General features: G+C 42.0%; 1 protein-coding gene across 1 annotated transcript; it reads left to right on the forward strand.

Moving 5' to 3' along the window:
* The first annotated feature begins 24,853 nt into the window (after positions 1-24,853).
* Positions 24,854-99,052, forward strand: LOC117346272 (G-protein coupled receptor family C group 6 member A-like). The gene is made up of 7 exons (XM_033915673.1): positions 24,854-25,034; positions 27,571-27,853; positions 42,729-43,020; positions 59,139-59,660; positions 68,325-68,546; positions 80,376-80,502; positions 98,163-99,052. The coding sequence occupies exons 1-7, from the start codon at positions 24,854-24,856 to the stop codon at positions 99,050-99,052; spliced, it is 2,517 nt and encodes an 838-aa protein (XP_033771564.1).
* The last annotated feature ends 45,127 nt before the right edge of the window (positions 99,053-144,179 follow it).

Raw genomic sequence — 144,179 nt, forward strand, 5'->3', positions numbered from 1 at the left:
TTTCCTGAATTTAAATAAAACTAAAATAAAAGAGATAAAAAGTCCTAAAAAAAAGTGGTTGCAGGGATATGCACTGATCTCATTAAGTGAGTTGAATTTTTTTGTTGGTTCATTTTGTATATTAATCACTTGGGTTTAGTTTTTTTAATTAATAAAGTAGCCCAGATTTGGATCAATTCGTGAGAATCTTCTAAGAATTTTGTCAAATCAAAATCTACTACACTCAATTGATCCAACCCTCCTTCTACTAGAAATTTTTTCTTCTGGGGTATATAATAAAAATTTGAAAACATCATAGAATCTGAACTAGTTACCCTAAGGGCTTTTTACAAAGCCGTGCTAGCGGTTTTAGCGCACGCATCAGATTAGCTATAGCTATAGTGCTTTAGCGCTATTCTGCGCGTTAAGGCCCTAGCGCGACTTTGTAAAAGTAGCCCTAAGTAACTCCTTAAGATACTTTCTCAATAGTATCTCAGGGGATAACAAATGAGTTGAGGGAAAATTTACTAACCTTGAATTCTTTGCCCTTGCTTGATTTTCATTCATCTCTAAGTTATAGTCAATATTCAAGGAATCTTTAATAGATGCCAACATAGAGGAATGCAAATTCTTTATCTGTTTTTCCATAACAAGTGTACGTTTATCTGGATTCCCAATGTTGGCATCTACATTCTCCAATTTGTTTACTACTTCCTTAGAAAAAAAACCTACCTGATTAGTGATTTTTTGCAACATTACCTCCATCTTTGTATTTAAAGCCCATAAATCTTTCAAAGTAACTTCCTCCTAGTTTTCTTCTGAACCCTCAGACTGGTTAACAGTTTCAACAAAAATGAAGCATCTGAGAAAATACAATCTCTGTAGCCAGTTGAGTGTCGGAGGCTTCAATAGAAGCTGCCTGTGAGCCATTTGGCTCTAAGCCCCTAGGAAGATCAGGAGGGAGGGGAAGGGTACATTCTGGGGAGCTTAGTGAAGCTCCCAAAATTGAATCAAGTTTATCTGGAGGTTTTAGAGTCCCAGGTAATATCAAGTGTTTATCCGTAGGTTCAGCTGTTACTGGGGTTGAGACTCAAAATTTACCCTTATGTTTACCCATTACACAATCCAGTATAGTTAAGAAAAAAATATGTTAAACTTATCTCTATTATTGCTGCTCCAATGGCTATGTGAATGTAATATTGTGAAAATATTTCAATTTTTTTAAAAAATGCATGAGATAAAAATTACTGTTGCTGTTGATCATTGTTGACTAATTTAAAGTCTGTGATCAGGGAAATGCTATGCTGTACTTATTTTTCTTCCATCATATATAAAGAACTTTGCGGGGCAAACTTTACAGTAGTCATATGGTTCTTGGAACACTAGCCTTTGCTAAAAAGCTTATGGTATCTCTGTTTAGTGACTATCTCTGTTATATCTGAATAGCAAGAAAAATAATATAGATATATAGACACTGAGATAGATGACAGGAGCCTATGGGAGACTTTTACAGGTTATGAGACCTATTCCTGCATTTTGCTGGAGTTCTTGAAGTCACAGGCTTGTACAAACTGGTTTCAGTTCAGATGCTGACATGCTAATGTGTGGCATGTGAGTGTGTAGATTTCTTGCTGTGAAGTTTCTCAAGGACACCAACCAGTGCTGGTAAGACAATGAGCTATTTGACAGTGCTGAAAGCAAATACAAGTCAGCAGGACACTCCATTCAGGAACCTAAGAATTGATAAAGTAATGCCAGGCTAATGCACGGATACTGATGTACCCGTGTGAAGAATAGATACTTCAAGAAGAAGTAAAAAGTTCCAGAAACTATGCCTGTCCAGAGTCCCAAGGGACGAATGGAGGTATGGACTAGGAGAGGGTGAGATAGGCAGCTTGTCTGCTCCAATAGGGTGATACATATTCACAGCCAGGGGAATGGTCTAAGACAAAGATACTTTCAGTATAAAACCCCCATGCTTTGGAGAGTTTCTTTAGAGAAGCTGCGTCATTCTTATCGAAATATGCTGGCACTGTTTGTATGAGGTTTTTTTTCTCTCCATTGTATATGTCCAAACTGTTTTATTTCTGATTTGCCAAATGCTGCTATAATACTTATTACTAGAATAAAAAGTTATTTGCTTTGGAATATACAATGTAATCTTGTGGCTTTTATTTTTGTTTTGTTTTTTCCTTCATGACAGATCCCCAGTGAGGTAAAGTAAGCAGCCTTTTATTTCAACACAAATGAAAGCACCTATACAGAGGTACATACATAGACATTCTATATATGGTGCTGAAATATCATTACCAAAAAAAGAGCGCTAAGGAACAGATTCTGCAACTGTTGCCGCTATCGGCCCGTGTCTCCTAAACTGACACTGGCCATGTGTCAATCAAGCACTGTGTTGGTTGCTGAATTGCAACCATGTGTAAAGTGGTCACTAGAAATGTAGACCAGGGTTTTACATGAGAATTTTATCCACAGGGAATCCTCCCAGTGCCTATGGTCACTTCCGGTACAAGCCACACCCACTTTGACCATAGGCACTACCGGGCATCTCTGAGGACAGGACATCAGCAGCCTGTTCTGTAGGCCCCGACTTTTATAATGAGAATTTATTTTTAAATGATGCGGTCAACTACCACACCAATTAAATTAGTTACGTTAGGTGGTGGTATGGCGTCTAATGCCACCTAACTTACGGTACCATTTTGAAATTCTGGGCCTTAATGCTACTCCTTCACCAATTCAGTCCAACCTATCAGTGTAATATGATTTGTACTCTGAAGTGACAATTTTCCATTGGTTATATTCCTTGCACTAAGAATCAGAGATGCCTATTTTACAGTATCTACATTTAGCATTTGTACATGGACACTTTGGGGCTCATAACACAAAAAAAAACTAACCCCCCCCCCCTCTTTTACTAAGGTACACTATGCTTTATAGCGCGTGATAAATATTAGCGCGTACTAATCATGCACTAAATGCTAACATGTGCATGTTATCCTAGGGATGTGTTAGCAGTTAACGCACGTGTTCGTTTAGTGCACGCTAAATGTGCGCTAAAATGCTTAGCGCACCATAGTAAAAGAGGGCCTATGTCTTAAAATCTACCTTGGACGATCAAAAAGACAGGTTGTCCAAGTATCGATAATCGAACAGGGTTTTGGATATATCTAAAACCAGCTTAGGCCTTTTTCCTTCCTCTGTGGGCCCAGAGTAAAAAAGGGCATTTTTGGAGGTGTGGGTAGGGCGGGAGGTGGGAGGGATGTGGGATGACCTAGATTTAATCGTCCGGCAGCCATAACTGAAAGTTTGATAGGTTGCCTGGTCAGAACTTATACATTTTGGCTTAGACCAAGTCAAAACAAGTACAGTCAAACCTCGGTTTACGAGTAACTCGGTTTGCGAGTGTTTTGCAAGACGAGCAAAACACTCAGCAAACTTTTGACTCGTAAACCGAGCATTGACTCGTTTTGCGAGCCCCCACCCGATCTGACCCGACCGTGGGAACCAATAGAAACATACAAATAGACGGCAGATAAAGGCCACGGCCCAACTAGTCTGCCCACCCCAATGACCCTCCCCTACCTTTCTTTGTGAATAGATCCCACGTGTCTATCCCATTTGGCCTTAAAATCAGGCATGCTGCTGGCCTCAATAACCTGAAGTGGAAGACTATTCCAGCGATCAACCACCCTTTCAGTGAAAAAGAATTTCCTGGTGTCCCCGTGCAGTTTCCCGCCCCTGATTTTCCACAGATGCCCCCTTGTTGCCGCGGGACCCTTGAAAAAGGCCAGCCGAAGGGAGACTGTAGGAGCTGTGCCTAGTCCTGAGCACATGGTAAAACAGTCCTGAGCACATGGCAGAACAGTGAGCGGAGAGTGTGCTAGCAGGAAGAAGCGGAGAGAGGAGCAGAGAAGGCGGTGCTAGCAGGGGAAGAGGCGAGAGCTAATTCCGCCCACCCCCGATGTCACCAGGTAAACTCCCCCCATAAAAGGGGACGAGCCAACGGCAGAGAGTCCACAGTGCAAGGCCAGCCGAAGGGCCTTGAGCACATGGTAGAACAGTCCTGAGCACATGGCAGAACAGTGAGCGGAGAGTGTGCTAGCAGGAAGAAGCGGAGAGAGGAGTAGAGAAGGCGGTTCTAGCAGGGGAAGAGGCAAGAATTAACTCCGCCCACCCCCGACGTCACCAGCCAAACTCCCCCCATAAAAGGGGACGAGCCAATGGCGTGCAGCAAAGGCGCTCGCCTTAGCGAGAGCGCCTTTGCAAAGGGCCTCAAGAAGGGCATCAAGGAAGAGCTATCAACTTTAGCCAGTCTCTTAACTTCTAAAACTAGTTAATTAACCAATTGACTTCAGTCTTTCTTCAACTTTCTTCCAAGTCTTTCAACTTTCAACTTTCTACTTTCTACCTAACCAACAAGCAACTAAACCTTTCACATTTAACAGGCGGACCACACCAATCACTCTATCCCCAAACCATTTTAACAGGCAGACCACACTATCCTCTAACATTTAATCAGACTGACCTCACTAGCACACTAACAAGCAGGCAACCTTAACTGACAATTAACTAACTACTCTATCTCCCAGATCAAGAACTAACTAGCTACCTCTATCTCTATCCCTCCAACCTCAACACTTTCTGACAACACCAAACAGCCCCCATCCTAACAAATATAAAAAAAACAAAAAAACCCCAACTTTTGTAAATGGCAGGTAGAACTAGAAGCAGCAAGACTTCTATCAAGACAGGCAGTCCAGTCACCGAAAGTACCCAGGGGATAGCTACGGTCTTCGTACAGATGGAAGGGAAACCAGGACGGAGGGCAGAGGTCTCTGTACAGACCAAGGCCATCCCCTCAAAGATGTCTACAGTCTCCACACAGACGGAAGGAATGGATTAGCCAGATGAAAGCCTTTTGCTGAGGAGCCTGAGAGAGGAGGTTCAGCGCTTAAGATGTATCCGAGATGACGAGACCTTCATCGACGGAGTCATCCAGGAGCTGTCTCAGATCGCCGAATAGGAACCTGACAAGACCATCCTAGACACACCCAAAGCATCCAAACCTGCAAACTTGAGACCAACCGTCGGAATACAGGAAGTGGCTGGGGATGCTGATTCCTGGCAGCTTGTGACTTCCTCCACAGGAAAACACAGAAGACCTTATTCTGTCTCTTTCTCTCACATACAGGGCGGCTCTACATCGACACCACAAATCACCCTGAGGAACAGATACCAGCTGCTACAGGAATGTCCTGACAACGAGGAACAGGAAGTTGTTCAGCAGACGGTTCCATTTCCGGAGTCAACAGATCGGCCCACCCCTAAGAAGCGCAGAGTGGTGGTCATCGGGGATTCGCTGCTGAGGGGCACCGAGGGTTCAATTTGTAGATCAGACCTGCAATCAAGAGAGGTCTGCTGTTTGCCAGAGCCAGGATCTGGGATGTAACCGCTTGCCTGGACAGACTCATCAAGCCCCGTGACCACTTCCCCATTATTCTCATCCATGTCGGAACCAACGACACCGCCAGGAGCACCCCGGAGAGCATACCTGAAGACTTCAGAGCCCTGGGTGAGAAGCTGAGGAGGATGGATGCACAGGTGGTCTTCTCCTCGATCCTCCCAGTAAGGGGCAAGGGCAGTTCCAGGGAGGATCGTATCCAGTGGGCAAACGACTGGCTGCAGGGATTGTGCAAGGAGATGAACTTTGGGTTCTTGCACCATGGAGAGGCATTGCAAGGACTACAGGGACCAGACGGATTATACCTGACCAGAAGAGGGAAGAACGTCTAGCCCGCCTACTACACAGGGCTTTAAACTAGGTAAGTTGGGGGAGGGTATGGGCATAAACAACCTACCTGGCGAGCTAAGCTGCCAATACTTTTTTGAGACTAAGGTAAGTAAACACCGATCTCGGTCAGGGGAGAGTATACACACTTTCGAGTCTGGGGTTGGCTCACATTATAATTCTGGGTCACATTGTAATTCTGGGTCTAAGGGGAGTACACATTGTAATTCTAGGTCTAAGGGCAGTACACATTGTAATTCTGGGTCTAGGGGGAGTACACATTGTAATTCTGGGTCTAGGGGGAGTACACATTGTAATTCTGGGTCTAGAGGGAGGACACATTGTAATTCTGGGTCCAGCGAGAGAACACACATTGCAAATTGTACTAAAGGAGTTCAAGTAGCCCAAGCGGGAATACCCCCACAGGGTACACACATTTCCGAGTCTGGGATAGGAACACACTGTAGTTCTGGGTCTGGGGAGTCCGGGATAGGTGCACATTGTAACTCTGGGTCTAGGGAAAGTACAAAACATGCGAATAATGCTAAAGGTGTCCAAGTAACTCAAGCGGGAACATCCCCACTGAGACGTAACAAACATTCAACATGGAGGGCTATGTACATAAACGCCTACAGTCTGGGAAACAAGATCCTGGAATTAGAAACAGAAATGAGGAATGCCGACCTGGATGTGGTGGCGATATCTGAGACCTGGCTCACGGACTCCCACGGGTGGGACATGGTCATACCGGGTTACAACTTGCCTCGCCGGGACAGGAAGGACAAAATGGGAGGAGGTGTAGCATTATATACTAAAGATGACATTAAGGTCACCAGAATCACAGATGTCCACTACACTGGGGAATCCCTTTGGGTAAATTTGGCCAGAGGGAAGGACAAATGCCTGTATCTTGGCATAATATACAGACCCCCAAGACAACAGGATGACCTAGATATTAATCGGAGATATAGAGAATATCACCTTGCGTGGGGACACAGTATTGTTAGGTGACTTCAACATGCCTGATGTGGATTGGGACTCAGGCGGGATAGTATGTCTTAGGAAACCAGATGGAGACAATGTAGAAGCGGACTCGGAAAAAGCCCAACTGTTAAATGAATACTTCTGCTCAGTCTTCACCCTTGAGGCGCCAGGACTCGACCCTCAGCAACAGACAAGGGTTGACGCCGATGACCTGTTTAGTAATTTCGAGTTTACACCCAGCAGTGTCTACTGCGAGCTGTCAAAGCTTAAGGTTAACAAGGCAATGGGGCCTGACAACCTACACCCCAGGTGCTCAGGGAGTTGTGTTATGTCTTGGCGAAACCGCTATCTGCGCTCCTCAATCTCTCCCTTAGTACGGGTAACGTCCCGTTGGACTGGAAGACGGCTAACGTCATTTCACTCCACAAGAAAGGCTCCAAGATGGAGACGCCAAATTACAGGCCAGTGAGTCTCACATCAATAGTGTGCAAACTAATGGAAACTCTAATCAAACGCCAATTGGATACGATCCTGAACGAGGAGAATCTACGGGATCCACGTCAACATGGATTTTCTAAGGGGAGATCCTGCCAATCCAACCTGATCAGCTTCTTTGACTAGGTTACGAGGAAGCTGGATGTTGGGGAGTCCCTGGACATCGTATACCTGGACTTCAGTAAAGCATTCGATAGCGTACCACACCGCAGGTTGCTGAGCAAGATGAGTTCTATAGGATTGGGCGACACATTGACGAAATGGGTTGGGAACTGGCTTGGAGGTAGGCTTCAGAGGGTAGTGGTGAACGGCACCCCCTCCGAAATGACGGAGGTAATCAGTGGAGTGCCGCAGGGCTCTGTCCTGGGCCTGATCCTATTCAACATCTTTATAAGAGACTTGGCAGAAGGGCTGCGAGGTAAAATAACATTATTCGCCGATGACGCCAAACTAAGCAATGTAGTGGGCAAAATAGTATTGCTCCCCCGAGGCCACTGGTGCTGCTCCCTCCCTTCACGTTCGTCTCCTCCCCATCTACCGACCGGCCCTGTCCTTACCCGTGTGCCACCAGAGTTAGAAAGGGCCTGCCGCCAGTCTGCTGCTGAGCCTTGAGCATCTGCGCATGCTCAATGCCTTCTGGATCTCATCCTCACCGAGATTCTCATGAGACTTGAGATCTCATGAGAATCTCAGAGAGGGTGAGATCCAGAAGGACTGAGGATGCGCAGATGCTCAAGGCTCAGCAGCAGACCGGCGGAAGGCACTTTCTATTACCGGCGGTGCAGGGGTAAGGATAGGGCCAGTCGGGGAGGGGGGGAAGAGGCGATAGCAGCACCGGTGGCCTCGGGTGGAGCATGGGAGTCGGGGTGCTGCCAGCAGGAGTGAGCCAGCACCTGAGAGTCCCAGCAGAGGGGGTTGTGGCATCCGGGGGGGGCAGTGTCCGGGAGTGGCAGAGCCAACAGTGTCCAGTCGGGCTCTGTGGCTGCGGCGGCGGTGTTTGCTTAGCCAGCACCACCCACAATGAGAGGTAGCGAACAGCAGCAGAGGAGGAGAATTGGAGGAGCCGCATGGATGGGTCTCTGGCAGAGACAGCGGTGGAGGCGTCCCTAATGGTAATTAAGTTGTTGGGGATGTGGAACGAATTATTCAAGTTTACACTAATTCTTATGGGAAAAGTTGCTTTGATATACAAGTGTTTTTGGTTTAAGAGCATGCTTCTGGAATGAATTTTGCTCGTAAACCAAGGTACCACTGTATAAGTTTCCAGATATTAAGCTCTTGTAAACCGTGCTGAGCTCTATAATTATGGAGAGGATGTGGTATATAAACTTAAGGTTTAGTTTCATTTAGTTTAGATTGGGCCGGTGAGCTAATTGCAGCTGCCATGATCAGCTCAGTGGCCTAGGCAATCTGTCCCCCCCAACCCCATAATGATCACGGCAGGAGGGATGCCTAATCCCTCCTGCCCAAAGCTGCCATGATCCCCCGCAATGGCAGAGTAACTGTAGGTCACAGTGACTGCAATGAAAAGGAGTACTCACCCATAGATTGATCACTGAACTATGCACCTTCATTGTAGGCTGGCAAGATGAATATGTGATTGGCCAAGATTGGAAATTACTACAGAACACTTTGGCCCTCTTTTACTAAGGTGTGCTAACCGATTAGTGTGCACTAAATGCTAATGCGTGCATGTTAGTCTATGGATGCGTTAGAATTTAGCATGCGCTAATTCGATTAGTACGCGCTAATCGGTTAGCGCACCTTAGTAAAAGAGGGGGTTTGTTTTTAGAAATATATAAAAATTGAACAATCAAAACAGGCTTCCAACTGGTGAGTAAAGGTGAGGTGAGGGGCAGGGAGGGGTGGGGCTAAGATAAAACATCCCCCCTTCAAAGAAGAGCATCTGCCATGAAGATGTGGAACATGACTGATCCATAGCCTTAATGCTGGAGGATGTAAAATCCTAGTGCCCCATGAGATGCAGTAGAGTGTGGTGTATTTGGTGATGGCTCCCCTCCAGCATGGTGATGCGGCTTTCCAGGGACACCAAACGCCCCTCTAAGGCAGCTTGGTGTGTTATCACGTGTCCCTGGAGAGAATTAGAGTTCTTTATTGCCGCCCACTGTGGTAAAAGTTCCTATGCTCATATAATTCCTAAGAGTGTCAGAGCTTTTACCTTAGTGATGGTCAATAAAAACCCCTGGCATGGCTTGATAAAGAGGGCCTTGATTTTGTCTTCCTCTCTCACTTATCCACCTCACTTCTCCCCATCATCTGATAACCTTCACACTTAGGGCTCCTTTTACTACGGTGCGATAGCAGTTTTAGCACGCGCTTAGTGCACGCTACAATGCCGCATACGCTAAATGCATAGAGCTTGCATTAGTATTTTTCATTTAGCGCATGGTTTGCGCACACTAAAAATGCTAGTGCACCTTAGTAAAAGGAGCCCTTACTCTCAGTTATGCCCAGTCATAACCAACAGATTTTGAAATCTTCAAGCATTCGATCCTTTCCAAACTCTCTACTACTGTTTCACCTTTCTTCACCTCCAATATGTTATCCAAGTCTATCAATGAGACTGTCTTATCATACAACTCTATTCTCTCCTCTGCTTTGATCCCACTGTGTCTCTACTCTGTCAGCCATAGCAAACATCAGCCTTGACTCTCTCCCAGTATCCACTTCCTATATTCCTGTATGTACTTAAATGAGTGCCTTTAGCTTAAATCTCATACACATGCTGACTTTAAGCTTAAAGTTTAATTCTGCTCTTACACTAGCCATGGGCTAAATGCATGCATATCAATTATTTTTTTTCCTCTCCACAGCTTCCTATATAATTGATTGTCATTAGTTAATGTATGTATATTTTTTTTTAAAGAAAAACAGCCTGTTTTTAATATTAAGCACACATATCTGGAGAAGATATCCCTGGAGGCTGAACCTTGGAGGAACACAAACATATAAAGATTAAAAATTGACCCGTGATCTCCTCTCTCAAACCACAATCTCAGAGCAGGTAATTCATAAGAGAAGCTGCTTCATAACCTGAAAGATGGCAGCTTCTCTAGTTCAGATTTTTCTGATCATTTTCTACATCCAACGGAAGACTACTGAGTGCCAGTGTCCATCAATGAACTATGAAAGGATAGACTCAGGATATCACAGGGATGGAGACATCATGATTGGGGGAATTGTTACAGCAGATAATTATCATATCATAACACCACCATCCTATACAACCTTTCCTACATGGAATGCAATTAATATGTAAGTAGCGTAAAGATTTACCCCAGATCTATATCTTGTATTGAAAATTGCATGTCCAAATTTGAATATGTTTCTGAGTTTTCCATGCAAATTAATTGGTTAACAAACTCTTAACCATCAATTCTTGGATACTATTGTTGTTAACTGGCACTCAGAATTTATTCTATAAGCCTGGGTGCCTCACTCACATACATTGTATTCCAAATGGAGGTGTGGTTATGGGAGGGGCCTAGGCATGTCAGAGGCATTCTGAAAAGTTACACACATAGATATAGAATGCTATCTCAGTGTGCCTAACTTCGGTGACAGCATTACCCAGGTTTAGGTTGATGAAAGTCTCAAGCCCACAATTAGGTGTGGGAATTAGTGATAAGCTTGATTCTATAAAGGATGCATGCCTTTTTAGTGCAGGATTTATTTTTGCTAATGATTTTCAAAAACTATTTATAGAAATCCTCCTTTAGTTTCGTTCTGACTTGACCTGCCAATGTGATTTGTAGTTTTATGATGGATCATTAGATTATATTTGTCTGTCACTATTCAGATGATTTAATAAAGTTCTAAGGTTCACAGCCAGATTGTATTGATAAACTCCAACTACTAAAATACACACCAAGATAGATTTTAAGATTCATTTTCATAAAAGAAAACCAGCAAAAATGTGGCATTAATGTTCAGATGGTTGTTTTTCTCATCAAATGGTTCCAATTTGCTATTTTGGATGTCCATTGTGTTTTTCTGCAGGGCGTGATAGAGGTGTGCTTTGGGCGGAGCTAGGCTGGGTCTTGACTTGGACATTTTTCTGCCTTAATCAAACATTTAGGAATATGTTCAGGGCACAATTTAGTCATAGACCTAAATGTTTGATTGTGGCAGAAAAATATCCAAACCTCATCCTAATCCCCCTGTACCCACATATAAGTGATTCCTGCAGGCATAAGGGCTATTACTGTTGTGTACAATTGGGTATGGTAGGTTTTGGATGAGTTTTGGAGGGGTTACCATTTAATAGCCCCTATAATAACTGTTCATGGAACATTTCATATAAGATTCACTGCAATGCCCCCTAGGGAAACCCACTGATCTGCTTTGATATCTGTGTAGCCAGTCTACTAAGCGTGCTAGCCTCTCTTACATCTCAATGGCTTGTTCTGTGCATTTTTCATTTGGACATTTTTTTATGGTTCAAAAATATAGATGCACTGAGGACAAACATATCTATTTTCAAAACACCAAGATATGAGGGTCATTCAATAATTTATCTACCTCAGTAGGAAAGAAGAGTTTTTAATATTTTTTTTTAAATATACAGTGCTACCTCAGAATCCAAACGCTCGAGAACTCGAACTATTTGGAATTCAAACTTTTTTTTCTTCATTTTTTCCCCGGAATCCAAACGCTGCTTTGGTATCCGAACTGCAAGCAGTGCTCAGCCCAAAGCTGCCCCTCTGACGCAGCTTCCTGTTTCTGCCTGGGAGGGAAGCTTTGGGCTGAACACCACTTGCAGCTGCCATTGCTGATCTTGCTGTCTTGCTGCTGTGGATTCCGATCTTGCTGCCTCTTCTACTGGGGATCCCGATCTTGCTTCCTCTGCTGCTGGGGGTTCTGAACATGGTGCCTCTGCTGCTGGGGATCCTGATCTTGCTGCCTCTGCTGCTTGGGATCCAGATCTTGCTGCCTCTGTTGCTGGGGGTCCCAATCTTGCTGTTTCTGCCAGGTAGGCCGGATCATGCAGAGTTTGTGGGACCAAGGAATGAATTAATCCAGTTTCAATTCTTTTCAATGGGAAAAATTGTCTTGGAACTCAAACATTTTATAACTTGAATGGTGTTCTGGAATGGATTAAGATTGGATTCCAAGATACCACTGTATTCCTCTGATAGCTCCATATTCTTCATCCACTTTTACTGCAATGACTAACCATTTGAAAAAAAATATTCTGCTTCACCTTCAAACCAGGATGTCACAGCTTCCTTGATCACTTGAAAACTGTTGTCCATGGAGAGATTTCTTCAAAACTCAAAACAGGAAATAATCAGAGGAAGCCAGGTCAGGATTGTAGGGTGGATGGTTCAGCTGCTGAAACTCACATTCTCTGATGAAAGGCTATGATTGCCATGACATATGTACTGGAACATTGATGTGAAGAAGCAGGATGCTTACTGTGAGTTTTTATCACCTTTTCTCCTTGATTGACTCCTTCAAAGCAATCATTTTATTGGCGGAACTCTCCTCAGTTATGGTTATGTTGTGTGTCATGAACTCCAGAAGCAAAAGTCCTTCATCATTGCTCTATGTTATGGCCACACCTCAAATACTGTGTCAGTTCTGGTTACCATATCGCAAAAAAGATATAGCCGAATTAAAAAAGGTACAGAGAAAGGGTAACAAAAATGATAAAAGGGATGGAACGACTTCACTATGAGAAATGGCTAAAGCTGCTAGGGCACTTCTGCATGGAGAAGAAATGGCTCAGGGATGATATGATAGAGGTCTATAAAATAATTAGTGGAGGGGAAAGAGTAGATGTGAATTGCTTTTTCACTCTTTCCAAAATTACTAGGACTAGGGGGCATGTGATGAAGCTACTAAGTAGTCGATTTGAAACAAACCAGAGAAAATATTTCTTCACACAATGTGCAATTAAACTCTAGAATACTATTTTCCAAACTGTACCTGCCAAGATGCCCATTTCTTCAGCTATTTGAGAAACTTTAATTCATCTGTCTGACAAAATTAAATCCTCAACTTTCTTGCACATTTCTGTGAAAGTTGTTTCCACAGTCCATGTAGTATGAGGGTCATCTTCAATGGATTCTCTGCCTCACTTACACTTCTTGCTCCAACATTTTACTTTGTAGTATGATGGGGCAGACTTACCATAAACTGCTGTCATGCATTCCTTCTTTTGTGAGAAATTTGATCACTGAATGGTGCTCCAAATCAAGTAGTTTCTTATTTGATTCATATGACGAATCTCCTGACTGCATGTTAGACTCACACAGCCAAAAATTATTGAATACCACTCACAGATGTTTTTTAGTTTAAAAAAATGCTCATGTTTGGTACTGGAATTTTGTGTGTATTCTGCTAAATGTCTAAACTTGGATTTAGTCTTCATATTGAAAATGTACTTTCATCTCATTTATCATTGATTTAACTATATTAGTTGTGTTCTTGTTTATATTTGGGAGTAGCAAACTTATAACTTAAGGTCTGACATCAAGAAATCTCATTTAACTTGTTTACATGGAAGTGGAGATGTTCAATCTTGTTTTGGTCAAATTTATTCCTTTAATTAGATTTTCATAACCAGGTATCCAATTACATTTAGGACTATATATTCATTGTTCCTATTTAAATGGAAACCTTGAATGAAGCTACCTGTTAAGGTAAATGAAAAAGACAGTGTACAGAGACTATTTTGATGAACATCAGCTTACACTGTTCAAATAAACATGAGAAATATCCCAGCTGAACTCTTACATATATTAACACTAGCTGATGCCCCGGCGTTGCACGGGTATTTAATTATAGCAATAACACTGTAAATGGATTCAAATAAAGATACTTTATTGTAGGGGAATGAAAATATTTTTTTACAGCTTTATAAAAAGTACAATATTCAAATTATAATGTGAAATATTTGACAAAATGAATACAATACAACTAACACAAAACTTGATTATAAACAACATTTTTAGTTTCACCTCCAGGAGCAAGAACATATAAATTCTTGGGTGAACCCACCCTTGAGCAAGCAACATAGAGTTGACCATGGGAAAAACAGGGGGATCTTAAATCCACTACACAGTATGTAATAGTCTGTCCCTGTGATTTGTTGATTGTGATAGAGAATGCAAGTCTCACTGGAATTTGCAAGCTCTTAAACTGAAAAGGAAGATGTGTTGCAAGTTTCGTTCAAATCGGGCAAGCCGTTTTTGCGTTGGCAGCTTTTTACAATTTTTCCATTGACATGAATGGGTGAAATCTGATTTTCTGTTTGTAGCTCCGCCCACGTGTGCAGGTGGGCCACGACACCCCCAGAACATATCACCCCAGGTAGTGAGGAATCAGCATACCAAGTTTAGTTCAAATCGGGCAAGCCGTTTTTGCGTTGGCAGCTTTTTACATTTTTGCCATTGACATGAATGGGTGAAATATGATTTTCTGTTTGTAGCTCCGCCCACGTGTGCAGGAGGGCTGCAAGACCCCCAGAACATATCACCCCAGGTAGTGAGGGATCTGCATACAAAGTTTTGTTCAAATCGGGCAAGCCGTTTTTGCGTTGGCAGCTTTTTACATTTTTGCCATTGACATGAATGGGTGAAATCTGATTTTCAGGTTGTAGGTCCGCCCACGTGTGCAGGTGGGCCACGAGACCCCCAGAACATATCACCCCAGGTAGTGAGGGATCTGCATACCAAGTTTCGTTCAAATCGGGCAAGATGTTTTTGCGTTGGCAGCTTTTTACATTTTTGCCATTGACATGAATGGGTGAAATCCGATTTTCAGTTTTAGCTCCGCCCACGTGTGCAGGTGGGCAGCAAGACCCCCAGAACATATCACCCCAGGTAGTGAGGGATCTGCATACCAAGTTTCGTTCAAATCGGTCAAGCCGTTTTTGTGTGATCGCGGCACATACACACACACACACATACATACATACACACATACATATCTCCGATTTTATATATATAGATAGTAACATAATAAATAATGGTAGATAAAGACTTGAATGATCCATCAAGTCTGCTCAATTGAACACACTCTGTAAATTAATGTTTTAATTGTAATTGTCCTTTTCCTTAAATATTTCTGGGCCAGAAACCCAGAACTCTGCCCAGTACTATGCTTAGGTTCCATCTACTAGAATCTCCATCAAAGCTCACTCCAACCCATCTAAATCATCCAAGCCATCCAAGCCCTCCCCAGCACATCCTCAATTCAATGTCCATCTAATCTAAATATTGGATTTGTATAATGAGTCATCTTTGAGAAACAAGGCTCAACTCAGTTAACAATAGTTGTAGTTAAAAAAAGGATTGACATCATGGAAACTTATCTACTAGAAACAAAACAAGGGAGTGGGGAAGGGACACTTATCAGACCACTGTGTGGACAAACACATTTTTTCACAATATAAAATCTAAGTTAAAATTCACACAAATATACATTTAAATAAAACAAAATGTAGGAGGCATGTAAAGTCCTTTGTAAAAGAGCATATACTGGACCCCAACACGGTCCATGTTTTGGCCACAGTGGCCTTCCTCAGGGGTGTAAAAGTATCCTAAAGGACAGAACAACTATAAACAAAGAAAAAAACAACAATAATATGAGGACCCTGACAGTTTAGACTGGCTGGATCAAAATATTGGCTGAACAAAGGAACCAAAAATAAAAGTTAATAGCGGAAGGGTAGGGAGGAGAACGAGGATGGTAAAGTTGTAAAAATGGAAGATGAAGGATTAGATAGGATTGGTGGGAAATGATTCTGAGAAGCAGGAAGGTAGTAGGAAATAGTGATCGGTTGGAACTGTGAAGAGAGTAGAATGTTAGGATAGAGAGTTTTGGCAGTTTTATTCAGTTGTGGGGTTTGTAGGGTGGAGGGTGGTTGTGAGGGAGGAAGTAGTAGAAGAAGCATGTCCCTCCCTCCCTTCCTAGGTTGGGTGGTGGTTGGGACTGGTTGTTAACAATGGGGAGGGGGCAGTTGCAGCTAAAAACTGTGACTGGTGCCTAAAATATGGGGGATATTGTTGGGGATGTCTATGGATTTTGAGTTATGATACTTGTAATGGGGAAAAGAAAAGGGATTACTCATGGGTGTCACTGCCATGAGTTGGGTGGTATGACCTGGCGATACCGTGGGTCATGCTATGGAAGTAAGTGGCAAGGAGTTCCCTGAAGGGATGAGCTACTTTCATCACCGAATGACTCATGGGGGAGGGGGTTTGTACAGCTGCATTGGGGATTTGGGGGATGATTTAGATATTTGAATTTAATTGTTGAACTGGTTAAAGTTGGGGTTATGAATAAAGCCGCGGCCAAACATTTATTCCACTAGATCATTGTCTGTGATTTATTGGGGAGAATCCAATTATAGACCCATAGCAAGCATTCCTTTGTTTACCAAATTACTGGAAGGTTTAGTTTATTTAGAATTGGTAAGTTATTTGGATAAATTTAATATATTTAATGACCATCAGTTGGGATTTAGTAGAGGATATAGTACGGAGACTTTCTTAACTTCAGTGCTTGATTATCTTCACGGTCTATTTAGAAAAAGGCACTAGTGCCTTAATTCTTCAGCTAGATTGTAGTAGTGCCTTTGATCTAATAGATCATGAAATATTGTTGAGTTGTTTAGACACAATAGGACTTTCAGGAAAGGTCTGGAACCAGTTTCAAGGTTTTTTGAAGAAAATATCTTATCAAGTGATTTGTGATGGTAACTATTCTTATTCGTGGAGCAACCCATCTGGTGTGCCCCAAGGTTCTCCGCTGTTGCTTACCTTATACAACATCTACATTTCCCCTTTAGGACATTTATTACAGAGTTTAAATGTAAAATTTTATATATACGCAGATGACATTTCTATTTTAATCCCTCTAAATAATTTTACCAAGTTTATTAAGTTTCAAGTTTATTAAAATTTTTGATTAATCGCTTAATCTTGCTTCAAAGCGATGTACATACATAAAAGAAAATATTTAAATTACAATTTTAAAATAAAATTACAATTTTAAAATTAAAAATAAAACATTAATTAATATATAACTATTAAAAAAAAATAAAAAGAACTATATACGAACTAACAAACATGAGTAAAGAGGAAAAGGGAAAATGAACTACAATTTATAATAGAAAAGAAGGTAGGGAAAAACATAAGGATGAGAGTTCAAAAGAATTGTCGAAAAACAGCATTATTGAATTCAAGGGAAGAACTTGTTAATCAAAAGCATCTTTAAAAAGGAATGTTTTTATGTTAATCTTGAATTTCTCGATATCATGTTCTTTCCTTAAATAAATTGGCAGAGAATTCCTAATTTGTGGAGCAGTGACAGAGAAGATAAATTATCTTCTAGTATTAATGATTTTGAGAGATGGAATTGTTAATAAATGCTGTTCGTTGGATCGCAATATTCTATTTGTGGAGTAAGGGTTTAGTGTTTTAAAAATAAATGCAGGTGTTTTAAAAAACATTGCTTTAAAAGTGAGTAGGCTTAGTTTATATGTTATTCTATGGGATACTGGTAGCCAATGAGCGTTCTTGAGAAGTGGTGTTACATGATCAAATTTTTTTGTCTTTGTTATTAGTTTAATGGAAATATTTTGTATTATTTGAAGCCGTCTTATTTCATTCTGTGCAATTCCTTTATAAAGGGCATTGCAGTAATCGATTCTAGAGATTACTAAAGAGTGGATCAGGATATTTAGTGATTTAGAACAAAGATATTGTGAAAGAGAGCGAATTTGACGGAGTCTATAGAATGATGATTTTACGATACTACCTATATGTTCATGAAAAGTTAATTTACTGTCAAATATGACTCCTAGGATTTTAATCGAATCAACTAATTGCAAAGGAATATTTTTTTATAGTGATAGGGGCGATAAGTTTAGGAGTTTCTTTCCATGGAAAAAGCATCGTTTTTGTTTTTTCAATATTAAGAGCCAACCTATTTATGTCTAACCATTGATGGATTTGTTCAAGTTTATTATTAATTGCTGTGATATCCAAAGAGTTATTAAGATCCAAAGGGTGCAGAAGTTGAATATCATCAGTGTATGCAAATACATGAAAACCTATAGATTGGCAGACGGTCATCAGGGGTGCGAGAAAGATATTGAAGAGCAAAGGGGACAGAATAGATCCTTGGGGAATACCATGGGAGGTTAAAGAGCTTTTAGAGTTTGAGTTATTAAATATAACTGTAGAAGTACGATCAGTAAAATAAGATTTGAACCAAGACAATACTTGATACCACTGAAATTTTAAACCAGATAACTTCTATTATGACTCAGATAGAACAGTGGACAATTAATTTCAAACTGAAACTCAATACCGAAAAATGTAGTCATGCACTTTGATAGCCAAAATCTATGTAAGACTTACACCCTTAATAGTGAGATCCTAGCGAGGACTGTAGCAGAACGTGACTTAGGGGTGATCATCAGTGAGGACATGAAGACTGCTAAGCAAGTGGAGAAAGCTTCATCTAAGGCTAGAAAAATCATAGGTTGTATACGTAGGAGTTTCGTCAGCCGTAAGCCCGAAATCATTATGCCATCTGAAATACTGAGTACAATTTTGGAGGCCGCATTACCGCAAAGATGTGCTGAGACTTGAGTCAGTCCAGCGAATGGCCACCCGTATGAGGAACGGCTGAAAAAATTGCAGCTATACTCACTCGAGGAACGCAGAGAGAGGGGAGACATGATCGAGACGTTCAAATATCTCACGGGCCATATCGAGGTGGAAGAAGATATTTTATTTTTCAAAGGCCCAATGGCAACAAGAGGGCATCCGTGGAAAATCAGGGGTGGGAAACTACACGGTGACATCAGGAAATACTTCTTCACCGAAAGGGTGGTTGATCGCTGGAATAATCTTCCACTACAGGTAATCGAGGCCAGCAGCGTGCCTGATTTTAAGACAAAATGGGATCGTCACGTGGGATCTCTTCACAGAAAAAGATAGGGGAGGGTTATTGGGGTGGGCAGACTTGATGGGCCGTGGCCCTTTTCTGCCGTCTATTTCTATGTTTCTATGTTTCTCCCCATGATCTCTCTGGCCCATTAGGGACAGCTAAAAATGATTCGTCGATCTTGCCCGGCCCTGGGCGGACTGACAGAAATTTCCTGCGGACCAGCACTGGTCCGCGGACCGGTGGTTGAAGAACAGTGTACTAGAACACAACAAAATAAAGCAGTTTTCAAATTTTTCAGAAATCTTGAAGACCTAAACAAGATCTTACTTGAGATAGTAGATCGTTCCAAATTGCTGTTAATAGGTAAGGGAAGGAATGAACATTTTTTTCCGATTAGAGATCATCACATGCTTTTTGAACTCTGTCACCATTTTCTGCTCCACCATCTCCCTTGGGAGCATATTCCATGGATCAACTACCCTCTTTTTAAAGAAGAATTTCCTAACATTACCTCTCTGTAATGAAGAATTTCCTAACATTACTCTTGTATCTACCACCCCTCAACCTCTAGAAAATATTTTGTTCTATGTTAACACCTTTCAAGAATTTGTATATCTGAATCATATCTCCCCTGTCCCTCTTTTTAGGTTTTATATATATATATATATCCTCTATAATAAAACCCTAAGCGTGCATGTGCACTTACAACGCCGTGATCCCTGACTCCATGATGTGTGGTTCTGTGTCAGACATTTTCAGTAGAAGGAGCCAGCGGTGGTAAGCTGGCTCCGTCTACTGCGCATGCAGAGGCACCTTAACTACAGAGGCAGCGACCATGGTAGAGACTACCCTCCTCCTGCCTTCACTCCATCTAACACAGGTCCCCTAGGTCTGGCCATGGCCTGTGGTCTGGCTGGCTCCCTTACTGAAGATATTCTTCAGTCCCAACTCCTCTCATGAGCTGTACCTGCGGCACCTGACATCACGTCAGAGAGAAGGCTTCTGATGTAGGCGCGGATCGTGAGAGGAGCTGCAGCGGTGGCTGTGAGGAAGAGAAATGCTGCTACCCTGCTGCACAGGGAAGGGAGAATGCTGATGCTGCAGCACAGGGAAGGGGGCAAATGCTGCTGCTGCTGCACAGGAAAGTGGGGGGAATGTTGCTGCTGTACAGGGAAGGGGGAATGCTGCTGCTGCTACATAGGGAAGGGGGAATGCTGCTGCTGCACAGGGAAGTGGGGGGGGGGTAGAGGGAAAGGGGGCCAGGGAGAAATCTTGGTTTGCTTTGTGGGGGAGACAGAAGGGGTCAATGGAAAGAGACAGACAGACAGAAATATATTCTAGCACATATATATATATAGTCACATGGCTGCCCCTGTTCCTAGCCTGGAAGCCTTGTCAGAAAAGGGAAATGGGGTTAAAACCCTTGAAAGTATTCCTAAGCCTGCTAAGTCGAATCCCAAAGCAACCCCTAGGAATACTTACAAGCCAAGCCTTCCAGCAATGAAACATCCTAAAGCTCTGCCTAAAGCAGGCAGATCTGGTTTAGCTTTACCTAATATAAAGTAATGGTATCAAGTCCCTTTAGCACAGACAGTAACCAAACACCGGACTGATGCACACTTGGTTATGGAATGAAGCCCTCAGATACCTGTGCTGCTATATGCTTATTACAGCAGTTTAATACAGGTCGGCACTTTGTCTTTCATTGGGCTTCAAACCAATTTTTTAAAATATTTTCTAAATGCTTTTAAAACTCATTACTTTTTATATTCATGCAAAAAAACTTTCAGCGACACTTATCTTATTTGACGAGTCGCTTATCAGCTGGGCTCGAACTATCGGCCTGACGGGACCCGTTTCGCCAATAAGGCTTCTTCTGGGGTCTGTATGTTCGAGCTGCAACATTGAAAGATATAATCCATCTGAGTCTATTTGATCAATCATACTGTTAAAAACACTTAACCAAGTTTAGAACTTAATATCGGTACTCACCACTCACAGCGTGACCTGCCCTTGCAGATCAAAAAATGGCGTCGGCAAACACACGATTGTGCGCATGCTCTTTATTCGAATCGGCTTTGACGTCATAAGCCATTCATTCGTAAATTTTTAAAAAACTTTTTTTGTGATGTTTTTAACAGTATGATTGATCAAATAGACTCAGATGGATTTTTGCATGAATATAAAAAGTAATGAGTTTTAAAAGCATTTAGAAAATATTTTAAAAAATTGGTTTGAAGCCCAATGAAAGACAAAGTGCCGACCTGTATTAAACTGCTGTAAGAACATAAGAACATAAGAAGTTGCCTCCACTGGGTCAGACCGAGGTCCATCTCGCCCAGCGGTCCGCTCACGCGGCGGCCCATCAGGTCTGCGACCTGTGAAGTGGTTTCTGTCCACTTCTATAACCTACCTCAAGTTATATCTGTACCCTTCAATCCCCCTATCCTCCAGGAACCTATCTAAACCCTCCTTGAACCCCTGTACAGAGTTCTGGCCTATCACATCCTCCGGAAGCGCATTCCATGTGTCCACCACCCTCTGAGTAAAAAAGAACTTCCTAGCATTTGTTCTAAACCTGTCCCCTTTCAATTTCTCCGAGTGACCCCTAGTTCTTGTGGCTCCCCACAGTTTGAAGAATCTATCCTTATTCACTTTCTCTATGCCCTTAAGGATCTTGAAGGTTTCTATCATGTCCCCTCTAAGTCTCCTCTTCTCCAGGGAGAACAGCCCCAGCATTTTTAACCTGTCGGCGTATGCAAAATTTTCCATACCTTTTATCAGTTTAGTCGCCCTCCTCTGCACTCCCTCGAGTATCGCCATGTCCTTCCTGAGGTACGGCGACCAGTATTGAACACAGTACTCCAGGTGCGGGCGCACCATTGCTCGATACAGCGGCATGATGACTTCCTTCGTCCTGGTTGTGATACCCTTTTTGATGATGCCCAGCATTCTGTTTGCTTTCTTTGAGGCTGTCGCACATTGCGCCGATGGTTTCAGTGATGTGTCGACCATCACCCCCAGGTCCCTTTCAAGGGTACTCACCCCTAGCAGTGTTCCCCCCATTTTGTAGCTGAACATCGGGTAATAAGCATATAGCAGCACAGGGCTTCATTCCACAACCAAGTGTGCATCAGTCCGGTGTTTAGCTTTACCTAAGCCAGTTATAAGAAAACAAGTAGAAAGACTACATCTCCCAGCAGGCATAGAGCCAGGGAAAGGAAAGAGCAGGGTTGGAATAGAAGCCACTCCCAATCAGGCTCAAATTGGTATAAGCCAGGTGAGAAGCTAACTGAAATCAGGCTACCTTAACACACCTGCAGGGAGGACTAATCAGCTCCCTGTAGTGAATTGAAAAGGAGTAGTTTTCTCAAAGCAGGGAAGCCTAACGAGATCATTTATTTTTTTCATCAAAATGGGACATCTATTAATTGTCAGCTCCCCACCCCCAATCCTGCCCTAGCCCCACCCACCAATCCCACCTCCAATTTCTTCCATTCATTTTTCAGGTACACATATCTTATTAATTCATAATGGTAACCATAAAATTTTAAAAAACTACAAAGCACACTATACACAGAGAAAGTGTTAATTATCATTTATATTTGGGGGATTTCAAAGATGTCAAGGCAGATGACTTTAAAATATGCAATGTCACCTCAGTAACTATAGAAAAATAGACAAATATAGTGCAAAATATAGACAGCTGATATAAAATCTCAAAACTGACACATTTTGATCACTAAATTGAAAATAAAATAATTTTTTCTGCCTTCGCTGTCTGGTGATTTCATGAGTCTCTGGTTGCAATTCCTTCTGACTGTGTATCCTTTCTTTCATTCCTTTCTTTCTGCACTCAGGCCCATCAATTGTCCCTTTCTATTCCCTCCCTCCTTCCTTCCTATGTCCTTAGTGCCTCTAATGCCTCCTTCCTATGTCCTTAGTGTCTGTTCCTGTGCTCCCAGTGCCTCCTTCCCATGTCTTTAGTGCCCCCAGTGCCTCCTTCCCATGTCCTTAGTGCCCCCAGGGACTCCTTCCCATGTCACCCTCACTGCCTTCCAGACTTTGTCCCATCCCCACTCCCAAAGCCAACCAGCCTGCCTACCTACCTACCTACCAACCTCCCTCGCCAAAGCTAGCCTGCTTGCCTGCCTTCCTCCTTCCCTCCCTGCTGCGCAAAAAAAGCCTGCATCTTTCCTTTTGCCCCCCGGTCTGCCGCCGCCACTGCTCTCTTTCTTACCTCCCTACTGCTACTAATCGCTGCCCAGAAGCCTCTTTCCCGACGTCAATTCAGACGTCAGTGAGGACCCCCAAGTCTAACCATATCTATTTGACCTGTTAGGGCCAGCTGAACCTATGGCGCAGGTAAGGCCCAGGCTCAGGGTGCCAAAATCCCAATCTGGTCTACCTTCAGGCTTCTAGACAGTTAGATGCAAGATGGATTTTGGCACTCTTTATCATCAGTGTCCTGAGCCAGTGCTTACCTGGTCCAGAAGGGGGGAGGCTTGAGAGAGAGGAAAAAATTCTGGATCATAGGAGGAAAAAGGAGAGATTGCAGAGAGGGGTGGCACCAATGCTAAGGTTGGTGCTGACTGCCAGAGCCCCATGACCTATGGTACGTCTCACTGATGTGTAGACTCTTATTACAACAAAATTAAACACCCAACATTTTAGATAGAAAATATTTATAGATAAAGGCTAAAGCTCACTCAAACTTTAGTTATTTTCATGCCTGTGCCACGAACAACTAGCCATAGCCTTTCTGAACTAGAATATTATTTATTTTGCAATGGATTGGTCTGTGCATTGACTGCAGTTCAGGAACACTTGTGCTCATATCTGACAACTCTTAATTCCAGATTAAAACACGCAGAGAAGGCAGGAAGCATCTTTGATAAGCAGACAAGAAGAAAATTATTTCTTTTTGTCAGAAATAAAGGGGGGATGCCCTATATATTCTTCCACACACCCCAGACCACTGAGATGCACAAGAGAGCCTGCTATGCTCACCCAACATAAAGCTGCCACTACAATGAACCAGTGTGACAAAATATAAACTAAATGGAAATCACAACTACACGCGCTCACTCTGCGCAGCCCCTTCTCCTAGCGGGAAGGCCTGGCCCTTCGCACGTATGCACGCCCACATCTGGTAAGATAGGCTGAGATGAAGAGAGTTAAACGATTCCAGCAAAGCACAGACTCTCCACATTCTCAACTTCTCTCATTCCAGCCCAGAGACTAAGGAAGTTACAGCCCCGGCTCACATTAGAACCTACCTATGCACACTGCCATCTTCTCCCAACCAATGCCAGAGCATGTGCGACCACCGGCTCCCGCCCCTATGCTTAGTGAAGTTGTTTCCTGGAAACCTGTAGGTGTCTGCAGCTCATACAATCAGGGAAGGGAAGTCAAGAAGCCTGTCTCCTGTATACTCTATTCCCTAAATCTCCGCCCTGTCTAGAACGCGCACTTTTTTTTAAACCTTGTCCCCACTGGTGTCTTGCTTAGCTTAGAAGGTGATTAGCAGCAGGGAGGTAAGAAGGAGAGCAGCTGCTGTGGCGGACCGAGGGGGGAAGGAAGGAGGGAGGTTTTTTTCCGTGGCAGTGAGGGACAGCAAGCTTCGACAGGGGATCCAAAAACAGGACTGTCCCATTCAAAATGGGACGTGTGGTCACCTTAGGGAAACCAGCTCCAGAAGCAGTTGGAGATTCAGCCTCAGAGTACACACCTGCTCCTAACCCAGCAAGCCAGAACCAGTCAGCAGGATGCAAGACACAGATGGCCAGTCCAGAGAATCAGGAAGCCACAGTCTATCTCCTGGCTACCAGCCCAAGCAGAGGTTGGTGAGATAGAAGCCACAGAGAACAGTGAGTCTGTGTTTGGGCAAGACAATGAGATGGCTGATGAGGAAGACTTTGCTTATAATATGGAGACAGAAGAAACAGAGTTGCCCATTATAGAAGGAATGAAAATAAGCTAATATTTTCCTGTTAAGGAGAGCTGGGATAAAGTTTGGACTAGATTAAGAGAAGGCTGAATTTTTGTGTGAAGAAAACTTTACAGTTTGGACAAATTTTTTTCCTCTTTTGAGATAGTTGGGCCTGGAACTGACAATTGTTTGTGTTTTGAATGCTGCAATGAATACCAGGTGATATAAACCTGAAGAAGACTTTTGAAAGTTTGTTTTGATTTTGATCAATAAATTATACCAGGAAAGTGCGCCTCTGTTTTTTTTATTATTCCAATACCAAGCTACCAATAGAACCTCACGTGTGAAATAAGGACAATCCATTAGTTAGGAAGTATATCAAACTTTAATAAACACTCATGTTGTCCCTGCTTTCAGTCGAGCCTCAGACAAGAAGGTTATCAGTTGGCTAGGGTCAAAAAAAACATATTTTTGCATTTGATATTGTATCACACACTTACATGGGTGACGGAGGAAAAGGTCACCCCAAGAGCAATAACACCCAGTTTCATAATCAGAAATTCACGTCTATGTTTTTGTGTGTCTTGCCAGATCTGGAAACATTTGTATTTTAAACCCAAGAAATATCTTTTGTTTGTTTTTAAAGAAAAGTCTAAGTAACCAATTTTTATCCAGAACTAAAGCTACTGTAAGGAGAAGTGTTGCCACAGTTGCCACTTCTCTATCCAAAAGTTCCAAAAGAGATGTGATATTAGGGGATTGTTGATCATCTTGTAGTTTTAATTGTCCTTCTCTTCTTATAGGTAGGTAATACACCTGAGAAAAAGGTGGCAACAGTTCCTCTGATATTTCCAAAACTTCCATCATGTAACGTTTTAGCATATCTCTAAGAGGTATTGTTGCTACTCTGGGAAAATTGATCAATCTGAGATTATTGTTACGAGAAAAGTTTTCTAAAGAGTCCATTTTTCTTCTCAAATTTATATTATTTCTTACTACAGTTTCCGTGATTTATTTAGATACTGCAGTAGAATTTTTAAAGACCTGTAACTCAGTTTTAAGATCCTTAATTTCAGATTCTTGGATATTGACTTTTTACTCCATCTGGGGCTTAATCGATTTAGCCAGGTCTGCCACAAGATCCCAAATGGAATCCAATGTTACCTCTGGGGGTTTCTCCAATGTAAAGGAAATCTTTTGAGTCTCAACATTCATATTCTCACCAACCGGCTTCACCTTCTGGTCATGGCTCTTCTGTTTGCTATCCTCCCTCGAAGCAGATGAAGCCTCAGGCTCAACGGGGCTCTCCTGTAAATCCAGGGATTATAATTCCAAGTTCTCCTCACTGATCTCACCGGCCTCTGGGGAAAAGTACATTCCACTCTCCGGTTGCTCCTCTACCCGCAGGCAGCTGGCAGTCTGGGGCAGAGAGGCGGTGCCCTAGTGTCAGGGCTTAAGATGGTCTCCAAACCCAAGGAGATCACTTCTGTCTCATCCTGGAATGTCTCCAGTGGGTGCAGCGACACCGCCAATGCTTCCTGCATTCATCACAGGAGCTCATCAATGGTGCCAATACTGGGCTGGAATGAGCATCGCGAGGCTCCAGCGTCGCTTCGGACTTTCCTTTTCAGCATAATTCAGAGGAAAATGTCTCCTAAGTAATCGAAAAGCAAACTTTGATGAGACACGCTGAGGCGAAGCACTCAATTAACGGTCCCATCCACCATCTTGGATCCACCTTGCCTGTACCCCTCTGTCATTGGACCTGTTTTTTATTATTCCAATACCAATCTACCAATAGAACCTCATGTAACTGCTCAGCTGAGGTTTTGTGTGCACTAGGTAAGGCTACTTGCTGAGCCCAGCTTGGCCGTGATCTCAGTGAAGAATGGAGTTGCCATTCCAACCATAACTTCTGTCTCCACTGAGGTTGTGTCATGTCTTGAGTGTCAAGATGCCAAGATTATATAAGGACAATAGAATGTTCTGTGACACTTTGAAAACTTTAAAATTTATCAATAATTTAACATCTATTCCTATTCATAAATCCACATGACAGTTCCTTTGGCAGAACTCCAAGATTCAAATTGGTGGATTTAAAATCATCTGGAAACATTGGATGAATGTGGGCATTCATATGTTGAATGATGTGGTATTATATGGAAAGCTGCTTGACTTTTTACAACTACAACACAAATTTGGTATTGCTAAATCTCAAAATTATAGGTGGTGGCAGTTGAAGAGCGGAGTTCTATAACCTTATGAAACTTGAAATTGTGGCACCGCTTGCTGCTATGTTTAATGTTATGTCAACGCTGAAGCTATGCCCGAACATCTTAATGTGGCTCAGATCATAGTCCTTCTGAAACCAGGGAAAGATCCTGCTCTATCAGAATTGTATCGTCCTATCTCGCTTCTCAATTTTGATGTTAAACTTCTGGTTAAGATTCTGACCAATCATTTGGCTCAGCTGTTACCGCTCCTTCTTCACGAGTCCCAGTTGGTTTTGTGAAGGGTCGTTCCGTGGCAAAAAATGTGTGTATAATCCTGCTCTCTTTAGAATATAGCTCTAGTATCGCATCACCTTCTTTGCTTATCAGCTTTGATGCTGAGAAGGCTTTTGACCGTGTTCGTTGGGATTATCTATATGTTACTTTGACTAAATATGGCTTTCAGGGCTGCTTTGTTTCAGAGAAACGTGCCCTCTATGCTACTCCCAAGGCCACCATGTGGGTTAATGGTTGTAGATCGTCTTTATTTGAGATACATCATGGCACACGTCAGGGGGTCTTCTGTCCCCTTTATTATTCATCTTGGCCCTTGACCTACTCCTCCGTGATATTCACTCAAATCTGGACCTCAAGGGAGTTCTTTTGGGGCATCATAGTTTTAAAGTTGCTGCCTTTGCGGACGATCTCTTGGCTCTTCTCATGGACCTGTTTCCTTCTTAGCAGGCCCTTTTGGAGACTATTAGAGAATATGGTGATTACGCTGGCTTTCATTTAAACTTAGCCAAATCTGTGGCTCTGCCATCTTCCTTGGCCTTGCATGCTCAATGGGGTGCCTCCTTCCCTTTACCATGGGCTACGGGCCACTTACGGTATCTTAGGGGTGTATTTTGCGACCTCTACGGCACCACTTTATTCGCTCAATGTTACTAAGCTTCTAGCTGATACCAGGATCCAACTTGAAGCCTGGGGTAAACATAGAAACATAGAGTATGATGTCAGAAAAGGGCCGATGGCCCAACAAGTCTGCCCACTCAAGAACCTGTCTGTCCCATCGTCCTTTGAAGTCGAGCGTGGTTCTGGCCTCAACTACTTGACGTGGAAGACCATTCCATCGATCAATTACCCTTTCGGTGAAGAAATACTTCCTGGTGTCTCCATGAAATCTTCCCCCCCTGAATTTTAGCGGATGCCCTCTTGTCGCCATGGGACTCGTAAGATAAAATATTTCTTCCTCCACATCAATACGGCCCATGATGTATTTGAATGTTTCTATCATGTCCCCCCTTTCCCTGCGCTCTTCGAGAGAATATAAGCGCAGCTTGCTCAAACGTTCTTCATATGGGAGATTCTTCAGTCCTGAGACCATCCTAGTGGCCATTAGCTGAATCGACTCCATTCTCTTCACATCCTTTTGATAATGTGGCCTCAAAAACTGAACACAATACTCCAGGTGAGGTCTCACCATTGACCTGTACAACGGCAGTAGTACTTCAGGCTTGACTGATAAAGCTCCTTCTGATGCAGCCCAGCATTTGTCTAGCTTTTGCTGTTGCTTTCTCCACCTGATTCGCAGCTTTCATATCTTCCCGGATGATTACTCCTAAGTCCCGTTCTGCTGCAGTTATGGTTAGGTTTTCACCATTAAGGGTGTATGTTCTGCGTGGATTTCTGCTACCAAGGTGCATAACCTTACATTTTTTGGCATTCAAATTCAGTTGCCAAGTACTGGACCATTGTTCTAGTAAAAGTAGGTCCTGCTCCATAGCGCTGGGCATGATTGCGCTATCAGGTTCTGCAGCGCTGCCTACACTGTTGCATAGTTTAGCATCATCGGCAAATAATGTAATTTTACCTCGAAGTCCCTGAGGCAGATCACTTACAAAGATATTAAATAGTATTGGGCCCAAGACAGAGCCCTGTGGTACTCCACTGGTCACTTCTGACGTTTTTGAGGGAATACCGTTTACCATTACCCTTTGGAGTCTACCACTAAGCCAGTCTTCTACCCATGCAGTCAGTGTGGGACACTATCAAAAGTCTTACTGAAGTCTAAATACACGATGTCCAGGGACTCTCTCTTATCCAGTTTCTTTGTTACCCAGTCAAAGAAGTTTATCAGATTGGATTGACAAGACCTTCCCTTCGTAAAGTCATGCTGGTGAGGATCCCTTAGTCCTTCGTCATCCAGGATCGTGTCCAATCTGTTTTGATCAACGTTTCCATAAGTTTACATACGATTGATGTGAGACTCACAGGCCTGTAATTTTCGGCCTCTGACCTGCATCCCTTTTAGTGGAGCGGGATAACGTTTGCAATTTTCCAGTCCAAGGGAACTTTTCCCTTTGTTAGGGAGAGATTAAAAAGCTCAGCCAACGGTTCTGCCAGAACATCTCTCAATTCCCGAAGTACTCTGGGGTGCAGATTATCCAGGCCCATGGCTTTGTTAACCTTTAGCTTTGATAGTTCGTGGTAGACATTGCCAGCGGTAATTGCAAAGTCATGGAATAGGTCCTCCAAGCACCCTTTTGTCTGTGGCTGAGGTCCGGATCCTGGCGCTTCGCAGGTGAAGACTGAGCAGAAGTAGTTATTGAGTAGTTCTGCTTTGTCTGCATCCGAGTCAATGAAGTTGCAGTCAGGTTTCCTTAGGCGCACAATACCGCTTGAGTTCTTCTTTCTGTCGCTAACGTACTTAAAAAAGGATTTATCCCCCTTTTTAACATATCTTGCCAAATTTTCTTCCATTCGGAGTTTGGCCTCCCTGACTGCCGTTTTAACATTTCTAGATTTCACCAGTTAGATTTCTTTAGCTTCCAGCCGTTGCGAATGTTTGTAGATTACGAATGCTTTTTTCTTTTGCTTTACTAGTTCTGAGATCTCTGCTGAGAACCACTTCGGTCTGTTTTTCCTGTGCCGTTTGCTCACAGTTTTTATGTATATGTTGGTTGCTTCTTGCAGGGTTGATTTCAGAGCCGACCATAGCACCTCCACACTGTCTGTCGTGCTCAGGTTTTGCAGTGCTGTGTAGACATAGTCCTCCATGCACTGAAAGTTAGCCCCTTTAAAATTTAGGACCTTGGTTATTGTATTTGACCTAGTGATTCCTTTCTTCCGATGGAACCACACCATGTTGTGGTCACTGGATGCCAAAGCTTCTCCTACTGACACCTCTGTGACACTGTCTCCTTTGGTGAGGAGCAGGTCGAGGATCGCTTGATCCCTGGTGGGTTCTAGTACCATCTGTTTGAGATGTTCTCCTCGTATGGAGGCTAGTAGCCTCTTACTGTCACTTGTTGTAGTTGATAGTTTGTTCCAGTCCACATCGGGCATATTGAGGTCTCCCAACAGCACTGTGTCTCCACACAGTGTGATGGTCTCAATGTCTTCAATTAGTTCTTGGTCCGCATCATCCTTTTGTCTTGGTGGTCTGTACACGACCCCAAGATACAGGCATTTGCTATTGCCCCTGGCAAGGTTCACCCAGAGGGATTCTCTCTTATACTTGATGCCTGTGATTTTAGTAACTTTGATGTCTTCTCTAATGTATAGAGCTACTCCTCCCCCTGATTTGCCCTTTCTGTCGTGACGGAGTAAGTTATATCCTGGTATGACCATATCCCATCCGTGGGACTCCGAGAACCAAGTTCTGACATTGCCACAACATCAAGGTCGGCATTTATCATTTCTGTTTCCAGTTCCAGAATTTTATTGCCCAAGCTACGAGCATTAGCATACATGGCTGACCATACTTTGACATTAATGGGCCGTATAGCCCTGATCCGTATGGTGATTTTCCCACGATGGCTTTATGTGCTGCAAACTCTGCCCCTTCGGTTGTTGAGAAAAGACCTTGCGCGAATGAACTGCCTTTTCTCGCATTTCTGTTGGAACTCTCGTAAACTGTGCATTCGTTTTCCTTATTTGGTTGGTGGCTGGACTCGGGGGGCCTCAGTCTCCCCTATTTCGGCATTTACAATGAAGTCTGTTTACTCCAGCATTTGAAAGATTGGTTACAAGATGAACACCAATTTACTCCTTTGGATTTGGAACGGGTTTTTTATGCACCTCATTCTTTGGTGAGTCTCTTGCACTTGCCTGCTCGGGAGATTCCCGCTGAGTTTTGCACCTGCGTTCTTTTGAAATCTATGCGGGCTGTGTGGGGGAGCTTGATAGGTAAATTGGGAGGGGACCCCCGAGTAACGAATCAATTGCCCTTTCGTGGGAACCTGGCCTTTCCACCGGGACGTGATAACCTTACTTTTCTTAGTTGGGCTGATCGCAGAATTAGTCAGCTGGAACACCTGTTGAATGAGGAGGGAGGTCTGAAACCCCTAATGGCTTTTGTGGATCATTTGGGTGGGAGCTGGGGTGATACTTTTGCCTATTGCCAGGCTAAACATTATGTTCTCTCACTCCCTCAGGACCGGATTGCGCAGCCAATGGGGGAGTGCCTTATGTTTTTTTTTTGCAGAGGTGGCGATCCAATCCACTTCGGTGTCAGAATTACATAGGGCCCTCTTGGAGTTCACTGAGCCCAAAGATGTGTCATGTATTCAAGGGAACTGGGGTGGAGACCCTCATATGGATCTTAGCCGTTGGTATATTTTACGTGCCCTGCAGGGGGTTCCTCGCTTGATTACGGGAGTGCTGTTTCGAGTATTATGTGTGAGTGATATATAGGGCCTATTATATTCAGGTGCAATTGCACAAAATTGGGGGTATTGACTCACCTCTCTGTTTGAAATGTGGCTGGGACCCCAGTACCTTTGTTCATTCCTTTTGGGATTGCTGGACTGTCCAAGTTTATTGACAGTGTATAGTCCAGTACTTATGGGGCTTTTTCGGAGTCCCATTGTGGGTACCGTAGCACAACTGGCTTTAGATCTGCCGGGGCCCTTCTGGAGCCTTCCTAAGGGGGGACCCCTCTGTTGTCATAACAAGTGTGTCTTCTTGCTTGCAAATGCATTTTGCAAAGCTGGACTGCTTCTGAGCCTCTCTCTTTCTGGACCTGGAGATCTTTGGTGCATAATTTGGCCACCTGGAAGGTTCAAGAGGCGGATGGTCGCCCTCACCGCACACATAGATTTTGCTGGTCTGGGGAGTCTATTTGGCTTCCCTGTCTCCTAGAGGATGTAGTCTCCTTTTGAACTGTCTTGCTTAGCTTTGTTGCTGTGCACCAAGCTAGCTACTGGGATCGGTAACTGCAGGCTCTTTTCTTTCTTTTTCTTTTGGGGGGACTTCTTCCAGTGGATACCAAGGGCCACAAGAGTACGGGCCTTTGGGATCTTAGCAACCTCTTGTGATCTTCTGTGTGTTTATCTGGGGGGATAGGAGTTGGGGTTTGGGGGTTTTGCTGGTTGGGTAGAGTTGGGGAGATGGGGGGGTGGGGATTGCTGCTTTTGTTTTATTGTCTATCCATAAATGTTGTATTGTTGGATGCTGGTTCTTTTGATTTTGTTCTGTTCCTTGTCGTTTATTGCTTGGCATTCACAATAAAAAAAGATTTGAACATAATATTGCAGTAGTCCAGAATGCTAAGTAATAGGGTTTGAACTAAAAGTGTAAAGGCAGTACTGTCAAAATAAGCTCTGCTAGTCCGGAGTTTCAATAGAGTATTCAGGGCTTCCAGCCTCGCCTCATACATCTTTTGATGCAAATCTCCTACTATTTTGTTACCTTTCTCCAAAATTGAACACAATACTCAAAGTGGGGACTAACCAATGACCTGAACATGGGCATCAATACCTTCTTTTCTTCTATTGGTAATACCTCTCTCTCTATACCCTAGCAACATTCTGGCAACAGGCACTACCTTGTCACAGTTTCTTTGTCTTTAGATTTTAGGCCACTATCACCCCAAAGGTCTCTCTCACCTCCCAGCACATACTCCACTTTCTGATTTCTAATGAATGACTCTGTACTCTTTTTGCATTGAATTTTAATTGCCAGATATTAGACCATTCCTCTAACTTTTGCAGATTCTCTTTCATGTTTTCTACTCCCTCCTTGGTGTCTGATCTGTTACAAATCTTTTTTTTTTTTTTTATAATTTTCAAATAATTACATACAAAGTTGTACAAGGAATATTGAATATATCTTTTTCAATTCATCATTAAACAAATGAATATGAAACAAATAAAAGAAGAAAATCTCTTAAATATAGTCCACCTGTCGAAGGAGAAAAAGCTTTGAGAAACCTCCTTGTGGGAATCAAGGATTTAAACTAAATGTATAATAAAAGGAAAAATAAGCTCAAACATACATCATTCCTAACATTTTATGGCCACATTATATGGTTTCAGTCTGGGCTACGGTAGAGAGCCCTTTACCTTCCAAAAAGAAACCCAATTGGGCCTGTTCAAAAAAGATATACTTATTCCCTTGATAGGAAATAAAACACAAGGAAACCTTAATTGAAAACTTGCCCCTAAAGAAATCACTCTTGTACGGTATGTAAGAAATTCTTTCCTGCGAGATTGAGTCCATTTAGATACATCTGGAAATATATTCACCTTTTCACCTAAATGGAGACCTGTTTCATTTTAAAGAATAATTTCAGTAACATTTCTTTATCTTGTAGAAACACAAGCGTAAATACCAATATAGCATGGCCTTGCACCTCTATCACAGATGATTCCAATCTGTTACAAATCTTAATATCATCTGCAAAAAGGCAAACCTTTCCTTCTAACTTTATGGCAAAGTCACTCACAAACATATTGAACATGATTGGCCCTAGCACCGATCCTTGAGGAACTCTGCTACTTATCTTTCCTTCCTCTAAGCAAATTCCATTAACCACTACCCTCTTGGCATCTTTCCATCAACCAGTTTCTAATCCAGTTCACCACTATGTCCTAACTTCAGTCCGTCAAGTGTGTATACATGGAGGGCCATTTTTAGAATGACATCTTAGTCTGACTTTGGATGTTTCCCATAAAATGTCCAATTTTAGATGTGGAGAAATGGCCATTTCTGAATATAATGTTTAATGCTTTTTTTAATCCTCACTTGGTCATCTTGTCTGCCAAAATCACCTAGGCCATCAGGACATCTAACTTTATTCATCATTTTCGACCACATAAAATTTCCATGTAAGAAATATCCATATAGTTACCATTTAGATGTAGGAGGGGCCAACATTGGTAGGGATTTATTGACTCACACTTTCCACCATAAATGTAGTGGTTAGAGTTTTTTATGGGCCTGGCTCTTCCCCTCTATGGTTCACTAGCCCCCTCAATAGGCTACTTAAGACACTTGTGTGCTACTCTAGTAGGCTTTCCTATACCTGGGATTGCTGTTTAGAGACAGGTATTCAGAGTTTTGTGGGGTAGGAGTGGGCGTGTGACCACTGGGGGAGCATAGGGGGTCATTACTTACTCCCTACAGTAGTCATCTCATCTTTCTGGGTACCTTTTGGAACTCTAAGCCATGCCTTCCTACTGAGTAAGATAGATTATGGCAACACAGTTTATGTAGGTTTGCCACTTGTGCAACCTAAAAGGTTACAAACAGATCAGAATGTTGCTATAAAACTCTTATCTAATGCCCATTTTTATGACCACGTTACACCACTGCTTTAAAACTTGTATGCTAATGTGTGTCATACAATATTTTCTGCTTAGCTCACAGAGCCCTTTAGGAAATGATACCAGCCTATCTTAGCAAATCCTTCTCCCTTTACGCGCATAATACAATTCTTCAATTGGCGGAAGGTTTTATATTAAGCACTCTCTCACCCTCTATGGTTCATTGAGTAGTTATCAGAAACAAAGACTTCTTTTTAGCTCCCTATCTATGGAATAACCTTCTGTTAGACATCCAAAATGAGCTTATTTAAAAAAAAATTAAGATAAAAACTTTCTATTTCAACCAGGCTTTTGAGGGATTTTCCCCTCCCCTTATTGTGCCACAAAACTAATTTGACAATGTAAGACCTCTACTAGCAGTGTTCTCCCCAGAAATTTTTTCCAGCAGGGTGGCATGAAAAAGTAGCCGGGTGGGACGGGATGGGGAAATTTGGTGGTGGGGAAAATTAACCCCCTCTTTTACTAAGGTGTGTTAGCATTTTTAGAGTGTGCAAACCCCTGTGCTACACTGGAAAACTAATGCCAGCTCAATGCTGGTGTTAGTGTCTAGCTCATGCAATTCTGCACATGCTAAGCGCACGCTAAAACTGCTATCGCAGCTTAGTAAAAAGAGCCCTAAATGTGTACTATTTTTATTAGTTAATTATTATTATTTTCCAATGATCAATATGACTTCCTTTTTAAGGTTTGACACTTGTGTCAGAATATTTTTGCTAAATTTAAGAAGTATCCAATTCTAGAAGGGAATAATTAGATATTTGTCCTCTTTCAAATGGTATAGAGGTTTAAAAAAAGTCAAATGCGTTAATGAAGTCATTAGGTTGAATCTAGTCATTTATTTCTGCATGAATTTAAACAACTAAAAAAAAAAGATAAATATAGCTCATCCAATCATACAAGAAATGGCTCTACAGCACCTCTAAAAATGTTTTGATTACTAGGTTCCTTCCTGAGGTCTCACTGAGGATATGAAATAGATGTGATCCCCACTTCTAGACCTCTTCCACATAATTTATGAAGAGGTGTTACTGAGCTTTGAAGGAGACCTGTGTGTCTTTATCTGCTACTTTTTTATTTTGCTGTTGTGTAAAGTGAGAGCTAGGGCAAAACAGTTTAGGTAATAATTAGCAATGTATTACATAAGAACATAAGAAGTTGCCTCCACTGGGTCAGACCGAGGTCCATCTCGCCCAGCGGTCCGCTCCCGCGGCGGCCCATCAGGTCCGCGACCTGTGAAGTGGTTTCTGCCTATTTCTATAACCTACCTCAAGTTATATCTGTACCCCTCTATCTCCTTATCCTCCAGGAACCTATCCAAATTCTCCTTGAACCCCTGTACAGAGTTCTGGCCTATCACATTCTCTGGAAGCGCGTTCCATGTGTCCACCACCCTCTGGGTAAAAAAGAACTTCCTAGCATTTGTTCTAAACCTGTCCCCTTTCAGTTTCTCAGAGTGACCCCTAGTGCTTGTGGCTCCCCACAGTTTGAAAAATCTGTCCTTATTCACTTTCTCTATGCCCTTAAGGATTTTGAAAGTTTCTATCATGTCCCCTCTAAGTCTCCTCTTCTCCAGGGAGAACAGCCCCAGCATTTTTAACCTGTCAGCGTATGAAAAATTTTCCATACCATTTATTAGTTTAGTTGCCCTCCTCTGCACTCCCTCGAGTATCGCCATGTCCTTCTTGAGGTACAGTGACCAGTATTGAACACAGTACTCCAGGTGCGGGCGCACCATTGCGCGATACAGCGGCATGATGACTTCCTTCGTCCTGGTTGTAATACCTTTTTTGATGATGCCCAGCATTCTGTTTGCTTTCTTTGAGGCTGTCGCACATTGCGCCGATGGTTTCAGTGATGTGTCGACCATCACCCCCAGGTCCCTTTCAAGGTTACTCACCCCTAGCAGTGTTCCCCCCATTTTGTAGCTGAACATCGGGTTCTTTTTCCCTACATGCATGACCTTGCATTTTTCTACGTTAAAACTCATTTGCCACTTTTTTGCCCAGTCTTCCAGTTTCGTTAGGTCTCTTTGCAGGTCTTCACAGTCTTCCGTGTTTCTAACCCTGCTGCAGAGTTTGGTGTCATCAGCAAATTTGATAACCTCACATTTTGTCCCTGCCTCCAGATCGTTAATAAATATATTGAACAGTAGAGGTCCCAGCACTGACCCCTGTGGAACTCCGCTCATGACCCATTGCCAGTCTGAGTATTGGCCTTTTACTATTAAATATTAATAATATTTTATTTTTATTTGCTTATAATGTCATTTGAAAGCTGTTTGATGTTAATACAATTTTAATTTAATTCTTTATACTGTGTGTGGGGGTGGTGGGTGGGAAGGGACAACACCTACATCAATAGTAAAGTTAGAATAAGGTCATTAAATCCAGTGGCATACATAGTATATATGACAGCCAGTGGCTGATCATTTTTTTAACAATCCCCTCCCCTATATAAAAAAATATATTTTTAGTAATAATCCTTGAGTCACACAACAAGGGTGCACCTAGGAAGAGGCAGCATCTTATACACTGTAGTGAGCACTAGAACACCAACACACGCAATGTAAAACTAAACAAGCTAGATCCTGCACAGTCAATTGATCCTGTACAGTCGATGCTAACAGAAAACCATGTCCTTTTCATACACACAGACAGATACACCCTCACCAATATGAAATAATCACAAACTCAAAATAGAACTATGTAGACAAAAGTTAAATTAACCAAGAAACCAGACTCTGCATACAATGCAACACCACAGAAACAGTGACACGTCCCCTAATACTATGCAAAATATAGAAACATAGAAACATAGAAACATAGAAAGATGACGGCAGAAAAGGGCCAAGGCCCATCAAGTCTGCCCACTCTATAGACCCTCCCCTTAATACTATACAATGTTTTACCCTGACCCACTTAGGGATCCCACATGGGCGTCCCATTTATTCTTAAAATCTGGCACGCTGCTGGCCTCGATCACCTGTACTGGAAGCTTGTTCCATTGATCAACCACTCGCTCCGTGAAGAAATACTTTCTGGTGTCGCCGTGAAATTTTCCGCCCTTGAGTTTGAGCGGGTGCCCCCTTGTGGTTGAGGGGCCTCTGAGAAGGAAAATGTTATCTTCCACTTCTATACGTCCGGTGACGTATTTAAACGTCTCAATCATGTCTCCCCTCTCCCTGCGTTCCTCGAGAGTGTAGAGCTGCAAATTGTTCAGTCTTGCCTCGTACGAGAGACCTTTAAGCCCTGAGACCATTCTGGTGGCCATCCTTTGGACCGACTCGACCCTCTGCATGTCTTTGCGATAATGTGGCCTCCAGAATTGCACGCAGTATTCCAGATGAGGTCTCACCATGGTCCTGTATAATGGCATTATGACTGCAGGCTTTCTGCTGACGAAACTTCTACGGATGCAACCCAGCATCTGCCTTGCCCTTGAGGAAGCCTTCTCCACCTGATTGGCAGATTTCATGTCCGCACTAATGATTACTCCTAAATCTCGTTCTGCTGTAGTGCTGGTCAAGGTCTCCCCGTTCAAGGTATAAGTTCTGCATGGGTTTCTGCTACCCAGGTGCATGACCTTACACTTTCCAGCATTGAAGCCCAGCTGCCAGGTTGAGGACCAGCATTCCAATGTACGCAGGTCCTGCGCCATAATATCTTGTAGATTGTCCTCGCTTACCATATTACATAGTTTGGCGTCGTCGGCGAATAATGTTACTTTACCTTGAAGCCCTTGAGTCAGATCTCCTATGAATATGTTGAAGAGGAGTGGACCCAAGACCGAGCCCTGCGGCACCCCGCTGGTCACCTCCGATGTCTCAGAGAAAGTACCGTTAACCATCACTCTCTGAAGTCTGCCACTCAGCCAATCATTGACCCATGCCGTCAGAGTCTCTCCTAACCCCATCGATTTCATCTTGTTTAACAGTCTGCGGTGTGGGACGCTGTCAAAAGCTTTACTGAAGTCCAGGTACACTATGTCTAGTGAATCTCCTTCGTCCAGTCTTTTTGTTACCCAGACAGTAGTAGATGTAAATTTGAAAAAACTGCTACATAACAACCATCACTTTACAAATTAACAAATAGAAATAAAACAAATAATGAGAAATAAGAAAATACCATTTTATTGGACTAATCCATTTTTCAATTAGCTTTCAGAGGCCAAATCTTTCTTTAAGACAGTACAGCAGGGGTGCCCACACTTTTTTGGGCTTGTGAGCTACTTTTTAAAATGACCAAGTCAAAATGATCTACCAACAATAAAATTTTAAAAAACACAGAGCACACTGTACGCAGAGAAAATGTTAATTATCATTGTTTTCGGGTGGGGGGGTTCAGAGGTCAAGGCAGATGACTTTAAAATATTCAATGTCACCTCAATAACAACTATATAAAAATAGACAAATATACCCCTTTCCCTTTTACTAAACCACGATAGTGTTTTTTAGCGCAGGGAGCTGCGCTGAATGCCCCGTGCTGCTCTCAATGCTAATAGGCTCCCTGCATTAAAAATAAATTCTCAAAACGGACACATTTTGATCACTAAATTGAAAATCAAATCATTTTTTTCTATCTTTTTGTCTGGTGATTTCATAAGTCTCTGGTTGCACTTCCTTCTTCTGACTGTAAATCCAATATTTCTTTCTTTCTGTCTTTCTTTCTTTCTGCCCCTCCCCTTTTCTTTCTGTCACTCTTTCTTTCTCTCTCCCCCTGCCTGCCTGTCTTTCTTTCTCTTTCTTCCTGCCCCCTCTTTATTTCTGCCTTTCTTTCTCTCTATCTCTCTCTCTCTCCCCCCCTGCCTGCCTGTCTTTCTTTCTCTCTACCTTTGTCCCCCAAGCCATCACGCCAATTTCTCCACTTCCCCGATTCTTTCCCTACCCCTCAAGCCACCATGCCGATTTCTCCCTGCTGCTTCCCCAAGCCAGGCCAGGCACATACAAGTGCCGGACTCACAAGACTTCACCTCTGATGTCAATTCTAACATCAGAGGAGAAGTTCTAGGCCATCCAGGCAGCGATTGGCTGGCCCAGAACTTCCTCTCCAACATCAGAATTGACGTCAGAGGTGAAGTCTTGTGAGTCCGGCACTTGTACGTGTCTGGCCTGGCTCGGGGGAGGCAGGAAGAAAAAGATTGTAAAGGCAATGTGATCAACTCACATTGCCTTTGCGATCTACTGGTTAATCGTGATCGACCATTTGGGCACCCCTATAGTACAGTATACTGCTGTTATGGTATCCTGTCTTGACCTGAGGAAAGGGGCTTAGTCTCAAAATTATTGCCTTTTTTCCATTTCCTATTTATAAACTTTAATCAATACAGTTACAATACTACTTGATTCTATGTAAAGCAACAACAAAAAATTTCTACCTTTTGTCATTTCTGCTTTAATCATCTTCTCTTCGCTCTCTTCTTTCTATTCAGCGTTTGTCCTCACTCCCTTCCATGCAACATCTGTCCTCTCTCTTTGCCCCTTCCACCCAGCCTCTGTCCTCTCTATCTCTACCTCTTCCATCTACTGTCCACCCTCTCTTTGCTCCTTGAATCCACTATTCACCCTCTCTGCCCTTTCCATCCAGTGTCCGCCTTGTCTCTGTTCCATATGGCATCTTCCCTCTTTCTATGTCCCTTCAATAACCTGTATATCCTGTGTCCTTTCTCTCCTTTGTACATGATTTATTTCAGCTTCATCCCCTCCCCTATACTCTGGTATCTCTCTCTTCTCTTTTCCTTCCATCCTTCCCACTCCACCCCATGGTCTAGCATCTCTATCTCCTTCCCTTCTCTCCCCCCATGCCCTACCATCTTCCTCCTATCTCTCCTTCTCCCTTCTTCTCTGGCACCTCCACTCCTTTCTTTCTCTCTGGACTGGCATTTTGTCTCTTTTAGTTTCCCTTCCTTCCCCCATGCCCTGGTCTCTCTCTCCTCTCCTTCCATCTCCCCTTCCCACTCCATTATCTGGCATCTCTTCTCCTTCCTTTCTTTCACCTGGTCTGGCATCTGCCTCCTCCCCCTCCCCCATATTCCCTGACATCTATCCCCCTCCATGGTCTGGTAGCTCCTTTCCTTTCCTTCACATCCATGGTCTTGGCATCTCTTTCCTTTCCTTTCCTTTACCTGGTCTTCCTTCTTCCCTCTCTCTCCCCAATTGGGTGCTGCAGCAACAGCACTTCTCTTCCCCTCCCCTCCCCAATTGGGTACAGCAGCAACACTTCTCTTCCCCTCCCCCTCCCCAATTGGATGCAGCAGCAACACTTCTCTTCCCCTCACCAATTGAGTGAGGCAGCATTTCTCTTCCCCTATCCCTCCACAATTGGGTGCAGCAGTAGCATTTCTCTTCTCATCCCCTCCCCAATTGTGTGCAGCAGCAGCTCTTCCCCTATCCCCTCTCCAATTGGGTGCAGCATCAGCAGCTTTTCTCTTCCCCCATCCCCCTTGGGTGCAGCAGCAGCTTTTCTCTTCCCATCCCTCCCATTGGCAGAGTTGCAATCTTCCCTCTATCGCTGTGATGGAGGGAAGCTTACAATTTGCTGCTCTTCCTTGCTTTGGGCTTTCCTCATTGCCGGGTCCTGCCTTTGCAGAAACAGAAAGTAGGTAGGACCCGGCAGCGAGGAAGGCCCGAAGCAAGTTGTAAGCTTCTCTCCATCACTGAACTGTCTCCATTGCTGACCTGTCTCCCTTAGCTTCCCTCCATCACTGCCCATAGCGAACTCATGCTCCGGGGCTCTAAAGTGTGCGTTCTGGCTTCCCTTCTCTTCTCCTCCCCCTCGGGCCATAACTTCCAGTTTCGGAGGGAAGAGAAGGGAAGCTGGCATGCACACCTTAGAGCCCTGAAGCATGAGTTTGCTATGGGCTAAGGCAGCAAATCTCCAAGCCGGTGAGAGTTGGGTTTTTTAAAAAAAAACTGTTGAGCAGCTGCAGCAGCGGCAGGATTCACGATGGATGGCAGCTGGGCGGTCATCTAAATTAGCAGGGCGGAGCTCCCGGCTAAAAGGCTCTATGGAGAACACTGTCTAGGTTTTCTGTGCAGATTTTTAACATTGTGCAAGCCTGGGATAGGCATGTGGGATCTCTTAGAGAGAGAGGAAGAGCTAATGGTTACTGCAGATGGGTAGACTGGATGGGCCATTTGGCCTTTATCTGCCATCATGTTTCTATGATTTATCATTGTAATTATTTGATTTGTTTTTTCCTGTCTATCTTTTCTGATCTATCCTCTCTGTCCTATCTAATTTATGGAGTTCTTTTCTATTTTCAGTTTTATGTAAATTCTTCTATCTATAAACCTCTTAGATTAGTCAATGCCAGAGCAGTATATCAAATTCATAAGAAACATAAACATACCATGCTGGCCCCACTCACATCCAAATGGTCAAGACTAGGACATTTTGCACCTGGTTGTTTTTCTGATTGAAAATGGAGTATAAAGTTAGACATTTTGGTGGCCTAGATGTCCCAGTGGCCAAGACATCTAAGTAGATAATTTTCAGCAGTTTGCCATTCGAAAATGGCCATTTTTGTACCTCCAACTTTGAACGTTCATCTGGAAACATCCAAGTTGGACTTATCCTTTTTTTTTTAATGCCACTCTATGTCTATATATTAGTAATTAGGCACCTTTTAAAGACTTTTATTTTTGCAATTCCTTTACACTGTTTTTTAAATTTTGTTGTCAACCTTAAAAATTATTTACCAACTATTGGCTTTAAAAGTAGATCCACCATTTTCTATCCATCTTTCAGTGAGTTATTTTAACAGTTTGTCCTTCATTGTCCTTGCAGGTTTTATCCAATACTCTATTATGACTACCTGGCCTTTATTTTTGCAGTGGAGGAAATTAACAACAGTTTGGAGCTCTTACCCAACCTTACACTAGGGTTTAATCTGTATAACTCTTTCAATGTGCCATTCTATATGTATTGGGATGCCATGGATATATTTACAGGCATGAATGTCTGCCCTCCTAATTACCACTGCAAAACATCTGGCATACTGGCTGCTATCATTGAAGGCCTTCCACCAGAACAATCAAGTCAGATATCCAATATGTTCAGGATATATCACTATCCACAGGTAAAGGGATTAAAAAAATATATCAATCAATAAGGAATAAGGAGTGGGTATGATTTAATGCAATGACATGAAGATAAGTATAATATAGAAAAATTTGGGAGGGAGGTTCTGAAGCCAAATATATGCTTTTGGGTAGAAAACTGAAATCCAAATCCTCCTGGGTAGCATCCTATATGCAGGACACAAGAGGCAGGTAGAGCCCTGATGTCTAGAATTTTTGTCAGAAAATGTAGTGAAAGCAGTTAGCTTAGCAAAGTTTTAAAAAGGTTTGGATAATTCCTAAAAGTCCATAAGCCAGTGGCATACCAAGGGGTGGGAGGGGGCGGTCTGCCCCGGGTACAGCCTTAGAGGGGGTGCACAGCTGGCCAGGTCCGGAAAATTCTAACGGGCTGATCAGCCTGCGTCTCCCCGTCGTCAATTCTGCCATCGGAGATGAAGTTCAGGCCAGCCAATCGGGCGGAACTTCCTCTCTGATGGCAGAATTGAGGTTGGGGAGAGAAATGTTGGTCGGCCTGACACAGGGAAGACGCAGGGAAGGAGAGCTTGGGGTGGCAGCGGCTTTGGGGCATGTTACCCGATGGTGGTGACTTGGGGGGCTGTCCCCGATGGTGGCAGCTATGGCTTGGGGAAGGGCAAGGAGAAAGAAAGAAAGGGGGCAGGCAGGGAGACAGAAGGAAAGAAGAGAAACAGAGAAAAAGAAAGGGGGCATGAAGAGAGAAAAAAAGAAAGGGAGGCAGGGAGAAAGAAAGGGCAGGGAGAGAGGAAGAAAAAGTTTGAGGAGGGAATGAGGTCTAGAGGAGAGGAAGCATACAGGCTGAAAGAAGGGAAGAAAGATTTGATGCACAGTCAGAAGAAGAAAGTGCAACGAGACTCATGAAATCACCAGACAACAAAGTAGAAAAAATGATTTTATTTTAAATTTAGTGATCAAAATGTGTCTGAATTTATATCTGCTGTCTATATTTTGCATTATGGCCCCCCTTTTACTAAACCACAATAGCAGTTTTTAGCGCAGGGAGCCTATGAGCATCGAGAGCAGCTGGGCATTCAGTGCAGCTCCCTGCACTAAAAACTGCTATTGTGCTTTATTAAAAAGGGAGGGGGGAGTATTTGTCTATTTTTGTATGGTTGTTACTTAGGTGACAGTGCATAAAGTCATCTACCTTGACCTCTGAAAAAAACCCAGAATAGGAATGATAATTAACATTTTCTCAGCGTACAGTGTGCTTTGTGTTTTTTTTAATTTTATTGTTGATAGATCATTTTGACTTGGTCATTTTAAAAGTAGCTCGCAAGCCCAAAAAGTGTGGGCACCCCTGAGCTAGAGCATTGAAGCTGCGTGTTTCTGCCATAAAGGTCATCTCTGATGCAACCGGAAGTTGCATCAGAGACGACCTTTACGGCAGCCATATGCAACTATAACATCGCCGGCCACAGGGCAGGGAGGTTTGTCAGACCGGGCTTGTTGTCCAGTCTGGGGGGGGGGGGGAGAAAGCGCCAAGAAGATAAGGGGCAGAGAGGTAGAAAGGGAGAAAAAGTGGGGTGGAGAGGAAAACAGGGTAAATCAGAGGGGTGAGAAGGATGCTGAAAGCACATGGGGAAGACAGAGGTGGGAGAAGATGCTGAATAGAAATGGGGAACAGAGAGTGGGGAGAAGATGCTGAAGGGAATTGAGGAAGAGAGAGTGGGGAGAAGACGCTGAAGGAAATGGGGAAGAGAGAATTGGGAGAAGACGCTGGCAGGGAAGAAGACAGAGATGCCAGACTATGGGAGGAGTGGAGGGAAGAAGATGGGTGCCAGACCAATTTGGAAGGAGGGAGAAAGGGAGAGGCACTGTAACAGAGCAAATGGAAGATGCAGAGAGAAGAGACAGTGGATGGAAGGAAGAGAGTAACAAGAAGATGAGGAAAGCAGAAACCAGAGAAGACAAAGGTAGAACAAAAATTTTCTATTTATTTATTGCTATAGGAGACATGTGTCACTGTTTCTGTATGTTGCATTGCATGCAGAGTCCAGCTTCTTGCAGGTTCTGTCTATGTATTTCTATTTTATCCCCCCTTTTACAAAACTGTGGAACATTTTTTAGCGCCAGCCATGATGGTAGCAGCTCTGATGCTCAGAATTCTATGAGCGTCAGAGCTGTTACCACCGTGGCTAAAATCCACACTACAGTTTTGTAAAAGGGGGAGGGGTTAGTTTGTGATGACATATTCCATACTAGGTGAAGGTGTTTTCTGTGTTCAGTGTGTTCGAAAGACATGGTTTTCTGTTAGGATTGATGGTGTAGGATTGATCTGTACTAGTCTGCCTTGTTTAGTTTTACAATGGGTGTATTGATGTTGTAATGCTCACTGCAGTATGTAAGATGCTGCCTTTTCCTAGGTACTCATGTATGACATGTGGCTTGTTATTAAAAATCATGTTTTTCGTACAGATGGTGGGGGGGGGGGGGTGTCAAAAATGATGGTCCCTGGTGTCACGTATGCTAGGTACGCCACTGCCATAAGCTATTATTGAGTTGGACTTAGGGAAATCCACAGTTTTTTTCTAGGATAAGCAGAATAAAATCTGTTTTATTTATTGGAATCTTACCAGGTACTTATGACCTGGGATGAACACTGTTGAAACAGGATACTGAGCTTTAAAGATCTGGAGTAAAGTTACTAAACAAATCTAGGAAATCTATTGAAGCAACATTTAGGGCTCCTTTTACAAAAGTGCACTAGGGCCTTAACACGCAGAATAGGACGTGCTAAAGTGCCGCAAACGCTAGCCGCTACCGCCTCCTCTTGAGCAGGCAGTAGTTTTTTGGCTAACGAGTGCTATAGTGCGTGCTAATCTGGTGCGTGCACTAAAAACGCTAGCACACCTTTGTAAAAGGAACCCATAATTTTTGAAAGGGCGACTATGATAAACTAAGGAAAAGGTTTAAAATTAGCTAAAAGGATTGGCCACAAAGGTTAGGAGGTGAAGGGGTTAGAGCTGCTGTATCAGCACCCTGAGGTTTCAAGTTTGATCTCAGCCTGCTCTTTGTGACTCTGGATAAGTTAATTAGCACTCTATTGCCCAAGGCAACACAGTTAGATTGTGTTCCCACAGAGACAGAGGAAAAATACTTTAGAGTAGCTGATTTCTATTCAGTGTATTATAAACCACTTTGGGTGATTCTCTTCATGAGAAGGTATTTAATAAATCCAAATAGATACATCAGGCATGGGTATATTTAAATGGACCATTGGTGAAGACCAGATCAGAAGTATTCCAAGTGTTAACAAAGATTTAAAAAGAGGAAAAGGTGGGGCTGTTGTTATACAAGACAAAGCTGACATATGCAGACAACTCAATGATTTCTCTAATTTTAAATCACTTACCTTGAATCCGGCAAGGTGTTCAGAAAATCACACAGAAAGATATAGAAGAAGGTTTTCTTACATTTAAAGATTATATATATCTTAACAAAGAACATCCAGTGACTTCTTTTTTTTATCTGTTGCCTAAAATACATTAAAAGTACCCTCTCCCCATGGATGTCCAATTATGTCCTCACAAAACTCTCTCTTGGAACAACTTTCCCACTTTTGGATCAATTTCTTAAACCAGAAGTATTGAAAAGCAAATTGTAGTTTAAGGAATCTAAACAATTTTTTAATTTACTATCAGATATCCAAGATAGTTTCCATTTTTTGTTAGTGTGTTTAGATGTGACTTCCCTGTACATGTCTATCTCTAAGGATGATGTATTATGTGTGATCAAGATTGATCTAGAACAAAGGATTAGACCACATTTGATGAGTTTGTCACATATTGCAATGAAAAAGCTTTTTTTATGTATGATGGACAATATTACCAGCAGACATCTTGCGTAATGGTGGAGGCACTTTATGCTCCATCTTTCGTAAATTTGTATATGTCATTTGGTGGATATATTGTTCCCCCATTCTAAGCAAAATTCATAGATGGCTTAGATATATAGATTATTCTTTTTTTGTTTTATGGAAGGACACTGTACCTGAATTAAATGCTTTTGTGGTATGGTTGAACACCTATGGTGGGGGAGTACCTGGTGCAGTAGTTAGAGCTACAGCCTCAGTCCCCTGAAGTTGTGGGTTCAAATCCCTCACTGCTCCATGTGATCCTGGCAAGTCACTCGATCCCCCCATTCCCCAGGTACACTAGCTAGAGCTTGCACCCATCAAGACAAATAAGGACATATGAAGTACTCAAATGTAAAACCACTTCAATATAAATAAATGTACAGATAGGCAAAAGAACACCTCACCTTAGAGTATAGACTGCCAGACAGAAAAGGCAAAGGGAGGTGTCTTTTCAACCAATGACATTGTCTTTATTAAGAAAACACCTTCCTCAGGGGACACTATTGAGAAATATATGACACATAGGCCCTTTTTTACAAAGGCACACTAAAAGGGGAATAATAAAAAAAGTCTAAGTCCCCTTTTGGTCTAAGACCCTAAAGGCTGAAAGTAGAAGCAGGGAAAATGTCCATTCTCAAAAAAAGTCCAAAATGAGGGTTTTTTTGAGAATGGCCTACTTCTACGCTCAGCTGTTTAAACGCCCAGACCACCACTATGTGTAACCCAAAAAATAGCCTAAGTCCCAAACGCCCAAAACAAGACCTTTTAGGTTAAGGAGGGGGGCCAATCCTTTACCTAAAAGCTAGATTCTGTGACCGGCGTCTGTAAAAACAACACCAGTTACACAATCTACCACACCACCCCCCTCCCCGCAATGATTGCAGCAGGAGAGATGGCTCATCTCCCCTGCTGCGATCGTCATTGCACCACCCTCGAACTGCCCTGACCCGCAGCAGGAGAGATGCATCTATTTGTTTGCAATATTGTTGAATTTCCGATATCTCCTGATCATGCATAATAATCCATTCTCCAAATTCTTGGAGATTCTGGCTCATATCATCCATTTATTTATGTAGGCCATCAATATTTACTTTAATATCTGAGGTAAATACTGCTAATGAACGTTTTATATCAGCCATCCGTTGCTGTAAGTCCCCTTTGCTGGCCAGTGCTGAATCAGTCGGCGAAGAATCCAGTATTTCTAGGGTTTCCTTACCAAGTACAGTTGGTTCATCCTCTCCCTGTGGTGGATTTTGTTTTAGATCTGAGGTTTCAATTGCATCTTCTGCGAGGTAAGCAAGTATTTTAAGATCAGGTCTACTCTTTTTTATTTGCCATCTTCCCAAGATTAACTTGTTGCCGTATCTCAAAACAACTTAAAAGCTATTATATTATAGCTAAATCCGAGCACTTTTTAATTTTAGACCACTTTTATTAGTTATATTTAAGTGCAAGATCTCATATGCAGGTTTGTTTGTTTTTTAAACATCAGCATCTACCAAAAACTTTAATCAAGAGTCTTGGTCAGGTATTTTTAGCCTTAGTCCACTCCTCAATCAGTTATTAATCCCCTCAGCTTATATATACTAATCCTCTACTCCAATATAATGCTCTTTCTTATAGCCAGCCAAGTTCAATAAGATTCATTTGAATGGGTTAATATCACTTCAGTACTTATTTTTAATATTCAGGCTTATAGCTTTTTACCTTTAAATCCTTTTTTCCATACTCTTCTGGATTCTTTTATGTTTCATCCGTGTTCTATTCGAGTTTAGTCACTTCTCCTCTTCTAGACTCCTCCAAATGCTGGTGTGGCCCGTCTATCCCTGCTACAGGATGGGTGTCTCAGGCCAACAATGGAATACCACCAATAAAGAAGGAGAAAGCTGCTACAATTCAGGGCCACAGCTAGTCCTCCTCAGGCTCCAACCATGGTCAACAGCTGTGTCACTTCCGATCCCACCAGGGCCCACTAAGTCCAGCTGATAGGGAGATAGCCCTCCTCTACCTTCCATACTGGTGGCTAGAACTCCGCCAAGCAATTGTTCCTTCTCAGCCTCTGTGGCACGTGGCACAATCTACCAGCCTCTGGACAGCTTCTTCCAAAGCTTGTAGACCTCGCTTCCCAGCCAGCCAAGTTGCACAGGAGTGGCTCTTGTGTAATTATTCTAGGCTCCGACCCAGTTATCCTTCGATAGATGATAGGAAGACAGCCCTCCTCTAGCACTCACACTCATAGCTAGAATGCCGCAAGAATTGCTTCTCCACGGCCTCAGGAGGGTGCATCGCAGTTCCTCCAGCTGTTGGTTGGCTTCCTCCAATGCTCATGGACCTCTCCTCACTATCAGCTAGAATGGAGCAAAAACGGCTCCCAGGCAATTCTCCTAGGCTCCGTTCCAGCAGTCCTTCAAGAGGACAGAGCACCAAGCTAATCTTCAGCAAAACAATGCCACAAATTCAGTGGGTCATGGGGCAGCTTGCCAGCCTTCCTCCAGTGTGAAAACCAGGTCCGCTCACACACTCAGCCTCTCACTTCTGGTGGAAGCATCTCCAGCCCTCCTGAATGTTCACTGTGTAAAAGGTTTATTTTATCCATTCCCATTACTTTAGAAGGAAGAGGGAATAAAATATTTGGGTATAATGATTCAAAAAACATTGGAAGATACAATTGCAGTAGATGAAAAATCTTTATTTTTGAAAGTCAAAGAAATGTGTGAGTGTTGGAATCCATTACATCTTTCTTGGTGAGGGAGAGTCCCATCAAAATGATGATTTTGCCTGTGGTTTGTTACCAAATGAGTATGTTACCAGTTTATTTTCAGAGTTCTTTTTATAAAAAACTGAACGGGATTCTTACAAAACTAGTGTTTAAGCCCATCAGATTAACGGGTGCTACAATAGATGTGCAGACTTAGCAGTTTAAAAAGTTTACTGAAAACTTACCGTGAGAGCTTTAATATCCATTGCACAGTTGATTTCTTTCTGTATGTCTATTTCTTTTTGTTGTCTGTCTCCTTGGCCACTGTCTTTCTTTATTTCGGTCTGTCTCCTTGGCTGCTGTATGTCTGTCTATCTTTTTTGCTGTCTGTCTCCCTGGCCACTCTCTGTCTGTCTTTTTTTGCTGACTGTCTCCATGGCCGCTGTATGTCTTTTTTTCCTGTCTGTCTCCTTGGCTGCTGTCTGTCTCCTTGGCCATTGTATGTCTTTCTGTCTTTTTTGCTGACTGTCTCTTTGGCCACTATATGTCTTTTTTTGCTGTCTGTCTCTTTGGTTACTGTATGTCTGTCTGTCTTTTTTTGCTGACTGTCTCCTTGGCCGCTGTTTGCCTTTTTTGCTGACTGTCTCCTTGGCCACTGTCTGTCTGTCTTTTTTTCTGTGTGTCTCTCTCTCTCCTTGTCCGCTTTCTTTTTTTTTTTTTATTTCAATCTCTCTCCCTGGCTCTCTGTCCTTCTGTGTGTGTCTTTCATTGCCACCTTTTAACATAAGAACATAAAAATTGCCACTGCTGAATCAGACCAGTGGTCCATCATGCCCAGCAATCCGCTCACGCAGCGGCCCTCTGGTCCAAGACCAGCACCCTAACTGAGACTAGCCCCACCAGCGCACGTTCCTATTCAGCAGAAACTTGTCTAACTTTGTCTTGAATCCTTGGAGGGTGTTTTCCCCTATAACAGCCTCTGGAAGAGTGTTCCAGCTTTCTACCACTCTCTGGGTGAAGAAGAACTTCCTTACGTTTGTACGGAATCAACTTTCAACTTTAGAGAGTGCCCTCTCGTTCTCCCAACCTTGGAGAAGGTGAACAACCTGTCCTTAACTACTAAGTCATAGTAACATAGTAACATAGTAGATGACGGCAGATAAAGACCCAAATAGTCCGTCCAGTCTGCCCAACCTGATTCAATTTAAATTTTTTTTTTTTTTTTAATTTTTTTCTTCTTAGCTATTTCTGGGCAAGAATCCAAAGCTTTACCCGGTACTGTGCTTGGGTTCCAACTGCTGAAATCTCTGTTAAGACTTACTCCAGCCCATCTACACCCTCCCAGCCATTGAAGCTCTCCCCTGCCCATCCTCCACCAAATGGCCATACACAGATACAGACCGTGCAAGTCTGCCCAGTAACTGGCCTCATTCAATATTTAATATTATTTTCTGATTCTAAATCTTCTGTGTTCATCCCACACTTCTTTGAAATCAGTCATAGTTTTACTCTCCACCACCTCTCTTGGGAGCACATTCCAGGCATCCACTACCCTCTCCGTAAAGTAGAATTTCCTAACATTGCCCCTGAATCTACCACCCCTCAAACTCAAATTATGTCCTCTGGTTTTACCATTTTCCTTTCTCTGGAAAATATTTTGTTCTACGTTAATACCCTTTAAGTATTTGAACGTCTGAATCATATCTCCCATGTCTCTCCTTTCCTCTAGGGTATACATATTCAGGGCTTCCAATCTCTCCTCATACGTATTCTGGCACAAGCCTCCTATAATTTTTGTCGCCTTCCTCTGGACCGCCTCAAGTCTTCTTACGTCTTTCGCCAGATACGGTCTCCAAAACTGAACACAATGCTCCAAGTGGGGCCTCATCAATGACCTGTACAGGGGCATCAACACCTTCTTCCTTCTACTGACTACGCCTCTCTTTATACAGCCCAGCATCCTTCTGGAAGCAGCCACTGCCTTGTCACACTGTTTTTTCGCCTTTAGATCTTCGGACACTATAACCCCAAGATCCCTCTCCCCGTCCATGCATATCAGCTTCTCTCCTCCCAGCATATACGGTTCCTTCCTATTATTAATCCCCAAATGCATAACTCTGCATTTCTTTGCATTGAATTTTAGTTGCCAGGCATTAGACCATTTCTCTAACTTTTGCAGATCCTTTTTCATATTTTTCACTCCCTCTTCGGTGTCTACTCTGTTACAAATCTTGGTATCATCTGCAAAAAGGCAACTTTTCCTTCTAACCCTTCAGCAATGTCACTCACAAACATATTGAACAGGATTGGCCCCAGCACCGAACCCTGAGAGACTCCACTAGTCACCTTTCCTTCCTTCGAGCGACTTCCATTAACCACCACCCTCTGGCGTCTGTCCGACAGCCAGTTTCTGACCCAGTTCACCACTTTGGGTCCTAACTTCAGCCCTTCAAGTTTGTTCAACAGCCTCCTATGAGGAACTGTATCAAAGGCTTTGCTGAAATCCAAGTAAATTACATCTAGCATATGTCCTCGATCCAGCTCTCTGGTCACCCAATCAATAAATTCAATCAGGTTCGTTTGGCACGATTTACCTTTTGTAAAGCCATGTTGCCTCGGATCCTGTAACCCATTAGATTCAAGGAAGTACACTATCCTTTCTTTCAGCAACACTTCCATTATTTTTCCAACAACTGAAGTGAGGCTCACCGGCCTGTAGTTTCCTCCTTCATTCCTGTGACCATTTTTATGAATAGGGACCACATCCGCTCTCCTCCAATCCCCAAGAATCACTCCCTTCTCCAGAGATTTGTTGAACAAGTCTTTAATAGGACTCGCCAGAACCTCTCTGAGCTCCCTTCCCGTCTGGTCCCATCGCTTTGTCCACCTTCAGTTTTTCAAGTTGCTCATAAACACCCTCCTCTGTGAACGGTGCAGAATCTACTCCATTTTCTCGTGTAACTTTGCCAGACAATCTCGGTCCCCTTCAGTACCTTGAATGTTTCGATCATGTCCCCTCTCAATCTCCTCTGTTTGAGGGAAAAGAGGCCCAGTTTCTCTAATCTTTTGCTGTACGGCAGCTCCTCCAGCCCCTTAACCATCTTAGTCACTCTTCTCTGGACCCTTTCAAGTAGCACCGTGTCCTTCTTCATGTACGGAGACCACTGCTGGACGCAATACCCCAGGTGAGGGCGTTCCATGGCTCAGTACAGCGGCATGATAACCTTCTCTGATCTGTTCGTGATCCCCTTCTTTATCATATCTAGCATTCTGTTTACCCTTTTTGCTGCCGCTGCCGAACATTGTGTGGACGGCTTCATTGACTTATTGATCAGAAGTCCCAAGTCCCTTTCCTGGGAGGTCTCTCCAAGTACTGCCCCGGACATCCTGTATTCGTGCATGAGATTTTTGTTATTGACATGCATCACTTTACACTTATCCACATTGAACCTCATCTGCCATGTCAATGCCCATTCCTCGATCTTGATTATGTCACGTTGCAGATCTTCGCAATCCCCTTGCGTCTTTACTAATCTGAATAACTTCGTATCATCCGCAAATTTAATCACCTCGCTCGTCGTACCTATGTCCAGATCATTTATAAAGATGTTAAAGAGCACGGGTCCAAGCACCAAGCCCTGTGGCACCCCACTGGTGATGCTCTTCCAGTCCGAGTATTGTCCATTTACCCTCACTCTCTGTTTCCTATGCTCCAGCCAGTTTTTAATCCACATGAGTATTTCACCCTCAATTCCATGGCTTGCAATTTTCCGAAGTAGTCGTTCATGCGGAACCTTGTCAAACGCCTTCTGAAAATCCAGATATACAATGTCGACCGGTTCGCCCTTGTGTTTACTCCCTCAAAGAAGTGCAGCAAGTTCGTCAAACACAATCTGCCTTTGCTAAAACCATGCTGACTGGTCCTCATCAGCCCGTGTCCGTCAAGGTGATCAACGATGCTGTCCTTTATCAGTGACTCTACTATACCGAGGTCAGACTCACTGGTCTGTAGTTCCCCGGATCTCCCCTCAAACCTTTCTTGAAGATCGGTGTAACTTTCGCCACCTTCCAGTCTTCCGGAATCTTTCCCGATTTGATCGACAGATTGGCTATTGGTTGAAGCAGGTCAGCTATAGTCCCTTTCAGTTCCTTGATGACCCTCGGATGGATGCCATCCGGTCCCGGGGATTTATCGCTCTTAAGCCTATCAATCTGCCTTCATATCTCCTCTAGACTGACCGTCAATCCTGTCAGCTTTCTGCCTTCATTTCTAACATATAGTCTGATGGGTTCCGGTATGCTGTGTACATCTTATTCGATAAATACAGATGCAAAAAAATGTGTTCAGTTTGTCAGCGATTGCTTTGTCCTCCTTTAGCGCTTCCTTCATTCCATGGTCATCCAATGGTCCCACCACTTCCTTTGTGGGTCGTTTCCCCTTAATATATCGAAAGAACGGCTTGAAGTTCTTCGCCTCTTAGCTATTTTTTCCTCATAGTCTCTTTTGGCCTATTTTACCGCCTTATGGCACCTGCGTTGATGTTGTTTGTGCTTGTTCCAGTTTTCATCCGTTTTTGACCTTTTCCATTCCTTAAATGACGTTTTCTTGTCTCTGATCGCTTCCTTCACCTCTACAGTGAGCCACACCGGTTCTTTGTTCTTTTTCCTCTTGGATCCCTTGTTGATATGCGGTATATATAGATTTTGTGCCTTGGTGACTGTGTTCTTAAAAAGGGACCAAGCTTGCTCTAGCGTTTTTACAGTGCTTATCCTCTTCTTAATCTTCTTCCCTACTATGAGTCTCATCCCTTCATAATTCCCTTTTCGGAAGTTCAGTGCCGTGGCTGTCGTTTTGGACCGATGTTTCTTCCCTGCGTCCAGATGAAAGTGGATTATATTGTGACCACTGCTTCCCAGCGTCCCATCTACTTCTACATCTTGTGCTGGTCCTCGCAGGCCATTTAGAATTAAGTCCAGAATTGAATTTCCTCTAGTATTTTCCTTGACAAGTTGTTCCAGGAAGCATTCGCCTACAGCATCCAAGAACTTGGTCTCTCTAATGCATCCGGAGGTGCCTAGGTTCCACTCAAAGCAAATCGAACACGTGCACGTGCACGCCTCATGCATCACAAGCGCAGCGCACGCGCACGCTTTACCAACTTTTCTGCCGAATTGTCTGCCGACCACGGAGCTATGGACACACAGAGCCATGATAATTGAAGTGCGCATGCGCGCTAAGGGAATTATTTTTATAGAAGATTCTTTTGGCTTGATAAAATTTCTAGAATAGCCTTAGTATCTGCAAAAATCTCAATCAGCGAGAGGGGTAAATTTTCCAGATTTCTACAGGTATCATCAAGACTTTATTTTGTGTCAGGGTATGTATTGGATCCTTCCTGAACTCATGGAGAATCTGCCAGATTGGTTGCTACTGGAAAGTCGACTTTTGGCCCCATTACATCTTAAATAACATACAAAGTTAACAAGTCCATAAATCGATAGATCAACCAAGTATAAAGGACTTGTGAATATAAGAATATCTACAATATTACATAGTAACATAGTAACATAGTAGATGACGGCAGATAAAGACCCAAATGGTCCATATAGTCTGCCCAACCTGATTCAATTTAAATTTTTAAATTTTTTCTTCTTAGCTATTTCTGGGCAAGAATCTAAAGCTTTACCCTGTACTGTGCTTGGGTTCCAACTGTCAAAATCTCTGTTAAGACTTACTCCAGCCCATCTACACCCTCACAGTCATTGAAGCCCTCCCAAACACATCCTCCACCAAACGGCCTTATACAGACACAGACCGTGAAAGTCTGCCCAGTACTGGACTTAGTTCAATATTTAATATTATTTTCTGATTCTAAATCCTCTGTGTTCATCCCACGTTTCTTTGAACTCAGTCACAGTTTTCATCTCCACCACCTCTCTCAGGAGCTCATTCCAGGCATCCACTATCCTCTCCGTAAAGTAGAATTTCCTAACATTGCCCCTGAATCTACCACCCCTCAACCTCAAATTATGTCCTCTGGTTTTACCATTTTCCTTTCTCCGGAAAAGATTTTGTTCTTCAAGTATTTGAACATCTGAATCATATCTCCCCTGTCTCTCCTTTCCTCTAGGTATACATATTCAGGGCTTCCAGTCTCTCCTCATACGTCTTCTGGCGCAAGCCTCTTATCATTTTCGTCACCCTCCTCTGGACTGCCTTAAGTCTTCTTACGTCCTTCACCAGATACGGTCTCCAAAACTGAACACAATACTCCAAGTGGGGCCTTACCAATGACCTGTACAGGGGCATCAACACTTTCTTCCTTCTACTGACTACGCCTTTCTTTATACAGCCCAGCATCCTTCTGGCAGCAGCCATTGCCTTGTCACACTGTTTTTTTCACCTTTAGATCTTCGGACACTATCACCCCAAGGTCCCTCTCCCCGTCCATGCATATCAGCTTCTCTCCTCCCAGCATATACGGTTCCTTCCTATTATTAATCCCCAAATGCATTACTCTGCATTTCTTTGCATTGAATTTTAGTTGCCAGGCATTAGACCATTCCTCTAACTTTTGCAGATCCTTTTTCATATTTTCCACTCCCTCTTCGGTGTCTACTCTGTTACAAATCTTGATATCATCTGCAAAAAGGCACACTTTTCCTTCTAACCCTTCAGCAATGTCACTCACAAACATATTGAACAGGATTGACCCCAGCACCGAACCCTGAGGAACTCCACTAGTCACCTTTCCTTCCTTCGAGCAACTTGCATTAACCACCACCCTCTGGCGTCTGTCCGACAGCCAGTTTCTGACCCAATTCACCACTTTGGGTCCTAACTTCAGCCCTTCAAGTTTGTTCAACAGCCTCCTATGAGGAACTATATCAAAGGCTTTGCTGAAATCCAAGTAAATTACATCTAGCATATGTCCTCGATCCAGCTCTCTGGTCACCCAATCAAAAAATTCAATCAGGTTCGTTTGGCACGATTTACCTTTTGTAAAGCCATGTTGCCTCGGATCCTGTAACCCATTAGATTCAAGGAAGTACACTATCCTTTCTTTTAGCAACACTTCCATTATTTTTACAACTGAAGTGAGGCTCACCAGCCTGTAGTTTCTTGCTTCATCCCTGTGACCACTTTTATGAATAGGGACCACATCCGCTCTCCTCCAATCCCCAGGAATCACTCCCGTCTCCAGAGATTTGTTGAACAAGTTTTTAATAGGACTCGCCAGAACCTCTCTGAGCTCCCTTAGTATCCTGGGATGGATCCCGTCTGGTCCCATTGCATTGTCCACCTTCAGTTTTTCAAGTTGCTCATAAACACCCTCCTCCGTGAACGGCGCAGAATCTACTCCATTTTCTCGTGTAACTTTGCCAGACAATCTCGGTCCTTCTCCAGGATTTTCTTCTGTGAACACAGAACAGAAGTATTTGTTTAGCACATTTGCTTTCTCCTCATCACTCTCCACATATTGGTTCCCAGCATCTTTTAGCCTAGCAATTCCATTTTTCATCTTCCTTCTTTCACTAATAAATCCGAAAAAATTGTTGTCTCCCTTTTTTATATTTTTAGCCATTTATTCCTCTGCCTGTGCTTTCGCCAAACGTATCTCTCTCTTGGCTTCTTTCAGTTTCACCCTGTAGTCCTTTCTGCTCTCCTCTTCTTGGTTTTTTTTTTTATATTTCATGAACGCCAACTCTTTCACCTTTATTTTCTCAGCCACTAGGTTGGAGAACCATATCGGCTTCCTTTTTCTCTTATTTTTATTGATTTTCTTCACATAAAGGTCCGTAGCCATTTTTATCGTTCCTTTCAGCTTAGACCACTGTCTTTCAACTTCTCTTATGTCCTCCCATCCTAACAACTCTTTTTCAGGTACTCTCCCATTGCATTAATGTCTGTATGTTTGAAATCTAGGACTTTAAGTATCGTGAGGCCACTCTCCACTTTAGCCATTATATCAAACCAAACCGTTTGATGATCGCTACTTCCCAGGTGAGCTCCCACTCGAACATTAAAGATACTCTCTCCATTTGTGAGGACCAGATCCAATATCGCTTTTTCCCTTGTGGGTTCCATTACCATTTGTCTGAGCAGAGCCTCTTGAAAGGCATCCATAATCTCCCTACTTCTTTTCGATTCCGCAGACAAAACATTCCAGTCCGCATCCGGCAGGTTGAAATCTCCCAACAGCAGAACCTCCTCTTTCCTTCCAAACTTTTGGATATCCACAATCAGATCCTTATCAATTTGCTGCGATTGAGTCGGAGGTCTGTAGACTACACCCACGTAGATAGAAGTTCCATCTTCTCTTTTCAGAGCAATCCATATCGCTTCTTCCTCTCCCCAGGTCCCTTGCATTTCGGTCGCTTGGATATTGATCTTTACATAGAGAGCTACTCCTCCACCTTTATGACCATCTCTGTCCTTCCTAAAAAGATTATATCCCGGTATGTTTGCATCCCATCCATGTGATTCACTGAACCATGTCTCTGTGATAGCGACAATATCTAGATCTGCCTCTAACATCAGGGCTTGCAGATCATGAATTTTGTTGCTTAGACTGCGAGCATTTGTGGTCATCGCTTTCCAGCTATTTTTCAGCGATAATCTCCTTTTTGTATGGATTTTTGTTTCGTTTCACTTTTCAGTTGCAATACTAAGAAATGAGTTGCTGATATTGTTTATGTTGCAGTCTTTACTACTATCACATCTTTTCATTTGCCGGGGGTGGTCTCTATAATTGTCCTTCGTACATACACCACCCCCACCTTCTAGTTTAAATGCCTAGAAAAATATTGTCTAAATTTCTCTGCAAGGTTTCTTTTTCCTGCTGTAGTAATATGTAGCCCATCAGTGCAATATAGCTTCTTGTCCTTCCATGTATTTCCCCATCCTCCTATGTACCTGAAGCCTTCTTGATGACACCAGGCTCTGAGCCATCTATTAAAGTCCTCTGTGTTTTTCACTCTTTGCTCTCCCTTTCCATATGCAGGCAGTATTTCAGAAAAACCTAAAGTCTTTACATTTTTAAAAGTACAAGTACAATGGCGGTTTGTCGTACGTGGACTTAACAGGACAAACGGACAAACTGGTACAAGAGGAAGGCTGTAGAACTACAGTGTTTTTGCCATTTAGCAGGCTTCATCTACAACTATTTGTAGGAGAACTATGGCCCTCTTTTACTAAGGTGCACTAACCGATTAACGTGCGCTAAACGCTAGTGCATGCATGTTAATCTATGTTAGCGTTTAACGTGAGCTAAATCAATTAGCGCACGCTAATTGGTTAGCACACCTTACCCCCCTCTTTCACAAAGGTGCGCTATGCTTTTTAGAATGCGATAAATATTAGCGTGTGCTAAATACGCGCTAATTGCTAACACGTGCATGTTATCCTATGGACGCATCAGCGGTTAGTGCATGCAGCTAAATCTGTACTAAAACGCTTAGCGCACCTTTGTAAAAGAGGGCCTTAGTAAATTAAAGTGTAATCTAACAATGACAAAGATGATGGATTATTTATTTCTCTACAGATCAGTTTCACATCGCAGAGTCTTTTTATGAGTGATAAGGTTAACTTTCCTTACTTCTACCGGACTGTCCCCAATGAGCTGCATATCTGTGCTGGGATTGTCAAGTTACTTAAGCATTTTGACTGGACCTGGGTTGGCATCATTACAACTGATGATGACAGCAGCCTGAGGGCAGTCCAGATCTTGAGAGAAGGGATTGAACAGCATGGTGGCTGTATCGCATTCATAGAAACCTTCAGTCATACACATAACAGTTTCATGCCAGCAGAGAAAAAATTGAAAATAAATGAGAGCATTCACATGCCATCAATAAATGTGATCATTGTCTATTCTAACACAGACAATACAGTGTATCTAAACAGTGAAATGCAATTTCTGGGTATCCCTGGCAAAGTCTGGATCACAAAAACTGAACTGGATTTCCCTTCAAGATTGGGAAGCCTACATGAGAAAAAGAACAGCACACTGTCATTTGCAATAGCAAATAAGAAGATTCCAAGTTTTACAAAATTTATCCAGGAGGTAAATGAAACTCTGCTTCCAAGTAGTTTTTTCACTCAGCTTTGGTGGAGGGCCCTATGTGACAGTAAATGCCCCAAATACATCAAAAGATCCTGTAATTCTGATGAAAAACTGCCCTTAGTCTCACACTGTGGTACCAAAAACTTTGGGAACAGCAACAGTGTATACAATGCTGTCTACGCCCTGGCACACGCACTGCATGACATGCTCATGTCTGGCTCTGAAAACAATACCACATGGAACATAGAAATGTGGAAACTATCTGATCATTTACCAAGGAAGGTAACATCATTTGTTATGTTGTGTTGCTCAGAAGAAAGAGGAAGTAAGACAAAGCAACACGTGAAAGGAAAGGCTTTGAAGGATAGGAGGAAGGGTGCATTTGAGACTGTAGAGTTCCAGAGGGACACAGACCCCATGATCACAGAATATTCCTCAAATTAAGATAGTCCACAAGAAGAATAGATGTTCAGAAACAGCCCAAAGGTATCTGGCTCTCTAGGACAGGGGTCAGCAACCTTTTTAAAACAAATGCCATTTTATCCTAAATGTCTGACCCAAGATTTATAAAGAGCTATAATGGATAGAGAAGGGGATTTGAGATATTCCAGTTCTCTCACTTTCTTTTCCCTCCCCAGGGTCTAGCTCAGGGGTGTCGAACCCGCGGCCCCTTGAAGAATTTTTTGCAGTCCCACTCACGCTAGAGGACGATTTGATATTTTCCTCTGTCGCTCCCAGCTGTTTTGTGTCTTGCCGGCTCCCTCCTCCATCGTGCTGCAGCGTTCACTCAAAACCATGGGCAAAGGCTCCTACATGCCTCCTGTGGATGACCCGGAAGCATTCCCTCTGATGTCGTGACATCAGAGGGAACATTTACAGATCAGCTGTGGGAGGCGTGTGGGAGCCGCTGCCCGTGGCTTTGAGCGAACACTGCAAGACAGAGGAGTGAGATGGTAAGACGGTGAACACCCGCAGCCCAGAACTACCGTACACTGCAGGGGTAATAAATTCAACTACTACGTTGGTATTGAAGAGTGACTAAAGAGATGTCAGTGATACTTAAAGAAGTCACTGCAGGAAAATCGAACAAGTACGAATTCAAAAGTAATTTGTTTGCATTTCTTTCTTAGAACAGAGACATGAAGGCTGATTACTCTGCCTCACCACCTAATCATTGCAGTGTTCAATATGAACTCATTCTGAAGTGTGAACTTTTCAATATATTGAGTGCTAGCCTTAACAGTTAGTAGTGACTGGTTCCGACGTGCCACGTTTCGGTGCTGCGTCAGGGAACCGACAAAACAGCTACACAGCTAGATTTAAAGCTGGAGGTGAAGTCCCATTAAGTTTAAACGCTGGTTCGCTTTACTGCTCAAACGTGAAAACGCTGCAGCAAGACAGAGGAAGGAGCCGGTAAGACAGTAAACACCTGGGGGGGCAGCAGAGGAAAACACTGCGTCGCCCTCAACAAGGGCCGCACAAAATACTTCACGGGGCTGAATGTGGCCCTTGGGGTGCAGGTTGGACACCCCTGTGCTAAACGCTATGTGTTAGCGTTTAGCACACACATAGATGTAGCGTGCGCTAAAACACCAGGGGGTAAGCGCACCAGGGGGTAAGTTGTATACATATCGAACATACATAATTATTAATCTAATCTAATTTTGAAAAGTCTGTCTAGTTACTTAACATGGATTTAACAGTTATTATGAAATCTGTTAAAAATTGTCATTTATAAGTTTCTCACTCTAAATAGCACCTAAAACAACTATTTGAAAAGTTTAAAAGTTCAAATAAAGAGAATATCATTACATTACATATAGGGGTACTTTTACTAACCCACTCTTACTAAGATGCATTATGCTTTTTAGCGCACGCTAAATGCTAATGCATGCATATTATCCTATGTACGCATTAGCGGTTAGTACATGCGTTGATTTAGCGAGCGTTAAACACGTGCTAAAATGCTTAGCACACCTTTGTAAAAGAGGGCCTAAGGTGCGCTAGCCGATTTAGTACTCGATAACTTTTTTAGCATGCACTAATCGATTTAGCACGCTAAATCAATTAGCGAGCACTAATTGGTTAGCGCACCTTAGTAAAAGAGGGGGGTTAGTGTGCTGTTTATCACTACTACTAAGATAACTTCTAGAAGCCAATGAAAGCCTGGATATCCAGTGCCAGAAATTCTTTGAGATGCCTAAAGATAGGTGCCTAAATAAAATTATCAAAGTGCAAAGTTTCAGCAAAATTGTGTTCAAAATCACTAAATGAACTCCGGAAAACGAAAAAGCTCATTGCTTGGTTCAAGGGCACCCGGGGACAAAGGGTATTATCATTGATTTAAAAACCCCTCCTAATTAATTAAGCGTAGTGCAGAAAAATATTTGTTTTTCCTTTTTTTATATATTCAATACATTTGCTTAATAGCTCACGGTCCAAATTTCAAATGACTAACTCTTTTTTTCTAAAGAACAACTTATTCTCAATGTCTCATTCAAAAACAGTAGAGCCAGCTATGGTCAAAAACCAATTTAAAGATAAGTGACTTTACATCTGTTTTTGCTGGTTCTGAGTGAAAAAAAAAAAAAATTTCTACACTACACTTACTCCCTCTTTTACTAAGGTGCGCTAACTGATTAGCATACCTTAGTAAAAGAGGGCCTTAATTAGGAGGGATTTTTAGACCAATGATGAGACCCTTTGTCCCCGGGTGCCCTTGAATCAAGCAATGAGCTTTGGGCACGGGGCTTTTGAGGTATTTTCCCCTATTTAGATAACACAATTTAAATTTCATAATTTGTGTTCATTTTTTGAAATTCCTAAGGTTAGGACATAACTTAATTAGCAAATTGGCTTCAATAATGAGCTTTACCAAGCTCATAATTTAAAAAAAAATTAGAACAATTAGAGAATTATAATCGTAGATTGAATTTGAGATTTCTGAATTTCCCCAAATCTCTAACTGTGACTCCCATAGATTTACTTAGAAAATATTTGAATGAAATCTTAAATTTTCCACTTGAAAATATTCCTCCTGTTAATCGTATCTATTATTTGCCGGCAAAAAAAAAAAAAGGGAGCCACTTTGGAGAATCAACAGAAGAATTCAGATGAATCTCCTTTAAATATTACAGACATATTGGAATCATCTAAAACAGAAGACTCTGAAAGGGCAACTTTATTGGTGTCATTTGAACAGGATGTTAATAATATTTTTAGGTTGTTCTTTCGGAATTCCTTGAAATTGTTTTATGGGAAAAAAATCTGGATTTTTCCAGATGTGATGAGACAAACTCAAGTTCAAAGAAAATTATTTCTAACAATGAGGCCAGATGTGATATCTTTGGGGGCTTCTTTCCTATTGTCCTACCCTTGCAAATGTTTGATAAAATACCTAGGTTTAAAATATGTATTTTTTGCCCCAGAACAGTTTAAAGCATTTATAGATATGAAGAAGCTGGTAACTTGAAGTGTCTAAAGTCACAGATTAGATAATTTTGAAAGCCATTTCAGCTTAATTATAATTGAAATAGATAATCTCCTTATTTTTTCTTTGAGCCCCCCACTAGCTATTTTGAGGTCTAAGAAAGATGTGGTGCTTTCTTTATGCTATTTCTTCTTCTTATGATTGACTTCTGTATTGCTGTAGCAAGAGTTATTCTTTGAAAAATATTTTGAAATGTTATAAATAAATATATAAAAAAAAATAATTGGGAGATAGGCACCTATCTTTTATAGAATTATGCCTAAGAAGATAGGTACCTAACACATTGTGCCTAGTGGCATATAACACCAAAGTAGGTGTGTTTAAGGGTGGAGAAAGATTTAGGCGCCACTAGGCATGATTCTGTAAAGGACTTAGGGCTAGATTCACTAAGCCCACCGATCGTGTTTGTAATCATGTTCCTACCCGATTTTCCTCCAATCCTATTCACTAACCTCTGTGCCTATCATCCTCCGATTCGCCTCCTCTCTAACAATTACGCTGTGTTACATCCCTCCAAAAAAATGGACCCTAGCCAAGGAGGACCCTAGCCGAATTCCTACTTTCCAACTCTCTAGCTAGTCCATACAATCTTCTATGTGGAGACATCAACATCCACCTAGAGCAAACAGACCTTCCAGACATATCCGACTTTTGGTTACTAATCTCGCAACTAGGCTACTTTAAGCCCCCGCCCATCACAACCCACCAAAGAGGCCATCAGTTAGACCTAGTGACATTCTCCGCCAAAGAACCATCCGCCCCTAAATTTTACTGGAAACATGATATCTGGACAGACTCCATATGGTCCGACCATAAACTATGCCACTTCTCCATCCAATGCCAACAAAAAGCCACTAAAAACAGAATACCAAAAAACACCAAAACTCATACCACTAGAGGTCCGTACGTTTGAAATCTAGGACTTTAAGTGTCGTGCGGCCGCTCTCCACTTTAGCCATTATATCAAACCAAACCGTTTGATGATCGCTACTACCCAGGTGAGCACCCACTCGAACATTAGAGATACTCTCTCCATTTGTGAGGACCAGATCCAATATCGCTTTTTCCCTTGTGGGTTCCGTCACCATTTGTCTGAGCAGAGCCTCTTGAAAGGCATCCACAATCTCCCTACTTCTTTCCGATTCCGCAGACGGAACATTCCAGTCCGCATCCGGCAGGTTGAAATCTCCCAACAGCAGAACCTCCTCTTTCCTTCCAAACTTTTGGATATCCACAATCAGATCCTTATCAATTTGCTGCGATTGAGTCAGAGGTCTGTAGACTACACCCACGTAGATAGAAGTTCCATCTTCTCTTTTTAGAGCAATCCATATCGCTTCTTCCTCTCCCCAGGTCCCTTGCATTTCGGTCGCTTGGATATTGATCTTTACATAGAGAGCTACTCCTCCACCTTTATGACCATCTCTGTCCTTCCTAAAAAGATTATATCCTGGTATGTTTGCATCCCATCCATGTGCTTCACTGAACCATGTCTCTGTGATAGCAACAATATCTAGATCTGCCTCTAATATCAGGGCTTGCAGATCATGAACTTTGTTGCTTAGACTGCGAGCATTTGTGGTCATCGCTTTCCAGCTATTTTTCAGCGATAATCTCCTTTTTCGTATGGATTTTTGTGTCGTTTCACTTTCCGTTGCAATACTAAGAAATGAGTTGCTGATATTGCTTATCACATCTTTTCTTTTGCCGGGGGTGGTCTCTATAATTGTCCTTCATATATACACCACCCCCACCTTCTAGTTTAAATGCCTAGAAAAATATTGTCTAAATTTCTCTGCAAGGTTTCTTTTTCCTGCTGTAGTAATATGTAGCCCATCAGTGCAATATAGCTTCTTGTCCTTCCATGTATTTCCCCATCCTCCTATGTACCTGAAGCCTTCTTGATGACACCAGGCTCTGAGCCATCTATTAAAGTCCTCTGTGTTTTTCATTCTTTGCTCTCCTTTTCCATATGCAGGCAGTATTTCAGAAAAAGCTAAAGTCTTTACAAAAGGTTTCACGCCCTCACCAAGCTCCCGAAAACCTTTCGGTGCTGCAAGTGTGGAGTTGTTGGCCAGGTCATTTGTTCCCAGATGGATAACAACATCAGTGTTAAAATCCTTAGTTTCTTCCTTAATTATAGTCAGTATTTGCCTGGAACTCCTGGTAGCTGAGGATCCTGGAAGACATTTCACTATTTTGGACTCCTCGCCCTGTGTTACAAGGTTAATGCCTCAGATGATGGAATCCCCCAACAGTAATAGTTTTCTGTTTTTGGCTTTTTTATTTGTACTTAGGGTGCTCTTGTTCTCTTGAGTTTCCTTCATTGGTTCAAGTCCCACCTCCCTTCTGTTTTCCTGAGTATCGCAGTGCACTAGTGGAGCGAAGGAATTCTGTAGAGGTAATATTAGTGAAGGTGGATGTTTCTGTGTTATATGTCGCAGTCTTCCTGAGCCTACTGTGACCCATTTATTCCTGGGCTCTTTTATTCTTTGAGGTAGAGGTGGTAAGTTGGTATGATTTTGTGGAGTGATGGAAGCTGCTTTAATTGTATTCAATTCCTGTTTAAGTTTGCAGAGCTCCTCCTTAATACTGGCAAGTTGAAGACAGATGGGGCAAGCCTTAAGCCTCCAAATAGTATGTCTTGGAATTAAAGCACCACAGTGATTGCATAGAATAAAGGTCATCTTGATTGGTTGTGAAGTCCTGATTATATGGGTCTCTATATATGAATAGTGGTCCCTGGGGTTGGTGGGACTATAAGTAAGACTACTAGTAAGGCAGAAATATAGGCTCTATACCACCTAAAACACAGTATTTTAAACAAAACTGCAGGTTCTATCAGTGCTACCCTAAAACACAGGATTTATAACAGGATTTTCCCTACTTTAGTCACCCTGAGCCACAGGCACCAGAAATATAGGCTCTATACCACCTAAAACACAGTATTTTAAACAAAACTGCAGGAAGAGGAAATAAGATTTAACAGAGGAAAGAGAAGGATTTTTTTGTGCTTTTTTATATTTTTTTTTTTAGTAAGAAACAGGGAGGAGAAGAGGAATTAAGCAGATATAATGCTGAAAACCAGTGAAAAGAGCAGAATATGAAATGCTGAGTAACTTAGCTTTTAGAAGTTCACAGGGCAGCCTTGTTTCAGCAATGTCCCAAAGATAATGCAATTAACCTTAGAAGTAAAACAGAGCCCCTCCCTTCTCCACCTAATCAGACACAATGGCTAAAAACTAGTGAGTCAGAAATATAGGCTCTATACCACCTAAAACACAGTATTTTAAACAAAACTGCAGGTTCTATCAGTGCTACCCTAAAACACAGGATTTATAACAGGATTTTCCCTACTTTAGTCACCCTGAGCCACAGGCACCAGAAATATAGGCTCTATACCACCTAAAACACAGTATTTTAAACAAAACTGCAGGAAGAGGAAATAAGATTTAACAGAGGAAAGAGAAGGATTTTTTTGTGCTTTTTTATATTTTTTTTTTTAGTAAGAAACAGGGAGGAGAAGAGGAATTAAGCAGATATAATGCTAAAAACCAGTGAAAAGAGCAGAATATGAAATGCTGAGTAACTTAGCTTTTAGAAGTTCACAGGGCAGCCTTGTTTCAGCAATGTCCCAAAGATAATGCAATTAACCTTAGAAGTAAAACAGAGCCCCTCCCTTCTCCACCTAATCAGACACAATGGCTAAAAACTAGTGAGTCAGAAATATAGTCTCTATACCACCTAAAACACAGTATTTTAAACAAAACTGCAGGTTCTATCAGTGCTACCCTAAAACACAGGATTTATAACAGGATTTTCCCTACTTTAGACACCCTGAGCCACAGGCACCAGAAATATAGGCTCTATACCACCTAAAACACAGTATTTTAAACAAAACTGCAGGTTCTATCAGTGCTACCCTAAAACACAGGATTTATAACAGATTTTCCCTACTTTAGTCACCCTGAGCCACAGGCACCAGAAATATAGGCTCTATACCACCTAAAACACAGTATTTTAAACAAAACTGCAGGAAGAGGAAATAAGATTTAACAGAGGAAAGAGAAGGATTTTTTGTGCTTTTTTATATTTTTTTTAGTAAGAAACAGGGAGGAGAAGAGAAATTAAGCAGATATAATGCTGAAAACCAGTGAAAAGAGCAGAATATGAAATGCTGAGTAACTTAGCTTTTAGAAGTTCACAGGGCAGCCTTGTTTCAGCAATGTCCCAAAGATAATGCAATTAACCTTAGAAGTAAAACAGAGCCCCTCCCTTCTCCACCTAATCAGACACAATGGCTAAAAACTAGTGAGTCAGAAATATAGGCTCTATACCACCTAAAACACAGTATTTTAAACAAAACTGCAGGTTCTATCAGTGCTACCCTAAAACACAGGATTTATAACAGGATTTTCCCTACTTTAGTCCCCCTGAGCCACAGACACCAGAAATATAGGCTCTATACCACCTAAAACACAGTATTTTAAACAAAACTGCAGGTTCTATCAGTGCTACCCTAAAACACAGAATTTATAACAGGATTTTCCCTACTTTAGTCACCCTGAGCCACAGGCACCAGAAATATAGGCTCTATACCACCTAAAACACAGTATTTTAAACAAAACTGCAGGAAGAGGAAATAAGATTTAACAGAGGAAAGAGAAGGATTTTTTGTGCTTTTTTATATTTTTTTTAGTAAGAAACAGGGAGGAGAAGAGAAATTAAGCAGATATAATGCTGAAAACCAGTGAAAAGAGCAGAATATGAAATGCTGAGTAACTTAGCTTTTAGAAGTTCACAGGGCAGTCTATGGACACATTAGCGTTTAGTGTGTGCTAATTCAATTAGCGCACGCTAATCAGTTAGTGCACCTTAGTAAAACAGGAGGTATGTAAAAGGGAGTTATATTTTAAGAGTAATAATAATATTTATTATAAATGTTGAGTAATAACAATAATATAACCCATTCCATGGAATTCCATTTTATCATGTTTGCTTATCACCACCTTTGATGCAGTGAAAGGCCTTATGTATAACAGTAGGACCTAGAGATATGCTGGCTGTATTGTAGCTATCAGTAAGGTCTCCTAAGCAACACAGTTCTTGGTTGAGTTTATATATTTTTAAACTTCAAAGTCTCTATTGAAATTTTAACTGTTATATTTTTTCAGCTTCACCATTATCTGAAAAAGATTCACTTTAAGAACAATCTGGAAGATGAGGTATTTTTTAATGAGAATGGAGACCTAAATGTTCCCTACAATATTATAAACATGGTCTTCCTACCCAATGGGATAATCCAACATAGAATTGTGGGAAGTTATAATCCTTTACAAAGGCAGAATTTCACCATAAATGAGAAGATGATTATGTGGGAAAGCAAATTTAACCAGGTGAAATTTATGAAATATTAGAGATAAACTACGGAAGGCACTGAACCATGTTGCATTATGATAGATGTTAGCTATAGCTGTGGGATTAGATTATCACAATTTTATGCTAGGCTAAAACAAGTTTTGAACTGATAAAACAAGTTTTGAATTGATAAAAGTGAGAATGTTTAAATGTGGGGAAAATTGAGAAGAATATTTCTGGAAATATATATTCGAAGTGGTCAAGGAGAAACTGGATTAGACAGGAAGAGGTCAATTTTAAATCTGATTTAGTAAAAGCTTAGCTGAATTGACCAAAGTTTATGAAAATTCCCTACGATCAATAGGTTGATTTACCCAAATGGGGTGAAGACATCAACATGAGCTACCGTTAAGAGATGTTTTTTGTACTAGTGGACTTCTTCACAAGAGAACAACATGGGGCAAAGTTTGTCCCTGTTCCTGCACTGTTCTTGCAGGCTCTGTGCCCATCCCCCATCCCAGCAGACTCCATCCCTATTCCCAACCTGCCCCCACAGGCTCTGACTCTGTCTCCACCCCATCCCCATGAGCTCTGTTCCAATTCCTTACCCATCCTCGTGGACTCTGTTCTCATTTACACAAACCTCCAACACTTAAGATTTTATATTTAAATATGTTAAAATTAATGTATAAAAAGGGACAATATTCTATACAACTGTCATATATCAGAAATAAAGGCCCCCTTTAGAAAGGTGCGCTAAGCATTTTAACATACGTTTAGCCCATGTTAAATCAACGAGTGTGCTAACCACTAACACGTCCTTAGGATAACACACATGCGTTAGCGTTTAGCACATGTTTATCACCCGTTAATATTTAGTGTGCATTAAAAAGCATAGCAAATCTTAGTAAAAGAGAGGCAAAGCCTTCCATTTTGATCTGGTTTTGGTACAGCCTTCCCAAAGATTCAGTTGCCTATGGTTTTTACATCATCAGACATGGATGTAGAAGAGAACCTAAACTGTGTAGTAGATGAACAGGAAAATAAAGGCCATTTTCTGTAAAAAGTGCCTACATTAGGTACTGCTAAGTGCCCTAATTTTGGCTGCCTAGTGACGCTTAAGTTTGGAATCTGTACCTAACATTTTTATAAGTGGCTTAATCAGTTTGGTAATTGACAGTGCCAGTGTTCATCCAATAATAACATAAAACATTAATTAAACAATTTAAGAATTTGGTGCTGTACTCTTATGACTCCCAGTGACACCTAAGTGGAGGCACTTGGGCCCTGATTCTCTAAAAGTGCGTCCCGATTTTAGGCAGCTGTAGACGTCCTACAGCTGTCTAATCAGCCAATCGGGATGCACATTTTTTTTTAAAAAAAAAGCTCCCCAGGCATGTCTGAAGGCGCCTCCGGGAGCCTAGGGAGACCCGCAAGAAGCCTAAGCTCGTCTAAGGGCCTTAGGCGGGCCTTAGGCTGAACCTAGGCGGCCCTACGCATCTCCCTAGTAGATGAGAAGCTTAAAAATGTAGGCCAGCAAAATGCTGGTCTACATTGTAAGTAGACGCGGCTGCTATACTTATCGCGGCAAGGGATCTCTCTGCCGCTATAAGTATAACGGGCCGTGGCCCCTGACCGATCACTGGCAGGAGGGTGCCCAAACCCTCCTGCCCGAAGACGCACCCCCCTCCCCGACACTACCGACCGCCCCCCCCTGACACTACCGACTGCCCCCCCCCGACATTACTGATCCCCCCCGACAATATCGGTCGCTGGCAGGAGGGTGCCCAATCCCTCCTGCCCGAAGACGCCCCCCCCCGACACTACCGACCGCCCCCCCAACAATATCGGTCGCTGGCAGGAGGGTGCCCAATCCCTCCTGCCCGAAGACGCACCCCCCCCGGCGCTAACAACCCCCACTCCACCAAACCTGTTCTTACAGATGGGTCTTGCACGTCGAGCAAGCAGGCACGCCTCGTCGAAATGAGGCGGGCCCGCCCCTTCCCGGCCCATCCCGCCGAAGCCTAAGGCCTGATTGGCCCAGGCTCTAGAAGCCTGGACCAATCAGGCCTTAGACATAGCGGGTCCGCCCATCCCCACTTAATCTAAGGCCTGATTGGCCAATCAGACCTTAGACTTAGTAGGGATGGGCGGACCCACTATGCCTAAGGCCTGATTGGTCCAGGCTTCTAGAGCCTGGGCCAATCAGGCCTTAGGCTTCGACGGGATGGGCCGGGAAGAGGCGGGCCCGCCTCATTTCGACGAGGCGTGCCTGCTTGCTCGACGTGCAAGACCCATCTGTAAGAACAGGTTTGGTGGAGTGGGGGTTGTTAGCGCCGGGGGGGGTGCGTCTTCGGGCAGGAGGGATTGGGCACCCTCCTGCCAGCGACCGATATTGTCGGGGGGGGATCGGTAATGTCGGGGGGGGTGGTCGGTAGTGTCGGGGGGGTGCGTCTTCGGGCAGGAGGGATTGGGCACCCTCCTGCCAGCGACCGATATTGTCGGGGGGGGGCGATCGGTAGTGTCGGGGGGGGGCGGTCAGTAGTGTCGGGGAGGGGGGTGCGTCTTCGGGCAGGAGGGTTTGGGCACCCTCCTGCCAGTGATCGGTCAGGGGGCCACGGCCCGCTATACTTATAGCGGCAGAGAGATCCCTTGCCGCGATAAGTGTAGCGGGCCGTGTCTAATCTAACCCGATTCTCTAACCCGCGTCTGTAACATGGACGCCGGTTACAGAATCGGGGTTTAGTTTAGGCCGATTTTGAATAGGACACCTCTCCCGGGCATCCTATACAGAATCAGGGCCTAGGTGTCTTGCGGGCCTCGCCTTCAATATAGGCGGCCTGCCTGGGGAGCATTTTTTTTTAAAAAACGTGCATCCCGATTGGCTGATTAGACAGCTGTAGGACGCCTACAGCTGCCTAAAATCGGGACGCACTTTTAGAGAATCAGGACCTTGTAGTTTATAGTTTATTGACTTATATCCAAAGGCGGGTCACAACAAAGTACCAACATAATCAAAATCACATACTTAAAAGCAATATCAACCATCATAAAACATCACAAAAATATCATGCCACATAAAATTCACAAACAGGTTACCAGCGCCTTTCCTAAGCATATACCAATTCAGGTTCCAAATGGTACTTACAATGTAAGCAAAAGCAAACAGCAGGGTTGACTGTCCACTGATAACAGAAAGGATATTTAAAGAAACCAAAATGTTCAATATAAAAGTCTGTTTTGGCTGCAAAGCCTGCTTCAAGAATCTAAAAACATACAAGTAAATAAATAATTATAAACATAAAAAACATCAAAAGATTCATAATTAAATAATCAAAAAAATTGATAAAATATCAAATGATGCCCCTGCTATGTTTGATAGATTCTGAGCCCACCAGGACAGATAGGGAAAATGCTTGAGTAGCAGATTGCAAACTGCTTAGAAACTCTCCCCCCTCTTTTACTAAGGCGCGCTAACCGATTTAGTGCACGTTAAATATTAGCGTGCACTAAACGCTAATGTGTCCATTATATTCTATGGATGTGTTAGCATTTAGGGCATGCTAATATTTAGTGAGCACTACCCTCCTCTTTAACTAAGGTGCACTATGTTTTTTAGCATGCGCTAAACACTCACTAAATGCTAACGCATGCATGTTATCCTATAGACGCGTTAGTGGTTAGCACACCTGTTGATTCAGCGCATGTTAAATCTACGCCAAAACGCTTAGTGCGCCTTTGTAAAAGAGGGCCTAAGTTGTCTAGTGCCCCTTAGTAAAAGGAACCCTTTGAAAGGTGTTATATAAATACTAAAAATAAATAAATAAATAGAAATTAAGTTCAGGTGTACATTAAATATGAAAATAAAGTATATATAAAGGTATTACCATACTAATAAACAGATATAGAAGATATAAATAACAAATCAAAACACCATATTGTGCAGTAATGTGCAATTATAATAGTAGGGGCACTTTTCATTGGAGACCTACAGGGATATTGTAGAAAAGTCTCACATCCAGTCTGGCAGCCTCTGTGCTGCCTTGAAGAAGGGAGATCTTCTTAAAGGCGAACATCACCCTGGTGAAGTAGGAGGCAATTCTGTGGCTAGGACCTGCCCACCAGGTTAGCAATTTCCTCTTGCACTGAGGTTGTATCTACCGGAGCTTCTGCCCAAGAGGGAAGGGATAGGATACCCATTATAGTGGAAGATTCAATTAGGCATGTAGATATCTGGGTAGATGTGGACATCAGGATCACTTGCTCATACCTGCCTGGTGCGAAGGTGATGGACTTCACATGTCACAAATATGGGTGAATCCACTTCTGATTGAGTTCATCCATATTTGTGGAAGGTTCCATTGGACATCACATGTCACTTAGATATGATTTTAGACAGTTCTGGGGAGGAACCTGCTATCTTGGTACATGTGGGTACCAATGAAATAAAGGAAGCCAAATTTAGGGGTCATTTTAGTAAGGCATGCTAGTGTGTTGTAGCGCGTGCTAAAAATTAGTGCACACTAAATGCTAACGCGTCCATTATCATGTGCTAATTTTTAGCGTGTGCTAAGACACACTAGTGTGCCTTAGTAAAAGAATCCCTTAGGCTCTTGGTTAAAATCCAGAACCTCCAGGGTAGCATTTTCAGAAGTGCTCCCTGTTTCATGCAGAGCTCCTTAGTATCAATGCATGGATGAGGTGAGGGAGGAGGGGTTTAGATTTGCTAGGAACTGGGTGACATATTGGGGAAGGAGTCACTATTCTACTTAAATAAATAGATCTTTTTAAACTAGAAACTAAAGGAAGACTGACAGTTGCTCAAAAGATTATGGTTCAGGAAAAATATCATAAAAGTGAGGATATAGCTTCTCAATAGTGAGATTGCAATACACGCCACAGTAGACTAGGTTTCCTTAACTACAGAGCAGGCTGATTTTAAAGATTGAAAATTATCTATGCCAACTGCTGAACACATTGTAAATAGATATGACAAACACTGTTTGAAATGTCTGTATGCAAATGCCAGAAGCCTAAGAAACAATTTGGGAGAGTTAGAATATATTGCACTATATGACATGAACCAGAAATGGTTTACAAGGGTGATGATGTGGAGGAATCTGGAAGATGTGCTAAGCCAAATCAACAAGTTAAAAACTGATAAATCACCTGTACCAGATGGTATACATACCAAGATACTAACCCCCTCTTTTACAAAGGTGTGCTAAGTTTATTAGCATGCATTAGATATTGGTGCATGTTAAGCACATGCTAAATGCTAATGTGTGCATATTATCCAAGGATGTGGTAGCGGTTAGTGCACGCATTGATTTAGTGTGCGCTAAATCTGCGCTAAAATGCCCGTCTTTGTAAAAGAGGGCCTAAAAGAACTCAAACATGAAATTGCTGACCTGCTGTTACTGATCTGTAACCTGTTGCTAAAATCATCTGTAGTATCTGAAGATTGGATGGTGGCCAAAGTTACGCCAATTTTTTAAAAGGGGTCCAGGTGAGATCTGGAAAAGTACAGACCGATAAGCCTGACTTCAGTTAAGGGCAAACATGATTTAATAGGGCAGAATCAGACGAGGGAGATTTTGCCTCACCAATTTGATTGACTTCTTTGAAGATGGAAATAAACATGTGGATAAAGGTGAGCCAGTTGATGTACTGTATCTAGTTTTTCAGAATGCTTATGACAAAGTTCCTTATGAGAGACATGGGAAAGGAGGCAAAATTCAGTTGTGGATTAGGAATTGATTTTCAGATAGAAAACAGAAGGTAGGGTTAAATAGTCATTTTTCTCAATGGAGGAGAGTAAACATAGAGGCCCTGATTCTCCAAAGTGCCGTCCTGATTTTAGGCAGCTGTAGGCATCCTACAGCTATATAATCAGCCAATCGGGATGCACGTTTTTTTAAAAAAATGCTCCCCAGGCAGGCCTGAAGGCACCTCTGGGAGCCTAGGGAGATCCGCAAGATGCCTAAGCTCGTCTAAGGGCTTTAGGCGGGCCTTAGGCGAACCTAGGCGGCCCTACGCGTCTCCCTAGTAGAGGAGAAGCTTTAAATGTAGGCCAGCAAAATGCTGGTCTACATTGTAAGTAGACGCGGCCGCTATACTTATCGCGGCAAGAGATCTCTCTGCCGCTATAAGTATAGTGGGCCTTAGATTAAGTGGGGATGGGCAGAACCGCTATGCCTAAAGCCTGATTGGTCCAGGCTTCTAGAGCCCGGGCCAATCAGGCCTTAGGCTTCAGCGGGATGGGCAAGGAAGGGCGGGCCCGCCTCATTTCAACGAGGCGTGCTTGCCGGCTGGACGTGCAAAACCCATCTGGCCATAAGAACAGGTTTGGTGGAGTGGAGGTTTGGGGGTTGTTAGCACCGGGGGGGTGCGTGTTCGGGCAGGAGGGATTAGGCACCCTCCTGCCAGCGATCGATATTGTCGGGGGGGGGAGATCGGTAATGTCGGGGGCGGTCGGTAGTGTCAGGGAGGGCGGTCGGTAGTGTCGGGGGGGGGCATCTTCTGGCAGGAGGGTTTGGGCACCCTCCTGCCAGCGATCGGTCAGGGGGCCACGGCCCGCTATACTTATAGCGGCAGAGAGATCCCTTGCCGCGATAAGTGTAGCGGGCCGTGTCTAATCTAACCCTATTCTCTAACCAGAGTCTGTAACATGGACGCCGGTTACAGAATCGGGGTTTAGTTTAGGCCGATTCTGAATAGGACGCCTCTCCTGGGCGTCCTATACAGAATCAGGGCCTAGGTGTCTTGTGGGCCTCGCCTTCAATATAGGCGGCCTGCCTGGGGAGCATTTTTTAAAAAAAACGTGCATCCCGATTGGCTGTTTAGACAGCTGTAGGACGCCTACAGCTGCCTAAAATCGGGACGCACTTTTGGAGAATCAGGGCCAGAGTGCCACAGGGATCTGTAGTGGGACAGTGATATTTGACTTATTTGTAAATAATAATAATAATAATAATAATAACAGCTTATATACCGCAATACCGTGAAGTTCTATGCGGTTTACAAAGATTAAGCAAAGGTACAAATTGATTGACTTTAAGAGGGGAGGAAGAAAGAGGGTTAATAGGACAGGAAATCCATTTTTGAGGAGAGAGTGATCAATGATTTGTAAATTGGAATAAGTGAGGTGATTAAATTTACAGATGACACTAAACTGTTCAAAGTTGTTAAAACTTATGCGGATTGTGAAAAAATGCAGGGAAACCATAGGAAATTGGAAGAATGGACATCCAAGTGGCAGTTGAAATTTAGTGTGGACAAATGCAAAGTGATGCACATTGGGGAAAAATAACCCAAATCAAATTTACCTGATGCTAGGGTCCACCTTGGGGGTCAGTACTCAAGAAAAAGATCTAGGTGTCATTGTAGACAATAAAATGAAACCTTCCACCTAATGAGCACAAAAAATCCTTCCACCCAATGGCACAAAAAAAGTAAACAAGATGCTAGGAATTATTAAAAAAGGGATGGTTAACAAAACTAAGAAAGTTATAATGCTTCTGTATTGCTCCATGGTGTGACCTCACCTGGAGTATTGAATTCAATTCTGGTCTCCTTATTTCAAGAAAAATATAGCAGCACTAGAAACGGTTCAAAGAGCAGCCAAGGGAATGGAACTCCTCTCGTATGAGAAAAACTAAAATGGTTAGGGCTCAACTGCTGGGAAAAGAGATGGCTGAGGGGAGATATGATTGAAGTCTACAAAATCCCGAGTGGAGTAGAATGGGTACAAGTGGATTGATTTTTCACTCCATCAAAAATTACAATGATTAGGGGACTCTCAATGAAGTTACAGGGAAATACTTTTAAAACTAAGCAGAGGAAATAATTTTTCACTCAAACAATAGTTAAGCTCTGGAACGCATTGCCAGAGGTTGTGGTAAGAGCGTATGGTGTAGCTTGTTTTAAGAAAGGTTTGGATAAGTCCATATTTTGTTATTGAGATAGGCATGGGAAAGCTTGCCCTGGATTAGTAGCATGGAATGTTGCTACTCTTAGCGTTTTTCTCAGGTACTGGTGATATAGATTGTCCACTGTGAGGATGGGCTACTGGGCTATCTGACCCAGTAAAGCTACTGGGCGATTTGACCCAGTAAAGCTATTTTTACGTTCTTATGTTCTAATAGTGATGTTCCCCATAAAGTCAGTGGTGGGACCACAGCTTTTTAACATACTTATCAATGATCTAAAGATGGGAATATCTAGTAAGATAATTAAATTTGCTGATTACACAAAGTTCTTCAAAGTTGTTTCATCACAAGAAGATTGTGAAAAATTGCAAGACTGTAAGACTGGGCATTAAAATGACAGTTGTAAGCAAGTTCAAAGTGATGCATGTGGGAAAGAGGAACCAAAACTATAGGTATGTAATGCTGGGTTCTATGTTAGTAGTGAAAGGGAGTGTCAGGGTGGGGTGCTGGGGGTTCAGGGTTGGAGTGCTGGAGGTTTATGGATATCAGGGTAGGGTGCTAGGGGTTCAGGTGTGTCAAAGTTTGGGGTGGGTGTCAAGGTTCAGTGGAGCCAAATCTAAAACACGTCAGATGATAAAATAAGAACATCAAACAAGAGGTTATATTAATCCAGAAGAATACTGGTCAGAATACAAACCGCAGACAGTAACAGAGGAAGGAAAAGACTTCTGGGACCATTGGAATACAACCAGTACTTCCATCCTAGATAAAATCGCCCCATACATAAAAGCAAAAGCAACGCAAACAAATACAACAAATGGTTCGACACTGAACTATTAAAAATGAAACAAACAGCTGGGTGACTAGAAAGGATTTGGAATAAAACAGGAGAACTGACGGACCGCAACAAATGGAGAGCCTACATAAAAACCTACAAACAACTGATAAAAGACAATTGCAAAGTGTTCTACTCCACCAAAATTAACTTATCATGCAAAGGTTCACAAGGAATCACAAAGTCACATAGTCACAAACCTATTTGACACCACCCACTACACCACACCTGAGCACAACATGAAGTTACCCACCGCAAAGGACCTAGCTCTATATTTTGATTCCAAAATTAAAAACCTAAAAAATAACTGTATAAGCAATAACGATGTAACAATCATCCCCAGCAACTACCAAATAGCTAACTCACATGACAATGAAATACCTACAGACATGATCTGGAGTTCCTTTCTAGATCCAGAATGGAATACCTACATCAAACTCTACAACAAATACTCTAAATCTCACTGCATCCTAGATACGTGCCCTCCGGAGATTATGAAAGCAGCACCACCAGAATTCAAAATATCACTATTACACTACCTAACCCACAACCTAAAAAATGGGACTTTCCTCACTAACAACGGCCACATAATAATAACCCCCATCCCAAAAAATAGAAAAGAATCCTCAGCGCTAATAACAAACTACAGACCAATAGCATCTATTCCATTCATTGTAAAAATCATGGAAGGACTAGTACACATCCAACTAATGGACTACCTTAATCAATTCTCTCTCCTGCATGAAACTCAATCCGGCTTTAGAACCCTATTCAGTACGGAGATAGTAATTGCTGCCATCCTAGACTACCTGCGCCTATTATTTAGTAAGGGCCTCAACGCCCTGATCATGCAATTCGACATAAGCTCTGCATTCGATTTGGTAGACCATGAGAAAATGATGCAATGCTTAGACGCCATTGGTATCAGAGCTGAGGTACTAAACTGGTTTCGTGGTTTCCTCACATCCCGTTCTTACCAGGTACGCTTTAACAACGAACACTCCGACATCTGGAGCAACTCATCTGAAGTGCCACAAGGGTCACCGCTTTCCCCACTGCTTTTCAATATCTACATGTCCTCATTAGGCGTGAAACTAACCCAACTAGGAATTTAACTATTCAGCTATGCAGATGACTTTACGATCATCATCCCATTCGCCAACTCCATCTCGGAAACCATTCCCAAGGCATCCGATGCCATAAATGAGATGGAACAATGGATGACAGATTTCAAGCTCAAGCGCAACCCAGAAAAAAACAAAATTCTTCGTTGCCTCCCCTCACCCGCTTGACAATAAAACCCCACTATGCATCAATATTCAGCCCACCATGAAAATACTAGGTGTTATTCTAGACCAATGCCTAACAATGAAGGAACAAGTGGATTTCCTATTCAGAAAAGGTTTCCTAACTCTCTGGAAACTCAGAACCATTAAATCATACTTCGATACGTCAACATTCAGAATCCTAGTGCAATCCCTTATACTGAGTCAGCTTGACTACTGCAACATCGCCTATCTAGCAATCTCACAAAAGAATATGAGATGTCTCCAAATAATGCAAAATGCTGCAGTTAGACTTATCTTCGGGCTGAAGAAATTCGACCATGTGACACCCTACTATTGGCAGCTGCACTGGCTACCAACGGAAGCCCGAGTAAGGTTTAAATTTGCCTGCCTCTGCTTCAAAGTACTATATGGCCTGACCCCCAAGTACATAATGGATCTTTTCGCACTTTCTAATAACAAATTCAAGAGAAACACACACCCAAAACTTATTTCCCCTCCAGATAGAGGCTGCAAAATGAAAAAATACCACGAACACCTTCTCTCTCACCAAGCAGTCCTATGGGGCAAAGACCTAGACCAACTGTTTTCGCCCACTACATACGGGGAATTCAGGAAACGCCTAAAAACATATCTGTTCCAGAAATACCTAAACAATTGACCCGCTCTCCCTCTCCCTCTCCCTCCCTCCTCCCTATTCCACCTGAACTTACAGCACTGTTATAAATATAATCTGTTATCTTCATCTTATCGTAACTTTACGTTGCTATTTATCCCCAACAGGTCCTGTCGGACATTACCTACTAAAATGTACATATTACATTTTCGCTCAGCAAATTGTATTTCTATACTATTGCCTCCTGAGGTCTCTGATCTCTGTATTTCCTCTGAATATCTACTTATTGTATTTCGCTGAATGTCCAGCACTCTTGATTGTAAACCGCCTAGAAGTCGCAAGATTGTGGTGGTATAGAAGAATAAAGTTATTATTATTATTATTTCTCTTGAAAGTTATAGTGTGTGGGGGGATGGCAGGAGTGTGTGGGGATGTAGGACAGGGACTTTCTGTGGGGGCTGTGGCATCAGTGGGTATGAGGGAGAGAGGAATCAGATCTCCCTGTCTGTTCATATGGTCCTGCAGGGGAATCCATAACCAGCTGAATTGGCAGGACTCCTCAAAACCATCACAGTTGATCGGGGATTCTCCTTCAATCATATGATGGCAAGCTGTTCTGACAGGCTAGGACACTTGGGGTACCACATCAGAACAGCTTGCTTTTATGTGTTTTTTTTTTCATGTGGAGGTCTTTATATTTGGGAATGCCAAAAGAGATAGATGTACTAAGGGTTAAAACTAATTTAAAAATATATATATGTGGCAGTTTTGAGAATTAACATTTTTACTACTGAATTTCTGGATGTCTTTCTCAAAATGTCCAACTCTGACTTAGACGTCCTAATGAAAATGTCCTTCCACATCTTATTGCAGTTATTCTCTCTCCCAACATTGTTGGCTCCTTTTCAAACAATTAGGTTAGGTAGCTAGCACACCCCACTATGCAGTAGGGCAGTCATGATTTAAATTGTCATGGTTTACTATCTGATGATATCACTGACTGAGTCTAATAGTAGAGCCTTGATGTTACCACATACTCCATCAGCTGAGTGGGAGCTTCTAGAGTACAATCTAACTCTGAATTCATTTTACTCCTCCTCAAACATGAAGATCAGTCAGATCTTCCCTAGAAACCTGCATTTCAGCAATAATAGCTGAATGGTATAACAAATTACCTTTAATTATCTTTCAATATTTAGACAACTCCACAGGCCAAGTGCAGTGAGAGATGCCCCCCTGGCTTCAGGAAATTAACCAGGGAAGGAGAACCTGTCTGCTGCTATGACTGTATTCCCTGTCCAGAGGGAGAAATCTCCAGCCAAAGTGGTGAGTGATATCCTGGCTTTGGGTTATTCACTATGAGGCTCATAATAAAAAAAAAAATCGAAAAAGTGGCCTAAATGGGTACTTGGGTGATCAAAAAGCCTGATCGTCCAAGTACCCATAACCAAAGCTGGTTTTAATGTATATAAAACCAGCTTAGGCCTTTCCCCTACCTCTAAACGCATAGAGCAAAAAGAGGTATTTTTAGAGGAGAGGAAGAGTGGAAGGTGGGTGGGAGATGGGCCGACCTAGACATAGGCATACAGCAGGTATAACCAAAAGTTTAGGTAGGTTGCCTAGTCAGCACTTATACGTTTTGACTTAGATCAAGTCAAAACAGGTATAAGTGCAAAAAAAGGGGCCGCTGAGCTGATCATGGCTACCGCGATTAGCTCAGTGGCCCCGGAAACTTTCCCACCGCCACTGTAACCTCCTGCCTAATATTGTTGGGAAGGATGCCGGCAGGAGGGTTTAGGCTTCCTCCTACCAATCTGATCACAGGGTTCCTGGGGCAGGAGTGGTTTGGCTCCCTCCTGTCCGATCTGATCACAGGGGTCACTGGGGAAGGAGTAGTTGAGCTCACTCCTACCCCGATCTTGGGGGGATGGATCACGGCAGGAGAGCTTGGCTATCTCTCCTGCCGTGATAGCAATCTGAAGTGCCATGGTTGATGGCACTTTAGGATTGTTATTGCGGCAGGGGAGATGAGCCATCTCTCCTGCCATGATCATTGCTGGGGAATGGGGGTGGGGGGTGGTTTCTGTAACTGGTGTTCCTTTTGACAGACACCGGTTACAGAATCCAGCTTTTAGGCGAAGGACTGGCTCCTCCGTTGCCTAAAAGCTCTTGTATTGGGCGTTTGGCACTTAGAATTTTTTTTGGCTGATTATATGCTGTTAGTGTAGACGTAGTGGTGGTCTGGGTATAGAGGCAGGCCATTATTTTTTAAAAACTCCTTTTGGACATTTTTTTTTTGAGAATGGACATTTTCCTTGCTTCTACTTTCAGTGTTTAGGGCCCAGGCCAAAATGGGACTTAGACGTTTATTTGTTTTTTATTATGCCCCTTCACGATTACAGCTTTGTGAAACTCAGAGATGGATGCAAAATTAGACAGGGATCAAAGACTTTAATCTGTATATATTGTTCTGTTTGGCTTGTAGATGAAGGGTATCCATGATTTTGCTTAAGACTGGAAGTATGCAGCATTAAAAGTCCTGAAAAGAATGTCAAGTTTGGATAGAATAGTTCACTAGTAGCTTGTCTATAAATTACCTCTAGACGGTACTTTAATCTTACATGATCCTGATGTTGAATCCACGTAAATCTCACCACATGGGCATACTGTAGCATACACTTCTCCTATGGTTTTGCAGTTGGAGAAGTGTCTCAAAACCCATATTTTTCCTAGTGGTCCGGTAGACAAAGCATTTGGTGCTCATATTTATTGGCTTTTACTTGACACTAGGGTTGTCCAGAATCTAATCTAACCTAATCCAGTATTTCTGAGTTACATTGATCCAAATTCTGTAACCAGCACTAAACGCTAAGGCCCCGATTCTGTAAACTACATCTAGTTTTAGGTGTGCTTTAGACACCCCGCAGCGCAAGTGCCAATCAGCATTACTTAGGCGTCAGGTAGGCATCCGATACTCATTTTCAAAAATCCACTTTTCCTCATAAAGACACCAGATAGATGTTCCTACGATGTTATATATAAAAATGTATTTGTTATCATTATTTTAGGACTGTAAGCTTTAACATAATAGACCCAAAGTATACCATCATTAAAAGGATAATAATAACACAGTATACCTTGTTTAAAAGGATATTTATAATATTTTAGTTTCAGTGGGAGTTGATCTGGGAACATCAGTGTGCATATTGAAAAAATGTGACATGCTAACCTTCACTCTAATCTGCCGTGCTAGACAATGAGCCATACAATAATAGCAATTCTGATTAGATTTACTGCTCCTTATAGGTAGTGAATGGCAGTTAATTCTGCTAGGAGACAGAACAAAGTAGATCTCACTGCCTTGTTATATCCTTTCTCTTCATTATTTCAGAATTGTATAATTTAACAGTATAAAAACAAAAAAGTAACAACGTATGCCATGTTTAATAGGATAAGTATAAGAGAGATATGAAAGGTACTGATTGGGAGTTGAACTGGAAACATCAGCATAGAAGAGTGGAAGCTTCACTCCTTTGCTATACAGAAACTTGTATAGCAATGGTATAATTAGCTCCTATAAGAAGTGTAAAGCATATGACTTTGAGCATTGTATAGGCTTTAGATAGACGTGGTTTAAGCTATAGAAAGGCTTTAGCAGAATACATACTACTTAGGTAGTCTAGGTCATCCAATCAGGTTTCTCAGGGCATCCCACAGATGTTATTTGAGAGATGTTTTTAGAAGCGATTCCTTGCTTTAAATAATACTCACTTTCTCATTAAACATTGCTACAATCAGCTCATTCTTCAAAGCAAACAGAAAACCCATAATTTCAATTGACCAAGCTTAAAAACAGAATAAAACACAGAACAGACATGAATGTGACTTCTAGTTCATTGCAAATGGAGCAATGTAGCTGCACAATGCTGACCTCATTGTGACATCAAAGTGCACCTGCAAGGTAGAATGCCACAAGTAAAAGACAGGCCAGGAATTGAACTTACAAACTTTGTAAAATCAGCATCGTGCTTTTACTCATTGAGCTACACCACCATCCAATCCAGTTTCTCTGACTCTTCTGTCATATCATAGTTAGTGATCTGCTAAGGTATCATCTACTTAACTATCAAATCACAGTTAGCTGAAACAAAAGACTGGTAGCTGAATGGCTTAAAGCACTGATTTCATTGTCCCAAAAGCCAGAATCTCAAGTACGGTTCAATAAATGTGACATGGAATTAAATACTGCTGTTTTTATCAAATGCAAACTCAGCTTTTGGAATAGATTGTTTCTAGTATTGCTAATATTATGCTGTTTGAAATGAAAATTAGATTGGATTGGTCTATAGCTTGTAATTTTTATTAAAATGAGTATTGTGTCAGCTGAGGTACATGAGGGAGTCAAACCCAGACAAGACTCACACCCCAACCTTCATGCTACACAAAAAACTATAAAATTATGGCAATTCTGGTTTGATTATTCTGTTCCGTTTAGGCAGTATGGCAGTCGTTATGGCAGTAGCTTTGGCGTGCTTGTGGCTCTGTAACGGAGCCCTGAAGCATGCCGAAACAGCTGCAGTTAAGCATATCTCAAGCTGTCAGGGTAGGAAACCTCTCCCCTGACTGAAAGAAGCCACCAAGTTAAGGTACCTCATTGCACCTAGTTCATCCTCTCTAGCTCTCATCTAATCTCATTTTCTCAAATATTATGCTGGTTGCAGGCTGTTAGGCAGGATACATACCAGCTATCCTGTTTGTCACCCCCTAAGGGCCTCCCCACTTCTCTTCTTTGCATCCTCATGGAACACTACATAAGACAAAGGTCAGTGTGATGAAGTAGCTGAAGAGGTGTTTATTAAGGAAACACTAATGCCCAGCTGCTACTCAATGTAAATAAGCATAAGGTAAAAATGGTTTAAGATTTTTATTGCACAGTCTAGGAAAACAGCATGAAAGTGATGAGATGGATGACAGGTATGCAGAGTAAGTCACTCCTAGTTCCAAGTTGTTACTGTGGTACAAATTGTTAAGGCCCCAGATCTGCTCCTGGTAGGAGAGAGCAGGCTGAAGAAAAAGGAAGATGGATTGAGACAAATTAGGAGTTGATTGGTGAGTTTTAGGCTTTTTATAAAGGTGCGCTAAATCCACGCATGCGCTAACTACTAACGCGTCCATAGAATATCATGCAAGAGTTAACCTTTAGCACACGCTAATGGCACCTAAACTGTGCCATGTAAGCACGTGGTAAATGTTAACGTGTGCATGTTATCCTATGCACACATTAGTAGTTAGCGCATGCGTGGATTTAGCGCACCTTTATAAGAGAGCCTAAAACTCACCAATTGACTGTTCTCTTAGAAAATCTTCTATAACTACACCCTTCTGAAGGAAAAAAGTGTAAAACATGTCAGTATTGTGAAAGTGTATATAATTCATCACAAGGGCAAAGAAAGTTTGCAGTACATCATTCTCACCTATTATTTCTGTTTTGGTATTTCAGCTTTGGCCAAGTGCAAGCTGGTGTGCTGAATCTTGTTTGAACAGATCTGATCTGGCCTCTGGGAAACACAAGGGGAGTCATTGGCCACTCTGGGAACCTGAAATCAGGAGAAAAGGGGGGAAAATGTTAAGACATCTGTGGCAAAAATAAAATGCAGAAATCTTGGGAGAATAAGTCATAGCACAGTCTCAGAATAAAAGCTAGAATGAACAGAAGCACAAACACTGTTCCCTTTTTATAATAAGGATGCCTAACAATTATGACTCTAAAAAGATTTACCTTTAGCTTTATGAGGAAAAGCACTGCTTCCATCTTTCCAACATCATAGGTTGCACATATTCATGTAACTCACGTATCCATTTTGCTGACATCAAAGTTGCAAACAGCATGTTTTTTTTTTCAGCCAACACTCCTGGAACCCATTTTTATCATCACTAAATCTCAGACCTGCAAATGAACCTGTGGAATGTAGAGAGCTGTTGCAGATATCAGGGGAACATAAGAACATAATAAATGCCACTGCTAGGTCAGACCAGAGGTCCATCGTGCCCAGCAGTCCGCTCATGCAGTGGCCCTCTGATCAAAGACCAGCACCCTAATTGAGATTAGCCCTACCTGTGTACGTTCTGGTTCAGCAGGAACTTGTCTAACTTTGTCTTGAATTCCTGGAGGATGTTTTCCCCTATGACAGACTCCGGAAGAGCGTTCCAGTTTTCTGGGTGAAAAGAACTTACTTACATTTGTACAAAATCTGTCTACTTTTAACCCTTAGAGAGTGCCCTCTTGTTCTCTCTACCTTGGAGAGGGTGAACAACCTGCCTTTATCTACTAAGATAATAGAGAATCACCATAAGCAATAAGACAGAATGGGAGTCCAAAAGAAGAAATCAGTTCTGCCTGAGCTTTTATCTAATAAAGACACCTAAGTAGCTAGCAATATATCATTCTCACCTAGATTTGTTATCTTAGCTGCTAGCAAGGAGTTCCTGGAAAGATGAAAAAGGTTCAACAAACATCAAAATTGCAAATTACAATAGCTGCTAATGGCACTGTGAAATGGAGAAAGTTGTGGCATTTATAGGAATGAAAAGGTTAAAAGATGAAGAAAAGTAGTCTCAGAAATCATCATAAGCAATAACACAGAATAGGAATCCTAACAGAGAAAACACTGCTCTGATGGACCTCCTTATACTAAACACGCCTAAGTAGCTTCTGACATCATAGGTACCGTTAGGACTTCCCACCAGAAAACTTTCAAATCTGTTTGGATATGTTTTGGGTGTGGTTTGGCCAAACACAGCTGCACTGACTTTTAATCACTTCATTCACTTCTCAAAGTTTTTACTAGAAGCCATTTGTCATCTGCTTAGTCTCTAGAGGCTCTGTTACCAAATTCTAAATGAAGTTCCCTCTATAGCTCTATGCCTTAAGGCATTGCTTTTATCTTCCATACATCAGGGGTTCAAGTCTTGAGTGCGATTTGCAAATAAGAACATAAGAACATAAGAATTGCCATCTCCGGATCAGACCCATGGTCCATCGAGTCCGGCGATCCGCACACGCGGAGGCCCCAGTCAGGTATACACCTGATTGTTCTAATCACCCATATCCCTCTATGCCTCTCATAAGGAGATGTGCATCTAATTTGCCTTTGAATCCTAGCACAGTGGATTCCTTAATAACCTCCTGTGGAAGAGCATTCCATGCGTCCACCACTCGCTGCGTAAAGCAGAACTTCCTGACATTTGTCCTGGACTTGTCACCCCTTAGCTTCAAACCATGTCCTCTTGTCCGTGTCACATTGGACAATGTAAATAATTTGTTTTTCTGCTCTATTTTATCGATGTCTTTCAGTATTTTGAACGTCTCTATCATGTCCCCTCGCAGCCTCCTCTTCTCAAGGGAGAACAATCCTAGTTTCTTGAGTCGTTCCTCATATTCCAATTTCTCCATACCTCTTATTAGTTTCGTTGCTCGTCTCTGCACCCTCTCCAGCAGTTTTATATCCTTCTTTAGGTTGGGAGACCAATGTTGTACACAGTACTCCAAGTGTGGTCTGACCATTGCTCTATAAAGCGGCATTATGACTTTCTCCGATCTACTCGTGATTCCTTTCTTTATCATGCCCAACATTCTGTTTGCTTTCTTTGCCGCTGCCGCACATTGTGCCGACGGCTTCAGGGTCCTATCTATCAGTACACCCAGGTCCTTTTCTTGTTCGCTCTTACCCAGAGTTGCTCCTGACATTCTATACTCGTGTTCCTTATTCTTACTACCTAAATGCATTACTTTGCATTTCTCCACGTTGAACTTCATCTGCCATTTGATGTTCATTTTCTACCAGATAACCTTCAAACTCTTTAGCTATTCCTTTGCTTAAACATATTTGAGTTGATCTTTAAAGTGATCTGCAGCAATTCTCACATGTCTAAAGCAGTCTGTTCTCTCTCATCCTAAACTCCCTCCCTCCACCCCAACACACACTCCTCAAGCATAAAACCACAACCAGCCAAGCTGAATTTACCAACAGGAATGTCTCTAAGATACATCTCAAAAACATGTACCTTCCTTCATTACCTGTCCACGCCCTCTGAAGTTTTAGTAAACTGTTATACCCGTTGCCCTGTGTGGATATTGCATAGAAGGAAATACATTCCTACCACAATGGCTTGTAGCAGAGAAGAGATGGAGAAGAGATGGAACCACCGAGGAAATAGCAGAAGGGACTCATGAGGATACCCAGCTCACAACGTCAAATTCAGAGCACGCAGACCGGCCCCCTCAGAAGGAACGAAGAGTGGTAGTCATTGGTGACTCCATGCTAAGGGGCACCGAGGGACCAATTTGCAGGCCTAATTTGCAGTCAAGAGAGGTCTGCTGTCTCCCTGGAGCCAGGATCCAGGATATTACCACTAGCCTAGACAAAATTCTAAAACCTAATGATCATTTTCCCATGTTTCTCATCCATGTAGGCACAAACAACACTGCTAGGAATGCTACAGAGAACATCCCCAGAGATTTTGGAGCGCTGGGAAAGAAGTTGAAGCAGATAGGAGCACAGGTGGTCTTTTCATCAATTCTTCCAGTAAGAAACAAAGGCAGAGCTAGAGAAGAGCGTATTCAACGGACTAACGAATGGCTCCGAGAATGGTGCATAGAAATGAACTTTGGATTCCTAAACCACGGCGAGACGCTCCAGGGACTACAAGGACCAGACGGACTCCACCTAACCAGAAGAGGTAGAAACGTATTTGGACATCGATTGGCCCGCCTACTCCATAGGGCTTTAAACTAGGTAAGTTGGGGGAGGGTACATACTTATATCCTAGAGCAGTAAGAAACCACCCTGAGGAGGCAAGTCGCACTCACACTACCAAGTCTAAGGTAAGTACCAATGATATCCACAATAATTCAGGGAGAAATATCACTGATAATTTAGGAGCCACACTAGCTTGTAAAGGAATCTCTTCACAGATATGGAGGGCTATGTATGTTAATGCACACAGCTTGGGCAATAAAATTCTAGCATTAGAGACTGAGATAACAAACGCCGATCTTGACGTGATAGCGATATCCGAAACCTGGTTCACGGAATCGCATGGGTGGGATATGGTTATACCAGGGTACAACCTACTTCGTTGCGACCGAGAGGGTAAATTGGGAGGAGGAGTAGCGCTATACACTAAGGAAAGCATCAAAACCACCAGAATCACAGATGTTAGATACACCGGGGAATCCCTCTGGGTGAACCTGGCCAGAGGGAATGAAAAATGCCTAGACCTTGGGGTGATATATAGACCTCCCAGGCAACAGGAGGACAAAGACATGGAATTAATCGAGGACATAGAGAACATCACACTGCGCGGGGACACAGTAATGCTAGGAGACTTCAACATGTCAGATGCAGATTGGAACACACTCTCCGCGATTACGGGTAGCAGCAAAAGAATATTAACCTCCATAAAGGGTGCACGTCTCAAGCAATTGGTATTGGAGCCCACCAGGGACCAGGCGTTACTAGACCTAGTTCTCACCAATGGAGATAGCATCACGGAAGTCTCAGTAGGAGACACACTGGCCTCCAGCGACCATAATATGGTATGGCTCAACCTCAAGAAAGGTTTCCCTAAGACAAACACAGCAACAAGGGTTCTCAACTTTAGAGGCGCAGACTTCAACCGCATGGGAGATTTTGTCCATCAGGAGCTACATAAACAAGCAATATCTGACAATGTGGAGGATATGTGGTCATCTCTGAAGTCCATCCTACACGAAGCAACAGACCGATACATAAAGACAGTAAGTAAACGCAGGAGAAACAAAAGACCCCAATGGTTCAGTAAAGAAATTTCAGACCTAGTTAAACAGAAAAAAGACGCATTTATCACCTACAAACATTTAGGCAGAGATGGGGCGAAAGAGGACTATCTAGACAGATCTAAAGCTGTCAAAACAGCAGTCAGAGAAGCCAAACTCCGAATGGAGGAAGAGCTAGCACGGAAAATTAAGAAAGGGGATAAATCTTTCTTCAGCTATATTAGTGACAGGAAAAGAAACAAAGATGGGATAGTACGCCTGAAGCAATCGGACGGTAACTTTGCGGAATCAGATTCTGAGAAGGCAGAACTACTAAACAAATACTTCTGTTCAGTGTTCACCCGCGAAGCGCCGGGAGCTGGTCCACACCTGCAGACGGGAGATAACCAGAAAGACCCGTTTCAAGATTTTGAATTTACGCCCAGTAGCGTCTATGACGAACTATCAAGACTCAAGGTAAACAAAGCCATGGGACCGGATAACCTACACCCCAGAATGCTCAGGGAGTTAAGGGAAGTCCTGGCAGAACCATTATCTGTTCTTTTCAATCTTTCCCTAAGCACAGGAAGGGTCCCCTTGGACTGGAAAACCGCCAACGTAATCCCACTCCACAAAAAGGGCTGCAGGACAGAGACAGCAAACTACAGACCAGTGAGTCTCACGTCTATAGTGTGTAAACTCATGGAAACACTGATCAAACAGAATCTTGACACAATCCTAGACGAAGAAAAACTGCGTGATCCACACCAACACGGGTTCACCCAGGGCAGATCCTGCCAATCTAATCTGATTAGCTTTTTTGACTGGGTTACTAGACAACTGGATGCCAGAGAGTCACTGGACGTGGTATATTTGGACTTCAGTAAAGCATTTGATAGCGTCCCTCATCGAAGATTATTGAACAAGCTGAAATCGATAGGATTAGGAGACACTCTAACTACATGGGTTGGGGATTGGCTGAGCGGTAGACTTCAGAAGGTGGTGGTGAACGGTACCCCATCCGAAGCATCGGACGTGATCAGTGGAGTGCCACAGGGTTCGGTCCTGGGCCCTATTCTATTTAACTTATTCATAAGAGATATGACGCAAGGACTTAGAGGAAGGGTATCACTGTTCGCCGATGACGCCAAACTTTGCAACATAGTAGGCAAAAGCTTATTACCTGATAATATGACACATGACCTACTGTTGCTGGAACAATGGTCAACTACTTGGCAGCTAGGCTTCAATTCTAAAAAATGCAAGATAATGCATCTGGGTAAGAGAAACCCGCGTAGAACTTATGTACTAAATGGTGAGACCTTGGTTAGGACCACGGCGGAACGCGACCTAGGGGTGATCATTAGTGAGGACATGAAGGTTGCCAATCAAGTGCAGAAGGCTTCCTCCAGGGCAAGACAAATGATGGGGTGTATCCGCAGAGGTTTCGTCAGCAGGAGACCTGAAGTTATGATGCCATTGTACAGAGCCATGGTGAGGCCTCACTTGGAGTACTGTGTTCAGTTTTGGAGACCACACTACCGAAAGGACGTGCTGAGGATCGAGTCGGTTCAGCGAACGGCCACCAGGATGGTCTTGGGGCTCAAAGATCTCACGTATGAAGAAAGATTAAAAAAATTGCGGCTGTACTCACTTGAGGAAAGAAGAGAACGGGGAGATATGATTGAAACATATAAGTACATCACGGGACACATCGAGTCAGAAGATGATATCTTCTGGCTCATGGGACCCTCGACCACCAGAGGGCATCCGCTGAAAATCAGGGGAGGGAAGTTTCATGGCGACTCCAGGAAGTACTTCTTCACCGAAAGAGTAGTGGATCATTGGAACAGACTCCCACTCCAGGTGATAAAGGCCAGCAGCGTGACGGATTTTAAGAGAAAATGGGATACTCACGTGGGATCTTTAAGGGAGTAAATTCAGGGGAGGGGATACTTGGAATGGGCAGACTTGGTGGGCTATAGCCCTTTTCTGCTGCTTTTTTCTATGTTTCTATGTTTATCTGATGCACCTGTGCCTGCAAACTGCAGAATGCTGATGAAAAACAGCAAAGTCCACCACTTATGAGAGCTGTTAGGATGCTTTCAAAATGAGTGAAGGTGGGATTTGAACCAGGGAGCTTGAGAAGATGGGCAAGGTGCAACAAGGTGCCTTAATTTGGTGAGACACAAATGGCTTTGCTCTGTCAGAGGAAAACATAAGAACATAAGAACATAAGAACATAAGCAATGTCTCTGCTGGGTCAGACCTAAGGTCCATCATGCCCAGCAGTCCGCTCACGCGGCGGCCCAACAGGTCCAGGACCTGTGCAGTAATCCCTCTATTTATACCCCTCTATCCCCTTTTCCAGCAGGAAATTGTCCAATCCTTTCTTAAACCCCTGTACTGTACTCTGCCCTATTACGCCCTCTGGAAGCGCATTCCAGGTATCCACCACTCGTTGGGTAAAGAAGAACTTCCTACCATTCATTTTAAATCTGTCCCCTTTCAACTTTTCCAAGTGTCCTCTTGTTCTTTTATTTTTTGAAAGTTTATAGAATCTGTCCTTCTCTACTCTCTCTATGCCTTTCATGATCTTATAAGTCTCTATCATATCCCCTCTAAGTCTCCTCTTCTCCAGGGAAAAGAGACCCAGTTTCTCCAATCTCTCAGCGTATGAGAGGTTTTCCATCCCTTTTATCAAGCGTGTCGCTCTCCTCTGAACCCTCTCGAGTAACGCCATATCCTTCCTAAGGTACGGAGACCAATATTGGACGCAGTATTCCAGATGCTGGCGCACCATCGCCCGATACAATGGCAGGATAACTTCTTTTGTCCTTGTTGTAATACCCTTCTTGATTATGCCTAGCATTCTATTTGCTTTCTTAGCGGCTGTTGCGCACTGTGCCGTCGGCTTCATTGTCATGTCCACCATTACCCCCAAGTCCCTTTCTTGGTTGCTCTCATTCAATAATATCCCTCCCATCGTATAGTTGTACCTCGGGTTTCTGTTTCCAACATGCAATACTTTACATTTCTCAACGTTGAACTTCATCTGCCATCTCGCCGCCCATTCCCCCAATTTGTTCAAGTCCCTTTGCAATTCTTCGCATTCCTCTTTAGTCCCAGCTCCACTAAATAGTTTTGTATCGTCCGCAAATTTTATTATCTCACACTTCGTGCCTGTTTCTAGATCATTTATGAATATATTAAATAGCAGCGGCCCGAGCACTGAGCCCTGCGGAACACCACTCGTGACCCCCATCCAGTCTGAGTAGTGGCCCTTCACCCCTACCCTCTGTTTCCTACCCGCCAACCAGTTTCTGATCCATCTATGTACGTCTCCGTCCACTCCATGGTTCTTCAGTTTCCGGAGTAGACGTTCGTGAGGCACCTTGTCAAAGGCTTTTTGGAAATCAAGGTATATGATGTCTATGGGGTCTCCTCTGTCCATCCGTTTGTTAATTCCTTCGAAGAAGTGCAATAAGTTCGTTAGGCACGATCTCCCCCTGCAGAAACCATGTTGGGTTGTTTTCAAAAGTTTGTTTCTTTCCAGATGTTCATCGATGTGTTCTTTAATCAGTGCTTCCGCCAGTTTCCCCGGAACCGAGGTCAAACTCACTGGTCTGTAGTTTCCCGGGTCACCTCTTGATCCCTTTTTAAAGATGGGCGTGACATTGGCTATCTTCCAATCCTCCGGGATCATGCCTGTTTTCAAGGATAGGTTGCAAATTTGCTTCAGTAGTTCCGCTATCTCCTCCTTTAATTCCTTCAGAACCCTGGGATGGATTCCGTCCGGACCCGGGGATTTGTCAGTTTTAAGTTTTTCTATCTGCCTGTGAACATCATCAAGGCTCACTTCCATAGATGTTAATTTTTCTGCTTGATTTCCATTGAAGATTTGTTCAGGTTCCGGTATGTTGGTTGTGTCTTCGTTTGTAAATATAGACGAGAAGAACATGTTGAGTCTTTCTGCGACTTCTTTCTCCTCCTTCATCGCTCCCTTCCTGTTTCCTTCGTCCAGCAGTCCTACCTCCTCCCTAGCTGGCTGTTTCCCTTTAACATATCTGAAGAACGGTTTGAAATTTCGTGCCTCCCTGGCTAGCCTCTCTTCATACTCTCTTTTGGCTTTTCGAACCACACGGTGACATTCTTTTTGATACTTTCTGTGCTCCTTCTGGTTCCCTTCAGTTTTGTCCTTTTTCCATTTCCTGAATGAATTTTTCTTATTGCCTATCGCTTCTTTCACTATTTTAGTCATCCATACTGGGTCTTTTGTTCGACCCTTTTTGCACCCCTTTCTGAATCTTGGGATGTGCAGATTTTGTGCCTCGCTCACTGTGTCTTTGAAAAAAGACCAGGCATGTTCTACTGTTTGCCATTTTTTGAAAGTGTTCCTAAGTTTCTTCCTTACCATTTCCCTCATTGCTTCATAGTTTCCTTTCCTGAAGTTGAAAGATGTCGCTATGGTTCTCTTTCCGTTCGGTATGCCTACTTCAACCTTGAATTTGATCATATTATGATCACTGTTTCCCAACGGTCCCACTACTTCCACTTCCTTTGCAGGTCCCCTTAGTCCATTTAGGATTAAATCCAGAGTGGCATTTCCTCTCGTCGGTTCTCTAACAAGCTGCTCCATGAAGCAATCTTGTATAGCCTCCAGGAATTCTGTCTCCCTAGCGCATCTTGAGCTTCCAAGACTCCAGTCTATCCCAGGATAGTTGAAGTCTCCCATAACAACTGTGTAACCGCTTTTGCATTCTCGCTTCATCTCGGCATCCATTTCTTTATCGCTATCTCCGGTTTGCCCGGGTGGACGATAGTATAGGCCCATCTTTATTTCATGCCCTTTCCTACCCGGTATTTTAACCCATAGCGATTCCAGTTTGTTGATCATCTCCGCTGTGTCCATTCTTGTCGATTGTATGCTTTCTTTTACGTATAGGGCTATTCCTCCTCCTTTCTGACCTGACCTATCCCGGCGGTAGAGCTTGTACCCCGGCAGTGCTGTATCCCATTTGTTTTCCTCATTCCACCACGTTTCAGAGATTCCAATGATGTCTATGTCCTCTGCATTAGCCATGGCTTCTAGCTCCCCCATTTTGTTTTTTAAACTCCTTGCATTAGTATATATGCAGTTTAGATCCTGGCATTTTGTTGTCTTCATTTCTTTTCCCTGTGCTTCGGTCTTTGGTGTCTTCTCTTTTGCTACAATCTTTCTAACCTCCTCTTCTGGGTTAGTTGACTCCTGTAATTTGTCTCTTGTTTCTTCCCTGCCTTTTTTCCCCTCAGTATCTTCACGGGATACCTTCTTCCGAATCATCGACGCTAGGTCGACTGTCGGCTTTCCCCTTTCTCTTAGTTTAAAGCCTGTTCTATTCCTCTCTTGATGTTGTTTGCTAGAAGTCTTGTTCCCGCCGCGCTCAGATGCAGTCCATCTCTCCTGTAGAGCTTGCTCTTGCCCCAGAACGTTGTCCAGTTTCTCACGAAGAGGAATCCTTCTTCCTCACACCATCTCCTCATCCACGCATTTATTGATTGTAGTTCTTCCTGCCTTTTCACATCTGCCCTCGGTACCGGTAGGATCTCTGAGAATACTATCTTCTGGGCCCTCATCTTCAGCTTCCTTCCCAGAATCTTGAACTGTTCTATCAGCGTGCCTCTTCTGTAGTCTCTCCTGCTGACATCATTCGTCCCAATGTGGATCATTACTGCGGTCTCTTCCGTCTCCGCTCCATCCAGGATCATCCCAATTTTATCCACGATGTCCTTGGTTCTCGCTCCTGGGAGGCAGGTCATCAGTCGATCCTCTCTCCCTCCTGCTATGTGGCTGTCCACATGCCTCAGTATCGAGTCTCCCACCAGGATCGTTGACTTTCCCTTCTTCAATTTTCGTTTCGGTCTCAGGTCAATGTCCTCAGCGTGCTTCACTCTCTCTTCTTCTGGGCATCGACTAGCCAATTCTTCCCCCTCGTGCGGTATTCTTCTGTGGGTGTCTTCTATGAGGTCACCTGCTTCTTGTTCCCCCTTCCAAGTTGGTGTTGTTGTAACTTCATCTCTCCTCTGGAGTTCATTCTCTTCCACCCTCCTCCTGTATGCTTCCTCAATTAATTCCTCGAGTTCCCTGACTTCCTTCTCGATGTGTCTCTCACTCTTGAAGTCTTCAAATACCCTAGTAGGGTCCTCTGTGGTGTACATTCCTTCTAGCTCCTGTATCTTGTCCTCAAGTCGCTTGACTTCTTTCCTCAAGCTTTTCAGTTCCTGACACCGACTGCATACGTATGACTGTTTCCCCGAGGGGAGGTAGTCATACATATGACAGTCCGTGCAGAACACTGGAAAGCTCATCTTCTGGTTACCTTCTGCTTCCATCGGGGTTACTACTTTAAGAAAACAGTTAAGTTTACGTGTTCCTTCTGTGCCTGCTGCCTTTGCACAACCTTGCCTAACTTTTGCTTGTGTGTGGTTGTTCCTTCTATATCTGCTTTTTGCCTTGATGCCTTCTTGTGTGTGCTGTCCTTTCTCTTCATTACCTTACTGCTGCTTGAATGTGTTTCCTCCCATGACAGCTTAGGATGTCCTAGCCATGGGAAGGAGAAAATAAGTTTTCCTGGAAAGGGAAATGTGCTGATAAAAATGGCAAAGTCCACCATCTAGACCCTCTTATGACAGCTAATAGGAAGCTGTTAGGAAGTTGATAAAAATAGTGAAGGTGGGATTTGAACCGGTGAGCTTCAGAAAATGGACAAGGTATATTAACCTGTTGAGCCAAAAATGCTTTCTTTGTGGTGATTGTGATATGATAGCTAATCAGATGAGAAAACAAAAAAACACAACATAGACTGTAGTGAATGACGAGAAAACCAAAACAAAGAGAACTACAGACAGATGTTCAAAGATGCAAGCTAAATTTATTAAAACTGAATTAATGAATACAGCAGGTCAGTAAACTATGATATGACAGGGTACTGAGATCTATCTGAGTAGAACCTGATGCAGCTCAATGTCTTAAAATCTTGTGCTGCTCATACAGAGGTTGTGAGTTCAACACCTAGCACATCTTTTAATTGTGACATACTACCTTGAAGGTGCACCTTGATGATCTTACAATGAGGTCAGCTTTGTGAAGATGAACTGCTCCATTTTGCAATGAAGGAAAATGCATGTTAAGGTCTGTATCTGGTTTTTCTCTTTTTAAGAGTTGAGAAATGAAGTAATGTGTGCAATAATGATATCTTTTTCATGTTCTTTGCTCTCAAGAAAGCTGATTGCAGCACTGTTAGTTGAGAAAGGGGGTTCTTTTTAAGCAGGAAAACCAAAGGTGCTGTAATTAGTAAATCATATTACTGTTTGGGCAGAAAAGTACTATGTTTTGCATGCAATATGTTTATATTGATGTGCCCTATTGATATGTTGGCTTATTAAATCTATTAGGAGGGGGGAAAAAAGGAAAAAAATGATTCCTAAAGTCTAGGTAGAATATATCATTTCGGAAGCCCAAAGCACGTCTATGTTGCGCCTATAGAAACCCGAGTTCAGGCTAAGCAGGAACCAAGCAGAAACTACACTTAGACCAGCTTTCATTCGCCTACATTTTCCATGATGTTTAGATGTGGTCTGCCGCCTAACTAGCGTCTATGTGGTGCCTATTCTTAACCACGCCTATGTTACGCCCTCATAACGCCCACATCTACATACCAAAACTCACGTCCAGTTTGCATCTATATTCTGAGAATGCCTGATGCCTAACTCCATCTAAGTCCCAATTAACGCTTGTTAAGACCCTTAAGTCGTTCATTATCCACTTAAATTGGATGCCTAAAGCATTTTGGAGGCACCCAATTAGATACACACCTATCTAAATTGAATAAGGCCAATTAATGTTTTTAATTTACAGTAATTGAAACAGGAGTCTATGAAGACATATTGATTCTATAAGAAGGCACCTCCAAAAATTTAGGAAGCCTTCAAAAATATAGGTGCAATGCAGATAAACAAGAAGAAGATCATGAACACAGAAACTGATGAAGTTTTTGAGCTTGAAGGTAATAGAATAGAAGTTGTAAAGGATTTTAATCTCCTAGACTCTTTTGTAAACAAAGAAGCAATTAGCAGGGAGAAATACTCCACAGAATAGCACTTGGTCACTCTTCAATGAAGGCTCTAGACAAAGTATTCAAAGACAAGGATATAACTCTCTAAATGAATATCAGACTTGTCCACACATTCATTTTCTCAGTGGCCAGTTACAGGTGTGAAAGCTGGATACTATATAAACAAGACAGAAAGAGGATTGACTCATTTGAGCTTTGACACTAGAGAAGGATTTTAGGCATGCCGTGGATTGCCAGAAGATCAAATTGGATATGACACTTGAAGCCCAAATGAGGAAGTTATGACTGTCATATTTTGGTCACACTATCAGAAGAGATCACTGGAGAAGGACATCATGTTTGGGAAGATCGAAGGAACCAGGCAAAGAGGGCAATCTGCAATCAGATAGCTGGACATGTTCAAAACAACCATGGAGATGACGCTGGAGGACCTTTCTGGACTAGTACAAAACCGATTTCTTTTTTAGAACTGCAATTTATCATGTCGCTAGGACTTCAGCATGGGTTGATCCACCTAACAACAACAACATGCATGTTAGGTATAGGGGAGGCTTCATGTTAAGCACCTTCTTACAGAATCAGTACTCTTCAGCATGCTTAAGTGCTCACATTGCCACCTAACTCTTTGTCGTGCCTAAAGCTGGCCTAATTTTTGGGCACTTAAATAGCCACCTATCAGTGTGATTCACTATACTGTTATATTTTTTCTCCTAAAATATCTTGTTTAAGGCCATAAATTATTTGATTATCTATTAATTCAGCATTTCTAGATATAGCTATATGTATTTCATAACTTTTTCTTTTTGAATTCTTTATAAGGAGACCCTTAAATAAATTTAGAATGAACAATTTGGAGTCTCTCATTTATAGAACAGAGCCTTAAGGCAACCACAGGTTTAAACTACAAAGACATGCCTCAGTAGAAGTTCAAGCAGAGGTTTTGATAAACTCATGGTGTTACATTTTCTAGTGTAATTGAAGCACAGAGAATGAATATCACTAGATGTAATACAACTGTGTTCATGCACTATCCCAAACTGTTTATGATATAATCAGGCAATATTAATTCTCCTTAGATATGGACAACTGTGTGTCATGCAGAGAAGACCAACGACCCAATCATGAGAGAAATACCTGTATTCCAAAGTTGATAACCTTCCTGTCCTATGAAGACTCTCTGGGGAATGCTTTGACTATCAGCAGCATTTTCTTCTTTCTTATTAATGCAGTCATTTTGAGAATCTTCATTACTTACCGAGACACTCCCATTGTGAGAGCCAATAACCGGGACATCAGCTTCATCCTCCTCACTTCCCTCATGAGCTGTTTTCTCTCTTCCTTGATGTTCATTGGTCGTCCTCAGGTGACGACATGCATTCTTCGACAGGCTGCATTTGGAATCATCTTCTCCATCTCTCTTTCTTCCATACTGGCAAAAACTATTACTGTGGTTACAGCCTTTCATGCCACCAAGCCTGGAAGCAGGTTCCAGAAATGGATGAGTTCCCGCGTCTCATATTCTATTATTCTTTCCTGTTTTCTTCTTCAAGTGCTTATCTGTCTTGTCTGGTTGTGTACTGCTCCCCCATTCCCATACCTTAATATGCATGTAGACACTGGGATAATTGTAGTTGAATGTAATGAAGGTTCAGCAATTGCATTTTACAGTCTCTTGGGTTTCCTGGGATTTCTAGCTGCCATCAGCTTCATCATTGCGTTCTTATCAAGAAATCTGCCCGATGGTTTCAATGAGGCCAAGAACATTACTTTCAGTATGTTGGTGTTCTGCAGCGTTTGGTTGACTTTCATCCCAGCATATCTGAGCACAAGAGGAAAGTACACAGTAGCAGTAGAGATATTTGCTATCCAAGCTTCTAGTGCTGGACTACTGGGATGTATCTTTATCCCCAAGTGTTACATTATTCTTCTGAGGCCTGATATGAATAGCAGGAAATGTCTAAAATAAACATGAAATTAATGTGTTTTGGGTTTTTTTTTTAATACTGTGAAAGTTAAAGCTGTGCTTATTCAAATTTGTGGAATTATCTTTGATTTAAATAACTAATTGTTCTGTTTTATTTGACTAAAAGTTTCAATAAAAATGTTTTTAATTTGGTTTTAAAGTTGTATAACTTTTTCTTCTCAGCTGCAATTAGTTCAGCGACCCAGACAACCCATTGCCCCACCCCCACCCATAACAATCAAGGCAGGAGGGATGCCCAGTACCTCCTGCCATAACCCCCAACCACTGTACAATGTGGGTATTCCCCTGCTGGACCCCCCCAGCCCACCCCCAGACCAAGGGCCGATTTAAGCAGGTTTTTAGACATATTTTCTTTTTGATTATGTACCTCATAGTGTCCAATTATCTGTTTATTTAGGGTGCTTCTAATTTAATGGGTGCAACACAGATAAGACTTGAGAAAAAAAGGTTAAGGTCTCTTCCACACTGTGGAAGGGCTTAAGGATAGACTGAATAGGGCAATAAAGTGAATCTGTGTCGTCTTCTGTAATCTGCAACCTACTCTCAGATGGAGATTAAGATAACTGGCTTTTATAACCAAGGAGAAGAATAGAAGATTAAGTCAGCTATTTCAACGCGTCCTCCTTTTTGTTGGCAGGTATTCGGATATTGGATGATGTTATATCCATGGAAAACTGCTTGATTTTTCACAGCTGCAACAATCATTTGGCCTTCTCCTTCCAAGCGGCCAAACTAAACTCATGGCTCGCCCAAATCATACTTGACAGCTATTCATACCTCCCCTTCAGAAAAAAGCTCAAAACTCAACTTTTTAACGGACCAAATCCCTAACGCTCCCCTCTTCCGCCTTAACGTTACCCCCTCTCCACCTTAGAAAACTGATGAAACCCCCCCTTTGCAACAGACCTATCCCTTAGCCCCCCCTTCCCCCATCTAAACCCTCCTCTCCCCTCTCCCCCCCTTACTTTCCCACCCCCCCTCCCAAGTTGGTTGCCCCCCCCCTTTTTCCATCTAATATGCTCTTATCTAATTTCCTCTCTTAAACTCTATTGTATCCTACTGCAGCACACACTGTATGTATCCCGTATTTAGCCCTTCCCCCTCCTAAACCGTTTATGTAAACGAGTATGTCCCCACGATTGCCTTGTTATGTTCTTCTTTTTTCGAATCGCACTGTATGTAATTCATCTATCTGTTGTGAACCGCCTTGAACTCCCTGGGTATGGCGGTATACAAAATAAAATATTATTATTATTATTATTATTATTATTTTAAAGTCTCAACAGTATAGGTGGTTGCAGTTGAAGCAGGCCATTCATAGTGGGTTCCCTGAATGGAAAAACTTTAAAAAATTATTATAGCTTGCAGATCCTTTGCTGCCAGACACATTTAGTAGGACATCAGGGTGTCCAGTGGTGCAGATTAATTTCTGAAGTTTTGAATAAGAAACCAAAAAATAGTGTTAGAGACATTTGGAGCATCAAAATAAAACAGTATATTTCTGTATCTCGTTGGCCACGAATTTGGTCTTGAAGGTTGAAAAGTACAATGTCAGCATCTATGAGACAAACTTGGTTATTTTTATTACATAGGATTTTTTGGATCCCCGGTTCGTTTACAAAATTTAGACAGTTCTAAGTCTAATAGATGCTGGCATTCTCATAGTGATATAGGGACTTTAGATCATCTGTTATATTATTTCCTTTGATACTTAGGGCTCCATTTACAAAGCCACGCTAGCGGTTTAACGCATGTAATAGCATGCGCTAAACCGCCAGCCACGTTAGACGCTACCGCCTCCTCTTGAGCAGGCAGTAGTTTTTCAGCCAGTGTGGGGGTTAGCATGCGATGAAAAGTCACGCGCATTAAACCCGCTAGCGTAAAAGGAGCCCTTAGTTTCTGGAAGTCAAATTGGGGACAAATTAATCTTATTCTTGATTCAGCAATTCCCTTGACCTATGAAGCCATAATTTGTGGCTTTTACACGGTAAGCCTTCTTTGGATAAATATAAAAGTCATCTTTTTTTATCATGACGGGATTCAAATGGTTACACATAATTGGAAGAGCTACGACAGACTGAATTACACATTTTGGTGGACAAATGTTTGTACCACTTATAAATATGAGAGAATAAATGTGGAGTGTTTGGGGTTTAGTAGTACATTTAATAGTGTGGAGCCCAATGACTGCATTTGTTGCATCGTAATAATTGTCAAGTATTTTTTGTTGGATTTCCTTACACATCCAGGGGTAGGGGGAGGGAAATGTATTTTGATTATTAAAATTTCTTAATTATAATATTGTAATCACATAATATGTCTTCTTGTATTAATAATTGAGAGGAAGGGAGAAAATGATTATTTTATGTATAAATTATGTATTTAATAGTGCGTTTTATGAAATATTTATGCTCAAGTAATTGTATTGCACTGTCAAAGTTTAAAAATCAATAAAGATTTATATTAAAAAAAAAGATGGGGAGTATGACTGGTTCCATAGCCTTAATACTGGGGGTTGGTTGCCAAGTATCACTATGCTCTAGGCCAAAATCCTGGAGCCCCATGATATGCAGTAGAGCGTGGTGTATTTGGTGATGGCTCCCCTCCAGCAGGGAGATGCAGCTTTCCAGGGACACCCAGCGCCCCTCTATGGCAGCTTGGTGTGTTATCACGTGTCCTTGGAGGGTAGCCATCATCTCATAGAGGCCACAAATATGGCTTTCAAGTCTACAGTCCATTGTGCTTTCCTTCTGCAGTTCAGCATCAATGGAGCTTTCATCAGCGGTCTCCTGTAGGATGATTAGTCAGTGCTAGGCAATTACTGATAAAATCTCGTAAATGGTCCCAGGAAAACAACTTCTAGCTTTGCTATTACGCTTATCGGCAATGATCCCACTGTCCTGAAAGCAATTGTCTTTATTAGGTGTTTTTTTCCAACAGAAAACATGCTGGCACATGTATACAGGAGAGCACAGCTCAGTTACATGCATGCATATGTAGATATTCATAAATGAACACAATAACACTGAAAAAACGCACACAAATAAGAATTCTGATGAGAAACTAGGTTACTTAGAAAAAGGAAAGCACAGCTAGAACTATGCTGAATAGCACCAAGTCTCATAGAACTATACTCACGGGAGAAATATTACCAAAATCTAGGTGACCCAGTGAACTATAGAAGGAATTACAAGGAGTGGCTTCTACAACGTGCCTCCTCTCTTGGGCTAAAAGCCAGGGTCTGAATTTTTTCAGTTATGGAAGGGTCAGAAGGTTTGCAGCACACTGCAGGGACCAAGACTTGGACAGATGCAACCAGCACAAAAAGCTGTTACTTCTTGATAACTAGAAGTGCAGATGCATTATCTGTATGTGTACAGTCTCACTGTAGTGCATGAAGACACAAAGGGGACTGTTCCCCTGTAACCTGGTTTCACAGCAGCACAGAATATTAGTCTAACATAGACACTTTACCTGGCTGCCTTAGCCTCTTCTCTCCACTCCAGACTTCTCTCCTGCACACAATTTGAAGTTACTCCAACACTCTCCCAAACTGTCCTCTCCCTGAGAATGGTCACATCCTCCTTTTTCTTATCTTCTGACCTCCACCATAAGAGGTAATCTTTATCCAATAAGGACCTTGTTGACATTCAGATTTTTTGCTCACATACCGAAGTGACCTGCATAATCTGCTCAAGGTCCAGTGACCTCATAAATTGCCCTGGAGATAAGATAGCCAGGCTCATAAAAACATAACAACATAAGAACATAAGCAGTTCCTCTGCTGGGTCAGACCAGAGGTCCATCTTGCCCAGCAGTCTGCTCATGCGGCAGCCCATCAGGTCCAGGACCTGTATAGTGATCCTCTATCTGTACCCTTCTATCCCTTTTTTCTTCAGGAATTCATCCAATCTCTTCTTGAACCCTGAAACTGTACCCTGTCCTATCACACCCTCTGGAAGTGCATTCCAGGCATCCACCACCCTTTGGGTGAAGAAGAACTTCCTAGTATTGGTTCTGAATCTGGCCCCTCTTAATTTTTCCAAATGCCCTCTCGTTATTGTAGTTTTCGAAGGTTTGAAGAATCTGTCCCTCTCCACTTTCTCTATGCCCTTCATGATCTATCATTTCCCCTCTAAGCCTCCGTTTTTCCAGGGAAAAGATCCCAAGTTCTTTCAGCATGTGAAAGGTTTTTCATACCTTTTATCAATCGCATTGCTTTTTCTGAACCCTCTGGAATATTGCCATATCCTTTTTAAGGTACGATAACCAATATTGGATGCAATACTTCAGATTGGGTGCAAAATCGTCCGATACAATGGCAGGATGACCTCTTTCAATCTGGTTGTAATGCCTTTCTTGATAATACCTAGCATTCTATTCACTTTCTTAGAGGCCACTGCACACTGTGCTGACGGCTTCATTGTGTTGTCCACTATTACCCCCAAGTCCTTTTCTTGGGTACTTTCACCCATTACCAGCCCTCCCATTGTATAACTGTACTTTGGGTTCCTGTTTCCTACATGCAAGACTGTGCTTGGGTTCCAACTGCTGAAATCTCTGTTAAGACTTACTCCAGCCCATCTACAGCTTCCTATATAATTAATTATCATTAGTTAATGTATGTATTTTTTAAAAGAAAAATAACCTAATTTTACTATTAAGCACACATATCTGGAGAAGATATCCCTGGAGGCTGAACCTTGGAGGAGCTCAAACATATAAAGATTTAATAGTGAACCCACTAGCTGCTGAGAATGAGACTTGCATTGTCTTTCCTTTGTCTCTTTATGTCCATGCAAGGATCTATTGGTGTGTAATTTGAAACTTCTCAGTCACAAAGTGATCTCCTCTCTCAAACCACAATCTCAGAGCTGGAGATTCATTGGAGAAGCTGGTTTACAACCTGAAAGATGGCAGCTTCTCTAGTTCAGATTTGTCTGATCATTTTCTACATCCAACGGAAGACTACTAAGTGCCAGTGTCCATCAATGAACTATGAAAGGTTAGACTCAGGATATCACAGGGATGGAGACATCATGATTGGGGGAATTGTGACAGCAGATAATCATCATATCATAACACCACCATCCTATACAACCTTTCCTACATGGAATGCAATTAATATGTAAGTAGCATAAAGATTTCCCCCAGATCTATATCTTGTATTGAAAATTGCATGTCCAAATTTGAATGCGCTTCTGAGGTTTGCATACAAATTAATTGGTTAATAAGCTCTTAACCATCAATAATTGGATATTATAGTTGTTAATTGGCACTCATTAGAATTTGCAAACACATCTGGATGTGAACTGTTCTATAAGCCTGGGTGCCTCACTCCCATATGTTGTATCCCAAATGGAGGTGTGGTTATGGAAGGAGCATAGGCATGTCAGAGGCATTCTGAAAAGTTACACACATAGATATAGAATGCTATCTCAGTGTGCCTTACTTCAGTGCCAGCATTTACCCAGGTTTAGGTTGATGAAAGTCTCAAGCCACCAATTATGTATGGGAATCAGTGCTAAACTCGATTCTATAAAGGCTGCATGCCTTCTTAGTGCTGAATTTATTTTTGCTTATGATTTCAAAAACTATTTATAGAAATCCTCCTTTTATTTCTTTCTGACTTGACCTGCCAATGTGATTTGTAGCTTTATGATGGATCATTAGATTATATTTACTTGCTATTAAAATACACACCAAGATAGATTTTGAGATTCATTTTCATAAAAGAAAACCAGCAAAAATTAAGGTTCAGATGACTGTTTTTCTCATCAAACAGTTCCAATTTGCTATTTTTGACGTCCATTGTATTTTTCTGCAGGGCATCTAAATCTCAATGGGGTGTGATAGAGGTGTGCTTTGGATGGAGCTAGGCTGGGCTCATAACTTGGACATTTTTCTGCCATAATTAAACATTTACTAATAAGTTCAGGGCACAATTTAGTCATAGATCTAAATGTTTGATTGTGGCAGAAAAATATCCAAACCTCATCCTAATCCCCCTGCACCCATATATAAGTGATTCCTGCAGGCATAAGGGCTATTACTGTTATGTACAATTGGGTATGGTGGGTTTTGGGTGAATTTTGGAGGATTCACCATTTAATAGCCCCTATGATGAGAACTGTTCATGGAACATTTTATGTACGATTCACTGCAATGCCCCCTAGGGAAACCCACTGATCTGCTCTGATGTCTGTGTAGCCAGTCTACCAAGCATGCTGGCCTCTCTTACATCTCACTGGCTTGTTCTGTGCATTTTTAATTTGGACATTTTTTTATGGTTCAAAAATATAGATGCACTGAGGACCAGTGTTCCCGCTAAGCTGCGTTGGCCTGCGCTCACGCACAAAATATTACATCGCAGCGCACAAGTTTCTCTTCACAGCGCACACACGCGTCGCAAATTTCCCCACAATTGCCATGCTTCGGTTCCTCTTCTTCCTTCCTTCCTCCCCCCCCGCGGGACCCTGCGGCACCATCAACTCTTACTCCCTCTAATGTCGGCCCTGCAGCTCCAGACTTCCTCGCACCTTCTCCCCTCCCCCTTTGGATCGCTATTATTTTAAATGTTATAGCCGCGGAGCTGTATCCATCAGTGGAGATGTCTAACCTCGGCCTGCCCCGGAACTCTTACTGCAACAGTGACTTCCTGTTCCTGCCTAGACGGGCGGCTGCTGCAGTAAGAGTTCCGGGGCAGGCCGAGGTTAGACATCTCCACTGATGGATACAGCTGCGCGGCTATAACATTTAAAATAATAGCGATCCAAAGGGGGAGGGGAGAAGGTGCGAGGAAGTCTGGAGCTGCAGGGCCGACATTAGAGGGAATAAGAGTTGATGGTGCCGCAGGGTCCCGCGGGGGGGGGGGGGGAGGAAGGAAGGAAGGAAGAAGAGGAACCGAAGCATGGCAATTGTGGGGAAGTGCAGAGCTGCAGGAGCTGTTATAGCCGCGGAGCTGTATCCATCAGTGGAGATGTCTAACCTCGGCCTGCCCCGGAACTCTTACTGCAGCAGCCGCCCGTCTAGGCAGGAACAGGAAGTCACTGTTGCAGTAAGAGTTCCGGGGCAGGCCGAGGTTAGACATCTCCACTGATGGATACAGCTCCGCGGCTATAACATTTAAAATAATAGCGATCCAAAGGGGGAGGGGAGAAGGTGCGAGGAAGTCTGGAGCTGCAGGGCCGACATTAGAGGGAGTAAGAGTTGATGGTGCCGCAGGGTCCCGCGGGGGGGGGGGGGAGGAAGGAAGGAAGAAGAGGAACCGAAGCATGGCAATTGTGGGGAAGTGCAGAGCTGCAGGGAAGAGTGTTGCGGTACCCAGCTGGAGGGAGAAGGAAGATGAGGGAGGGAATTAAAGGAGATGCCAGGGCTTGGAGCGTAGGAGGAAGGTATGCCAGTCTAAGGGAAAAGGAAGGGGGAGATGTGAGAGCATGGAGGGGGAGCGAAAGATGGAAGAAAAGGAAAGGAGAGAGATGCCAGAGAATCAGGGAAGGGGAGATACCAGACTATGAGGAGAGGTGTGGGAGAGGGAAGGCGAGGAGAGAGATGCCAGACCAATGGGGTGAAAGGAGAGATGGAAGGGGGAGGCATACAGTTTCTGGAAGGGGCATAGAAGGAGAGAAGATGCCATATAGGGGAAGAGAGACGGCAGACAGTGGATGGAAGGAAGAGAGTTACAAGAAGATGAGGAAAGGAGAAACCACAGAAGACAAAGGTAGAAAAAAATTTCTATTTATTTATTGCTTTAGGAGACATGTGTCACTGTTTCTGTGAAGCATTGTATGCAGAGTCCAGCTTCTTGCTGGTTCAATTTAACCTTTGTCTATGTATTTTTATTTTATCCCCCCTTTTACAAAACTGTGAAGCGTTTTTAGCACCAGCCTTGGTGGTAGCAGCTCTGATGCTCAGAATTTTATGAGCATCAGAGCTGTTACCTCCGTAGCTAAAATCCACACTACAGTTTTGTAAAAGAGGGAGGGGTTAGTTTGTGATTACATATTCCTTACTAGGCGAAGGTGTTTTCTGTGTTCTGTGTGTTTTCTGTTAGGATTGACGGTGTAGGATTGATCTGTGCTGGTCTGGCTTGTTTAGTTTTACAATGGGTGTATTGATGTACTGCTCACTGCAATATGTAAGATGCTGCCTTTTCCTAGGTACTCATGTGTGACGTGTGGTTTGTTACTAAAAATCATGTTTTTCTTACAGATGGGGGGGGTGCCAAAAAATGATGGGCCCCGGATGTTACATATGCTAGGTACGCCACTGTATGTAAAGATACCAGAAAGCTGGCGTAGCAAAAACTTCTAAGTTTTGAGTATTTAACCCTCCCACAATCTCACGGGCACTCGTTTCAAGTTTATTGAGATTTTGATTTAAACGCAATATCAAATATTTTCAATGCGTATAACAAAAATAAATTTGGGGAAATAAATAAAACCATTTGAACCAGTGTTCCCGCTAAGCTGCGCTGGCGCACAAAATATTACATCGCAGCGCACACGTTTCTCGTCACAGCGCACAATCGGAAGAGGCGTACGGCAGATGGCAGGGCGGCGAGAGGAGAATCGGGCGAGTTGGCTCATAACTTGCTGGCGCCCGATATTTTTGGCTCACGGTGAAAAAAGTTTGCTCACAACACCCGCCCGCTTAGAGGGAACACTGCTGAGGACTATTTTCAAAACACCAAGATATGAGGGGCATTCAATAATTTACCTACCTCAGTAGAAAAGAAAAGAGTTTTCAACATTTTAAAAAATATATTCCTCTGATAGCTCCATATACTTCATCCACTTTTACTGCAATGACTAACCCTTTGAAAAAAAATATTCTGCTGAACCTGTTGTGCATGGTGAGATTTCTTCATAACTCAGAACAGGAAATAATCAGAGGGAGCCAGGTCAGGATTGTAGGGTGGATGGTGGATAATTCACCTTTTCTCATTGATTGACTCCTTCAAAGCAATCACTATATTGGTGTAATTCTCCTCAGTTATGGTTATCTTGTGTGGCATGAATTCCAGAAGCAAAAGTCCTTCATCATTGCTCTATGTTATGGCTGTACCTAAAATACTGTGTCAATGCTGGTTACCATATCTGAAAAAAAGATATAGCAGAATTAGAAAAGGTACAGAGAAAGGATGACAAAAATTATAAAAGGGATGGAACAACTTCACTATGAGAAATGGCTAAAGCAGCTAGGGCTCTTCAGCATGGAGAAGAAATGACACAGGAATGATATGATAAAGGTCTATAAGAACATAACATAAGAACATAAGCAATGCCTCTGCTGGGTCAGACCTGAGGTCCATCGTGCCCAGCAGTCCGCTCTCGCGGCGGCCCAACAGGTCCAGGACCTGTGCAGTAATCCTCTATCTATACCCCTCTATCCCCTTTTCCAGTAGGTAATTATCCAATCTTTTCTTAAACCCCATTACCGTACTCTGCCCTATTACGTCCTCTGGAAGTGCATTCCAGGTGTCTACCACACGTTGGGTAAAGAAGAACTTCCTAGCATTCGTTTTGAATCTGTCCCCTTTCAACTTTTCCGAGTGCCCTCTTGTTCTTTTATTTTTTGAAAGTTTGAAGAATCTGTCCCTCTCTACTCTCTCTATGCCCTTCATGATCTTGTAAGTTTCTATCATATCCCCTCTAAGTCTCCTCTTCTCCAGAGAAAAGAGACCCAATTTCTCCAATCTCTCAGCATATGAAAGGTTTTCCATACCTTTTATCAGATGTGTCGCTCTCCTCTGGACCCTTTCGAGTAACGCCATATCCTTCTTAAGATACGGCGACCAAAATTGGACGCAGTACTCCAGATGCGGACGCACCATCGCCCGATACAACGGCAGAATAACTTCTTTCGTTCTGGTCGCAATGCCCTTCTTGATTATACCAAGCATTCTATTCACTCTCTTAGCGGCCACTGCGCACTGTGCCCTCGGCTTCATTGTCATGTCCACCATTACCCCCAAGTCCCTTTCCTGTGTACTCTCATTCAATAATATCCCTTCCATCGTATAGTTGTACCTCAAGTTTCTGCTTCCCATATGTAATACTTTGCATTTCTCAACGTTGAACTTCATCTGCCACCTTGTCGCCCATTCCCCTAGCTTGTTCAAGTCCCTTTGCAATTCCTCGCAGTCCTCTATAGTCCGAGCACCACTAAATAGTTTGGTGTCGTCTGCAAATTTTATTATCTCACACTTTGTCCCTGTTTCTAGATCATTTATGAATATATTAAATAGCAGCGGCCCAAGCACCGAGCCCTGCGGTACACCACTCGTGACCCTCCTCCAGTCCGAGTAGTGGCCTTTCACTCCTACCCTTTGCTTTCTACCTTCCAACCAGTTTCTGATCCATCTATGTACATCTCCTTCCACCCCATTGTTCTTCAGTTTCCGGAGTAGACGTTCATGGGGCACCTTATCAAAGGCTTTTTGGAAATCTAGATATATGATGTCTATGGGGTTTCCTCTGTCCGTTTGTTTGTTAACTCCCTCGAAGAAGTGCAATAAGTTCGTTAGGCACGATCTCCCCTTGCAGAAACCATGTTGGCTGGTTATTAGAAGTTCGTTCCTTTCAAAATGTTCATCGATGTTTTCTTTTATCAGAGCTTCCACCATTTTTCCCGGAACTGAGGTCAGACTCACTGGTTTGTAGTTTCCAGGGTCACCTCTTGATTCCTTTTTAAAGATGGGCGTAACGTTGGCTATCTTCCAATCCTCCGGGATCACTCCTGTTTTTAGGGATAGGTTGCAAATTTGCTGTAATAGTTCCGCTATCTCCTCCTTTAATTCCTTCAGAACCCTTGGATGTATTCCGTCCGGACCCGGGGATTTGTCAGTTTTTAGTTTTTCTATCTGCCTGCGTACGTCTTCAAGGCTCACTTCTATGGATGTTAATTTTTCTGCTTGACTTCCATGAAAGAATTGCTCAGGTTCCGGTATGTTTGATGTGTCCTCATTTGTAAATACAGACGAAAAGAACATGTTAAGCCTTTCTGCCACTTCTTTCTCCTCCTTCACCACTCCCTTCCTGTCTCCGTCGTCCAGTGGTCCTACCTCCTCCCTAGCCGGCTCCTTCCCCTTGAACCTTCTCCTACCTCAACCTTGAACTTGATCATATTATGATCACTGTTTCCCAACGGTCCCACTACTTCTACTTCCTTTGCAGGTCCCCTTAACCCATTTAGGATTAGATCCAGAGTGGCATTTCCTCTCGTCGGTTCTCTAACAAGCTGCTCCATGAAGCAATCCTGTGTAGCTTCCAGGAATTCTGTCTCTCTAGTGCATTTTGAGCTTCCAAGACTCCAGTCTATCCCAGGGTAGTTGAAGTCTCCCATAATAACTGTAAAATAATATTTAAAGAACAGTTTGAAGTTTCGTGCTTCCCTGGCTAGCCTCTCTTCGTACTCTCTTTTGGCTTTTCGAACCACACAGTGACATTCTTTTTGATTTTTCCTGTGCTCTTTCCAGTTCCCCTCAGTTTTGTCCTTTTTCCACTTCCTGAATGAATTTTTCTTATTGCCTATTGCTTCCTTCACTATTTTGGTTATCCACGCCGGGTCTTTTGTTCGACTCTTTGTGCACCCCTTTCTGAACCTGGGGATATATATATTTTGCGCCTCGCTCACCATGCCCTTGAAAAAAGACCAGGCATGTTGTACCGTTTGCCATTTTTTGGAAGTGTTCCTAAGTTTCTTCCTTACCATTTCCCTCATTGCCTCGTAGTTTCCTTTCCTGAAGTTAAAAGTTGTCGCTATGGTTCTCTTCCCTTTCGGTATTCCTACCTCAACCTTGAACTTGATCATATTATGATCACTGTTTCCCAACGGTCCCACTACTTCTACTTCCTTTGCAGGTCCCCTTAACCCATTTAGGATTAGATCCAGAGTGGCATTTCCTCTCGTCGGTTCTCTAACAAGCTGCTCCATGAAGCAATCCTGTGTAGCTTCCAAGAATTCTGTCTCTCTAGCGCATTTTGAGCTTCCAAGACTCCAGTCTATCCCAGGGTAGTTGAAGTCTCCCATAATAACTGTAAAATAATTAGTGGAGTGGAAAGGGTAGATGTGAATTGCTTATTCACTTTTTCCAAAAATACTAGGACTAGGGGGCATGCGATGAAGCTACTAAGTAGTAGATTTGAACAAAATAGAGAAAATATTTCTTCACACAATATGCATTTAAACTCTAAAATATATTGACAGAGAATGTGGTGAAATCAGTAAGCTTAGCACTATTAAAAAAAAAAGGTTTGGATAATTTTCTTTTTTTTTCCAAATTTTTATTCATTTTCAAAATTACATAAAGTGTAAGTACATATTCAATCAGATAATCAATGCAAATTTCACTTACATTCTATCTTTGGTTATTTACATAACTTCTTACCCCACACCCTCCCATCCCTCCCTACCACATAACTAATAATCATATAAATACACATCAATACCACAATCCCCACCCTACCCTTTTAAACTGATATATTTAAGGGAAACGTAACCAGATACTCTGTACAATATCTTGTCAATGGTTTCCACACATCCTGAAACTTCTTAAAATATCCTCTTTGCAATGCAATGAATCTTTCCATTTTATAAATGTGACATAAAGAATTCCACCAAAAGGTGTAATTCAATCTCCTCCAATCCTTCCAATTGTATGTAATTTGCTGAATGGCAACACCAGTCATTATTAGCAGTAATTTATTATTATTTGCAGAAATTTGACTTTTTGCTCTCATTTCCATACCAAATATCACAGTATCATAGGATAATGCCACTGGGTTATCTAATAAATTATTAATTTGGTCCCAAATTGATTTCCAAAAATTCATAATATATGGGCAATGAAACAATAAATGATCTAAAGTTCCTGCTTCCAAATTACAATGCCAACATCTATTAGACAAAGAACTATCTAATTTTTGTAACCTAACGGGGGTCCATAACGCTCTATGTAACAGAAAGAACCAAGTTTGTCTCATAGATGCTGACACCGTACATTTCATCCTCCAAGACCAAATTCGTGGCCATTGAGATGCAGTAATTTCATGCTTAATCTCAATGCTCCAAATATCTCTTAAACCATTTTTTAATTTCTTTTTATTAAATCCGCCTAACACTTTATACCACTGGGCGGCCTGGTGACCCAAGAAGTCTGTCTGAAAACACAGAAATTCCAAACTGTGATGTTTATTAAGGTTTTTCCAATCAGGGAACCCTGCCTGAATGGCATGCTTCTGTTGCATCCATCTAAAATTTTCTGATTTATTAAGACCAAATTTGTTTTGCAACTGTGAAAATTCAAGCATGGTACCATTAGAAATAACGTCATCCAATATTCGTATTCCTGCTATCATCCAATGCTTCCAGACTAGTCTCTCCCCGCCAATTTGGATCTTGGAGTTAACCCATATAGACTGTTTTGTAGATTTATGAATTGGAATAGATGTTAAATTGCTTACATATTGCAACGTTTTCCATGTGTCTACTAGTATGATATTATCTTTACTGTAACTAGGCATTTTGATACTGAGTACCTGGCATAAACGCAATGGAGACATGAGTTGCCATTCTACCCATAACCAATCAGGGAGTGTTTCCATGAGTTCTGGGAGGACCCAATACATACCATGGCGCAAAATATAGGCCTGATGATACCTATAAAAATTTGGAAAATTTACCCCTCCCTCTGAAATTGGTCTTTGTAAGGGCACCAGAGCCACTCTAGGAGTTTTACACAGCCAAATAAATTTTAAAAGAATACTATTTAATTTTTTATAAAAGGACCCTTGAAAATAAACCGGCAACATTCCCATCTGATAGCAAATCACAGGTAAAATCATCATTTTAATAGTTTGGACTCTCCCCCACCATGAAAGATGTAAAGGATTCCATTGCTCACACATCTCCGTAACCTTCTGTAATAATGATTTTTCATTTATTTTCATTGTTTCATCCAATGTATTTTTAATCCAAATACCTAAATACTTTATTCCCTCCTCCTTCCAAAGAAAGGGAAATGAATCAAACAATCCTTTTGTACAATGAACATTGAGTGGAAGAATTTCTGATTTATTCCAATTTATTTTATATCCTGAAAATTTTCCAAAATTCTCAATTAATTCAAGTAAGCAAGGAATGGTTTTCTCAGGATTTCTCAAATAGAGCAATATATCATCCGCATAAGCCGAGATCTTATATTCCCGATCTTTATGAGGAATACCCTGAATCTCCTCTGTTTGCTGAATGGCTAATAACAAGGGTTCCAAAACAATATCAAAAAGCAAAGGAGATAAGGGACAACCTTGTCTAACCCCCCTTTGCAATTTAAAACCTTCTGAAAAATTATTATTAATATATAATTTAGCAATGGGGGAGTTATACAATGCTTGAACCATTTGTATAAAACCTGAGCCAATACCGAACCACTCCATCGTTTGATACATAAAGGTCCATTCAACACGATCAAAAGCCTTTCCTGCATCAAGTGATACAGAAAAAACTGGATCTATTAAAGTTTTGGATAAATTCAACATATGTAGTGCAAGCCTAGTGTTGTGAGAAGAATGTCTTTGAGCAACAAATCCTGTTTGGTGCATACCAATAATGAAAGGGAGAGCTTTAGCCAAACGTATAGCCAAAATCTTAGCTAAAATTTTCCCATCAACATTAATTAACGAAATAGGCCTGTAATTTGACACCAGTGTGGGATCTTTATTTGGCTTTGGCAAAACTATAGTTAATGATTCAGCCATGGTACCCATAATACAACCTTTATTAAGTTGAGTCTGATACAAATTTAATAAAAATGGCAACAGGGTAATTTGAAATGATTTATAAAACTCCACAGAATAACCATCTCCACCTGGAGCGGATCCAACTCTAAGGGACTTCAGTGCTGCTTGCAATTCGTTTAATGATATTGGCTTATCTAAACTTTCTTTTACTTGCTCAGGAATTTTCAGTCCCTTAATTAACTTTAAAAATCTCAAACCATCCTTTTCTTTATCTAAATAAGTCTCAGAAGAATATAAGTTTTTATAAAAATTTAAAAATTGTTTTAAAATCATTCCAGTTTGAGAATAAGAATTCCCCCTTTCATCTTTAATCATTACTATCTTTGTTTTCCGTTTTTTTGCTTTTAGATAATTTGCTAACATTCTTCCCGCCTTATTTGAATTTCCATAATACACTGCTTGTTGAGAGAATAAATCTTTTCTAATCAACTTAGATGAAATTTCATTATATTTCCCTTTCACTTTCATGAGATCTTGTAATACAGAATGTTCCCATTTTTCAATTAATTTTGAATCTAATATCTTTATTTCCTGTTCCAAATTATAAAATTGTTTTTTAATTTGTTTTTTAAGATATGCCGAAAAAGAAATAATTTGGCCTCTCATAGTTGCCTTAAAAGCATCCCATAATGTTTCTATAGAGATATCTTTTGTATTATTAATTTGAAAATATTCATTTATTTTCACTTGCATTTCCTCAATAAAATTTGGTTCCACCAGCAGTGTATTATCAAATCTCCAGATTGGTCTATTATCCTCCTTATCAATTATCTTTATTTTAATCCACACCCCACCATGATCAGACAAAATAATTGGATCTATGGAGGCTTGTGTTACTTGTTGAACTAATGTACTAGAAACAAATATATAATTAATCCTTGAAAAAGACTTATGAACATGGGAACAAAATGAAAATTCCTGATCATTAAAATGAAAGATTCGCCATATATCTTTCAGATCACAGTTTTGTATCAAATTATCTAGCCCTAATGATTTCATTACTCTACTAGGTTTTTTATCCATAATAGGATCTACAACAGCATTGAAATCCCCAGCCACAACTAGATTAGAAGCAGCCAGTGGTAATAATATTTGTTGTAAAGATTTAAAATATTCAAATTGATTAGAATTAGGTGCGTATATATTGAAAAGCGCCATGGAAATATTTCCCAGAACCATTTTCACATGCACCCATCTTCCCAATGGGTCAGCAGTGATTAGGTTAAAATTTGCATTACATCTTTTATTTACCAGTATTGCAACACCTGCTTTCTTCTTGACAGCTGGGGCATAAAAAACTTGCTTAATCCAACAACTGCTGACAGATGAGTCTCTTGAATGAAGCATATATCAACACCTTGATCTTTCAAGAATAAAAGTGTTTTCTTCTTCTTAATTGGATGGTTTAAACCGTTGACATTTAGTGAAAGTATTTTAAGTTCCATTTAAATATTTATCACTGTCATAAATCTTTCCCAACATAAATTTCAAATTATTATAATATTCCCTTTTTCTGAACATTTCCCTTAATTTATCATTACACAATTCCTTTCCCTCTCTTAAAATTTTATAAAATCTATTCATAATACACAAAAAACCCTCCCCTATTCCCACCCTTATCCTTCCCCCATGCATATTGCGATAACTTGAAGTCATAAGAACAACCCAGCAAACCCACTCTCCTCACCCATAAGCATTTTGTATTACTATTTCTTCTTTTAAAATATCTCTTATTCCAACCACACATTTTAAAAGACTATATAATCTCATTAAATATCTCCCAACCATATATCATATTCTACTGTGTATCTCTACCCCATATAACTGAATAATTTAATATTTAAAACTCAGTGACAAAAAGCATAAAAAACTGTAACATATCTTTTATCAATACTGATTCTTCCCCTTTTTTATTTTTATTTTTTTTTATTTTTATATATATTGTAATCTTGCCCAATACACTCTATTTTGAATATATTATATACCATTTAAACTATTATAGCATACAATCTTCATCTCTCCAGTCTTTCAAAACAAATCATAGCTTTTAGCACAGAGTCACTTTTTGAATCATATGAACAAACCAAGGACTGTTCCATTCTCAAATATTGAGTCATGAAAATTCTCATTCCTTAGGTTTCAGTCAGAATTCCAAACCAGTATGTGGGATATATCAAGTTGTACTCTTCTGTTACACTGTACAGCCCAGAAAGTGTTAATCAATTAATATCCATCTTTTAGTATCCAATTTCCACACACTTTGAGCAATGTTTGAAGATAATTTCAGTGAGCTTTACATTAAACAGTTTCATTTCCATTTTATTTTTCCAGCTTTCATTCATATGAGTTTTAAATTGTAGTTTGTTTGTTTGTTTTTTTTAAGTCATTTAAACGTTCCACATTTGAACTAACTGAGTATTATAAAGGCAAAGTCATAGTACAGAAGCGAGGGAGCGGATCTGTGTCCAAATCATCACCATGCGCTGTAGTCCCAAAAAAAAACTGAATAACAAGTCCCGTTCTGTTCAGACCTTGTGCTGAGACGCAAACAGTTTACCTCGCTGCCGATTTAGTCCACTTCCTTCATTCAGTGTCCCTGCTCTTCCGCTTTGATTATAATATTTAGTCAGACCTGCGCCCAGCTCTCCATCGTTGTTTCTCCTCTTCAGACCCGCTCTACCCCTCCTTTCTTGACAACGACGCAACCGGAAGTACAACTCCCCAATGACGGTCCACAGAATACTGGCCTCTAACAGCACTCAAATCTTATTTCCAAGCATCAAAAATCATTTAAGTAGCAGGAGACCAAACAATGTTCCAGATCTCTAATGTAAAATTCCGATTCTTAGAACCCTCTTCTGATTCAGATGGAGAGGGGAAGTGCTCCAAAGATCTGATGCTGAATCTCTTATCTTAGATATCCTGAGCTTTCCCTCTGAAACAACATCTTTAGCACTAGGAAAGTTCCTGGATATTTATCTGAGACTATAATCTTGAGGCTTCACTTACGACTCCACCCCCTCTCCCTCTTAGAATTCTTTTGACATTGGGTTCATAAGAATGACTGAAAATTCTCTGTTTCCATCTGCTTTTCCCATTCTGCATTAGAATCTATTTCAAGTTATTTTGAAACTGTTCTATTCATTCCAATAGTTAATCCTTCAGTTTCAGCAGCCATCTTGTAACCAATTAATGTATATGAAAAAAATTTTTTATAATTCATTTAGTTTCAAACTTTCATGCACACTATTCAAGGAAAATTTAAAATTCCCTACCCATTACCTAACATTTTATTTCTCTATCATAAATAATTTTTAGTTCATGGGTACTTCTTGTGATGATAAAAACTCTTTAAGTTTCCCTGGATCCTCAAATTGATAAAATTTTTCTTTATAAGTGACTCTCATTAGCGCAGGGTAATAAAGTCCATACTTAGCACCCATTTCTTTCAATGGTTGTCTATATTGTAAAAACTGCTTCCTAATTTGAACAGTCTCCTTTGCAAAATCTTGAAAGAATATAAGCTTGGAATCTTTATATGACACATCTTTTATTTCTTTTGCTGCTTTCAAAATCTCCAATACATGTTGGAATCTAACTACTTTAAAAATAACAGTTCTTGGCTTATCTTTATCTTGATTTTTCCTCACACCAATTCTATGTGCTTTTTCAATAGCTAATGATCCTTTTATTTTAAGTGGAAGAATTTTTGGTATTATTTCTTCTAAAAATCCAATCATGTCTTTCCCCTCAATTCCTTCCTTTAAACCAACTATTCTTAAATTTTGATTTCTAGATCTATTCTCCATGTCAATTATTCTTTTATTTAATTCGAATAGTTTATTATCTTCTTTATTACTTTGTTGAACATGTTCAATTTTTTCAATTCTATTTTCCAACTTTTCCATTTTGCTAGTTAATATATCAAATTTGCTGTTCATCATGTTCAACTCTTGTTTCATTTCTATCATATTCATATTAACTTTCCTTATTTCCTCCAATACCTCAATTAAGTCCAGGGCATCCATAGGAAGAGGAATTTCACTGGAAGACTGCAGATCCTCTTTAGTCTTTTGGTTTTTCCTGTTGATTTAGCGTGAGATTCTGGTATCTTTTGCTTATTCGAGGACATTCCTGCTATTTTGAATTAAATTGAAGAAATATCTGTTAATTAAAACAAATAAATATTGCTTATGAGAGGGAGCTCAGCAGTTAACCAGCCATCCTCTTAGGCTCCAAGTTCCGGAATCCGTTTGGATAATTTTCTAAAAGAGAAGACCATAGGCATTATTGAGATGGCTTGGGAAAATCCACTGCTTACTCCTAGGATAAGCAGCATAGAATCTGTTTTGCTACTTGGGATCTAGCTAGGTTCTTGGGACTTGGGTTGGCCATTGTTGGAAACAGGATACTGGTCTTGATGGATCTTCAGTCTGTCCCATATGGCAATTCTTATGTTCTTATTAAGACAGTTGACATGACTTTGCCTTCAGATTTTTCAGTCTTGAACTTTTTTGCAATGACCGAGTTCCAACGTCCGAGAAGCTTCTTTATTCCATCCAAGACACTCTTTTGTTCAGTTGCTGAATGGCTTGGGTAATGGTGGAAGAAAGCTCTTCCAGAGATTCAAAAAAATGTCCACGCATAGATTGTTTCAACTTTGGAAAAAGGTCAAAGTCTGGTGGACTCATGTCTGTACTGTAGGGAGCATAAGGTAACACCTTCTAGCCGTATTCACATAGTTTTTCAATGATGACATTCCTTATAAAAAAAACACTATGGACACCTTCTCGCACATCAAGCAGCTTTATGGGGTAAAGACCTAGAACAACTCCTCTCGCCCACCACTTACAAGGTGTTCAGGAAACATCTCAAAACTCACCTGTTCCTGAAGTACCTAGACCTTTCCTCTCTTTCCCCTCTATAACGGTTCTCTTGCCCTTTCCCCCTCTTGTTCTCCCTTCCCTTAAGTTCTCTCAACTTGTACTTCACTAAGCATTTGTAAACCGCATAGAACTTAACGGTACTGCGGTATATAAACTGTTGTTATTATTATTATTATTATTATGTGTGGGCGAGCATTGTGATGAATGTGTGGCCCAGCCAAGAGCAACTTGTCTAGTGCTTTGCAGCAATAGTAGAGCACTGGTTAAACACTTCTTTACCACAATTTGGCTTGAACCTCTAGACAAACTGTACAATACTGCCCTGACTCTCTCTGGCTAGGGCCATTATGTGGGGAACTCTACCACCCTTATACAGATCACATGACCTTGTCCCTCACCCTTGGTTGTCAAATGTTCAGTAACTCATGAAAAGCTTTGGACTCTTAAAGCTTTACTTCTAACCCATCCTTTAAACATGGCAACAAACTTAAGCTGTGCTGGGATTCACATACACACTCCTGTCCAAAAATTCATACAAACTCCAATTTCTTGATTAACAGGATCATCTTATCTAACTCACCCACAGTTAGGTTTCTACTTTAATCAATTCAGTCAAACATATATAAGAACTGGCCGCTACCAATGGTCCATCCTGCCCAGGAGTCCGCTCACACGGCGGCCCCTAGGTCAAGACCGATACTCCAAATGAGTCCAGTCTCACTAGTTTAGCATGAACTTGTCCAACTTTGTCTTGAAACCTTGGAGAGTGTTTTCCCCTATAACAGACTCCAGAAGAGCATTCCAGTTTTCTACCACTCTCTGGGTGAAGAAGAATTTCCTTACGTTTGTACAGAATGTAATGTAATGTAATGTAATTTATTTCTTATATACCGCTACATCCGTTAGGTTCTAAGTGGTTTACAGAAAATATACATTAAGATTAGAAATAAGAAAGGTACTTGAAAAATTCCCTTACTGTCCCGAAGGCTCACAATCTAACTAAAGTACCTGGAGGGTAATAGAGAAGTGAAAAGTAGAGTTAGAGGAAAAATAAAAATAAAATAAACATTTTAACAAGACAGCATTGATCTAAATACTTTGGAAGGTAGAAGAGAGGAGAGAAAGGAATAGAAGCAGAAGGGGGAGCCGTTGAACAGTATAATTCTGGAGAAATTTAAATGATAGAAATAGAACAAAACAAAGACAAAAGGCAAAACAATAGATAAGATTAAAGATAAATCATAAGCTGGAAAGAAAAATAAAATAAAACATTGTCTTCAATCCACGGTTTAAGCGTCAGTGATGAAGTGGAGCAAGTAAGTTTAGGAGGAGCGATTGACGTTTCCAGAAAGGGCTTCTTCAGGGAAGAGACTTGGCAGACAGTCCCAGGATGCCTATGTCTCCTCCCCTGCGATGTTCTCCCATCCATGCATTCCCTCCCAGACACACTGCCCGTGCCCCAGCCGCTCCAAGAATCTATCCCCTTTCAACTTTAGAGAGTGTCCTCTCATTCTCCCTACCTTGGAGAGGGTGAACAGTGTGTCTTTCTCTACTAAGTCTATTCCCTTCAGTATTTTGAATGTTTCGATCATGTCCCCTTGGAGTCTTCTCTTTTCAAACTCTCACTGTATGGCAACTCCTCCAGCCCCTTAACCATTTTAGTCGCTCTTCTCTGGACCCTTTCGAGTAGTACTGTATTCTTCTTCATGTATGGCAACGAGTGCTGGACACAGTACTCCAGGTGAGGGCATACCATGGCCTTGTACAGCAGCACAATAACCTTCTTTGATCTGTTTGTGATCCACTTCTTGATCATTCCTAGCATTCTATTCACCCTTTTCACCACCGCAGTGCATTGTGCAGATGGCTTCATGGACTTGTTCTAGCTCAAAACTGTATTCCATGGTTTTTGGTTTATTTCATTTGATATAATGTCCTGTTCATCAACCTCCATGTAACCTTCTCCTCCATCTACTGGTTCCCCACCCCCTACCTGAGGGTACACCCTCAGGGTGCACCTGTTTCTCATGGACAGCTTCTATAAATTCTTCCTCAAAATATTCCTCTCTCCAGGATAGTTTTTCTCTAGGATCCTGAAGCCTTGCTTTTTTGTTTCCATCTGGCAGAGCCTTCTTACAGGGTAGAAAGACTGGAGCCCAAACTCTTTCAGAACTTATCAGTGTACCTGGAAGGTTTTTCTGCTTCTGAGCTATGGTCTGCTGCTCCTTCTCCCACCTCTCAGCTGTAAGGGATTTATTGTTACTGGGCTACTGCACTTCCTGGTGCACATCAGCTCTGCTGGTTCCTCCCTTCATTTTAACCTTTTGTCTGTCAGCCAGCATTGCTGGAGGATTCAAGTGACTTTTTCCCTATACAGATTTGTACAGGGAAATAATAGGGTAATAAATTGGAGCCTTGGGCTGCTGCTACACTGTCCCCTATCACCTGCAATTCTGGAGTATTTTCAGCCTGTTTGCTAGATTTTAAAGCCCTATTTCTTCCCATAGGAATGGGTACTATTTTAGCATATGCTGGGCTATCTGCAAGGGTTGTCAAAGCTTGTTAGGGTATATGATGTTGTTGTTGTTGGTATTTGAGTAAGGAGGGGGTTGTAGAGTTGTGGAGGAGTCAAGGTTAGAGCATTTTTTGTTGATTTTTTTCTGTATAAAAGAAGGTGAGAGTTTTAATGCTCAGTTTGTTGTTCAGGAGTTGATTGTTTCCTTAGGACGAGGTGACAAATCTCTTCATCAGCATGAATAGATTTGATCTATTGGGAAATTTTAGTAGTTGTTTTGCCTCTAGGGTGGCCTGTTTATATTGTTCATGAAGTTCTTTCCATTTTGCCTTTTTGTTTGGGTGTTTGGTTTGATACCACTTTTTTCAGCTTTGCTTAGCTCTCTTTTTCTTGGTTCTTAGGTGATGAGGAAGAGGAGGGATTGAAAGGGTGGTGTTTAATCACTTTGACTGTAGCTAAGCTTTCATAGAGGGATTTGATTTCTGTGTGCCAGTCTGAGGCTGTATTGTCAATAGAGTTGGGATTTGGTTCTTTTGTTTTTGTCAGTTTAGCGATGCCAGAGGAGAAAGTTCCTAGGTATATAGAATTATTATTGTTGGGTTCCTTTGCTTTTGCAAGTTCTTTCTTGTTGATGGTGTACTTGAGAGTGATTAAGTGGTGATCAGTCCAGGGTATTGGACTGATGGTGTAGTGTGGGATGGCCTGATGAAGAAGGTGACTTTCTTATAAGATTAAATCAAGTATGTGGCCTGCAGAATGTGAGGGAAAGGAGATTATTTATAGGAATTTGAGGTCTGTGAGTGTCTCAGTGAAGTCTGCTATGGATCCATCATGTTTGGATATGCTGTAAAGTTAAAATCACCTAGAATTAATGGTCTGTTTGAGATGGTGAGTTTGTTTAGTTTGTAGGGTATCTAGCATTTTGGAGGCCTTGTTCCATAATTCACTGGTGTTAATCTTTACTCTTATTAGAGGTTTCCCAGTGGTGGTCTTGATAATAGTTTTTCCTTGTAAAGGTAGGCCTGCCAGCAGGAGTGAATACAACTTTGTATATGATAATATGTACTGGGATGCACTTTATTTTCTCATGTTTTTATAAGTCCAGTAAAACAAAATAGCCTTGATTTCAGAACTAGGTAATAAATAAACATCAGTCACCACAATAGATCACCCAGTTAACAGCAGTTCTTCCAAATAATTTTAAACAGACCCACAGCAGGCTTTTCATACTCTTTTATGCTTTCATGAAAAAGTAGCATGAGTCATTTTCTTCACAGGATCCTGAATGGAAAGCCTACTGAGATCTGTTAAAAATTATTTTGAAGAACTGCTGTTTACTGGGTGGTCTATTGTGGTGATTGCCATTAAAAGATCAAGCAGAGGCTTTGAAAAACTCATAGTGTTGCATTTTCTAGTGTAGTCAAAGCATAGACAATGAATATCACTAGATTTAATACAACTGTGCTCACGCATTAACCCAAACTGTTTATGATATATACAGACAAAATTTATTCTCCTCAGATATGGACAATTGTATGCCATGTAGAGAAGACCAACGACCCAATCATAAGAGAGATACCTGTATCCCAAAGTTGATAGCTTTCCTGTCCTTTGAAGACTTTCTGGGGAAAGCTTTGACTACCAGCAGCATTTTCTTCTTTCTTATCAATGTCATCATTTTGAGAATCTTCATTAACTACCGAGACACTCCCATTGTGAGTGCCAATAACCAGGACATCAGCTTCATCCTCCTTACTTCCCTCATGAGCTGTTTTCTCTGTTCCTTGATGTTCATTGGCCGTCCCCAGGTGATGACATGCATTCTTCGACAGGCTTCATTTGGAATCACTTTCTCTATCTCTCTTTCCTCCATACTGGCAGAAACTATTACTTTGGTTACAGCCTTTCATGCTACCAAGCCTGGAAGCAGGTTCCAGAAATGGATGAGTTCACGTGTCTCATTCTCTATTATTCTTTCTTGTTTTTTTCTTCAAGTGCTTATCTGTCTTGTCTGGTTGTGTACTGCTCCCCCATTCCCATACCTTAATATGCATGTAGACACTGGGATAATTGTAGTTGAATGTAGTGAAGGTTCAGCAATTGCATTTTACTGTGTCTTGGGTTTCCTGGCATTTCTGGCTGCCATCAGCTTCATCATTGCGTTCTTATCAAGAAATCTAACCGATGGTTTTAATGAGGCCAAGAACATTACTTTCAGTATGTTGGTGTTCTGCAGCGTTTGGTTGACTTTCATCCCAGCATATCTGAGCACAAGAGGAAAGTACACAGTAGCAGTAGAGATATTTGCTATCCAAGCTTCTAGTGCTGGACTACAGGGATGTATCTTTATCCCCAAGTGTTACATTATTCTTCTGAGGCCTGATATGAATAGCAGGAAATGTCTAAAATAAACCTGAAATTAATGTGTTTTCTGGAATTGTATTTGATTTAAATAATTAATTCATATAATAAATAACATTCAAGTTTCAAGTTTTATTAAAATTTGATATTCCACTTATTAAGTTTCTTAAGCGGTATACATTTCAAATCAAACATAAAGACAGGGTACAAAAGGGAGAGAGGAAAGAACTTCATGTCAATATAGGATAGAAAGACATTAAAGGATAGCTCAATAGGAGGGTACCTGTGTGAAATTTTGTGTATTGAGTAAAAAGAAATCATTTGATTACAGATTGAAGGCATCTTTAAATAAAAATGTTTTTAATTTGGTTTTGAAGCAGTCTAACTCTGGTTCTTTCCGCAGTTCTGTGGGCATTGAGTTCCACAGCGTAGGGACAGTGACCAAAAATATGGTAGAATGGGTTATGCTAATATGATGCATCAATAAGTATATGGGATTATAGGTGTATGGAATTATGAGTCTGTTAAGAAATTCTGGTTGGTTTGTCACTCGTGTTTTGAATGTTAGTAGAAGTATTTTATATGTAATTCAATAAGATATTGGGAGCCAGTGGGCTTTAATTAGAAGCGGAGTCACACGATCAAATTTTCTCACATTTTCTATGATTTTTTTTGCCGTGTTTTGGATCTTTTGTAGGTGCCTAAGTTATTTTTGGGTGATTCCTTTGTATAGCGCGTTGCAGTAATCCAATTTAGAGATGACCAGAGAATGAACCAGGATGTTTAAAGATGAGGTCTCAAGAATTTTAGAAAGGGAGTGAATCATTCACTTTTGAAAATTCTACTATATTCTACAAAGGAAATTAAATGCCTAAATTCCTTTATGGAACAACTTCCATGCAATTGCCTTCCAGGCACCTATATACTGTATATTTTATTTTAATATTTATATACCACTTATAGCCTAAGGGGGTAATAATAAAAAAAAACATTGAAAAAGTGTCCTAAATGGCTACTTGGACGATCAAAAAGCCTGATTGTCCAAGTACCCATAACCAAAGCTGGTTTTTAGACGTATCTAAAAACAGCTTAGGCCTTTCCCCTGCTACTAAACGCACAGAGAGAAAAGAGGTGAATTTAGAGTAGGGGAAAGGACGGACAGTGGGCGGGAAGTGGGCCGACCTACACCTAGCCGTACAACAGGTATAACCAAAACATTTACAGGTTGCCTAGTCGGCACTTAGACCTTTTTGACTTAGACGTAGTCAAACCAGGTCTAAGTGCTGAAAATGGGGGCCGCTGAGCTGATGGACGCTGGCGCCATCAGTTCAGCGGCCCGGCAACCTACCCACCGCAACCATCATGGCAGGAGAGATGCCTCTTCTCCCCTACCATGATGTCATCACTCCTCTACCTGAACTGCCGCGACCCGCGGCAGGAGAGATGTCCTATCTCTCCTGCCGCGGGTCGCGGCAGTTCCGGTAGAGGACTGATGGCATCGCGGTAAAGGAGATGAGGCATCTCTCCTGCCGTGATCCATCACCCCCCTCGCAATTAACATCAGGCCAGGAGAGAGCCCAAGCTCTCCTGGCCCGTGGCGACCCCCAAATCGAGTGGGCCAGGAGAAAGCTCAGGTTCTCCTGGCCCACGACTACCCCTGCCGCTACTTGAATGGGCCAGGAGTGAGCCCAAACTCTCCTGGCCCTGGCGACCCCGCTCCACCGCTACTCATTCGGGCCAGGAGGGAGCCCAAACCCTCCTGGCCCTGGCGACCCCCCCGCTACTCGTTCGGGCCAGGAGGGAGCCCAAACCCTCCTGGCTCTGGTGACCCCCCCACCGCTACTCGAATGGGCCAGGAGGGAGCCCAAACCCTGCTGGCCCAGGCGACCCCCTACCCTCGCCCCGCACTACATTATGGGCAGGAAGGATCCTGCCCTCGATGCAACTCCCCCTCCCCCAATGACCGCCCCCCCCAGAACCCTCGATCACCCCCCCAGCCAACCTGCGACCCCCCCGGCCGACCCCATGACCCCCCACCCCCACCCTCCTTCCCCGTATCTTGTTTCAGATGGCCGGACAGACGGGTGCCAAACTCACCTGTCCGGCAGACAGCCAACGGCAGAATGGGGCTGGATTTGCCCAGCCGTCTCAAAGCCCCGCCCTCAGGCAGAGCCTAAGGCATCTGGGCCAATCAGAATAGGCCCAGGAGCCTTTGGCCCCTTCTGAGGGCGGGGCCTGAGGCACATAGTGCTTGGATATACAATAGACATTTGCAGGGGAACTTTAGAAAAAAAGTAGCACCAATTTCAAGAACCTTATGATATAAAGCCAAAAAAGCCTTCCTGCTAAGCTTTGTGGATTTTGCTACATCAGGAAACATCAAAATTTATCTCCACAGAATTTTGCCTCTCTATTTCAAAAGTAAAGTTCAAAATAATGGTTTTATCTGACTCATTTAAATAGGTAATTAATAAAGTAGCTCGAGTTTGGATCAATTCTTGAGAATCTTCTAAGAATTACATGATATCAAAATTTACTACACTCAATTGTTCCAACCTTCCTTCTACTGGAAATTTTTTCTTCTGGGGTATATAATAAAAATTTGAAAACATCATAGAATCTGAATTAGTTTCCCTAAGGGCTCTTTTTCCAAAGCCACACTAGCAGTTTTAGTGCACATACCGGATTAGCGCGCACTAGCTGAAAATCTACCACCTGGCTAAAAAGTTAGCAGTAGCTGCTAGCGCACATAGCAATTTTGCATATGCTATTCTGTGCGTTAGGGCCCTAGCGTGGCTATGTATAAGTAGCCCTAAGTATCTTCTTAAGATACTTTTTCAATAGTATCTCAGGGGATAACAAATGAGTCGAGGGAAAATTTACCAACCTTAAATTCTTTGCCCTTGCTTGATTTTCATTCATTTCTAACTTATAATAAATATTCAAGGAATCTTTAATAAATGCCAACATAGAGGACTGCAAATCCTTTAACTGTTTTTCAATAACAAGTGTACATTTATCTAGATTCCCAATGTTGGCATCTACATTCTCCAACTTGTCTACTACTTCCTTGGAAAAAAGCCCTACCTGATTAATGACTTTTTTCAACATTATCTCCATCCTCGTATTTAAAGCCCATAAATCTTTCAAGGTAACTTCCTCTGAGTTTTCTTCCGAACCCTCAGACTGGCTAATGGTTTCAACAAAAACTTGAAGCATCTGAGAAAATACAATCTCCATAGCCAGCTGAGGGTCGGAGACTTCAATAGAAGCTGCCTATGAGCCATTTGGCTCTAAACCCCTAGGAAGATCAGGAGGGAGGGGATGGGGTACGTTCTGGGGAGCTTAGTCAAGCTCTCAAAATTGAATCAAGTTTATCTGGAGATTTTAGAGTCCCACATAATATCAAGTGTTAACCGTAGGTCCAGCTGTTACCAGGGTTGAGACTCAAAATTTACCCTTATGTTTACCCATTACACAATCCAGTATAATTAAGAAAAAATATGTTAGACTTATGTCTATTATTGCTGCTCCAACAGCTCCAGTGGCTCCCAAGGGGCTCTTAAGGGGCATAACCTGCCCCTCAGGGTATGCCTCTCCATCCATGCCCTGTGACCGTGCCACAGGAGTAAGCGTGTTCTTATCTCCCGGGCTCAGGACCCGATAGCAGTTGGTGTCCTTTTCTAGTGACTTTTGGTAATAGGCACTCATGATGTCCAGGAAGCGCTCCAGGGAAGAAGCAGCAGGTGATGTAGCAATTTCAAAAGTCTCCGCTCCCAAGTTTTCTCTGCATCCTCCTGGAGATGCTTCCTCCGTCTTTACTGGTGTTTAAAAAATAATGAGTTGTCTTCTTCTAGAATAATGTGGGCTAGATGAATTTCTAGTTTAAATTGTTTAACTAAATTGTTTATGTATTTTTGCATCCATATCTTAACTATGTGAATAAAACATTGTGAAAATATTTCAATTAAAAAAAATGCATGAGAATAAAAATTACTAATGCTGTTGACCATTGTGGACTAATTCAAAGTCTGTGATCAGGGACATGCTGAGTTGTACTTATTTTTCTTCCATCATATACAAAGAACTATATGGGGCAAGCTTTACAATAGTCATATGGCTCTTGGCTCACTAGCCTTTGCTAAAGAGGTTATGGTATCTCTGTTCAGTGACTACCTCTGTTATATCTGAATAGCAAGAAAAATAAAATAGATATATAGACACAAATGAAAGCACCTATGCAGAGGTACATACATTTAAATTCTATATATGGTGCTGAAATATCATCACCAAAAAGAGGAACAGATTCTGCAACTGCTGCCACTATCGGCCGATGTGACAATCATTAACTGGGAGGGTGGGGCACTACTGAGCCTACAAAGAATGGCAGCTTGATTGCAGAGCTCCCACATCCATGCCTTGAAATTAATAACTACTCCACTCCAAACTAAATCAATACCGAAAATTTTGAGTAAGGGAAACTCACTACTCCGCATACCACGAGTTGATCTAAAATTAACATCGATATGGCTGACAAAAAGGTCAGTAAATGCCATAAGCCGGAGCCCATGTCTCCTTTGAAAGTCCCACTGCCAGACATGAATGCTGAAAACTTTGGTGTGGTACACAACATAGCAATTTTAGAATGCTTAGGCTACCTTAAAGTGTTTTAGATTGAGACCTTGCTAAATACCTAGAGATTTTCATTCCAAAGTTACTGGATCTTACCTTCCAAAAAGACTTTGAAATGGAATGGGCTCATCGGGTGCCATTGTCTCAGAATACGAATGATCAATACCCCAGATCAGTTGTCGTAAAGCTGTTGAGATATCAGCAAGTGATCAAAATCATGCAAAGAGCCAAGATTTGTGCAACAGTGAAGCATGAGGGAGCTACCATTCTCTTCGTGCCTGACCTCACCAAAACAATGGCTCACCGTCGAAAGCAGCTCCTGGCATACCGACCTCAACTCAAGATTCAGGCTCCTCTACCTAACCAGAATGAGGGTAACACTCAAGAACCAGACAAATTATTTTACCAACCATGAAGATTTTGCCTCCTTCATTGAACAGTCACCAACACCCATAAACCAGGTTTGATTTCCATTCAGAAAATGGCTCTGGGCCTGCACTGCACTTTGGTAATCTCCACAACACTGGATACACATCTGCATGAAAATATTCATCAGCATGCACACTCTTTGTCAGCATGGTTGCCACATTTTGCCTGCTATGTTCCTTGGTATACTGTTGATCTATATGCTCTGTTCTTACATTGTTCACCGGAGTAGTTTACTGTTATTTTACTGTGTTTTCACTAGGCATGGGTGCCCTGCACTCCTTCGTTCTTTGCCTGCTATATTAGCTGCAGTCGCATGGAATTAGCTGTGATGTCTTCATCACATTCACACTGGTTTGGTGTTTATAAGTTTATGATGCTTCACTATATTAATGTCACTCTTTCCACGATGTTATACATATGCACATGCATGGGTCAACTGTTTGTAATTCGTTTCATGAGTAATGTATCTCTGACTAATTGCTATACACTGTTTAGTGTCTCTTAAACTGATCTCCATGAATGCTAAAGGGCTAAATAATAATATAAAACTGAAAAAAGTATTATTATACTTAGAACAATTTGCTCCAGATATTGTTTTGATTCAGGACACCCATCTTGATGGGATTGCATGGAATAAGGATGGGCTCTGCCAGTATATTTATCCCCAGCTATTGAAAAGAAAGGTGGTGTTCTGATCATGATAAGAAAGCGCCCGGATGTATCTGTAATATCCTCTGCTTCTGATCTTGATGGCCGCTGGGTAAAAGTCTCCATACAATGTTCGAATCAACAATTCACCATATTTAATTTATATGCCCCAAACTCAGATAACCCAGCTTCTTTTCATGCGATCTCTACATCAATCCTATCTTCCAATGCTTCTCAACTTATTATTGGGGGTGACTACAACTTAGTCCTTGACCCGGCTAAAGATAGAAAATCTACAGCTAGTTTTAAAAAGCCAAAAGCATGGTATGCCTTGCAACAAATGATAGAGTCCTTACATCTAAATGATGCTAGGAGAAGTCAACATCCCACTCAGAGTGCTTTTACATTCTTCTCTCATCCTCACCTTTCGTATTCTAGGATAGATTACTTTTTACTAAGTAACGTCTTACTTCCTGATATTGCTGATTCCGCTACACAAACAATTACTATTTCTGACCACAGTGCCATCACTCTTACAATCAACCTGCATACTCAGCCTATGCCGCCCAAACAATGGAGACTCAACTCGATCTTGCTCCAGGACCCAAAATTTAATGACCATATCAGACCGACTATCAATGAATATTTTCTGTTTAACAGTCCTGAACATACCTCTTGGTCCTGTTGCTGGGATGCATTCAAAGCATACATTAGGGGTGTCATCATAGCATTTACAGCAAATAAACATAAGTTGCAGAGGAAGGAGACTTGTCAAATTGAACTGGACATTAAACATCTAGAATCTCTTTACCAGCAGTCTCCTTTAGATATCCCCTTATTGCATAAATTAAATAAACTTAAATGCAAATATAATTCCCTATTGAGTAACAAAGCAGCCAAATTGATCTTTCAACAATCTACCTCTTATTTTGCTGAAAACAACAAATGAGGTCACTTATTAGCTACCTACCTTAAAAAAGGGAAGAGAAGACCAACATTGCTAGCATAATATCGGACGATGCTTCTATACTCACTAATCCAGAAGATATAGTGCAAGCTTTCAAAAATTATTATCAGGCCCTCTACACTACTGAACTAACGAAGAAGTCACCAAATTTTTCTTTTTAAGAACAACTTTTGCATCGTACTCTGGAACTTGATGATAACATTCAAGTAGACCTCCCTATCACTCCTGCTGAACTATTAACTCAATGGCCCCAAAGAAGTCTCCTGGACCAGATGGTCATACAGCAGTTTTATAAAGAGCTTCAAGTTGTTCTTATTCCTCATTACTTGGATTATATCAATTACCTTATTGAATCAGACAATATCTCTGGTTCGTTCACAGAAGCAACTATAATTGTACTCCCTAAACATGGTAAAGACCCTCAATTCATCTCAAATTATAGACTGCTGTCCCTTATAAATGTGGACGCTAAAATATTTTCCAAATTGCTCTCCAGCAGATTACAATTGATAATTACTAAACTCATTCCTCCTGACCAATGCGGTTTCATCACTGGAAGATACTCCAATGACAACATCCGAATTCTCTCTGATATGCTCACTAAAATTCACAATCCTCATTGCAACTTGGACCAGCACATGCTAGTAATGGGACTTGATGCTGAAAAGGCCTTTGATAGGGTTGAATGGCAGTTCATGTTCCAAGTGTTGCAGTGGTATGGCTTTATTCCTAGTTTTATACAGAAAATCAAGATCTTATACTCCTCGCCTACTACTAGAACTTGCATAAATGGCACTTTATCATCACCCTTTAAACCAAGTAGGGGCACTAGATAAGGTTGCCCCCTGTCTCCTTTGCTCTTCAGCCTTGCCTTAGAACCTTTGCTGATCTGTATACGTAATAATCCTACCATTCAGGGCTATTGCTTCAGCGTATGCAGATGACATCCTGTTATATATCACTTCCTCTTCCTTACCAACACTATTATTCAATATTAAGGAATATTCTCATATATCAGAATACAAGTTAAACACCAGTAAATCCAAAATAATGTCATTAAATTGTCCAGAATTCAAATTTGAGGCTACTCAGTATGGTTTTCATTGGTCTGATACTAAGATGAAATAATTAGGTGTATACTTAGGCCCTACTATTGAGGAGACCATATAAATTAATGCAAAATTTTTACTGGACCTTATCAAGGATCTAATGAATAAATGGTCTACTTTGAACTTGTCATGATGAGGTAGAATGGAAATGATACGCATGATGATTTCCCCCAAAGTGAATTACATACTTAGTATGCTCCCTTTTCAACTTCCTCTTAATGTTTATAATAGAGAATGACACGGTGGCGGTTTAGCCGCGGGTAACCCGCCAAAAACGGGGAATGAAAATTAGCAGCCTCTGCGGGGACAAGGCCATCACCGCCCCGTGGAGCGGTGAATGGTCTTGTCACCGCAGTGAGGCATAAAGGATCGTGCGGTCCCCGCACCCCCATCCGCCCACCCGCACGCCGGCTCGATCGTTTAACCAGCTTCCTCTCTCCACCTCACCTTAGTTTGCCAGCTTTCTTTTTCGGCGACCGGAACGCTTTCAAAAGAGCCGCGCATGCGCGGCTGCTCAGTATTCAATCTTCTGCTCTGACCCAACCGGAAACAGGAAGTTGCAGCAGAGCTGAAGATTGAACTTTGAGCTGCCGCGCGTGCGCGGCTCTTTTGAAAGCGTGCCGGTCGCCGAAAAAGAAAACTGGCAAACTAAGGAGAGCTGGAGAGCAGTAGCGTACCAAAGGGGGGGGCGGGAGGGGCGAAAAAGGTAATGGCGCCAGGCCTTGGAGCTCCGAGGCAGACCGCTTCTCCCCCCTCCCAGCCGAACCCCCGCTGACCCTCCTATCTCCCCCCCCCAAGTGAACCTTTCCGACCCTCCCAGCGAAAGCAGCAAACCTCCCTTCAGTAGCGTCGACTTTCTCCTCCCTCTGCCGCATCACTGATGACGTCATCAGTGACGCGGCAGAGGGAGGAGAAAGCCGCGAAGGAGGTTTGCTGCTCTCGCTGGGAGGGTCGGAAAGGTTCACGGGGGGGGAGATAGGAGGGTCAGCGGGGATTCGGCTGGGAGGGGGGAGAAGCGGTCTGCCTCGGTGCTCCATTACCTTCTTCGGGCAGCAGCAGCGTTTACAATTCACTGCTGTTGCCGGCTTCAGGCCTTGTTCTCTGCCGGGTCCTGCCTACTTCCTGTTTTCATGAAGACAGGACCCGACAGAGAGGAAGGCCTGAAGCGGGCAACAGCAGTGAATTGTGAATGCTGCTGCTGCCCGATGAAGTTCAGGACATCGGGACATCGAGGAAGGAGCAGGGTGAAATCGGCTGCTGGCTTGGGGGTGAGGGTAGGGAAAGAATCGTGGAAGTGGAGAAAGAAAGGAAAAAATAAAGAGGGGGGAGCAGGGGGAGAGAGAAAGAAAGGCAGAAAGAAAGAGGGGGACCAAGGGGAGAGAGAAAGAAAGGCAGAAAGAAAGAGGGGAGCCAGGGGGAGAGAGAAGAAAGAAGAAGGATCAGAAGAAGGACCAGAGACTCATGAAATCACCAGTCAAAAAGGTAGGAAAAATGATTTTATTTTCAACTTAGTGATCAAAATGTGTCCGTTTTGAGAATTTATATCTGCTGTCTATATTTTGCACTATGGCCCCCTTTTACTAAAACGCAATAGCGGTTTTTAGCGCAGGGAGCCTATGAGCGTCGAGAGCAGCGTGGGGCATTCAGCGCAGCTCCCTGCGCTAAAAACCGCTATCGCAGTTTAGTAAAAAGGGAGGGGGAATATTTGTCTATTTTTGTATAGTTGTTACTGAGGTGACATTGCATAAAGTCATCTGCCTTGACCTCTTTGAAAACCCGCGGAATATAAATGATAATTAACATTTTCTCTGCGTTCAGCGTGCTTTGTGTTTTTAAAATTTTATTGTTGGTAGATCATTTTGACTTGGCCATAAAGGTAAGGGGGAGGGAGGGAGGGGAGCTGCTGAAAGACATCTAGTAATCCTTGCAGGCTTGACTGTGCAGGGAATTATTTTTGTAAAATCATGTTTTGTTATGTGACTGGCATTATCTAGACTTTAATTTCTATGAATGAATAGAATGAAATGATATAAAATTACTTGCTTGCGGGGACCCCGTATTCTGGCTCACACAAGGAAGGAGGGGGTGAAAGGGAAAAAGTTTCTCTTCCTTGGAAATAGATTCTGAAGTGACCTCATCAAAGAAGACCAGCACTAAATGTACAAGAAATCCCTTAAACAATGTCAAAAGAGCCCAAAATAGAAAACTGCTACTGCCTTGAGACTCCATTATTGAAGGAATCAACTTGAAATCACAGAAGAGACAGGAAAAGGTTAAATGCCTCATGGAATCCTCAGGTACAAAACACAAACCAAATTGTGAATGAAATCAGAGCAGACAGTAAGAATTATAAAATTGATGTCATTATCCATCTGGAAAAAAAGGCGTACTAGAAATAATGCCTCAGCAATACCATTTTCAGAAGTTCTATTTGCTCATGGTAAGGGAGAAGAGAGACTGCTAGTGATGGTGGGGGGACTGATAGAAGATATGAAAGAAGGGTGGTAGAAAGGAACAGATGGTAAAGGAGGGAGGGAAGGGTGGTGGTGGAAAGGAATAGAACAGACATTGAAAGAGGGTAGAGAGGAACAGACCCTGAAAGGAAATGTGGAAGGCAGAGTGGGGAGAAGACGCTGGAAAGGAAGAAGACAGATGCCAGACTATGGGGGAGCGGAAGGAAGAAAATGGGTGCTAGACGGGGACGGTGACGGGGCGGTGAATGGGATGGCAGTGGCGGTGACGGGGCGGTGAAAGGGATGGCGGTGACGGTGACGGGGCGGTGAAAGGAACGGCGGTGACGGGGCGGTGCAGAGGATGGTGGGCCGGGGACGGTGCAGTGACGGGGACAGATTTTTTCCCCGTGCCATTCTCTAGTTTATAAGTCTATTGATTCTCTCCTATCGCAATTCCTTTGGAAAAAAAACATCCTCGCATCACATTGTCTAAATTGAAAGCTATGAAAGCGCATGGGGGTATCAACTTCCCTAATTTCTTACAATATCACAACACATTCCTCTTGCAACAATGGGCTCGTGGATTGTCTGATGTCTGCCTCCAAGACATCCCTCCTTGGATATTGATGGAAAGAAGGGTTTATGGTGCAGTTAAATTGAAAAATATAGCAGGCATACCTTTAAAGAAATCAGAAAAGATGGATCATATCCTTGCTTCTCTACATTTGGCTGTACACACTGCTGACTCGGGTATGCCTATTCCTTGGTCTGATTCTAACATGATTCCTCTTTGGGACAATTCAGAGATTAGAATACAAGGTAATATAGTTTCCTGGCCCAAATGGAAACAGCGTGGTGTATGGACAGTTCAAGATTTACTGAACAAAGATGGATGGAAACCTTTCTCTGTGCTCTCAATCCAATTTAATTTACCTATTACCCAACATTTCCAGTGGCTACAACTGCGAAACTGCTTGTTGAAGACTTACTCCAACATTTTGTCCAAACCAGCAGATCCCAGTCTTTCTTCATACATAACTCAAATAGTTAAGATGGGTGAAAAGCCTCTCTCTGGTATAAGTTACTGCATAAATTCACATCAAGCAACCCACTGACCACTGAAAGTAAATGATCTGTTGACTTAAATCTACCATCAGACGCTATTGACTGGTCCGACATATGGATTAATATGTATAAATCAGTCAAATCAGCATCCTTACTACAGTCTTTATATTTTTTGTTTCACAGGGCTCATTGAACACCCTTGCTTTCCCATAAGATTTATCCCTCAACTTCCTCTAAATGTTGGTCATGTCAATGAGAAGATGGCACCTTAAAACATCTTCTTTTCTCCTGTCTCATCTTGACTCATACTGGAACAAAATATGGAAAATTAACTGTTCTATTTTTGATATTACTGACAGTCTCACCTTTCCCATTCTGATTCTTATGTCTCAAGGGATACGCTCTCATATGGATGCATATCAGATTAAACTATTCCATTTGTTAATGTCCTTAGCACTACAAAATATACTATATAATTGGAAAGATCTATCCAGGGTAGACTTCCACGCCTGGTGGAACAGTTTATGTCTAACTAGCAAATATGAAAAAGTTCTAGTGGAGCAAAATAACACTCTTCCCACATATTTCCTAGTTTGGTCACCCCTATTGAAATACTGTAAAAATCATAAGAACATAAGAACATAAGCAGTGCCCCTGCCGGGTCACAGGTCCATCCCGCCCAGCAGTCCGCCCCCCGCGGCGGCCCAACAGGTCATGACCTGCCTGAATTTCCAGAAGGGGCCCCCTTGCCCCCTAGGTTTCTCATCGAAGTCCTATCTTCCCATCAAAGTCCTAACCCTCCGGCCTTGCACCTGCATGATCTGATGAGCTGTCTATACTTATGCAACACCCCAGCACCTCCCTCAGTACCCCACGATCCCCTTGTTCCTCAGGAATCCGTCCAATCCCTGTTTGAATCCCTGTACTGTACTCTGCCGGATCACTTCCTCCGGGAGCGCATTCCATGTGTCCACGACCCTTTGGGTGAAGAAAAACTTCCTTGCATTTGATTTGAACCTATCCCCCTTCAGTTTCTCTGAGTGCCCCCTCGTACCTGTCGTCCCTTTTAGTCTGAAGAACCTGTCCCTGTCCACCTTCTCTATGCCCCTAAGTATTTTGAAAGTCTCTATCATATCCCCCCTGAGCCTCCTCTTTTCCAGAGAGAAGAGCCCCAGTTTATCCAGCCTCTCGGCGTATGGGCAGTTTTCCAGCCCTCTTACCAGTTTCGTTGCCCTCCTTTGGACTTTCTCAAGAACTGCCATGTCCTTCTTGAGGTGCGGCGACCAATATTGAACGCAGTATTCCAGATGTGGGCGCACAATCGCTCGATACAGCGACATGATGACTTCCCGCGTCCTGGTTGTTATGCCCCTCTTGATAATGCCCAGCATCCTGTTGGCTTTCTTCGAGGCTGCTGCACACTGTGCGGATGGTTTCATGGATGGATCCACTAGCACACCCAAGTCTCTCTCAAGTCCGGTGTCTTCCAGCAATCTCCCCCCCATTTTATACTCCAACAACGGGTTCTTTTTCCCTATGTGCATGACCTTGCATTTATCTACGTTAAAGCGCATTTGCCATTTGTTTGCCCAGTCCTCCAGCTTATCGAGGTCCCTTTGCAGTTCCTCACACTCCTCCCTGGTCCTAATTCTGGCGTAGAGTTTGGTATCGTCTGCAAATTTTATAACCTCACACTTTGCCTCCGTTTCCAGGTCATTGATAAATATGTTGAAGAGTAGCGGTCCCAGCACCGATCCCTGTGGCACACCGCTTGTGACTCCCCTCCAGTCAGAATATTGGCCCTTTACTCCGACCCTCTGTAGTCTACCTGACAACCAGTGCTTGATCCATCTGTGTACATCCCCGCCCACTCCGTGGTTCCACAGCTTCCTAAGCAGCCTTTCATGTGGCACCTTGTCAAAGGCCTTTTGAAAGTCGAGGTAAATGATGTCTATGGGTTCCCCTTTGTCCACCTGACTGCTTATTCCCTCAAAGAAGTACAGAAGGTTTGTCAGGCACGACCTTCCCTTACAGAATCCGTGCTGGCTTGTCTGCAGTAGGCCATTTTTCTCGATGTGCTCGCAAATGCTGTCCTTGATCATTGCTTCCACCATCTTCCCTATAACTGAAGTCAGGCTCACCGGCCTGTAGTTCCCGGGGTCACCTCTCGATCCCTTCTTAAAGATAGGTGTGACATTCGCCAGTTTCCAGACCTCTGATACCTCTCCAGTTGTCAAGGATAGGTTGCAAACATGCTGGATCCTTTAGAACCCTTGGGTGGATCCCGTCCTTTTCATGGCATTCTCTAAGTTCCAACTACTTACTCATTTACTAAATTTTCTGCTCCATATCATCACTGTATGATCTCTGCCATGTTATGTGCTGTTGTATATTGTTTTATGCTTTTCTTTTTTTATACACCGTCCTCTGTGTAATGTGTATCTATTACAGCATTATTCTTTTTTTCTGTTATTGTATTTATCTAAATACTAATAAAAACTTTTGAACCAAAAAAAAAATCATGAACTGCACTGGTTGCTGAATTGCAGCCATATGTAAAGTGGTCACTGGAAATGTAGATCACGGTTTTACATGTTAATTGTGTTCACAGGGGCTCCTAACAGTGCCTATGTTCACTTCTGGTGCAAGCCACACCCACTTTGACCATAGGCACTTCCGGGCATCTCTCAGGACAGGACATCAACAGCCTGTTCTGCAGGCCCCTACTTTTATAATGAGTATTTATTTTTAAATGATGCGGTCAACTACCACACCAATTAAATTAGTTAAGTTTGGTGGTGGTATGACATCTAATGCCACCTAACTTATAGTGCCATTTTGAGAATCTGGGCCTTAATGCTTCTCCTTCACCAATTCAGTCCAACCTATCAGTGTAATATGTACTCTGAAATGACAATTTCCCATTGGTTATATTCCTTGCATCAAGAATCAGAGATGCCTATTATACAGTATCTATATTTAGCATTTGTACATGAACACTTTGGGGCTCATAATAAAAAAACTAACCCCCTCTTTTATTAAGGTGCGCTATGCTTTATAGTGTGTGATAAATATTAGCACGTGCTAAACGCTAATGTGTGCATGTTTTCATATGGATGCGTTAGTGGTTAGCGCTTGTGTTCATTTAGCGCAAACTAAATGTGCATTAAAATGCTTAGCGCACCTTGGTAAAAGACGGCCACGAAGATGGTGAACATGACTGATCCATAGCCTTAATGCTGGAGGATGTAAAATCCTAGTGAACCATGAGATGCAGTAGAGTGTGGTGCATTTGGTGATGGCTCCCCTCCAGCATGGAGATGCGGCTTTCCAGGGACACCAAACGCCCCTCTATGGCAGCTTGGTGTGTCCCTAGAGAGCATTAGGGTTCTTTATTGCTGCCCACTGTAGTAAAAGTTCCTACGCTCATATAATTCCTAAGAGTGTCAGAGCTTTTACCTTAGTGACGGTCAATAAAACCCCCTGATATGGCTTGGTAAAGAGGGCCTTAATCTTGTCTTCTTCACTCACTTATCCACCTCACTGCTCCCCATCATCTGATAATCTTCACACTTAGGGCTCCTTTTACTAAGGTGCGATAGCGGTTTTAGCGCGCGCTTAGCATATGCTACAATGCCGAACACGCTAAATGAATAGAGCTTGCGTTAGTATTTTTCATTTAGCGCGTGGTTTGCGCACACTAAAAACGCTTAGTAAAAGGAGCCCTTACTCTCAGTCATGCCCAGTCATAACCAACAGATTTTGAAATCTTCAAGCATTCGATCCTTTCCAAACTCTCTACTACTGTTTCACCTTTCTTCACCTCCAGTATGTTATCCAAGTCTGTCAATGAGACTGTCTCATCATACAACTCTATTCTCTCCTCTGCTTTGGACACTCTTCCTCCCCATGTGTCTCCACTCTGTCAGCCATAGCAAACATCAGCTTTGACTCACTCCCAGAATCCACTTCTTACATTCCTGTATGTACTCCAATGAGTGCCTTTAGCTTAAATCTGACTTTAAGCTTAAAATGTTTAATTCTGCTCTTACACTAGCCATGGGCTAAATGCATGCATGTCAATTATTTTTTCTTCTCCACAGCTTCCTAGATAATTGATTATCATTAGTTAATGTATGTATATTTTTTTAAAAGAAAAACAACCTATTTTTAATATTAAGCACAAATATCTGGAGAAGATATCCCTGGAGGCTGAACCTTGGAGGAGCTCAAACATATAAAGATTTAAAATTGACCTCACTAGATGCTGAGTTCTTCTCTGCATCAGAATGAGACTTGCATTGTCTTTCTTCTTTCTCTTTATGCCCTTGCAGGGATCTATTGGTGTGTAGTTTGAAACTTCTCAATCACAAAGTGATCTTGTTTCTCAAACCACAATCTCAGAGAAGGTGATTCATAAGAGAAGCTGCTTCACACCTGAAAGATGGCAGCTTCTCTAGTTCAGATTTTTCTGATCATTTTCTACATCCAATGGAAGACTACTGAGTGCCAGTGTCCATCAATGAACTATGAAAGGATAGACTCAGGATATCACAGGGATGGAGACATCATGATTGGGGGAATTGTTACAGCAGATAATTATCATATCATAACACCACCATCCTATACAACCTTTCCTACATGGAATGCAATTAATATGTAAGTAGCGTAAAGATTTACCCCAGATCTATATCTTGTATTGAAAATTGCATGTCCAAATTTGAATATGTTTCTGAGTTTTCCATGCAAATTAATTGGTTAACAAGTTCTTAACCATCAATTCTCGGATACTATTGTTGTTAACTGGCACACAGAATTTATTCTATAAGCCTGGGTGCCTCACTCACATACATTGTATTCCAAATGGAGGTGTGGTTATGGGAGGGGCCTAGGCATGTCAGAGGCATTCTGAAAAGTTACACACATAGATATAGAATGCTATCTCAGTGTGCCTAACTTCGGTGACAGCATTTACCCAGGTTTAGGTTGATGAAAGTCTCAAGCCCACAATTAGGTGTGGAAATTAGTGATAAGCTTGATTCTATAAAGGATGCATGCCTTCTTAGTGCAGGATTTATTTTTGCTAATGATTTTCAAAAACTATTTATAGAAATCCTCCTTTAGTTTCTTTCTGACTTGACCTGCCAATGTGATTTGTAGTTTTATGATGGATCATCAGATTATATTTGTCTGTCACTATTCAGATGATTTAATAAAGTTCTAAGGTTCACAGCCAGAGTGTATTGATAAACTACTTGCTACTAAAATACACACCAAGATAGATTTTGAGATTTATTTTCATAAAAGAAAAACAGCCGAAATGTGGCATAAAGGTTCAGATGGCTGTTTTTCTCACCAAACGGTTCCAATTTGTTATTTTTGATGTCTATGGTATTTGTCTGCAGGGCATCTAAATCTCTATGGGGTGAGATATAGGTATGCTTTGGGCAGAACTAGGCTGGGCTCATGACTTGGACATTTAGGAATATGTTGAGGGCACAATTTAGTGATAGATTGTGTCAGAAAAATATCCAAATCTCATCCTAATCCTACTGTACCCACATATAAGTGATTCCTGCAGGCATAAGGGCTATTATTGTTGTGTACAATTGGGTATGGTAGGTTTTGGATGAGTTTTGGAGGGGTTACCATTTAATAGCCCCTATGATGAGAACTGTTCATGGAACATTTTATATAAAATTCACTGCAATGCCCCCTAGGGAAACCCACTGATCTGCTTTGATATCTGTGTAGCCAGTCTACTAAGCGTGCTAGCCTCTCTTACATCTCAATGGCTTTTCTGTGCATTTTTCATTTGGACAGTTTTTTATGGTTCAAAAATATAGATGCACTGAGGACAAACATATCTATTTTCAAAACACCAAGATATGAGGGTCATTCAATAATTTATCTGCCTCAGTAGGAAAGAAGAGTTTTCAATATTTTTTCTTTTTTTTCAATATACAGTGCTACCACAGAATCCAAATGCCCCAGAGCTCGAACGATTTGGAATTCAAACTTTTTTTTTCTTCATTTTTTCCCTGGAATCCAAATGCTGCTTTGGAATCTGAACTGCAAGCAGTGCTCAGCCCAAAGCTTCCTCTCTGACACAGCTTCCTGTTTCTGCCTGGGAGAGAAGCTTTAGCTGAACACCACTTGCAGCTGCCATTGCTGATCTTGCTATCTTGCCGCTGTGGATTACGATCTTGCTGCTTCTGCTGCTGGGGGTCTCAATCATGCTGCCTCTGCTGCTGGGGATCCTGATCTTGCTGCCTCTGCTGATGGGGATCTAGATATTGCTGCCTCTGCTGCTGGGGGTTCCGATCATGCTGCCTCTGCTGCTGGGGATCCTGATCTTGCTGCCTCTGCTGCTGGGGATGCAGATTTTGCTGCCTCTGCAGCTGGGGGTCCTGATCTTGCTGCCTCTGCTGCTGGGGGTCCCGATCTTGCTGTTTCTGCCAGGTAGGCCTGATCATGTAGAGTTTGTGGGACCAAGGAATGGATTAATCCAGTTTCTATTCTTTTCAATGGGAAAAATTGTCTTGGAACTTGAACATTTTAGAACTTGAATGGGATTCTGGTATGGATTAAGATTGGATTCCAAGGTACCACTATATTCCTCTGAAAGCTCTATATATACTTCATCCACTTTTACTGCAATGACTAGCCTTCAAACCAGGATGTCACAGCTTCCTTGATCACTTGAAAACTGCTGACCAGGGAGAGATTTCTTCAAAACTCAGAGCAGGAAATAATCAGAGGAAGCCAGGTCAGAATTGTAGGGTAGATGGTAGATGGTTCATCTTTTCTCATTGATTGACTCCTTCAAAGCAATCACTGTATTAGCGTAACTCTGCTGGGTTATGGCTATCTTGTGTGGCATGAATTCCAGAAGCAAAATTCATTCATCATTGCTCTATGTTATGGCCGTACCTCAAATACTGTGTCAATTCTGGTTACCATATCACAAAAAAGATATAGCAGAATTAGAAAAGGTACAGAGAAAGGGTGACAAAAATTATGAAAGGGATGGAATGACTTCACTATGAGAAATGGCTAAAGCAGCTAGGGCACTTCAGCATGGAGAAGAAATGACACAGGAATGATGTGATAGAGGTCTATAAAATAATTAGTGAAGTGGAAAGGGTAGATGTGAATCACTTATTCACTCTTTCCCAAAACACTAGGACTAGGGGGCATGTGATGAAGGTGCTAAGTAGTCGATTTGAACAAAACAGAGAAAATATTTCTTCACACAATGTATAATTAAACTCTAGAATACATTGACAGAGAATGTGGTGAAATCAGTTAGCTTAGCAGTATTTAGAAAAAGTTTGGCTAATTTCCTAAAAGAGAAGTCCATAGGCATTATTGCGATGGCTTGAGGAAATCCACTGCTTATTCCTAGGATAAGCAGCATTGAATCTGTTTTGCTACTTGGGATCTAGCTAGGTACTTGGGACTTGGGTTGGCCACTGCTGGAAAAAGGATACTGGGCTTGATGGATCTTCAGTCTATCCCAGTATGGCAATTCTTACAGTCTTATTAAGACAGTTGACATGACTTTAACTTCAGATTTTTCTGTCTTTAACTTTTTTACGGGTAGGTTTGACGTGTGCTTCCACTATATTGATTCTATTTTGGACTCAAGATCTCTATGATAGACCCAAGTCTCATCTCCAGATCACCAAATGATTAAAAAAATTTACCTGCTCTTCATGGAGCATCTCCAAGTTCTTCTCATAACACTGGAGCCTCGTAGCCTTCTGTCATTGTATCAGTATTCTTGGAATTAATCTTGCATGAAAGGTGGACATTCCTAACTTTTCATGAAATATTTTCCATACTGTACCTGCCAAGATGCCCATTTCTTCAGCTATTTAAGAAATTTTAATTCATCTGACAAAATTAAATCCTCAACTTTCTTGCACATTTCTGTGAAAGTTGTTTCCACAGTCCGTCCTGTGAGGGTTATTTTCACGGGATTCTCTGCCTCAGTTACGCTGCTTACTTCAACATTTTACTTTGTAGTTTGATGGGGCAGACTCACCATAAACTGCTGTCATGCATTCATGGATCTCCTTTGGCTTCTTCCTTTCTTTTGTGAGAAATTTTATCACTGAACGGTGCTCCAAATCAAGTAGTTTCTTATTCGATTTGTATAACGAATCTCCTGACTGCATGTTAGACTCACACTGAGCCAAGAAATATTGAATACCACTCATAGATGTTTTTTAGTTTTTAAAAATGGGCATGTTTGGTACTGGAATTTTGTGTGTATTCTGCTAAATGTCTAAACTTGGATTTAGACTTCATATTGGAAATTCACTTTCACCTCATTTATCATTGATTTAACTATATTAGTCGTGTTTTTGTTTATATTTGGGATTAGCAAACTTATAACTTAAGTCAGACATCAAGAAATCTCACCTAACTTGTTTACATGAAAGTGGAGATGTTCAATCTCTGTTTTGGTCAAATTTATCTTTTTAATTAGGTTTTCATAAACAGACATCAAATTACATTTAGGACTACATATTTATTGCTCCTATTTAAATGGAAACCTTGATTGAAGCAATCTGTTAAGGTAAGTGGAAAAGACATTGTACAGAGACTATTTTGCAGAACATCAGTTTACACTGTTTAGATAAACATGAGAAATAGCCAAGCTGAATTCCTTTATATATTAACATAGTAACATAATAAATAATGGTAGATAATGACTTGAATGAGCCATCAAGTCTGCCCAATTGTACACACTCTGTAAATTAATGTTTTCATTGTAACTGTCCTTTTTCTTAAATATTTCTGGGCCAGAATTCCAGAGCTCTACCCGATACTGTGGTTAGGTTCCATCTACTAGACTAGAGTCTCCATCAAAGCTCACTCCAACCCATCTAAACCATCAAAGCTATCAGAGCCCTCTCCAGCCCATCCTCAATTCAATGTCTATCTAATCTAAATCTTGGACTTATATACCAAGTCATCCTTGAGAAACTAGGCTTGACTCGGTTAACAATAGTTATAGGGCCTGTTTTACAAAGCCGTGCTAGCAGCTACTGTGTGGTAATGGCCCCAAAGCCCATAGAGATTTAAATGGCTTCAGGGCTATTGCCATACGGCAGCTGCTAGCGTGGCTTTGTAAAACAGGCCAATAGTTAAAGAAAGGATTGACATCATGGAAACTTATCTTCTAGAAACAAAAACAAGGGAGTGGGGAAGGGACACTGATCAGACCATTAT

This window comes from Geotrypetes seraphini, chromosome 12 (assembly GCF_902459505.1).
Source record: "Geotrypetes seraphini chromosome 12, aGeoSer1.1, whole genome shotgun sequence".
In the NCBI taxonomy this organism is placed as follows: domain Eukaryota; kingdom Metazoa; phylum Chordata; class Amphibia; order Gymnophiona; family Dermophiidae; genus Geotrypetes; species Geotrypetes seraphini.

Coding starts and splice junctions, on each gene's coding strand:
- LOC117346272 (XM_033915673.1), top strand. CDS start 24,854: ATGGGACGTGTGGTCACCTTAGGGAAACCAGCTCCAGAAGCAGTTGGA. Junction 59,661..68,324: donor TTACAAAATTTATCCAGGAG/GTAAATGAAACT, acceptor ATATTTTTTCAG/CTTCACCATTATCTGAAAAA. Junction 80,503..98,162: donor AGAAATCTCCAGCCAAAGTG/GTGAGTGATATC, acceptor AATTCTCCTTAG/ATATGGACAACTGTGTGTCA.